Source organism: Medicago truncatula, chromosome 5 (genome assembly GCF_003473485.1).
Source record: "Medicago truncatula cultivar Jemalong A17 chromosome 5, MtrunA17r5.0-ANR, whole genome shotgun sequence".
Classification (NCBI taxonomy): Eukaryota; Viridiplantae; Streptophyta; class Magnoliopsida; order Fabales; family Fabaceae; genus Medicago; species Medicago truncatula.
In genome coordinates this window covers 2,908,808-3,022,070 of record NC_053046.1, presented here as the reverse complement: position 1 = coordinate 3,022,070, position 113,263 = coordinate 2,908,808, and the positions used below count along the sequence as shown (strand labels likewise).

At 32.8% G+C, this 113,263-nt stretch overlaps 11 protein-coding genes and 2 pseudogenes across 32 annotated transcripts; 4 read left to right on the top strand and 9 right to left on the bottom strand.

Annotated features, from left to right (window-relative positions):
- Positions 1 to 912: 912 nt before the first annotated feature.
- Positions 913 to 6,135, bottom strand: LOC120580465 (uncharacterized protein At2g02148). 17 transcript variants are annotated; one of them, XR_005646154.1, is made up of 8 exons: positions 5,720 to 6,114; positions 5,372 to 5,561; positions 4,874 to 4,980; positions 4,547 to 4,738; positions 4,248 to 4,302; positions 3,373 to 3,667; positions 1,780 to 3,245; positions 913 to 1,422 (listed from the first exon to the last, which is right to left on the bottom strand). XR_005646154.1 is itself a non-coding variant. In XM_039834039.1 (7 exons), the coding sequence occupies exons 1-5, from the start codon at positions 5,868 to 5,870 to the stop codon at positions 3,647 to 3,649; spliced, it is 528 nt and encodes a 175-aa protein (XP_039689973.1). In that variant the 5' UTR covers positions 5,871 to 6,135; the 3' UTR covers positions 913 to 1,422; positions 1,780 to 3,245; positions 3,373 to 3,646. The 17 variants fall into 17 exon arrangements, 7 of the variants coding, with proteins under 7 accessions (XP_039689973.1, XP_039689976.1, XP_039689974.1 ...); XR_005646155.1 differs by having other exon boundaries at positions 1,780 to 1,957; positions 2,057 to 2,129; positions 2,868 to 3,245; positions 4,547 to 5,561; positions 5,720 to 6,103; XR_005646152.1 differs by having other exon boundaries at positions 1,780 to 1,957; positions 2,057 to 2,129; positions 2,779 to 3,245; positions 4,547 to 5,561; positions 5,720 to 6,101.
- An 811-nt stretch (positions 6,136 to 6,946) lies between these two features.
- LOC120580556 (phosphatidylinositol 4-phosphate 5-kinase 8) lies at positions 6,947 to 9,614 on the bottom strand. Its single transcript, XM_039834366.1, has 4 exons — positions 9,537 to 9,614; positions 8,273 to 8,524; positions 7,693 to 8,111; positions 6,947 to 6,971 (listed from the first exon to the last, which is right to left on the bottom strand). The coding sequence occupies exons 1-4, from the start codon at positions 9,612 to 9,614 to the stop codon at positions 6,947 to 6,949; spliced, it is 774 nt and encodes a 257-aa protein (XP_039690300.1).
- A 5,433-nt stretch (positions 9,615 to 15,047) lies between these two features.
- On the bottom strand, positions 15,048 to 16,944 carry LOC11437244 (protein DETOXIFICATION 49). The gene has a single exon (XM_003611100.4). It carries the CDS (start codon positions 16,818 to 16,820, stop codon positions 15,201 to 15,203), a length of 1,620 nt encoding a protein of 539 aa, XP_003611148.1. The 5' UTR covers positions 16,821 to 16,944; the 3' UTR covers positions 15,048 to 15,200.
- A 13,291-nt stretch (positions 16,945 to 30,235) lies between these two features.
- LOC11435726 (F-box protein PP2-A12) lies at positions 30,236 to 33,652 on the bottom strand. Its single transcript, XM_003611096.3, has 3 exons — positions 33,163 to 33,652; positions 32,438 to 32,559; positions 30,236 to 30,975 (listed from the first exon to the last, which is right to left on the bottom strand). Exons 1-3 carry the CDS (start codon positions 33,514 to 33,516, stop codon positions 30,546 to 30,548), a joined length of 906 nt encoding a protein of 301 aa, XP_003611144.2. The 5' UTR covers positions 33,517 to 33,652; the 3' UTR covers positions 30,236 to 30,545.
- Positions 33,653 to 40,382: 6,730 nt separating this feature from the next.
- On the top strand, positions 40,383 to 40,960 carry LOC112421915 (uncharacterized). The gene has a single exon (XM_024784040.2). It carries the CDS (start codon positions 40,383 to 40,385, stop codon positions 40,935 to 40,937), a length of 555 nt encoding a protein of 184 aa, XP_024639808.1. The 3' UTR covers positions 40,938 to 40,960.
- A 16,210-nt stretch (positions 40,961 to 57,170) lies between these two features.
- On the top strand, positions 57,171 to 60,217 carry LOC11438568 (cytochrome P450 87A3). The gene is made up of 9 exons (XM_003611092.4): positions 57,171 to 57,466; positions 57,716 to 58,037; positions 58,145 to 58,294; positions 58,473 to 58,724; positions 58,829 to 58,918; positions 59,008 to 59,086; positions 59,232 to 59,338; positions 59,529 to 59,656; positions 59,772 to 60,217. The coding sequence occupies exons 1-9, from the start codon at positions 57,270 to 57,272 to the stop codon at positions 59,896 to 59,898; spliced, it is 1,452 nt and encodes a 483-aa protein (XP_003611140.1). The 5' UTR covers positions 57,171 to 57,269; the 3' UTR covers positions 59,899 to 60,217.
- Positions 60,218 to 60,381: 164 nt separating this feature from the next.
- LOC11439507 (protein HAPLESS 2) lies at positions 60,382 to 69,543 on the bottom strand. Its single transcript, XM_003611091.3, has 17 exons — positions 68,981 to 69,543; positions 68,166 to 68,254; positions 68,033 to 68,072; positions 67,315 to 67,372; positions 67,181 to 67,241; positions 66,595 to 66,673; positions 65,931 to 66,065; positions 65,456 to 65,650; positions 64,920 to 65,000; positions 64,740 to 64,840; positions 63,523 to 63,640; positions 63,001 to 63,033; positions 62,793 to 62,886; positions 62,608 to 62,696; positions 61,609 to 61,724; positions 61,047 to 61,147; positions 60,382 to 60,957 (listed from the first exon to the last, which is right to left on the bottom strand). Exons 1-17 carry the CDS (start codon positions 69,320 to 69,322, stop codon positions 60,470 to 60,472), a joined length of 2,220 nt encoding a protein of 739 aa, XP_003611139.1. The 5' UTR covers positions 69,323 to 69,543; the 3' UTR covers positions 60,382 to 60,469.
- Positions 69,544 to 72,158: 2,615 nt separating this feature from the next.
- On the top strand, positions 72,159 to 79,011 carry LOC11438567 (serine/threonine-protein kinase STY46). Of its 3 annotated transcripts, none has more exons than XR_005646330.1 (16): positions 72,159 to 72,552; positions 73,667 to 74,057; positions 74,423 to 74,521; positions 74,612 to 74,716; positions 75,013 to 75,595; positions 75,709 to 75,749; positions 75,834 to 75,902; positions 75,972 to 76,072; positions 76,324 to 76,402; positions 76,506 to 76,604; positions 76,690 to 76,758; positions 76,908 to 76,957; positions 77,439 to 77,520; positions 77,911 to 78,005; positions 78,111 to 78,560; positions 78,736 to 78,939. XR_005646330.1 is itself a non-coding variant. In XM_013597959.3 (16 exons), the coding sequence occupies exons 1-16, from the start codon at positions 72,272 to 72,274 to the stop codon at positions 78,211 to 78,213; spliced, it is 2,082 nt and encodes a 693-aa protein (XP_013453413.1). In that variant the 5' UTR covers positions 72,159 to 72,271; the 3' UTR covers positions 78,214 to 79,011. The 3 variants fall into 3 exon arrangements, 2 of the variants coding, with proteins under 2 accessions (XP_013453413.1, XP_003611138.1); XM_013597959.3 differs by having other exon boundaries at positions 75,013 to 75,217; positions 75,383 to 75,595; positions 78,111 to 79,011; XM_003611090.4 differs by having other exon boundaries at positions 78,111 to 79,011.
- Positions 79,012 to 80,490: 1,479 nt separating this feature from the next.
- Positions 80,491 to 87,496, top strand: LOC11441007 (E3 ubiquitin-protein ligase At1g12760). Of its 2 annotated transcripts, none has more exons than XM_024784378.2 (5): positions 80,491 to 81,292; positions 83,297 to 83,416; positions 83,552 to 83,684; positions 86,343 to 86,510; positions 86,923 to 87,496. In XM_024784378.2, the coding sequence occupies exons 1-5, from the start codon at positions 80,721 to 80,723 to the stop codon at positions 87,094 to 87,096; spliced, it is 1,167 nt and encodes a 388-aa protein (XP_024640146.1). In that variant the 5' UTR covers positions 80,491 to 80,720; the 3' UTR covers positions 87,097 to 87,496. The 2 variants fall into 2 exon arrangements, with proteins under 2 accessions (XP_024640146.1, XP_003611137.1); XM_003611089.4 differs by having other exon boundaries at positions 80,495 to 81,292; positions 86,346 to 86,510.
- Positions 87,497 to 89,575: 2,079 nt separating this feature from the next.
- LOC120580554 (protein Ycf2-like) lies at positions 89,576 to 93,302 on the bottom strand (annotated as a pseudogene).
- Positions 93,303 to 94,114: 812 nt separating this feature from the next.
- Positions 94,115 to 96,281, bottom strand: LOC11437512 (heat stress transcription factor B-2b). 3 transcript variants are annotated; one of them, XM_003611086.4, is made up of 3 exons: positions 96,022 to 96,281; positions 95,544 to 95,826; positions 94,115 to 95,432 (listed from the first exon to the last, which is right to left on the bottom strand). In XM_003611086.4, the coding sequence occupies exons 2-3, from the start codon at positions 95,790 to 95,792 to the stop codon at positions 94,602 to 94,604; spliced, it is 1,080 nt and encodes a 359-aa protein (XP_003611134.1). In that variant the 5' UTR covers positions 95,793 to 95,826; positions 96,022 to 96,281; the 3' UTR covers positions 94,115 to 94,601. The 3 variants fall into 3 exon arrangements, with proteins under 3 accessions (XP_003611134.1, XP_024640213.1, XP_024640212.1); XM_024784445.2 differs by having other exon boundaries at positions 95,544 to 95,815; XM_024784444.2 differs by having other exon boundaries at positions 95,544 to 95,857; positions 96,022 to 96,280.
- A 4,986-nt stretch (positions 96,282 to 101,267) lies between these two features.
- On the bottom strand, positions 101,268 to 102,579 carry LOC11427602 (F-box protein At3g07870-like; annotated as a pseudogene).
- Positions 102,580 to 103,452: 873 nt separating this feature from the next.
- Positions 103,453 to 107,000, bottom strand: LOC11437243 (transcription factor MYB3R-3). Its single transcript, XM_003611083.4, has 8 exons — positions 106,957 to 107,000; positions 106,595 to 106,742; positions 106,341 to 106,392; positions 106,027 to 106,093; positions 105,594 to 105,688; positions 105,384 to 105,487; positions 104,921 to 105,049; positions 103,453 to 104,428 (listed from the first exon to the last, which is right to left on the bottom strand). The coding sequence occupies exons 2-8, from the start codon at positions 106,726 to 106,728 to the stop codon at positions 103,579 to 103,581; spliced, it is 1,431 nt and encodes a 476-aa protein (XP_003611131.1). The 5' UTR covers positions 106,729 to 106,742; positions 106,957 to 107,000; the 3' UTR covers positions 103,453 to 103,578.
- Between the last annotated feature and the right edge of the window lie 6,263 nt (positions 107,001 to 113,263).

Sequence of the window (113,263 nt, the reverse complement as noted above, 5' to 3'; positions counted from 1 at the left end):
TCATCAGATAAAAAAATCTGTCATGAAATGGCAGAACTAACTCTCCATATTCGTATACCGTATATAAAACCAAACACATAATAGCTTATATGCATTGGTCTATTAGTTTTGCAAATGTTAATCTCAATGCAACTTTCAAGGTTTAATAACATTCAAACAACTAAGGTTCAATACAAAACACAAATAAACGGACATAAAAATAAACGGTCTAAATGTTTCTAAAGACCTCTCGATATACCACATTCGAAGTTGTATTAATTAAATTCCCATATTCATCAGTGATCAAAATCTTCAAACTATTGTGACTGAAGGGCACGAAAAAACATAACGCAATGATCTATATAACGCACGTAAATTATTCGATAAAGCATTGTGATTGAGTTAAATATAATCTCTTATAAACGGCGAATAGGTACAAATACGTTAACAATGTGCTTAGAAATAACAAACATTCGCAATCACTAAGTAGATATATGCAATATTATCTATCTATAATTTATAAAACCAACAAACTTTTTATTTTTATTTTTATAAAATCAACAACTTAGTTAATTTAATTTAATTGATCCTTTAAAACAAATGTGCAGATCTATATAAATTATGGTTGAAACATTATGGAGACTGGCCCCAAACAGGTGAAATTATACAAACTTATAGTGAGACATTTTCACAAATATATATCAGTAAAAAAATGAGAATTGGCCAAAGAACAATATTCTCATTTATTTTATAGCAAGGCCAACTTTATGTATGATTCAAGTGGATTGATTTATTTTTGATGATATATTCATTTATCGTTGATCATATGTTGTATTAACATGATGTTAGTGTTTATAATATTATTTTTAAAAAAACATAAAGTTATAAGCCATAAAACTAACTGATTAATTTAAAATCCAAGTGAGCATAATCTAAAAATAAATAACCAAGTCTCCATGAACCATTCATTAAAATCAATAGTAATACAAAAAGACAAATCCCAGTTCAAGACATACACATAGGACCTGGTACACTCCATATAACAAAAGACCACACTACACTATCAATGTTATAAATAAAACAGAATTTCTCCCAACTACTGGAGCACCAATTTTGATTGCAGTCCCTCGAGACAGCCGTCGAAGTGTGCAGTAGTGTTTCCAATCCCCTCCAATTTCATAGTGCAATTCAAGGCTTTTCAACAAACGCATAAGTGCATTTCCATACATGTCCCTAACAAAACCAAAGTCCCATGCAACAGTCCCTCCCAAAGCTAAAAAAGGAAAACCATAGGTAGCAAACCGCAGCACATCACCACTGCCAACACAGTTGAACCACATCAGTCTGTTGTCCGAAAACCGCACCAGTCACAACCTTAAAGCTTTCGTCTCACTTATAACCACAGACAACTTTCTATTCCATTGTCTTTTGAATAAGTTTTACCTGAAACAAAAACATAATTTTCTATAAAATTAGCATCTCCAAAGGACCACCTCCCAATATTTATTAGGATATGTACATCATCGTCATCACATAAAGTAGTATATTGATTTGATATCCCATGGAGACACTTCTTTCTTTCAGATAGGATTAAATCGGCAAACAATGTTCTCTTAATGCAATATCGCAGTCAAAGAAAACTATCTTAAAACTCAATTCATATTACTTGCAACTTGATATAATATGAAAATGGGAGACATAATACATGTAGAACAGAATGTGATGAAGAAGGGGCAATGCCTAAACAGATCAAGATAATTGAAAACACAACATAAATTTTCAGTAAGGTGGAATACTAACCTGAACAGATTGCTTTTTCAGACTTCTAATATGTTTAGTTATTTGATAACAATTCAATCAAGGAAACATCATCATTTACTTGATCAGCATCTGTCCCGTCCTGGTTGAATTCAATCCCATCTTGTTTGTGCTCTATATCACCACTAAACACTTGACCACTAAACACAAAGAACGCCAACTGAAAAACACAAATGCAGTCACCACGACACATACTTAATCAAAATGGGATTGGAAACAAACATAATTAGCAAATAAACTACACTGATTTAAAAATTACCAGAAGTAGCAAATAGAAGCAGTGATCAATATGATTAAGCTGAAGTATTAAAAGAAGCTCATTGATGTATGAACTGTGGCAAATGAGAAGTAGGTGATCTCAGAATATTATTTGACCAATCAAATGTGATCCAAATGCTACCAAATTAAATACTATGCATCCCAACATATCTTTACACATAAACACAATTTTAGATTTGAAAGAAACATCACAAAAATTTTAGATAGAGTTATTAGTCTAATGGATTTTAAAAAGTAAAAATGGCAGAACTAAGAATCCCTCAAGTTCTCATTGTTATTGAGAGAATATATAATATGTTAGTACATAAATTTTGGAATGTGTAGCCTTCTGGTATACTTTTAATCGGTAATAGTATGTGTTTAAACAAAACTTTAGTTATATCACATATGAACTCTTAATTATCAGAATGTTTTTTATTTTTTATTTTTATAATTATTAGAGATATTAGTAGTCGGTAAGATGTAGTATGTGTTTGGATTAGCTTTTGCACTGGAAATTTCACGTCCCGAGGCAAGCTGGACATGAAAATCGTGAGGCTAAAGATGTGACCGCTTTTGTAACAAAAAAACAAAATAACTACTCCGTTTGCCTGTCTCGTGGTAAACTCGACAGTTAGAGGTAAAAAGAGGACAAATGTCTACAATAAGAAATAATAGCACTAAACTCGAGACATCTTCCTTAATAGATTGAAGGTTGTCTACCATTCGCTCAGGGTCAAGCTCAAAAGTTGCTCCATCTAACTGCAAATGGTGCACCTACCAGACAGCGGAAAGAAGGCCACAAGCTTCACCTTCATTAATGAAACAAATGGAAGAGTGACACTCCGTTCTAGCAAGCACAAAGCGTCCAAACTTGGCGTATCTGGTTTTTTTCCCTGCACTGCTGTCGAACCTGCACTGATGTACCGCTGCACCTGCACCAGCTTTGAAATAACTACTCAGCGCGCCAAAAAATATGCTGCTGTTGTTAACAAACATTCTCCTAGATGCGGATATCACGACTTTTCCGAATACTCCAAATAATAACCGCAAAGAGACACTATGTCGGAGATAAAATATCATAATGCAGTAAAAACTCATCTGCTTTACATTTGTTCTTAACTGCTGTAAAATACCCAATATTTCATTTCACAAATCACCATTTTGCAACAGGTCATACTCCCTGGCCCCTGCACATTGAAAAAACAAGTAAAAAACATATTCACCCGATTCTTCATAAAAAACACATAAAGGAGAGCAATCAACTCCTCATCTTGCAAACGAATTCTATGAAGCGGCACGTTATGACACACTCACCAAATTAAATTCTTCACTTTCGATGGAACTTTCAAACACCAAATGCAATCCCAATTCCCTACCACACCTTTCATTTTCAAATGACCGACATTAATCAACTCATTGATGCACAACTTATAAGCACTTTGCATTGAATAATTCCCATGGTTTCCACCTTCCATATGTGTCTGTCATGCTGCACTGATTGAAATAACAGAATGCCGCAGAATTTTTGTATTCCATTCCTTTTACTCAACCAGTAACAGATCATCAACCACCAGCAAGCAACCATCTCTCATTCCATCGACATCCATCGCTGACAAAGGATTGAGAGTTTCAAATACTATGCCAAACAGGATAGGATTATGTCATAATTGAGCACACAAAAAATCACCATGCAAAAGGTATTAGTTAAGGAATTAAAAGTGAATTGTTATATTTAGAAATTAGAAATAAAATATTTAAGCTATCAATATTTTAAATTTTAGTTTTTATTGAATTTCTTTAAGACACTTATAAAAGCTTAACTAGTGTGCTAGATTATCCTGTCTGCTGCAGTACTTGCTGCATGTAGTCCTTGGCACATAGAGTGATCAGTGTGGTATGTGATTTCTGAAATTGACACATTCATTCTCACACCAGATACTAATATTTCCATAAACAAAGATGTTACCTCTAAGTTAAACAAAATAAATAGGCACCGAGGGTTTGGTGCTGGGAAATAAAGTCCACGTCGTTATAAAAAATTGTTAGAAATTTGAAGTAACAACATTCACTATCCATCCCATGTGATAACAAACCAGAAAGTCAAACTGAGGTGAAAAAACAACATTCACTATCCATTCCATGCGATGGCAAACTAAAAAAACAATAATATATTAATTTAAACTACTTACTGAGCGATATCCTTGAGTAGTAGTCAATGTCGTAGAATTGTCTGCTCCAAGATAACTATGTAAAAACAAGTCAAAAGTCATAAAGTTTGGACAAGAAACTGCAGCAATTACCATTTATGCAACCTTTAAATAGTATTACTATCCCATTTAGTATAATATATCATTACATACAATCATTATATTGTGCAGCAGCAGATGCCAAAGCACATTATATTCATATTCATAACCAACACATGCTAGTAAAATATTTCCGTAGTGGCAACAATTTAGACATTGCACAAAAAACTGCAGTAGCTTACGTATTGAGCATCTTGAAAGCAGCACTTCATTTTCCAAAATGAGGCAACACCATGCTTAAAGGGATATGTGGGATATTTGGAAGTGAAATTGATGCACCACGCCTATACCTGCTATACCTGTGTCTTGGAGAGTAGAATTTGTAATCGTTAGCTGAGATTGCTACTTCATTCCGACATATCAATCTTTTAAACCTAAAAACAAAAACAAACAAGTGAGACCAAGGCTGTACTCCTTGTAAGCATTAGCTGAAATCGATGCTCAACCTCTATCTCATCATAACCGATTTTGTTATTACACCATTAGTAGTAGCTAGAGAATAAACTAACCTTCATTAAAATGTGACAAAAGGGAACATGCAAGCATAGCATCAGAGAGCTGTCGCGTGTAATTTCATTAAAAAAATGACATAATAGAATTCTGGTATACCACGGAACTACAGATAAAATACAAGCACTATTTCTTAGGTCACACATTCTGGTATAGGAAAAAGTAACAGTGAAAACAGCACAGTACCAATTTTCAATATCTACAAACAAAGAAATCCAGACACAAAAAGACTCAAAATCCAAATATAATAAAGAGGAAGAAAATAGACTAATCGTCACTGCAAATAATTCATCCTATAAGCATATATCCTAGCAGCCATAGCAGATCTTCAGCTAAAATGAAAACATATTAATAAACAAAGGAAAAATCTTGCCAATCAAAACAGGCCAACACAACTAAAATAATATTGAAGTACAACAACAACCAAGCCTTATCCCACTAAGTGGGGTCGGCTACATCCATCAAATAAAAAATAAACACTACAACACGCAACTCACCACCCAGCGTCATCAATTTTCAGTCTTTCAACAATTATCAATCCTTTAACTTTTTTTGGTGGTGGTTGGGGTTTCAATCCATTAACTACCACAAAGCGAACGCGCTTCTCTTCTTGTATAACTAGTTCTGGAAACCTAGTCCTCGTCTCAGTTGAAGTTGCCAATTCTCTTCTCTTATATGTACATGGTCCTGTTGAAGAACGACATAGAATACATTAAATGTTACACAACCAATACATCATATGACCCTAAGCAATAAAACATTATATACATAGCACAAAAATTCCACTTCCAACACTATATAGCTACAAGCAAATGAAATTAAATCTAAATTGAATATAAAAGGACCTTTTTTAGGAAATTTCTTCGCAAGTCTTCTATGCAATCCAATCGCAGCTTCAAGAGCAACACCGATAAACTTATCGTGAATACCATTCAACGAAGCAAGCCTAATATTAACTTCATTAACCAAACTCTCATACATATTAGCTACATACATCAAAGGCAAGCATAAATTCCGGTCTCATTCATACCGAATCTCTCTCGTCCTCCTCTTGTTCAATTTATCTTGATCACCTTAATCAACATCTGAATCTACCACTTCAATCCCATGATCGTCAATAAAATAATCCATCACAATATGCATAAACATTGCCCTAGCTGATTCAATCGGAAAATCATCTACTTCACAAATTCAACAAAAAAAATCAATTAACCACAATATTTGAACAAGCTGAAGTAGAGATTGCAGAATGTTACCGTCAACGGTTAAGATATTGTAAAATGTTCTAGAAGATTCGCTGGTACCGAGACTGGAGTGATATTAGTCGATCTCTACACTGTGAAGTGGCAAACAGACGGCGTGATCTTCAGCTGTGGTGATGTCCTCGACAGAGTTGTAGGCATGGAGAGGGTTTTCGATGAAGTGGGAGAGTTGAGAATGTAGTGTTCCGGAACCAGGGAGAGAATAGAGGCACAAAATGAACACGACGACGAGCGATGGGAAAAAAGAGAGAGCGTATAAAGAAAAAGTATGAGCTAAAATTCTCGAAACTAATGTTTTATAACTTTGACTTTTCTCTTAAATGAGCCAAAATTCTCAATTTTATGATAGTGAGAATTGAGAAGAAAGCAAAATCAATCAACTTTGTTGATGTTAATGTTGATATGATTGCTCAAAAGGTGAAGGTATTCAATGATTTAAATATGTAATGAAGCTAGAAATTGCATCAAGCTAGCTCTCTGAGTTAAATAAAATAAAATAATGATCTCATGCACAAAGGAAAAATTGCAACAAGAATACCACTCCATGATTGATATATAATATAAGTAAACATTAAACACTGCCAATCTTAAGTTATCATGCAATGAAAGGAAGTCTGAACTAAACAAAATCTGAATAAGATGTCTATTACCATTCACCACTAACACTCAACAAGGTGAGATATTTTGAGAATTGGTACCAGTCAATAATAAATAAAACGTCTACACAGAGGAATACAAGAAAGCTGACTCCAAAACCAACTGACTACTAAACTCGTAGCTCTACATCTTCATCTCCTGTTCCAACTGAGATCACCCTTTCACGTCATCATGATCTCTGTGTAGGAAAAATAAAACACTCATTAACATGAGAATAAATGCCATAAACATAGTACATATGATGCACTGATTCATGTTTCTTGCTACAGTATCTTTATCCGTATCGCCCGAAACGACAAGAGTGCGTGTAAAACTTGAAAGAGTATAAAAAAAATATTCTTTTTAAATAAATAAACCCAATATGTCTGTTGTGAGGACATCTTCAATACTCCGTAACTGAACAGACGATAAACGGGACTAAAATTTTCTTTGACAATCTATTTGTCTCAGTTATATATATATATATATATATATATATAAACATGTTTAAATTCTCTATCCATACCAAAAATTTTCAGTCAGTATTTAGAATTTTCAATTTACAACATTAAACACATAACTTATACTATAATAAATAATTGCTGATATTAATTTGATTTGGGAATGAAGTAGCAAGTATGCATGGATACACTTCTAAACTCTAACTTCATATAACAACCATGCGCTGCCATTTTTTAATGATTCCAAGCCATCTAGCTTCATGAATACACTTAGTCAAATTTTCTGCACAAGGCTATGATTTTAAAATAATAAAGTACGGAACCATTGAAAAAAAGATAATAATTCTAGTAGCCATTAATATATGCAAGATCAGTTTTCCATATACTAAAAAGGATAAAGTAATATACTTTGGGTCAGATAATTTACCCTCATATATTGTTCTATTTAAACATGTGTACTTTCCCTTGCCATGAAAAATATCATTCTCGAAGTTACCAACGTAGATATCCCCATTGGATTTTGTAAGGGTGCCGCGACCATGACGGGAGTTCTTGGAGAATTCACCCTCAAAAATTGATCCTGATGAATATATGATCCGACCTTTCCCTGTCCTTCTTCCATCAAACCAACCACCCTTGTATATTGTTCCATTTGACCACATGTACTTTCCGTTGCCATGGAAAAGATCGTTATCGAAGTTACCAACGTAGATATCCCCATCGGATTTTGTCAGGGTGTCGTGACTATGACGGGAATTCATGGAGAATTCACCCTCAAAACTTGTTCCTGATGGATATATGATCCGTCCTTTCCCTGTCCTTTGTTCATCAACCCAATCACCCTCATATATTGTTCCATTTGACCATGTGTGCTTTCCCTGCCATGGAAAATATTGTTCTCAAAGTTACCAATGTAGATATCCCCATCAGATTTTTTAAGGGTGCCGTAACCATTACGGGAATTTCTCGAGAATTCACCCTCAAAAATTGTTTTTTATGGATATATTATTCGTCCTTTCCCTGTCCGTCTTCCATCAACCCAATCACCCTCATATATTGTTCCACTTGACCATGTGTACTTTCCCTTGCCATGGAAAAGATCATTTTCAAAGTTACCAATGAAGACATCCCCATTGGATTTTGTAAGAGTGCCATGACCATGACGAGAATTCCTAAAGAATTCACCCTCAAAACTTGCTCTTGACGGATTTATGACCGGTCCTTTCCCAGTCCTTTTTTCATTAACCCAATCACCCTCATAGATTGTTCCACTTGACCATGTGTACTTTCCCTTGCCATGAAAAAATTTTCCCTTAAAATTACCAATGTAGACATGCCCATTTGGAAGATACAAATAAAGGGGTAAAATTGAGCCCAAAAAAATTAATTCCTTCGTATATTGGTATAAATAAAACGGAAAAAAAATTTCATTAATTTTTTTTTTCATGCTGCTTGTCACTTCTCTGTTAAAGGAACGGAAGCATACAAGAACTAGAGCAGATTTGAACTTACCTTATGCGATCTCTACCACAAATTGCATATCTAGTTATTATTTCTAACATTTATTCTTTTATTAGGTGAAATACATGCGAGTCACACCAGTTTGAGATGGAAATAACCTTTAATTCGCAATTGCTTCCTTTGTTCATATAGAATTTCATCTGACAATTGATGCTCTGTTGCATACTATAAAATATTAGTATTTTTCGTTGTGCTTAGAGTTAATAGAGTCACAAACAACCTACACAATTGATGACCCGAACCTAAATCACTTTTTTTAAGAAGCTAAACTAACCCGCGGTAATTGGTTGAACCCAAATCACTTGATTATGTTATTCCATCTATAAACACATCATCATCATCATCAAGAAATCATAAAGCATAACATGTTTTCTAGAAGATGTCACATGATTGATAGATCATCAACTATTTTTATCCATTTTTTTCCACGGAACCTCTCGAAATGGTTAATAGTATCCTCATCTAGTATAGTTCACCTATATCAGGGGGATTATCAAGCCTTCCAATACAATATTCTTGTTTCCATGGCTGTCATCATTTATCATCTTTCACATATGTAAATCTTTTTGGAAATTAAGCACATTTCATCTCGACCTTCTTCATATTGACAATTTGCATGAAACCACACAAGAAATCAAGTGAAAGCTTCTTCATTCTACCTCACTGACTTAATGTTAATATTATATTTAAATAAAATATTGTTCTTTATGAAAATGATATTTCAACTTAAGTACATGAGGCCATTTTTGGTGCATATTAAAAACAAATATTCTCCAAACAACCTCACTAGGTGAAACATTAAATTTGTCATGGTTTTCACCATCAACTAACATTGTCACCCTATCAGGACCTTTGTTCATATACTTAAAAAGATACTTGATGGAGTTAGACTTGATACAATATTTCACGCTAACAGGACCTTCATAACTAATCATAAGATGTTGATTGTATGAGATGACAAAACGATTATCCAATTTAACACCCTATTTCTCAACATGTATACCAAAATTGTGACATTTATATATGGGTTATCTAGGAGACTAGTTCTAGTCAATATATAAGCGAACACAGACAATTTTTTTCATGTAGATAGATGAGATTAAAGACTTTGTATCTTTCTTTACTCTTGACCATTGTCTTATATATAGAACAAATTTGTTTGATTTATTTTGGAGAGAAAAAACTAGTTTGGATGTTAATTAGGATTCGGATTTTTGTTTATATTTTCTATTGACTTCTGAAAAGTTCATGTGTATCGTAAATTTGTACCATCCTTAAACCGTCATCACCAAAAACAAACAAAAAAAGCTTATTTTACTATAAAAAAAATAAAAAAAAATCATATTCTCTATGACTTCTAGGGAGGGTATTCATATGTTGTTATAAAGCAAATGCTAATCTCTTTTTAATTAATTATAATTTTTTTTAGTTGACATGGTTTGTACTAATGTTGATATATACTACTATATATAGTTATTTAAAATATTACATTTTTTTATAGGATCTAAAATAATCATATTTAAGATGTGTCTTCATATGAAAATTCATACATTTGTTTGTCACATTATGATAATTTAGTCTTCAGTGACGGACTAAAAAAATTTAATTAGTGGCAACACACATTCACACACACATACATATAAGTTTTGTTATAATAGATCCACTCATTTTTATAAAAGAGTATCTTAGCAACCAACATCTTTTAGTTTGGAAAAAAACCAACTTTTTGTTTTTTGAAAAAAATTATATTTCAGGGATATAGTTGTGTGTGTAGGATTAAATATTAAAATATACATCCTATTTCTTGAAAAAGAACCATCCATTTTGTCATAAATTATTACTCTCTAAGATATATATTTTTTTTGAAGAATCTAAGATATTAGATATTAGAGACTAAATTGAATGATTTGCATATAGTTTTGTAATTTAGATATATTTTATAAATTAAAAATATTCTGTTAGTTTAGATAAAAAGAGTTTGAACGATGATTTATTCAATTTTTTTTAAGGAGAAGTATATTCACAGGTCTCAAGTCAATACCACTTAATCATTTCAAGTGGAATTTATTCAATGATATTTGAGATTATTAATAATATGTAGTATTAAGGTGAAAATGTTGAAAACAAAGTGGAGGCACTTGCACCGATAATGCCTTCAGACAAGTCCAAAACACGTTAATAAATATAATCACATATGAATGATATATGATTGTTAATTTATTATATATATGCATCGACACATCCAAACCAATATCCATTAATCTAGAAAGGTAACAGAACAAAAATTACTACAGTGGAAAGAAAATCACATTTATTCAAATTGGAAGAAGTCATATTGCCGATAGCATGGTGCATGCTTGATAATGGAACTTGTTGATTTTGACTAAGTCTGAAGCATCACAAGGTGTGATAAAAAACAAACTATGGTGGATATAAGTCAACAAGTTATTATTAGGTCAACAAGTGCTCATAGATATTGTTTGGTTTCTAGCTACATTTATTCATAGTTGTTGAAATATTGGAAACCATAAAAGAAAATAATTAATAAGAAAACTAGCTACAACTGTATTAAGTATACAAATTTAGTGGACATGATGTGATGTATGGTGAGTTTTTATAAGATATTTCAATGATAATTGACATTATAAATCGGAAAACTCATTATTTGGTCTAAAAGTAAATGATTTCAATAAACATTTGATTGTTTTTTAGTGTAGAACCAATTAAACATGACAGCGGTCAACACATATAGTAATTAGTAGGCTCAAATTTTGGTGGATTGCATACTAATGTTTGACATAAAACTTAGATCAAACAAATGAATTGAGGGAGTTTCTAGAATACTACTGTATGTAATTGCCACTAATTTCTATTCTTTGATCATTCAAAATTCTTAGTTGCCAATGCACATAATCAATGGGATGTTTTGACTGAGTAAGAGCTAGTAGAGAACTTCCAAATGGGAGATAAATGGCATATTCACATTGAGTTGCATATAAGCACTTGAGTGAATTAAGCTTAGAAAAATTTTATCCATATTTTGTTCAAAGAATAAAAAAATAATCCATACTTTAAAAATGAAAATGCAATTTACTTTAGAAAACATATGAGAATATAGCTTAGAAATTTGCAATAAAGACACCGTTTGTGGAAACTTAGATTTTTCTTTTGCACATACAAACAATAATGTTGATTAAGTGAATTAAGATTTATGGAAGTTGTAATCATCCTTGGCCTTCTAGATTTTACTTTTTAAGTTTTCACACTTTCTGAATTTGTTGTGAGTGGTTAAGTATCCTCGTTAATATAAATTCAAGTTTGAATAGTTAAGTATGACATCAATCGAAAATGAAAGAAATGTTGAATATATAATTGAGGTGATTAATATATTTAATACTTCAATAATTTGGATAAAGATATGGTGTCAAAATTTTTAAAAGTCTACGACTCTAGAAATACACATGAGTGTTGGCAATTAGAATATGATTAATCTGAATATTATTACTTTAAATTAAAAATATCTAACCTTAATCCAGTTCATGGTATTACAGCAACCATATAGTCGACATATAAAACAGTAATAATTTTCACTAAATACAAGAAACATCCTAAGCTAATTAATTAAGTTGGTGAAAAACATGTAATGGAACATTCTAAATTCTCTTTTGCTTCATACACGTCAAATTGTTGGCACCTGAAGGGGTCAACAAAGAGTAATCAAAGTGGGATTTGTCAATTTTCGTTCTAAAACAACCGACACAAGTCTCCAGCTTCTTGTTTGTTTGTTTAATTAACGCGCAAATCCCACTGTCCACCAACCATTTTATCATCCGCACTAGACGGCAGGCCAGGCCAGGCACATAACTCATTTTTTTCTTTCTCCTTTTACACTTTTCTTTTCTCTTTCCTTTTTTTGGCATATTCTCCATCATCATTGATCAATTACGAGTTTAAATTCACTTTTTTTTACCTAATTAATTTATTTTAACTCATTTACTAATGTCACACGCATTAACACAATAAAAAAAAACGAAAAAGACAGATACGAAATATCCGTCTACTAGTGAACTATAAGAAGAAAAGTATGTATTTAGGTACCAATAAGTGTTTATGATGTAAGCGTTTAAGTAATTTATTCATCTCTATTAGTTTTAGAATATGTTAGATGTTAGATTTAATATAAGATAAATTTATCATACATTGTCTAATACTCCCTCCGTCTCAGATTGTATGTCGTTTTGGAAAGAAAAAAAAAAGTCTCCTAAATTATATGTCATTTTACAAACAATATAAAAGAAACATTAATGTTATTTTTCCTATTATATCATTAACTATTTATTACTCTATCTTCTTCGAATTCTTTCATTTTTTTTTCTCATATCTTTTATTAAGAACAATCTTATAAAATAAGTCATAATATTTCTTTCTCATACAATATTAATTAAATTTCTTAATACACATGAAATGTCCAAAATGTTATATAATTTGAGACGAAGGGAGTAGTGTATGGTGTTGGATGAACTTATAGAATCTGATGCATTAATCATGTCACTTTATCTGTCTAGTTAAATTCTTATTATGGGGGTGAGAATGTTAGAAGCAAATGAGATAAAATTATTCTCTTCATCTACTTTGAAAAAATTCTAATATCATGTCTCCGTTGTTAAATTGTTATTCTAGGGTGCGAGTTGGATTAGAAAGGAGCATATAAAAAGAGAAACATTTTCTTCATTTACTCCTATAAAGTATAATCTAAAAATAAAAATAATTTGAAATCCAATAAATTTAAGATGTATTTTAAATAAAAAATGTCTATAAATTTAATTTGATACCACTTCTGTTTCTAAATATAAGTAAAATTGTTTTTTTAAGTTTATTCATTTAATGATGTACGTGGTTCATAATACAGACCACATACATCATTAAATGAATGAACCTGTAAAGTAAATTTTGCTTATATTTAGAAACGGATTGAGTATATAATAATCATTAGAAATCCAATAAATTTAAGATGTATTTTAAAGAAAAAATTATATAAATCTAATTTGATATAATATTATACTTCAATATATATATGGAATATTATATTTTTATTTGCTCAAAAAAAAATTTTTTTTTTACATATAGGAAAGGAAAACTACGAAACAAGTTTAGAGGTACAACCACCTCTTGCATCGTAAAGCAACAAAACTAAGTATAGGACAGACAAAGTCAATACTAAATTCATGTGAGAAGAGAAGAGCAACGTGCCCATCATTCGAAAGAAGATCTGCACATTTGTTAGTCTCTTTTTAACCATGATGGGTGGAAATTCTCCATGAAGGGAGATTTAGAAGGGCAACAATCTCTTGTAGGAGAGGTTGATTGAAGAAACGGGACTTGAGAGTTACCTTTATCAACGACAACTTTAGAATCCATCTCAAGAATGATTGAGATCCTAAGCAAGCTCAATTCCCAACTAGAGAGCCCATAACTCAACCCCAAAAGCATTACATGGACCCACCTTATTCTTAGTTTGCTATAAGGTGCACATATGATCGGACCTTATCATATCCATATTATATCATATTTAATATTACTCTTTTATTCTATATATCAACTCATACAAAAAAAAAATCTATATATTTAGTGGAAAGTTTTATTGATAGACGAAATGATAATAACCATTAACTGAGACACACAAGCGGAGAATCTCGAGTTAGATACAATATTACTTGGGTAAGTGTGTTTTTAGGTGTAAGAGATTAAAGAGTATTTTCCACAGCTTTTCTTACCGTAACAACATCAACTAATAGTGCAATAAACAACTTGAACATATATTAACATACTTTCATTATCGTAATTCAAGTGAAAATCTTCAAATTAAAGGACATATATTCAAGGTAAAGAACAATGTTTTATATTCTTTAGCAAAAGAAAATCTTAAAATCAAATGACATATATATATTCAATGTAGAGAACAATGTTTTATATTCTCTAGCAAAAGGATTGAGAGACAAGTGTTACGACTTTACTATAGTGTTTGAGGCACACTCCATAACAACATAGAGATCAACCAAGAGAGAGTTTATCCATATATAACATTATTATAATCAGAGAATTTTTGATTAATCTAAAATTTTCAATAATAAAAAAGTACATGGTGTGTACGGTGCACCCAAAAAAAAAAAAGAATACATGGTGTTGATTGCAAAGATTTAATATGGTCATATAATTGTGTGTTCCAATCTCTGAAGCTGATTAATCCTCAGTCTTCTCTCAAGCATACATGCATGCTAGTAAAATCTTTAAAGTTGACAAAAAAAAAATCCTTGTATAGCCTCAAATCTTATCCTCATTAACTTCTCTTAATTAGTTTACAATATAAAAATTAGTACAAAAATCTAGAAAGAATGAATTTGTTCACCATTTAAATCTTGTAAAATATTAAAAAATAAATAAAAAATTCAAACTAATGAATCAGAGCACTCTTTTGTGCCACATGAACTTGAATTGACAATCACTTTCTCTTCTTCTTGTTCTTCTTCTTCACTTGAATCTGATGATGTTAACTCCTTAGCTCTTTCTGCTTGATTTTCCCAATTTGTACGAACCAAAACAAACAACATTGTAATCATACATGAACCTTGAGCAGCCATAAGACCAAACCACAAACCTTTGAAATCAAATCCAGCAAAGAAACTCAACCAAACTGCAACAGGCATTCCCACAAGATAAAAACAACCTAAATTTATATTTGCGCCTAATTTCGGCCTCGCCGTTCCCCTCAAAACACCACAAACAGTTGTTTGTGGACAATTTCCAAGCTCACATAGTCCTATAATCGGTAACACCATTGATGTTAACGCAATTATTTGTGGATCACTTGTGAACATAGTAGCCCAAATGTTTCTAACTGAAAAGGCGAAAAACAAAGCGGAGAAACCCAAAACAAAACTGAAACAGAGTCCTACTATTGCTGCAAGTTTTGCTTTTTGTGGATTTTCAGCACCAAGTTCATTTCCAACTCTTGTTGAAACACCAAAACTCAAAGAAGAAGGAAAAATGTATATCAATGCAGTGGTTTGAATCAACACACCCATAGATGCAACAGTTGCATGTGGATTAAGCAATAATCCACAAAGCAAAATCATGATTTCGTACCACCACCATTCGAGACAAACCGAAATGCAGCTTGGAATTGCTAAATTCAAAAGCGATTTCCATCCTTTGAAACAAGCAGAGGAAATTCCACTCCATGTTTTCTTGTGTGTTCCAGAAACCCAAATGTAAATAATCAAGGAAACAACGAGGTTGAAATTCGTCCAAACGGAACCTAAAGCGATTCCTCTTATTCCTAATTGAAGAACATTGACAAGAAAATAGTTTATAGGAATGTGAAGAAGAATAGACAAAGTAGCACTGTATGTTAAAGGAAGTGTTATGGATTGGCTTCGAAGATAGATTCTCAAAGGGTGTAGCAATGATTGTGCTACAAGATCAGGAAGAGAATAAAGAATGTAAGATTGTGCAACGTTTGCAATATCTTCTTGTTGGCCACATAAAAGCAATAATCTCTTCATGTTAAGCCATAAGAATGAAATGAAAATTGAAGTTACAAGAAGAAGAATCACTGTTCTTTGCATTGTTAAACCAAGGAGTTTGAATCTTTTAGCACCAAAAGCTTGACCACAAATAGGTTCCATTCCCATGGCAAGACCAGAGAGAATGGAGTAACCTGTGATGTTTGCAAATCCAATGGCAAGTGACCCACCTGCTAAAGCAAGTTCACCAACACGACCAAGGAACAACATTGAAATGATGGAACGAGAATAAAGTAATAAACCTGTTAAAACCATAGGTAATGCTATGTTTGAAATATGTTTGGCTTCATTGAGGGCAAGAGAAAAATGGGTTTTCTTTTGTTGTTTGAATGTTGGGGATTTAGGGATCAATGGTGTTAACATGTCAGGTTTGATATTATTCTGTGTTTTGATTGTGGTTGTTGTGGATATATTATTTGTTTGGTTGTTATTGCTTTCATACAAAGTGGAGACAGAGGTTGATGATGATGATAACTTGCACATGGTGTGAACAGCATATAAGACACAACAAGAGACAGAGGAAGGAGTTTTGTGTTCTTTTGTGTTGAAACAGAAACAAAATCTTGTGATTTTTGTTTTTGCACTTTGTAAGTGTGTACTAACGAGAGGGATATTTAAAAAGGAGAGGTAGTGTTTTCTACGCGTTCGCTAAGATTAATCTTTGAGTCAGATAAGACACACAATCGTAAAGACTAAACTCTTATAATATTTGTTTTTGTACTAATTGTAAGAGTTTATCAACTAGATGGATTTATTAACAAGGAGTTAGTTAGTTTTTTTTTTTTTTTTTTGGGATTATGAAAATTTTCACGTGTAAATGCAGAGACTAATCTTCGAGCGGCAGATTGGACCGGACCGGACCGGACCGGACCACTTAAGAATAAGAATCTTGGACTTATATGGAATATGGAGTATGAAGGACGGCGAGTGAATGATAATGAAAATAGAAAGAGAGAGATAGGGTTGACAGAGTAATAGTATCAACTCAACATGTTTTTTCAATTTCAAAGCGGCTTTTTACGACCGACCCATATATTGTTAGTTGGGGTCCAGCTAAAAAACAAATTGCAAGGTTTTAATAATTGGAATTTTAGAGGTGAAAGTGCACTGCAATTGGACGTAATATATACTCTATGACTTGGTAATACATTAGAAACTAAGAATTTTATGAACCTAATTCCACTATTTGAAGGTATGAATAGTGATGAGTTAAAAAGGTATTGAATAAATAATAATTAAAAGGTTTACTTAAAATTGTGGAAACGTTGAATGATGTAACCTTAAAATTGCATTAAATTGAAAAGAAAATGTGAAACTGTCTACTAAGATTATAGCATGTCATGAAGAGCGAGTGGGTGGTTTGGTGTATCCGAATCAAGAGGCAGAATTTGAGTTTACACGACAGTTTTTACTTTTATGGGATTGGACTATAATTATTATGAAAATGGCAGCTTGACTTACTGTTCTTAAGTTGAGTTTCGGGTTTTTTATGGTTAAAATAAAATTGATGTGGAATCAATGCCTTGTCGGAATTAATTAATTTCATGATGATGCAATACAATTTAAATCCACCTTCCTCAAAAAAAAATATCCACCTTGTTTTAAACTTTTGCTTTTCAAAAATAGATTGATAATCCCGGCCGGTTAAGCATGATTTTAAGATGGTTGGGTTGGGAGTGAGGAAGGTTGTAGAGCTTTGCAACATATTTTTTCTGTTACTTGAAATGGATTGGAAGGTCAGAATTTATCACTTATTTCGTAAGGCAAACAATGTGTGTATGTTTTGACAAATTTAACAAAAGAATAAATAAAGATCAATAAAATATTAAAGGTTAAATTGAACATTTGATGTAACCAAAACAAATTGAACATTTGATCCTTTATTTACAAACCGACGGTTTAAGTCTATCAACTTTCAAATTAAAACTTTTGAAGCATCTATATTTTTTTTGTACTTAGATGGATAACACGTATACACATCACTCATTTATAATTTTTTAATAATATAACTTAATAAAGCATTTAATCTCTTCAATTGAGCATCTCTAATAAAAGTTCAAATCCATCGACAACTCTTCTTTATCACATGTATTGCAAAATTGTTTATTGGGTCTTGCTAACCTGTGCTTTTAGGGCACATGTTAAAGATTCTGAAAATAGGAAGTATTTATTGAAAAGAATTAATTCACATGATTATTTAACTTGTTGAGAAATAAATTAACACAATTTATGATGCAAAATTTCTATGTTTAATACATTAACATATGGCATGAAGGCACACGGGCACATGTTAGCATTTCCCTTATTTATTTTAATGACAAATACCGGTGGGACCCATTTAAGATGGAGTGGTTCATGTTCACTTTGTTTTCATTTGGTACTCAAAATTATTTTTCTCTAAGGCAAATGCTAACTTGTGTCCTTAAGAGCACATGTTAAAAACTCACTATATAAATATATGTATCAAAATCCGTGCATTCAACTTCTTAAAACTCATTATAGAAATATACGTATTAAAAGTTGAAATGTTATGTTTTCCAATGCAAAGTTACTCTTTTTAAATTCCGTAACATGTGTTATAAGGGCACAAGTTAACATGATCATTTCTTTAATGGGGTACCTAATAGGTATGTCATAAAACGGAGAGATCTCCTCATTGGAGATGGTCTAAGTCCCTTTAACAAAAGTTACGTCCCCTTGATTTTGACCTGTACAATGCTATCTGAATGTGATTTTTTAAATTTAAAAAATCAGCTATGATTATTTTAATTCACTTGGATTTAAAACAATTAAAATAAATTTAAAATAATCAATATACTAAATTTGTAAACAGTTGATATCATTTTTATAAGTTTTTTTTTAAAGAGAGTTAGTTTATGCTTTCATCATATGTAAAATAATTAAGAATATATTGGTAAAGATACTTTACGCACTTGAATTCAAACTTCACATGCTAGAAAAATAACGAAAAGCTTATAATTTGGAGAAATAAAAAAATTTGAGGAAAGTTTAAGCTTCATGTAGAGCTGCAAAATTAGTTTTTAGAGATTTTGTCAGTTAGTGTCCGGTGGCTAGGAGGTTGCGCCAGATGCTATTTGGCATACCCTCATTTCATGTTATCATTTTCCTGCGAGTTTGCTAAGTTACGCTTGAAATGAGTGTTTGTTTGTTAGGATTAATTAGGGTTGATTTGATTTATCACGATGCATTTTTATTTAGACTATACTTGGATCAGGTCAAATGTTCCTCCAGTCTTCGTATGTTTTGTTTTCTTTTTAATATATTTTTTCTTCTGTTTAAAAAAATAAATGTTATCATTGCCCTGAGCACCAAGCACCCCGGTCATTTTTGCACGGATTTAGAATATAATTTTATATTTTGGTCATTTTGAAAGTGATAGATCATCATTAAAAGATGGAACTTTTAGAAAACTTAAAGAGTTAAGGATTAAGGTGCTTTTGAATGATATTCTATAATTGGGAAACACATCCAAACACCTTGGTATATATATTATCTTTAAGTAATTTTTGACACAAAAGCAGAGCAATCAGGAATTAGTTTTGATGAATAATCGAGGACAATTTCTTTGTCACTTTTGTAATCACTTGTTGTAGAGAGAGAGAGAGAGAGCATAAATTAGGGTTTGTTTTTGGAGAACTTTTGAAGTTAATTTCTTAAAAACTTTTTGTGTATATCTCTTGTAAAGACTTGTTGATAGTGGCTCAGAGAAGTACTCTCTACCCTAGATGTAGATCAACTTGGGTATAATGCAAAAACAATTTTGGGGTATTTGTTCTTCTACTATGTTTTCTTGTTTGTCTTTGATTTGATTGTCTGTATTTGATAAAGAGTCTCACGTCATATATGAGATGACATGACAAAGTGTTTATAAGTCGGGGCAATTCTCACCTTACAAGTTGGATTTGTGGGGTTGTGTTAGGCTCAACCACCATTTCTAAGATGGTATCAAAACCTCTGCTAAGTTCTATTAGGCTACTTCCTATAAGATTTCCGCTATCGGGCCACCCACCATTTATGTCCACGAACAAAGCCAGTGGCGGAGCCAGGAATTATATAGAGCCTGGGCGAAAAATTTATCGTAAATTCACATGTGAAATAATATATATAAATTCCTTCCTTAAAAAAAATATATAAATAGTCATAAATCAAAATAAAAAGGATCGTCATATTAAATTGTTTGAAGGATTTATCGACAGTGGCGGATCTTGAGTTATTTTCTTGGGGGTACCAAAAGTTTATGAAATATATATTAAGTTGTTTGAAGGATTTATAAAAAAATGTTAACTAATGTATTGGTATAATTTACATGAATATGGCGCATGGGGTGTGTGTTTGAATCCCTCCATGGACCTTTTTTGACAAAAAAAGCAAATATATACATAAATATAAAAAAGGGAGAAGAAGGAAGAGTCGAACACGCAACTTCTAGGAGAAAAAGCAAGTGATTTTCCGCTGCGCTAACTGGAAAATGATGCAAATAATATGCTGGATATAATATATATAGAAACCTTGTGGTACCATGGCTCCCAAGGAAGATCCGCCACTGATTATCGGTCGAGCCCCTGAACCAAGCCCAAAAATGCTGATCGAGGGGGGGGGGGGGTGTTAAAGAGTCACACCTCGGATATGAGATGATCTGACAATGTGTTTATAATTGGGGGTAATCCTCACCTCACAAACCTGACAATGTGTTTATAATTTTCCCCGTTTTGACTGGGTTTGAGTTTTCTCCGATTTCAAGACATGGGTTTGGGACGGGTAACGGGTATATAGGTACTCATCCCGAAACCATACCCAAATCTGTCTCGAATATAGAAAATTATTTTATATTGATATGTCATGTTATTTTATTTGATAATTGTTGTGTTATAAAAACTATCATTGATATTTAAAGGAGCAACTAAATCAATCGGTCTAACAAATATTAAAGTGAGCATATTGTCGGATAATACATTACAACATTTTCTAAGGGTTGCAGAAAAACTTATATTTTTTATTAAAAAAATTATTCAATGCGGGGATGGAAATTAGTCGGGGATACCCAAACCTGTCGGAGACGAGGATGGGATTCAATTTCTCATCCCCGTTGAATATGAGTAGGGTAACAGGTAAGTATATTAGAATCGGATATAGAGACGAGGAATGTAAAACCTATTCCATCCCCACCCCAATGCCATGCCTAATCCAAATCCACCAATCACCATGTCAACCTCATGACATTGTACACTAATGCAAATTTTTATACTTTTTTCAAATTTAATAGTTGATTGATTGATTATAATGCAAAAAAAACAATCTTTTAATTATATACAAATATTCCTTCATAAGTGTGGTTCGATCGACATGTGGCAGATGGATTCTTGCAAGTTTTCAACGTTGAAAACTGTTCCATTAATTTAACCATTTTTCCGGGGTCAATATCTTCTTCATTTATAAATTTCTCAATTTGTTTCATTTAAAGAGATAAAGACACATAAAAAATAAAAAATAATTAATGATGGTGGGACCCATTTAGTGATAGGATTCATCACTTATTTTATGTGTCTATCTCTCTCCAAATTACAACAAATGAAAAAATTTATAAATGGAGAGGATCTTGACCCATTTTTCCGGTTTAAAAAGACCATTGTTTAGGATCTTCCACAGTTTAAATGATCGTTTGTTAATGTTGAAGAGGATTGACAAAGAACAACTTAATACATTATTGTTTTCGATTAGTTCTGCTGATTGGCCCTTCAACAGAATCGGTTTTGGAAAGGACAAAGGTCCTTTGCCGGCTTTAGTTAGCTATGCATATTGCTTAATATATTTCTTTTTGTCGTAAATGATGTGAACATATAAATATGTAAGTGATACTAAACTAATAACAAAGATTTGAAGTTCCGTAATAAAAAATTAAAATATAAAACTCTAAGATTCGAAGAGAATTTGCTAAAAAAAAAAAGATAAAACATAATTAAAAGGTTTTTTGACAAATAACTAAAAGGTTTTTGTATTACATAATTGGATATAGCATAATAGATAAACTCATATGATCTCAGTGTTTCAAATAAAATTACTAAAAAACTAAAAAAGTGATAATGAGTTTTAATATTTTGTTGGATCATGCAGTAAAAAATGTTAACTTAATTATCATTTGGAATGATTTCATTTTAGACTTTAAAATACATTTTTAAATAAAAATTTAATTCATATATTTCAAAATATTTAAGAATATCCACTACATTATAAAATATTAGAACAAAGGAATTTTTGTGGGGCTAGTTAGTTGGGCAAGAATCATCCAATAAAAAACATGCACCAACTATTACGTTGGAATGCTGCATTGAGGGATGAAAAATATATAACTAGTCAAATAATAAAAAAGGAGGACGGCTATTGCAACCATGTTTAAATAGTGTGTATTTTGGGAGAAGGGGATGTCTCAATGTCCCACATATTAATTTAATCACACAATAGTAGAAATGATGCGAAATGAAAATTCAGTACAAATGAATTACCCTATGGTTTATATACTAACTAAACTTATATACATGGAGTATTATCTAACAAGAAATCCAAACTAGCTATATTTCAACATAAATTAAGACTCCATTTAAATGAAGGGAAGAGACAATGTAATTTTGATGAAAGCTAGCGGTCAAATACTTGCAAGTCAAAACAAATAGGCTCTAAAATCTTTTTGTTGGTCCAAGAGCGTTTAGTCAAGAACTCTTAAGAAAATAAGTAAATAACAAAAGGGTAATATTAATATGTAGCATACATTATTTCATTTATTAAGTTACTGCAACTTTTTAGTCATAAATAAATGGAGAGTTCTAGATCGGACCAATTACCTTCGCGGATTTGGACTCTTTGACAAACGTACGAATAGACTATAGTATAGATATGCATAAATCCATTGAATTAGGATCAAATAAGCTAATATGGATCATCCAACCCGGATATAAGGCTAACTTGTCATAATTTGTTCACAAGTGTCCTATGAGGACAGTTGTTCAGGCAAGGGTTTGAGGACTAGAAACTCTAGTTCCCCATTATAAAGGCTAACTCATAGCTTCTATACATTCACACATTTTTCTACCCTAAACATCCGTTATATTTGGCACATTCTTAATTGATCGTCAAAGTATTTGCAGGTACATCTCCCCTGATGAATATTGAATACCGACGACTTAAAGTCTTCATTTCTTTCCACATATCGTAGATCTAAGGTCCTGGCATACCAGAGTTAACATTTTAAGGAAAAATACTATCGACTTATTAGTATAAATAGTTGTTGGAGTAGAGAAATCATGAGAGAATCTTTCAATTTGTCAAATACTAAAATAATTTGCTAAATAATTCATTATAATTTAGTTCTAAAATAAATTATACAATGAAATGACATACTTAGTTTTATAGTTTTATACTTGAACTCAAAATTAATTATAAAAATATCATATTCTAACAAATTATGTTTATCTTTGTTCATTTACATACTTCTATTCAAATGTTAATTAAAAATCTATCTTTCACTCAAATATATTTTTGGTACTAATATATAAAAATACAAGAAATATGTGTGAATACACATACATAAGGTTCATTTAGAATTGGAATAATTTTTCATAACTATATGTTTTATATTTCCTTTTTTATTCATTTTAAATTTGTATATGAAAATTATTTCTCATACTTTAAATTAGTATACTTTTCCGGCCCTGAAGTCTAGCTTAGAATGAGTCTACCTAAAATCCAAAGGCCTTCTTTATAGTTTAATTTAAGTCGGCCCTCTTAAATGTAGTTTAATTGAAGTCAAGTCAGCTAAACTAACTTCTTTCTTAGCCACAAAATCTTAAAGCTTTATGGTCTTTCGAATGTTAATCTCCTCGTGTGTGTTATATAATTAAATATTAATCCAAATTCTTTAGACATCTTTTCGTAACCTAATACTCCATGCAAACTGTCCAAATTCACACCACAAAATGTGCAATGCATGATATAATATAAGATTAATTATATATTGTGTACTGTATGTAAAAGTTAATTGGCATTAGAATCCAACTCAGCATATGCATGCATGTATCATGTTTTCATTAGATGCGTATGATAAACTAATCAGTTAACTAAATGGATAACCATTGGGTTGGAATTTGGACAATGTTTTTGGCTCATTTTAAATAAACTACACGTATAGCATAATTAAAATATAATTGTTGTGTCCATCATAACCACCGCCAATGAATAATTTGACTATATGGGCAGCGTGTAATTTGGAAACTGCATCATGCCTTGCATATGATTAAATTACTTATAAAATCAATTTACTTTAATCCTAGTGAAGTCAGATTTAGAACTTTTAAGAAATGTTTTAAGTTGAACTTTATGAATAAAAAAAATGAGTGCCATATACGGAGACACCAAAAGATATGGTCAAGTACAGGTTATTGGCAGAGATTAGTAGTTCAAAAAGTCGATGAATAATTCCCGTAAAAAAATATGGTTAAAAAGAAATACACAATTACAATTTCAAGTGGCATCTATCATTAGCAAAGATTCATTTTTATTGGTTGATGGTAAAGTTACACATCATTTTTATAAGGTAGCCTAAAAAATCTTATGATAAAAAAGAATAAACTATCAATTTAATCTTTAAAATATCACCCTCACTTTGATTTAGTCATAAACTAAATTTAAGTTACCTCTTACCATATATAAAGAGAAAGTTAAATCAACAAAAATTGATGTATTTAGTTGAAATATTGAACGAGATGCATCAACTTTTGTTGACTCAACTTTCTTCTGTATATAAGATCGAAAGGAGTATAGTTGAAGGACTTTTTATTATATTCATATATAGTTTAGAGACTAAATTAAAGAGTAACCGATAAAGTAATAATTTAATGACTAAAATGATTATCTATTCGTAAATTTAATTTAAAGTTGATATGGAGTAATCAAGATGATGATGTTTGTTATCAACCAACAACACAACCGGTTTGGGGAGGCTGCCACTAAAACATGAGTTTTAAACCCCTAAATTTTTTAGACCTCGCATTAGGACTCAAAATCTTTTTAGCTTTAAATATATTTATGCAAGTCAAATTTTGCAAACATGCTTACACTAATCTTAGGTGGTAGTTGAATGCAAAGCCGTAGTTGATATTGTAAGTTTGATCTCAATGTTAAATATTGTATTGGTAATTCGCACCTTAAATTATTTTTTCTTCATATTCCATCAATTTAATATGATGTTAGTTGCTGGAAATATACTAAGATAAGTAGTTTGTAATCATAGTTTACAAAAGTAAAAAGCAATTTAAATTTGTCTCATAATCTAATATTATTGATATTTTAAGATCTAACAATTGGTAAATAATGTCTATATTAAATATATTTTCAACATATTTAAGTGATTTGATTTTTTTTTTTTAAATTGTTGTACTAATTGTGTTGACTCTAGTGAAATGGACAAGATTCTCACAACCTGACGAACCAATATTTAAATTCTGATTAACGAGATGCCTATATTTAATGTCTGACACACGTTAAATAGAATTATCCTCCATCTACGTAAAACGTTTCTTGCTTTTGTGTTATTCTTCCTCAACACACTTAAAATGTCTATTTAAATTTCACATTAAACCTACAAATACATTGGAGGAAGGTGACCAACAACCTTCAAGATACGAGTTGAAAGTAAACTTGGAAAGACTCTAACAACCCTCTCAAACCCTCAAAGTTAATAAGAGAACAAGATTAAGTGGTATAAAAAGGATTAGATAATGTGTATCATGCATAAATATGTCCTGAGCTTTGTCTACTACACCTACACTAGTGGCCAAAAGATCTCTATATTTGTTGCTAAATCTGGATTTGTTACCCCACAAACAAACTATCCAAATCTTTGACCTTTTCCAACAACACCTCAGCGAGAAGCTTCGTTCACCTCGACACTTCTTCCATCGCCACCAAAAAAACGTCATGGCAAAGACATCATCAAGAAATTTAAAAGTGTGTTTAACTCAAAAATTTAGACAAATTATCATTATATACAATTTAAATGTTTCGATTAAATTCAGCTACTCTATTCACTTACTCTTACTAATAAATCCTTATTAATCATTAATGCTGATACTCATAGATGGCGAATGAAAACATATATTTTTTAATTTTTTTTTGTTGAGGAAAATATAAAAAAAATAAAAAATTCAGTTATATTTAGAAGTTTGTTTATAATAATATTTAGAAATAAAAAATGACCAAATTCTAAAAACTAATAACTATACATGAAACTTATTTGTATGTCACTACAAAAAAACTTATTTGTATGTAACTTGTTTTACATCGCGAGTAAGAGATATTTGGATTTTCGCTCTAAGTTTTCTTCCTCTTTCACTCATCGAGGAGGGGTGATTTTAGGTCAATTTTTGACCTAGAATCACCCCTCTGCATCTTTTTTCCTCTTTCTTTCAATCTAAATAAGTGATTTTCACATACATCAAGTTTTTCTTTCGTGTTTTTTCGTGATTTCGTCGTCTTAGTGCGACGTTGTGTTGTTCGTCGTCTTGTGCGGCGTTGTTTCATTCCGCATCCTTTTTTGTGCGGTGTTCGTTTGGTTCGTATTAAAAGATCAACTTCAGACAATCACAAATTCAATCAATGATTTGGGCGTCAACGTTGCAGATCCAGAAGCACGGGTATTCTGGTGATTTAGATTTCATCATATTATTTGTAGGCATTGTGCCGTTGTATGCTATTAACTTGGATGTTGTGAGTTTGTTCGCAGATTCACCCTATACATTTTTAGCGATATTGATCATGTTATTGTTTCTGATGTATTCTATCAATTTGAATAAATGAATATCTTTTATTTTTGTCAAAAAAAAAAATTATTTGGACTTTCAGATTTTTTTTTTAAATCAGGATAGAAATAGAAATGAAAAAAAAAAGTGAGAAGAAAAATTGTTGAAAGAAAGAAAGTGACATAAACATCAATAACGCAGGATTTAAATGTGAATGATTGTTTCAAAGCAGTAACAAGAGGACATTCAGACTATGTGAATGATTGTTTCAATGTAGCTGACAGACAAAAAATCAAAGGATTTGAACTGACGAAGATATTCAAAGAAGGGTGAAAAAACAATCTGAAGTTTAAAAAAAAATATAACTAAGATATGTCGGTAAAGAAATAATTAATATATTTTTTATGAATATAATTTAAATGATATGAACAATACGTTGAAATATACAAAAATATGAGTTTGAAGTTTAAATTTATTATTTATTCACCTTAAAGGTGAAAGTCTATTAGCAAACTACTGGGAAGAAGAAAAAAAAAAATTGAATAAATTTTTATATGTTTTGCGGAGGAAAATTGCTTTTCTCCTTTCCAAAACTACCCATTCCTTTATTCAGCGTGAATTAATTCACGTTTGCAATGTTAAAATCGGTTCAACCATTTTTTAAATCGGATCAATCGATTTTAAAAGTGTCAGCGTGAGTTGACTCACACTGAAAAATGTCGAATGTGAGTTAACTTCCGACAATTTTGAAAGGGAGTAGAACAATTCTCTAATATATTTTTTGAAAAAACAACATAAGTTGACAAAAAGAGATCACAACTCAATTGGGCCCAAATCTATCACGTACAAAGGAATTCAGAAATGAGGGTAGTTGTTCTATCCACACCTCATTAGGATTTGAGATAACAAATCTAGGAAGTTCATGAGCAATGTTATGACCATTGCGCAGATGCGAGAAACAAAGATTAGGGAAGCAAAGCCCTAACAAGTTAAAAACGTGATTAAAAAAGATGACTGAATGCCAAAATAACCTTAAGGAAAACGGAAGAACACTCCAAATAAACAAGGAACTTAACACAAGTTATAGTTATTAAAGATAGAGAGAAGACTTTTAAAGATAAATACTTGGAATTATGTCATTTGAATTGAATACAAAACATGCATTGTAAAGAAAGTAAATTTGGAAGGAGAGCATCCACAATTGAGCTATCTCATTTTGGTTTGTAAGTGGGTTACACATGATACATAGTAGCAATTTATTTTAGAGAAATGTTAACCAGTGCCCCCTAGGTACTTTTTAAGGGTCATAATTAGTAAATATTTAAGAAAATATGTGTAATCAACACATTGGAAATTGAAATATTGACTTTACTTATTTTAGAATGCTTAAAAAGTGTTTCAGGGACACTCGTTAACAAGACCCTTTATTTTTTAGTGTTATGTTTGAATTGTTAAATTCTGAAGTAATGGCACCTAGTGGCTAGTTAGCTCTATTTTTATCTCAGAATGTGGTATTAAATTTTGATTGAATTGATGTCTAGACACATTGCATTCAATATTATGCATTCTAACATTAATATTTAGGCATGGTATAAAATATATGTTGTTTGTATGGTTAATGCATTTTTTTTTCTCCTTCGGCGAAAAAAAAGTGTGCAGACTCTTTAGAACTTTTTTTTTTGTTTTTTTGGTGGAAGGAGAAAAAGAAAAAGAACCTAGACTACAACCTTAAGAACTACACTTTAGAAGCATCGTGGTTGGCACCAAGTGTGAGGATTTTCTAGCTAAAGATGGTGCCAACCACAATCCTCCTTAATCCTCTCGAAGGGTGTGAGTCAACTTGCACATTCCAAGGGAGATTAAGGAGATCCTTGACATTTTTTACGATAGTGGCATAAAAATGCCAAGCATTGAGAGGAACTTGAATTAAGTTTATAGCATGGAGGGAATCAAAATAACATATCACATTTCGATGCCCTATCTCCCAAGTCAACTTCAAACCGTGCATGATCCCAAGTAGTTCAACATGCAAGTTATTCGAAATACCAAAAAAAACTTGAGAATCCACAAAGCCAAGTCTCATCCTAAGTACGAAGAACACCCCCAAGACCAGAACAGTCAGGGTTGCCGAAACTGCTCCCATCAACATTAAGAATTGTAGCTTGCATACGGGAGGAGTGCCAAGAAGTCCAGCGGTGTTGCAGGCGAGAGTCAAGACCTCCACCCAAAGATGTTGAAAGAGAACTAAGATGGCTCCCAACATTGTGTCGCAATTGATGATAGCTAACCTGTTCATTACCAAGACACATTGCATTACGTGCTTTCCAAATACACCAGATGCCTGCCACAAAAATAAAAGGAACCGAGAGGCAGAGACCTTTTTTGAGCCACGAGTGAGTGTTTAGCTCCTGGAAGAACGCAATGTGGATTAGGATTTGAGTTAATTATGTTCAGCTTGAGATGAATTATTCTTCATACCAAAAATGCTAGGAACACTCTTTAACATTTACTCTCCTATTGGATAAAACCCATGTGGGTCTTACAATTTTATATTAGATCAATTTCCAATGTATAGTATCCACATGAATTTTACCCAATAAGAGAGTGGAGGTATTCTTCCATGGTCATAAGACCAAATCAATAGTGTTTGGACACACATAAAAAGATGGTCCTTAAAATATTCAATCATTTTTTTTATCAATTTCTTCTTTAATATTAAAAAAAAAATTATTTATGTGTGTGACCAAACACTTTATTTAGTCATGTGACCATATTAGAATTTCTCAAGGGAGTGGTGTTAGAGAGAATAAGAAAGAGAGTGTCAATAACACTCCTCTCTTCATTACACACTAGTCTACACAATGAGTGTATTCTTCATAACACACCACAAAATGAGTGTATCTCAACAGTGCTCTTCTTTTACAAGCTTTGACACCCAAAAAACTATGAAAACTAACTTCTTTTACAAAATATAAGTTAGATTGTCAAGGTAAAAAAGCTTAAGCCAATTCATTCTACTGTGCTCGAACATCAGACACAAATGTATATGGCACGATTCAACTCATGTACACATCATCTAGAGCACAAAAATCAAAATATAAACTTCAGATATATTCTTGGGTTTAATGTCATCAAAATCATCCCATACATTCAAATCTTCCGCAAGCATAGAACTTTCTCAATAGTCAGTCAATATACCATACAAAAACTTGATAGAACAATCCATTTAATTAACAGAAGAAATTAATCAAATTGCACATCTTGATTCCCTCCTAGCTCTAACAAATCTCTAATCCTAAAGAATCATATAAAAACTCGATTCTCTAATCCTCATGACACCGCCCTATGTTCTATACATACTAGACAGACATGATGTACATTTTCTTTCTACCTGAAATGGTTAGGAGCAGTTTAAAAATGACTTGCTCTTTTTGAATTCGCTTGGGTAAATAAAAGCAGAATCCAAACACAGACCACCTTTAGTGTGCGTGCAATCAATTTGAGTCATAGAGAATTTGACTTTGGTTGATGAATTCCCATCCTCAACTGTGAAATCACCTGCATGGTAAAAAGTCCAATTGCCAGTTCCTTTCAGAAAACACTGGGAGGCAACGTATTGCCCATCTGAAGTCCAAAGTTGGAATCGCACAGGCTTTTTGTCCCACCCATGAACATGTTCAGTGTTGCAGACACGACGTCCAAACCTCTTGTAGGCTTGCCCTAGATGTATTCTGAAGAATAAGCTGTATGTCCCGGCTGGAAATGGGAAATCAACTTCCCCGTCCACTTCAAACCACCAGGTATGCTGAAGGTATGCAACAGTATTGAATCTGTAGAGATAACACAATTCAATTCCAAAGCACCACTAAAATAGATTTATAATAATGGCAATCAAACTACTTGATAATGAGCTTCACAGCTCACATCATCAACTACGAAAATTAAGGAAAAGCAAGCATATTTACCAATGTGGTTTAACTCAATCTTAAACAATATTCACTAATTTTCCTTCACAATAGTATCGACAAAGATTTATCTATGTAACTTAGCAATATGTGCTCCGTGCCTCAGTAGCAGAGAAGCATTATATATAAACATGTGGAAAATAATTTTGCTTCAACCTAAGTTATTCCGTTTTCAAACGATGTCTATCACTTTACTAGTTTTCACCATCATCAAGTGCTCAAGAATAGGACAATGGAGAATAGATTTTAGGCTTAATAGCAGTTTTTGCCCCCTAACTTTCACGAAGTTGCGATTTTGGCCCCCCAAGGAAAAAAAACTACAGAACCGCCCCCTAAGTTTTGCACCTGTAGCAGTTTTGGCCCCCTAAGGCCAATTTTTGGTAAAAAAAATTACATGTGGCACCTCACTTAGGGTGCCACGTCAGCGTAGACCGAGTCAAAATTGGCATTGGGGGCCAAAACTGCCACAGATGCAAAACTTAGGGGGCGGTTTTGTTTTTTTTTTTCTTAGGGGGCTAAAACTGCTATTAAGCCTATTTTATGTAGATACTTAACCATAAAAAAGATGCAGAAAATCAATACACCCAAAAATTAGCAGATACATCATTAATATAATGAATCTAAAATACAAAGTTTTGCTTATAATAGTGACCAAAGGGCGTACGACTATTTGGCCCTATCAAATAGACTACAATGTGATATTTATTGTTTTTATCGAGGTTTTTTTTTTTTTTTTGCAATTTAGGAGAGTATTTTTCCATCGACTAGTCAAGGGATCAATTACCCTGGGTATGAATTGAACCTATAACCACATGTTTAAGGGACACATGCCCCATACTTGGACTAACACGTGTTGATATTGGGCATTTGATTTACTATCTAATTATATTCCTTAATGAAAATTATGTATTACCAACACCAAATCTAGAAACTTGTGGGGATTTGTAGTTTAAGACCAAAAAAAAAAAAAAAAGATTAATAGACCTTGCTTGTATGTATTCCACTCTAAATAATCTAAAATAATTCATCAGTAATGAAAGCAGATAAAAATTAGCAGATACTATATGTTTGTCATATTCATGCCCAAAAATATCATATTATAACACCATCCCTCAATTCCTTCCCCTTCCCTTACTTCTCTCCATTACCTTCCCCTCATCATCAATCTATTCAATGACAACATAAAGAATGAAAGGAAAAAAAAATGCTTATACCATAAAAATTTAAGACAATCCATCTAGAAAATACAATTATATGTTAGAAGCAAAATTGATGACAATGCAGGAAACTTGCTACATTCTACAAACATAAATGTGAAGAAACTCACCTAGATTCTTCAGTGATGATATAATTCCAATATCTCCTATCATCAACCCCAAGTACTGATAGTCCCTTGTTAGCTGATATAGCCAAACAAAGCTTACCCGTGGCTCTATCAATCCAAACTTTCTGCACACAAAAAAAAAACATATATCCAAAACCATCAGCCAATAAGCCTGTTTGGACAAACAGCTTATCTGCAGCTTATAACACAAGCGCTTCTGCATAAGCTTACATAAGCCATTTTATAGAAAAAGATAAAATAAAATACAGTAACATTGTTTTTATATATGCTATAAGCTATGTTGGAAAACTTATGAGTTATGAAAATTGTCATAAGCTGTTTTCATAAGTTCTCCTAAGCAGGTTCACAAAAACTTATGTCACTAGATAAGCTTAAATAAGCCAATCCAAAACAGCCCTAAGTGTATGTTTGCTTCCACTTTTAGAGGAGCCAAAATTGATTCTAAAAGTATAGAATTAATTGATTTTGACATATTTGGTTGCTCTCAAGCATAATTAATTTTACGTCTAGAATTGATATAGCCAAAATCAATTCTACATAACCAATCATTCAAAATCCATTTTTGTCACGCAGAACCAAACATACACTAAACCATTTAAGCATCTTCAACTTCTAATTAAAAAAAACCGTAATTTTTTCCATTTCCTAAAATTTTAGGGTTTTTGTAAATAAACAAGATTAATAAACATAATCAGTAAAGTAATCACCTTGGTGCCATCATCAATGGTATTAAGTCGACAAAGAGAAGCATAAATGTCTCTTTTACCCAAATTGATAGGAAAATGATGAAAGATTTTGGCGAGGAGAAGATGGTAATTTGGCGGCAATTTAGATTCCCAAACGAAATCAGCAGAAGAAGCAGCACGAAAAGCACGATTCAACGTCGCAAGTTGACAGATCTGAGGAGGATCCATGTAACCGATGATTGAAGCGACGCAACTTTCCGGTAATTCACCTAAAGTTGAACCGGTTAGGTTGGATCGAAATGAAGAAAACCGAATACCCATAGTAGAAGATTGAGATTGAAATTGAATGGTAATAATGGAAAAAGAGGGTTTCATAAGAAAAAGAGAGAAATGGAATATGAAATTGTACAGCAACGCGTACACTGGTTGTCCTTGGTGGACAACGTTTGGTATGATGGTTTTTGTTTGTTAGTTTTCTGTTTCCGACAAATGCCAACTCAGCGGTACTATCCAATCTGATTAGGACGGAAAGTAGATTCAGATGTACACCAATCTCGAAGAGACAACAAACACTGCTCTTTTCTTCTTTTTTTAGATATTTTAATATTTACATTTCATATCAAATTTTGTTAATAATCAAATAAAGCTTCATATAGAAATGACTTGTGTTATTTGAACATTTATATATGTGACAACTTTTGTGACAATCAAAATTTCACGAAGGAAATGAGGTATTGACACAAAAATCAAAGCAATAGAGAGAGAAAGTAAAAACGATAATGTGAGTATGAGAAAGAAAGTTGTAACAAAAATTAGAAAAAAAAAGGTTGTTCATATATCATTTCTCTATAGAAATATCATATGGAGTCACCCTAAAAGCAATAAATTAGGGTTGTCAAAGTCATGAATCGTTTATCATGGATTCAAAATCAGCTTTCACTAATATGTTCACATGTGTCTCTCCAATACAACTGTATGGATTAGGGTTTAAAAGAGTCCAAAACTTTAATTCACTACTACGAAAACTAACTCATAGTTTACATCAAGATAGTAGATACACCCTTTTCTACCCATAAAACCTCACATATATGGAACATTCTTACTTGATTGTCAAAGTATTTGCAGGTACATCACTCTCTCCAAAAAACGAAGGAGTTGTTGTTCAAGTCTAACGACTTCTAACGCTTCCATTGACACCTCTAAATAGCGGATCTTTAAATCCTATTAGGTTATTTGGCGGCGTCTATAAAAAGCGTTCTATACATTTCACCACCTTCATTTTACGAGATCGAATGATCACCACATTCATTTTTTTCTTGAGTTGGTGAATGTACAATTTTTGAAAACCATAATACAAAACCTCATTTCTTCTCTATTAATTTTTCTTCTTTCATCTACATCTTTCTAATATATTGTATTTGTTAATTTTATACGAGCAATTGAATACTTTTTTATTATATATCACATATTCTTATCTTTTTTATTATTCTTTGCACGATCTACATTATCGAATAACAACATATAAATTAATTTCGTATGCAAATTTATTTTAAACTTATACAAAAACAAATAGCAAGGTTCGTAGTTATACTTACATGAAAGGGTACTTTGTGCGGATTGAACTTTGCTTCTCTCAATAAATTTGATGGGCATTACATATAAATGATATTTGTATAATCATTTACACTACGTTTTTATTTTCTCTTTTTGTTTTTCTTCTCTCTATTATTTTTTACTAATAAAAAGATAGAACAAAATGTTTATAACAAAAGTTGTCACAAAAAAATTGTACAAATATTATTAGTAATTAACAATGATAGTTTGGCAGCAAAATTGGGCACAATATATAATTGAGATAATCTTACATGGACACAACCATAAGTAAAATAAAGGTTTTCTAACAAGTGTCATAAGGACACTTTTTAAAGATTCTAAATTAAGAAACTATTCATTGAAAAAACCATATTCTTATTTGACAAAAAAAAAAAACATATTCTTCTATTTATGATGCATTTAATGTACAAGTTTATATCAAAACTTTTTTTTATTTTTTTTGTCTTAGATGAAGTGGTAATCCACCGAAAATAAACTCACACACAACTGTGAGGTCTCAGGTTCGAACCCGGGTCACAACGTCTGACCTTACAATTTCGACATTTATCAGTTGAGCTAGGACTTCTAGACAGTTTATATCAAAACTTACTACTCCCTCCGTCCCTCAATACTTGACCTATTTGAAAAAAATATTTGTCCCACAATACTTGACATTCTCAAATTTCTAAGCAGAATTTGACAAATTTACCCCGTATAAATACTTTTTGTGGTCTCAATGTAAAGTTTGTAGTGGAACAAAGAAAGTAATCATTACTTAAAAGTGAAGGTTTCAAAATAATTAACAAGGGCAATTCAGTGAAAATATCATTATCTTTCTTTCATCTTTACATTTTTCTTAATCTGTGTGAAATGGTCAAGTAGGTCAAATATTGAGGGACAGAGGGAGTATCTAAATTGCTTAAATAGTGCCCTTAAACCATCCACAATGGGAGAACCTTCCTTTTGAAGACCCGATACTTAATAAGCACTTCCACACTGGAGTACAAAAATGGTACCTATTGGAGAAATGTGCTAAAAGAAGCACTCTCTTTTTGTGTGAGACCCCATAATTTTTTAATATTACAATATTGAAATGTAACGATGTAGAATTATTAATAGATGATTAACGAGTCACGTTTAAAAAATTTGTGAGAGATTTTAGGTTGCAGAGATTGAATGCATATTATGTACTACTATTAAAAAATTATAAATGAGTGATGTGTATATGTGAGATTCATTGAAGCACCAAAAAAATGGATGTCTCCATTGTGAATGCTCTTATCGCACTTATTAATATTTCCCATAAAATAATGTGAAATGATAGAGTGCATTTATGATATTGGTTAGAATATGAAAATAGAAATATTATTATATTAGAAAATAATGAAAAATGATAGATTTAATTTTTTAAAAGTTAAAAAATTGTTGAATTAAATGCAAACTTACTACTTTTTTGTTTCTTTAAGAAGTTTGCAATTGTTTACATAACCCTAAAATAATTTAAATACATACTCTCTCCGGTCACATTTATAAACAAACAATGACTTTTTAGGTACATTGAATAATTCTTTAAAAAAAAAAAGGTACCTTGAATAACTAATGTATTCGGTCACATTTATGAGTTAGATATATTAATTATTTGAACGTACCAAAAAAATTGTTTTTGTTATAAATGTGACCGAAGGGTGTAAACAACAATGAAAAAAAATTAAAATATAAATAAATTAATCACATCATTTAATATCAATAAGCTATTTTTCTCTTTAAAACCAAATTATTTGTACGAATTTGTCCAAATATTTTTATTCAGCCTTGTGTCCAAACACATATTTCTGTATAAGTTATATCAAATTTTGGTGTTGATTTGATTGAAAGAAAAAGATAAAAGTAATAAAACCTCATAATTTGCATCCTGATAAAAAAATCAAGGCATAATTACACTTTTAATCCTTAACTTAATTTCAGATAATAGTTTGGTCCTTTTTGTCCATTTTTATATAAATTTTTAAGCTTCAAATCTAATATTCTTATGCAAACATAGACGATGATCATAGATTTGAAGATCGAAAGACCATAAGAAAATAAAATCATGAATTTTAAGCTTAAAAATTAATATAAAAATGGACAAAAAGGACCAAATTGAAATGAAAAAAAGATAAAGGACTAAACTCTTACCTAAAATTAAATTAAAGGATTAAAAGTGTAATTTTGCCAAAAATCAATTACACCGGAATGCATAATTTGCATGTTATATTACTTTTTATAAGGGGTATTTCATATTACCTCTAAATAAATAAATAAATTAGCAGCACTATTTTAGGTCTCAAAATAAATAAATAAACACTCGGTTTTGGCACTGAAAATAAGAACCGACGTGGAATTGAGTCATCTTCTAGATAATGCACGTGTCAGCTTCTAGGTTTTCCAGCAATCCCCACACTGGTTTGGGTCTAATCAATTATTGGCAAAATTATATCATACGAGTAGATATTTTATTTAGCTGTAACATATTGGTTTTTTTTTTTTTTTTAAAGAAGCAAAAATGATATATATATTCATACCGAAAGAGACGCCTCTCTAGCACAAGACATATTAAAGAGGGCACTCAAAAACAAAGATAAAGATTCAGTCGAAACAAATACAAAGACAAACAGTCAGCCGATACCCAAACAAGATAAAGGGTCCGACCACCACTACTGACAACCAAAAACAAAAGTAGCGTTATTAGCCTTCAACCACTAGTATTAATGAAATTTAAGCTTTTCACCGAGCTCTACATTAGTGTGAGAACTATCAAAAAGCCTACTATTACGCTCATTTCATACTAGCCAAACAGAAAGTAACCTAAGTAATTGAAGAAAAGATCGACACGCCGTTGAGGCACATAAACAATTAGCGAACTGAACAAAATGATCACGAATCCTGTAATGATCGATTGATATATGCATAAGTCGATCATTTCTTTCATTTTTTTAATTAAACAAAGAATAAACCACAGGAACATCTTCATCTTCATATTCTTCATCCTCATCTTTTTCCTTAAATTAAATCAATGTACACCCAAGTACACCTCAAATTAGCTTAAGTATCTTCACTTTCATTATCTAAACTGGTAATTCTAAATTCCCAAATCTCAAAAAACCTTAAATTTACTAAGCATAGAAAATACTATCTCTAAATTCAATTGAAAGAGAGAGGTTGTTTCATAATGGGTTAGCTTAAAATTTGAGCTTTACTTCTTTGAAGGGTATTAACAGCATGAAAATTCTGGATTTTGTGTTTGGGAAATTACAATTTAGGGATTTCTCAATGTTTGATAAATTTAAGGTTTTTTGAGATTTGAGGATTAAGAAATTTTATTTTTTTGAAGCAAGGATTATGAATTATGAGTTTAGAAGATGAGAGTGAAGATGCTTAAGCCAATTGAAAGTGTATTTGAGTAGACATTGGTTTGATTTAAGGGAGAAGACGGGGATAAAGAACTGAAGACAAAGATGTTCATATCGTTCATAAAACTTTTTATTTTTAATTAAAAAATCTTTTAGAAAACGAGGTTATTAATAAAAAAATAATTTCAAATTTTTTTAATGAAAAAATAAAAGAAAGGATTAACTTGTGCACATTTTAATAAATAAAAGACTTAAGTGGAACAAAAAAAAGAAGATAAAAGACCAATGTGTTATAAACTTACAACTAAATAAAGTAAAGGACGTCTAATACTCCATCCGGTCCTATTTACAAGAAACAATTTACTTTTTAGATACATTAAATAATATATGTATTTGATTTAAATTCTTGACTAGATATATACATTCTTCAATGTATCTAAAAAGTCAATTTTCTCTTGTAAATAGGACCGGAGGGAGCATATTTGCATTAACTTCTTCTCTACACATATGTAAGCCTTTTTTTTAATGACCATGTATCAACCAATTTGAAGAGTACACATGTTACTAGTTGATAAGTGCTAGAAAGTTGTAATTTAAGTGATATATTTTAGGCACTTTTGTTACTTGTTTTGCAAGTTATTAAGGGAAAAGCCGAGAAATAAGTGATTATTGCCCTTTTACGCTTTATCTATCTTACTTCACCCATTTGTGCAGGATTCGAACTCAAGACATCAAGCAAAGAGAAGAAAATCGAGAAAAGTACAAAAAGGCAGAAAAAGGAGATCACTCGCCTCCAACTCGCCATGGCAAGCAGAAAAGGCGAGCAATTCCAGAATGCAACAAAGATCACACGCCACCAACTCGCAATGGCGAGTAGAAGGCGAGCTTACTCGCCGTGGCGAATGGAAGGACTCGCGAGGCGAGTAAGGGCGGTTTAGCCTCTAAATGCTGACGTGGCACAAACCCAATGGGGAAGAAACTTCAACTCGCCTTGGCGAATGAAGCAGCTCGCGAGGCGAGTGAAGGCAGACTCAGAATTCTATAAATAGCCCACTCAACCATTTCAGAAAAAGATAGTTTTTTATATAGTTTTTTACTTAGTTTTTCTCTGAGTTTTTCACTTGGAATATTTCTAGAGAGAGAGATAGGGCTTGTTCTTCATAGGGTGAGAGTGATAGAGAGTGGATTCTTCGTTCTTTGTTGAGAAATCACAAGTTGTAAATGAATCTTTCTCCTTCAATTCATTCTTGCAAGGCTTCCATGACAATGAGTAGCTAAATCTCCTTTGTTGGGATTAGAGGTACTTGATCTTAGCTTAACATGTAATCTTTTGATCTATAAATATATGGTTCTAGCATTTGATTTGATATTGATGTTATTCTTGCACTTTAATCTTTATCTTTGATTTAATTGTGATTGAGAAATACTTTTGAATCTAGGTTTAGAATAATCATCTATCAAAACATAGGTTCTAGACATGGAATCGATGTTTTGATAATCACTTTGTGTATCCAAACCTAAAGCTTTCTTAGCATTCAATAGATCGAGAAATCATCGATTGGACGATAAGATCGACTCTTGAATCATTCAATAGTTTGAGACATCGACGATTGAATGATACAATTGATTTCACAATATTGTTTGGACACGAATAGTGTTGTCGAGGGATACGTGATAATATCAAAGAAAAGCTAGAATCCATGTATGATCATTAGGTTACGTGCGACGCTTGATCAAGGAACTCTAATCCTAACAAGTTTCACGCCCTATTAATCTCAATTTTATCGTTTGCAAATGAGTTACTAAAACAAACAACCAATTATCTTTTCAACTTGGAATGGTATTTGGTGTCGAACGGTCCGCGATATCGCACTAGTCCCTGAGGAGACGATATAAATACTTACAATTGTTTGATGAAAAAATACTACATCAAAATGGCGCCGCTGCCGGGGACTGGCGTTTAGATATCGTAGACATCGCGACTATTTTATCATTTTAAGCATCAGTAAATACTCTGTAAATATATTTTCTTTTGTATAGTTATTGGTACTAACCCCTCTTTGCATACAAAGAAAAATTTCTTGTTAGTTATATCCGTTTCAGATTCTCTACATAAATGCAATCATGGCTGATCATGGTTATAACAACTTCTACACTGCATTGGAGTATGAATCATATCAACAGTATCAACAACATCCCTATGAAGATGAACGAATATCAAAGATGGAAAATACTTTGAATATCTTCATGCAGCAATCCATGATAAACATGCAGGATACCAATCAGAGATTGAAGAATCTATCCTTGCAGATGGAAATAATGCAAGAACAAATCATGGATATTCAAGCCAACATTCAATCCACTCACAGAAAACAAGAAAATAATTCAAATACATTTGTGGAAGTCGGAAAGATTGTTGAAGAAGGTGTTGATGATACCGAGGAAGACATAATACTAGAAGAATGTAGCACAATGAAAATGGTGGAAGAATTAGAGCCACTACATCCAGAAGAATTTCCTCAAGAACGGCCATATACTGAAGAGGTCGAAACTGTTGAAAATGAAGAAGTGATGGAGGTGACAGAGAAAGAGGATCGGATACTAATCAAGGAAGAATCAATGGAAGGAAAGGGGAAGAAAGTGAACAAGTTGGAGATTGATCGGATCATAGATGAGATTTGTGCCTTGTTCAATAAACCAAAGTTAGGGAGGATATGGACTCCACATCAATTATACTTCAAATTCATGGAATTCCTCCCAACACGCAGGATTACAAAAGATGATGTGTTGTCCGTTTCATTTTGGCCACCCTAACGAAAAAGGCGTCGAGCTAACGACGTTAAACAAGCGCTTGTTGGGAGGCAACCCAACTTTGTAAGTTATTTATTTTTATAATGCATACTAGGTGTAGGAGTCATGTGCATACCAAAACCATTCACAAATCAGAAGCCAAAACAAAACAAAGTCTGAACTGTCATTACTCGCGAGGCGAGTAAAACTAGTCGCCATGGCGAGTAAAACTGTCCTTTGACTTCGTTGACCACCAAATTGCTCGCCACGGCGAATACATATGCTCGCGAGGCGAATGGCAGCAGTTCTGACAGTTTCAGTTTTCAAAGCCACTAACTCCCTCATTAATCTCTCTTAACCACCCTTTACCAACTTTAATTCATCATTTTCGGTTTTGCATTTCTCTCTCATCAACCACACAAATTTTTTCTTCCTTCTCTCAAACCCTAACACCTCAACACTACCCTTTTTCCAATTTATCAAGTCAATCCAAGTCAAGCTTATTGCATACTCATTTCTGCACTTAGATTACTTCTGATTCAGGTTTGTATTCACTTTGTTGCCATTCATTTCAAATTTTCATGCAAAAAAAAAAAAAAAAAAAACCCTAGGGTAGTAGATAGTGTAATGTTCTTCAAACTGATACCCACATGACTGAGATGAAACATAATCATGCCCAAATTCGTGGTTGTTCTGATTCCAATCCACATTTTTGTTAACCCTTTTGTAAAAATTAAAAATAAAATTAAAATTAGGGTTTTTGTGGTATAATTCGACATTCAACTCAAAAGCATGATTTAGTTCATCTCTTTGTCATTATCAGGGTCGGAATTACTATATTTAGGGTTAAGAATGTTGAAACTGAAAGAAATTTTGAAAAAGGGTCGATTTTTGTCATTTTCTGGGCAACTCGCCATGGCGAGTTTCATCATTCGCCAAGGCGAGTGAGCAATCTGAAACCCAGAAAATTTCAACTACTCGCCATGGCGAGTGCACCGGCTCGCGAGGCGAGTGGTAACAGAACATGCAATATTTTTTGTTCCATACTGATATTTAATTGTCTGTTTGGTGTTTGTGGAATTCCTGGTTGTGTTTGCAGGTATGGCTCCAAAGAAACCCGTTAACACTGGTAAACGCAAGAAAGGAGAAACATCCGCAACCCGACCCCCACCTAGAAACCAAGCCTTTGAGAGGGAGAGATTTAGGTCTCGCTACCATCAAGATAGATATATTGAACTGCTTGACCAATCCATGTGGTGTGAGAGGGTCTTTAACCTTAATCCCGAGGGACCCTATAAAGAAATTGCCAAACTTTTACTCGATCAAGGATGGGAACGACTCCTTCAACCCATAACAGATATTAATGCCGAGTTAGTGCGTGAGTTTTATGCCAATGCCCTACCTGAAAATCCACACACTGACCCATTTACATTCGAAACTTTTGTGAGGGGTCGAACTATCCGGTTTGACCGTGAGGCAATAAATACATACCTTGGCAATCCCTTTGAGTTAGCCTACCCAGACGACCTTGATGACTTTCATGAGAAGCAAAACCTTGGCCACTTTATCCTCCCGGGCCCCCATGAAGAAATCAAACGATTTCTCTTGTTGGGAGACTATAACTATGACATCAGTGATGCAGGGAGAGAGTATCGGGCCCAATACAAATTCATGACCAATGAGGCCAAAATTATCCAAAAATTCATTCTTTATAATGTCAGGCCCAATAGTCATCTGTCTGATTGTGTTGTCGAGGTGTGTCCTTTAATCTACTACATCCTCAAGGGGATCAAGGTAGATATTGCCCGGACCATTGCTTGGGAACTCCGAATGGTCACCCTGCAAGGAAGAGGTGAAAGAGAAGCTCGTCTCTTTTTTCCCGGTTTAATCATGGGACTCATTAAAGATACCGGCATGCGCCTACCAACCAGTGTCCATGAGAAGATCCGGAACCCGATCAATGATGCTTTCATCACCCGATACATTATGGGTGAAACAAAGAAGGATAAAAGCAAACAAGCATCATCTTCTGGGGCACCTCCACCACGACCTCAACCATCATCTGAACCACAACCCCACTTTCCACCACATCTAGACCCACACACTGCTGCTTTTGACTTTTCAAGCTTCGCTCAATGGCAATACCAGTGCCATACCCATACATGGAACATGCTGGACGCAACCAACCGTGCTAATACATATCTTCAGCAGTCTCAGTATGTGATGCAGCAGCAGGCTGGGTACCCACCGGAGGTGATGTCACAATTCATGACACCAGAGGCCTATCAGGCTCATGTTTCTTGGCCTGAGGGCAGGCCAGATCCTTACGGAGGGGGTGGATCATCGTTCGGGACGCTTTCTGACGATATATTGATGGGAGATTCTGACAGAGACGATCCAGACAGAGTCCCAAGTGCAACTGGTGGTTCAGATGATCATGACATGCAGGGTTGAAAGAGGAAAAGAATGACTTTGAAAGCTCACCGTTTATTGAGTGACATTTTTATAAAGCTTTCAGTCTATTTTTTCTTTCTCTTTCATTTCTTCTGACAATATTTGCTTCTGTTCATATTTTAAATTTAGCACAATGACTCACTTTGTTTAGTTAGCATTTTGTTTAATTATTTTGGTATTTTCGTATTCATATTCGTATTGTTCAAAGTTGTATTGTGTTGTTTTATATTAGCACTTTTGGTTTATATCAAGTACTTTGTTTTGAAAATTGTGGAAGTTTCTTTAGTTTATCACTCTTGCTTATTGAAAAGAAAATGCTCAAAGCTTCAAATTTCAAAGCGCTTGAAAGAGCCAAAACTTGAGCAAAATTCTCAGATGATTGATAATAACAGATGGTTTGTGATAAAGCGCAAAGCCAAGGTACAAGTTTCCAGTTTTTCTAGGTTTTTACTTGAATAGGAAACGAGTACTTTGCACAAATTTCAATTCATTTAGTTCTCCTCGATAATGTGTTTGTTTGTGAACCACTTAGTACTAGCTAAAAAGTGAGGAAACCTCAAATATTTGTACTATATGCAAGGAGACCGGCATTCATTGTTTTAACTCGGTCATTTTATGTTAAATCTAATATTTGTTTTAAATTGTGTAAAGACATGGAAAGGATCAAGGCATATTTTGTTTAATGAGAGAAACATACTTGACCACAAATAGCCTACCTTGTGAGAAGAGCGAGTATTTGTTAACCCACTTGAGCCAAATGAAGCAAGGTCCTCAATTATGAACTGTCAATTCATAAGCACAATGCTTGATGAATTCGCCCTATATTTTTCAAAATCCAGTTCATTTTTGTTGCACTATCGGACCTTGATATGTTTTAATTGTTGAACCCTAAACCTTCATTGTTATTTGTCCCTTTTTGCCATAGATTAAGGGAACATTCAAATAGGGTATGTTTTCATTCAAGTTGGGGAGAAAAGGTAGATGTTCATCATTTGTCAAGTGAATTGGTGTAATCAGAAATTTTGATCAAGACAACATTGTTTGTATATGAAAAAAGAAAGAAAAAGAAAAATGTGTACATGATAAAAACAAGAAAAGAAGAAAAAGAAAAAGAAAGAAAAATCCAAAAATAGAATAAGTTGTCAAGATCAAGGAGTATCATGTTTTAACACCAAGGGTTTGTTAGGGAATTCTAGTAAATTTGTCTTTTGAATGTGAATAGAAGGAATGTTCCCTTATGCTTGACCATTTGAATTCAATTGACCCACAAATGTCCTTTCTTTTGTAGCCAAGCCAAATTACAACCCTAAAAGACCTTTTGATCCATGTTTTTATGCTTTTTGAAATGATAATTGGATGGACATATAACTTGATTTGGATGTTAACTTGATTGCCGGATGTGTGTTCATAACTCTCACTCATTTGATTTCAATTGCATATCTACTTACAAAGAAGTGTGTTAGGTGTGGTTCGTGAATAAATGTTTTATTGACTTGAACTATTTGACATGAACTTTGTGCATAGAACTCATTTCATATTTGTGGTAGAATTCCAGATTAGTTGGAAACTCAGACTTGCCCGCGCATTCTCTTTGAATCATTCATCTAAATTATTTGTACGAATTTGTCCAAATATTTTTATTCAGCCTTGTGTCCAAACACATATTTCTGTATAAGTTATATCAAATTTTGGTGTTGATTTGATTGAAAGAAAAAGATAAAAGTAATAAAACCTCATAATTTGCATCCTGATAAAAAAATCAAGGCATAATTACACTTTTAATCCTTAACTTAATTTCAGATAATAGTTTGGTCCTTTTTGTCCATTTTTATATAAATTTTTAAGCTTCAAATCTAATATTCTTATGCAAACATAGACGATGATCATAGATTTGAAGATCGAAAGACCATAAGAAAATAAAATCATGAATTTTAAGCTTAAAAATTAATATAAAAATGGACAAAAAGGACCAAATTGAAATGAAAAAAAGATAAAGGACTAAACTCTTACCTAAAATTAAATTAAAGGATTAAAAGTGTAATTTTGCCAAAAATCAATTACACCGGAATGCATAATTTGCATGTTATATTACTTTTTATAAGGGGTATTTCATATTACCTCTAAATAAATAAATAAATTAGCAGCACTATTTTAGGTCTCAAAATAAATAAATAAACACTCGGTTTTGGCACTGAAAATAAGAACCGACGTGGAATTGAGTCATCTTCTAGATAATGCACGTGTCAGCTTCTAGGTTTTCCAGCAATCCCCACACTGGTTTGGGTCTAATCAATTATTGGCAAAATTATATCATACGAGTAGATATTTTATTTAGCTGTAACATATTGGTTTTTTTTTTTTTTTTAAAGAAGCAAAAATGATATATATATTCATACCGAAAGAGACGCCTCTCTAGCACAAGACATATTAAAGAGGGCACTCAAAAACAAAGATAAAGATTCAGTCGAAACAAATACAAAGACAAACAGTCAGCCGATACCCAAACAAGATAAAGGGTCCGACCACCACTACTGACAACCAAAAACAAAAGTAGCGTTATTAGCCTTCAACCACTAGTATTAATGAAATTTAAGCTTTTCACCGAGCTCTACATTAGTGTGAGAACTATCAAAAAGCCTACTATTACGCTCATTTCATACTAGCCAAACAGAAAGTAACCTAAGTAATTGAAGAAAAGATCGACACGCCGTTGAGGCACATAAACAATTAGCGAACTGAACAAAATGATCACGAATCCTGTAATGATCGATTGATATATGCATAAGTCGATCATTTCTTTCATTTTTTTAATTAAACAAAGAATAAACCACAGGAACATCTTCATCTTCATATTCTTCATCCTCATCTTTTTCCTTAAATTAAATCAATGTACACCCAAGTACACCTCAAATTAGCTTAAGTATCTTCACTTTCATTATCTAAACTGGTAATTCTAAATTCCCAAATCTCAAAAAACCTTAAATTTACTAAGCATAGAAAATACTATCTCTAAATTCAATTGAAAGAGAGAGGTTGTTTCATAATGGGTTAGCTTAAAATTTGAGCTTTACTTCTTTGAAGGGTATTAACAGCATGAAAATTCTGGATTTTGTGTTTGGGAAATTACAATTTAGGGATTTCTCAATGTTTGATAAATTTAAGGTTTTTTGAGATTTGAGGATTAAGAAATTTTATTTTTTTGAAGCAAGGATTATGAATTATGAGTTTAGAAGATGAGAGTGAAGATGCTTAAGCCAATTGAAAGTGTATTTGAGTAGACATTGGTTTGATTTAAGGGAGAAGACGGGGATAAAGAACTGAAGACAAAGATGTTCATATCGTTCATAAAACTTTTTATTTTTAATTAAAAAATCTTTTAGAAAACGAGGTTATTAATAAAAAAATAATTTCAAATTTTTTTAATGAAAAAATAAAAGAAAGGATTAACTTGTGCACATTTTAATAAATAAAAGACTTAAGTGGAACAAAAAAAAGAAGATAAAAGACCAATGTGTTATAAACTTACAACTAAATAAAGTAAAGGACGTCTAATACTCCATCCGGTCCTATTTACAAGAAACAATTTACTTTTTAGATACATTAAATAATATATGTATTTGATTTAAATTCTTGACTAGATATATACATTCTTCAATGTATCTAAAAAGTCAATTTTCTCTTGTAAATAGGACCGGAGGGAGCATATTTGCATTAACTTCTTCTCTACACATATGTAAGCCTTTTTTTTAATGACCATGTATCAACCAATTTGAAGAGTACACATGTTACTAGTTGATAAGTGCTAGAAAGTTGTAATTTAAGTGATATATTTTAGGCACTTTTGTTACTTGTTTTGCAAGTTATTAAGGGAAAAGCCGAGAAATAAGTGATTATTGCCCTTTTACGCTTTATCTATCTTACTTCACCCATTTGTGCAGGATTCGAACTCAAGACATCAAGCAAAGAGAAGAAAATCGAGAAAAGTACAAAAAGGCAGAAAAAGGAGATCACTCGCCTCCAACTCGCCATGGCAAGCAGAAAAGGCGAGCAATTCCAGAATGCAACAAAGATCACACGCCACCAACTCGCAATGGCGAGTAGAAGGCGAGCTTACTCGCCGTGGCGAATGGAAGGACTCGCGAGGCGAGTAAGGGCGGTTTAGCCTCTAAATGCTGACGTGGCACAAACCCAATGGGGAAGAAACTTCAACTCGCCTTGGCGAATGAAGCAGCTCGCGAGGCGAGTGAAGGCAGACTCAGAATTCTATAAATAGCCCACTCAACCATTTCAGAAAAAGATAGTTTTTTATATAGTTTTTTACTTAGTTTTTCTCTGAGTTTTTCACTTGGAATATTTCTAGAGAGAGAGATAGGGCTTGTTCTTCATAGGGTGAGAGTGATAGAGAGTGGATTCTTCGTTCTTTGTTGAGAAATCACAAGTTGTAAATGAATCTTTCTCCTTCAATTCATTCTTGCAAGGCTTCCATGACAATGAGTAGCTAAATCTCCTTTGTTGGGATTAGAGGTACTTGATCTTAGCTTAACATGTAATCTTTTGATCTATAAATATATGGTTCTAGCATTTGATTTGATATTGATGTTATTCTTGCACTTTAATCTTTATCTTTGATTTAATTGTGATTGAGAAATACTTTTGAATCTAGGTTTAGAATAATCATCTATCAAAACATAGGTTCTAGACATGGAATCGATGTTTTGATAATCACTTTGTGTATCCAAACCTAAAGCTTTCTTAGCATTCAATAGATCGAGAAATCATCGATTGGACGATAAGATCGACTCTTGAATCATTCAATAGTTTGAGACATCGACGATTGAATGATACAATTGATTTCACAATATTGTTTGGACACGAATAGTGTTGTCGAGGGATACGTGATAATATCAAAGAAAAGCTAGAATCCATGTATGATCATTAGGTTACGTGCGACGCTTGATCAAGGAACTCTAATCCTAACAAGTTTCACGCCCTATTAATCTCAATTTTATCGTTTGCAAATGAGTTACTAAAACAAACAACCAATTATCTTTTCAACTTGGAATGGTATTTGGTGTCGAACGGTCCGCGATATCGCACTAGTCCCTGAGGAGACGATATAAATACTTACAATTGTTTGATGAAAAAATACTACATCACTAGTCCTCACATAACAATGTGTTTATAAGTATTGAGTATAAGTTAGTATTCTGATGATGAAATAGGTCTAACCATAATTCTAATATTTCTAATATGATATCCGAATTTATACAAGATCTATTAAGTCATCTATTGTCATGCTACTTGGGTTACTCTTCACATGAATAGTCTTTGCATGAAGGGATGTGTTAAAAACTCCATATTAAATGAGATATATCTTGATAATGTGTTTAGAAGTGGATATAGGTGCTCACCTCACAAGTTATGATTTATAAAACTTGAGTTAAACTCAACCCATATTATATAGTATATATAAAGTTGATATTTACTAAAAAAAATTAATATTATATTACTTCTTCTATCATATTTTTTCATTGATGTTTTCCATAAACTTTCTCTGCAATATATAATCATATTAGAGGAATTGTCGAACCTTAATTTGGTTCATCATGTTATAGTAGTTTAACCATTTTTGGTTAGAGTCAACCTCAATTGATCTAGTTGAATTCTTATTATAGAGTGAAATTTTTATTCAAGAGCAGATAATATATGATTTATTTTTTACATAAACCGTAAAACATGAAGCATAATTTAAAATTTAATAAAATACAATATATTTTAAATCAAAATAAATAGGCCTTTAACTACTACGAACAACATTCTTCTCCAAAACTTCTACAGCTACCAAAACAAACATGACTCAAATATGGAATATTTTGCCCAACAATATTTTTGAACCGCTTAGGAGAGGAGGTACGTTGGAGGGAAGAGGCAAAAAATGAGTACAACTTGCAACCATAGCTTTGGTTGCTTGTGAGGAAACCAACCACATAAGAACAACCAACAATGGGAATGGGAGACTTTAGTGGACCTGAACTCGCGCTGCAAAATAAAACTCAACGACTTCATCATTAATTCTGCAAAATAAAGAAACATAAAGTTAAAACCATACATGGAAAAATAATAAAGCAAAAAACCAAAACGATGCCCTACCATTACCAAGAATAGCAAGCACCTTCCTCGTTTGTACTTCAGCATAAAGGGTTATGAGCCAAATAAGAAATTCTCCCCCTAGCAATGAATGGGTCATGAACCAAGAAAAAGAGAGCAAGAGACAAACAAGAAATTCTACCTTAACAATGAAAAAGGCGTGAGTCGAACAAGAAATGCTCTACTTCTAAACAAAGAGTGCAAGCCGAATGTGAAAATCAACGAATGTACGAAAACAACTTTGATCATCGTCGTTATCGCCATACATATACCCTAAAACAATGTTAAAGGAACATATTTTTCACTTACCCCTAAGCACGTTGAGTTTGCTATCTACATCCATAGTTTAGTATTTGGAAGAGCACAAAACAAGCTTGATTTGCACATCTTAGGGTCCGTTTGGTTCGGGGGTTTTGATGGGGAGAGGAGGGAAGGGGAGGGAATACTTTGAATTTGTTGTGTTTGGTTCAATTTTTAGAAGGGGAGGGGAGGGAGAGGAAGGAGAGCAAAATCCCTTATAAGTTCATTTATTGCTCCCCCTTAAATTGGAGTTTTTTGGAGGGGAGGGAAGGGAAAGATAAATGATTTAATGCAATTTTAATTATATTGACATAATTATCCTCATATTCATTTTTAAATGAAAAAATCGTCCTTATTAAAAATTTAAGTGTTTCAATATATTGCTTATTACCCTTTTTTCTTAACATGCCTATATCATCCTCTTTTTTTTTTTTTTTTTTTTTTTTTTTTTTTTTTTAAAGTAGAACCACATATTCTTTTCTTCTAATATTTTTTTTACGATAATTCTTTTTTTTTTTTGTACTAACGCTGTTCTCATTTTTTTATTTAATATTTTTTAATTGTATTATATATTAAAACATTATCAACAAATTTTGTGCGGGAATTTTTTATAAATATATTTTATAAATCAGTTCTAACAATAATTTTTTTATAAATATTTTTATATTTTCGTAGATTATTTTATAAGTATATTCTATAAATCAGTGCTCTAATATTTATGAATACCCAATATCTTGTCAGAAGTTTTGTGTATGATTATTTATGCGTTTACAGTTACTAAGTTTTCATGTTTAATTTTTTATGAAGTGAATAATTTAAAAATCATGATACTATTTTAATATTAGAGGGATAAAAAAGTAATTTAGTTTTAAAATCTCTCCCCTCCCCTTCTGAACCAAACATATATTTGATTAAAATCCCTCCCCTCCCCTTCCCTCCCATCATTTGAACCAAACATATATTTAATTGAAATATCTCCCCTTCCTTTCCCTCCCCTCCATTAAAACCCCTCCCCTCCCCTCCCCTTCGTTGAACCAAACGGACACGTAAGAACATTCATAAGGTAAGATTTAGACGTTGAGATTTGACAAAGGAAAATATTATAGTTTATGAAACAATAAATCAATACCCCAGTTAACAACATTCAACATGTACATACATATATCAATCCAATATTTATTTTCTTTATTATCCAAATAACGTTACAACAACCAAAATCAGGAGTAAATGAGACACACAAGGCCAGACTACATCAGGATGTGTTCCATCATCATTCTTTAGGTTATTCCCACCTTTGACCTCGTAACCAATTGATCATTCATACTACGTTCACCACTACTCGAAACATTTGAATGAAAGGTCTGAAATTTCTTTAAAAATCAAACATATTAATCTTAATCATTCTCTCGTACGGACCTCGCGCCCGAGGGCTTGTGCACCATTGCAGATATTAGGTTAGTGTTCAACCCACATCCTAGACACCATGCCCCCAACCCCTCACTCTCAAACACCTAATCCTTAGAAGTCTTGAGCTTGGGGAGTTTGTTTGTGTACCATTACAAGTACTGGGTTGATACTTGTTCCATAACATACATGGACCTTATGGCCCATATACCAACATCGCGCACTTAAACCTAATTTAAAGCTAACCATGCCTACATATAGACATATAATAGGTGAATCTGAAATATTACCCAATCCCTTTTTGCCTCACAAAACCCTATAGAGGCACAACCATTGCTATCACAATAAGAACACTTGGAGATTATTGAAAGATGAACCTGTTCTGAATTCGATGAGAAAACACACCAATAACAAATTTGATGTGTGGAGTAAGTGATAATCAGACAACCAAAACAAAGTGTATGGAACAATTATGTAACACAAGCCAAAAGTAGAAAACAGCGAGAGAAAAGAAGAGAGAACACAAAAGAATTTGTTGACCCAGTTCGGTCAAAATTGACCTAGTTTGGGGGAGAGAGCATCCCTCCGCTTCACTATATGATGAGTAACTTTACAAAGAGATATCAATGGGTTACAAGAATACGTCTCCCGCCTAATTCTACCCAAAGTCTCAATCTCTTCTCGTAACTAAGAGACTCAATCCTAATAGTGTTTTCCAAAGTGAATCAACCCTCAAACCCTAGTGTTTGTTGCCAAAGAGACAAATTATACACAAACCCTAGTTTTGTTGCTGTCTTTCTAAACCCTTGTTTCATACTCCTCTATCTCAAAGTTTACACTGATACAAAGCCTATATTTATCGTGCTCCGATTTTGCCAGATTGTGCTCAGATTTTTTTACGAATGAAAGTGCCAATTCTGTAACATAAAATCGTGCTCTGATCTCCAATTTTGAGTCACTTTCACCAGAGAACCAAAATGACTTGCATGTTTATCGAAACCTTCCACAAAAAGAACAAAGAATTCAACTTCTAGAGCATATTTGTCATCTACTAATCCACCGACACCGACGAGCAACGAATATAAACCAGCATCCTCTGCTTTGTTGCGTCATCCAATCGATCAAAAGGCAGCCAAAAGGAAGGATAAAGAAAAGCTTGTGGAAATGTCTACTTCGAAGGTTGATGAGTCAATAATGAGTCGATAATTAGTTATTTTAATATAATATTTAAGTTTATTCTATTTTGATTTAATATGTTTTTATTTCCTTTTTAGAGCTATTTTACTTCAATTGCAAGTTATTTTATTTCAGGAACAAATATTCAAAAGATTTAGTCTTGGAACAAAAGAAAGGAGAATTGGAGCTGATTCGTGCCAAAAATATGAAGATCTCATACAAAAATATCTTGTGCAAAGAAATTGAAGATCTTGTACCAGAATATAGCATAGGCGCACCCCATTTTGCCCTTTTGCTGCTTTTGCTTCTCCGACAAGCTGCCTATTTTAGTATTTCTGACCTAGAGCCCATCGTTTCTTGTGCAACACTTTAATGATTTAATTATTGGGGCTCAAGTCAATGTTAGACTATAAATAGAGTAGCCATCTAGTTTGAAAAATCATCTTTTGTTCTTGGAATTCAATAGTGACAATTGTCTTTCTTAATAAAGTTCTTCCTTTATTTTCTTGTTATTTTATTTATGTTCTTCTTCTTCTCTTCTATGTCTACGATGAACATGAGTCAGTAGACTCTTCTTGTCTTGTGATTGTTGGATGAGTCTAATGACATAATCCTAATCAAACCAAGCCTTGAACCCTAATTTTATATAAATCTACTTTCTAATCTAATTTCACCATTTTTATAATGAATTAACAAATACCAAACTCATAAAGGGGTAGCACTTGGGTGACATAGAGTTGGGTGACATTGGTGACATTGGCCAATCACAATGTCACAATGCTTGTGAAAGAGAGAGAAACACAAGCATTGTGATTGACCAATGTCACCCAACTCTATGTCACCCAAGTATTTTCCCTCATAAAGCGACAAGAGAGGGTTAGTATTTATCAATTCATCATCACAAATATCAAAGCGAAGCACCGAAAGAAGAAGTTTTGATATTGGAACAAGTGAAATTAGACAAGGATTGCGAAACATGAGAATAGTCTAGCAAACTTGTCTTTAGAAATACTAACCGTACTCTAAAAACTTGTCTTTAAAATTGAATTGAACAACTCCCTGTTGGAACGATACTCTCTTTTTACTACTTCGGTAGAACCGTACACTTGCAGTTTTACTCATCAAAGGTCAAATTTAATTTCAAAGATGACTTCCCAAATTTTTTTGGAATTGATTTCAAAGTTTTGAATGTGATTATGCACTAATACTATTTGCACGTTGGCATATGTAACATCTTTTGATAGTGTAGATGACTATTTAATATTTGATGAAACTACGACACTAAAATACATTAATAAGTTTACAAGGGATGTGATCAGCGTATTTGAGGCACAATATATATGAAGGCCAACTGCTGAAGACATCGAAGGTCTACTCCTGATGGCGGAGGAACATGGCTTTCCTGGTATGTGAGGGAGTATTGATTGTATGCATTAGGAATGAAAATATTGTCTCCTTAGATCGAAAGGGCAATATGCTTAAGGTGATATGCTAAACCCAAAGTTATGTTCGAAAGTAGTGGCTTCACAAGACTTATGAATTTGGTACACATTCTTTGGAGTAGCGGGTTCAAACAAAAATATCAGGATGCTGAACCAATCTAATTGTTTTCAAGATGTTATGCAAGAGAAGGCTTCTAATATCCATTAGTCAATTGTACTGAATACACCATAGACTATTATCCTATAAAACACGGATACTCCTCGGATTAAACGTGTCCAACACTGACACGACACTGACACTACACTGAATTATGTGATTTTTTTTAAATTATTAGCTGTGTCAGTATTAGTGTCCGTGCTTCATAGTATTATCTATCAAATGACATTTATCCTGAATGAGACACAATTGCAAAAAGCAACCCAATGGTGGGGAGAAGAAAAATTATTTTGAACAAGCATATGTAATTCTGATGATCAAATCATGGTGAATAGAATTCTGAATAGAAACTGGGCAACATATTGATAACGACACCTCCCTCTCTGCGTCATCAAATCCTGAGTTTAACGTTAATATCCATAATTAAACATTAATATCCATAATTAAACTCATCAAAGTGAACCCATGGCATGATGGCATCAGTTGGTGTAACATGAAGTAGGAGATCTCTATGAAGTGGACCTGCCACCTACATATGCTTTGCACTACAAGATTTTGTTCTATTTTGCATTCAGACAGGTGGGACCACAATTCCCAAAAGAACACTAGAATTTCTCATGTTATTAGAAAATCATACATTTTCGAATCAAATCTCTAACAAAATGGAGTAGATAGTGAGAGATTGAATAAATATTAGAGGAACATGTACATGACTTCATCCCCACATAACTATGTTAATAATTAAGATATAAGTTGGTTTAAAAAAAATTTAAGATATAAGTTAAGTATTCCCTCCGGCCATTTTTTTGGTTAAGTTCCGTCCAGCCTTTATTATAACTAGAAATCCTACTTTCACACTTGATAAAAATAATAATAGTTAAGTCCCATAAAAGAAATAATGATAATAGTTAAGTGTACTTAATTTTCTTAATTTCACATTAGAAATAACATATTGCTAATCTACCCCTCTAGTTATAATAATCATCACCTTCCTCACAATACTAAATAACTAACGTAAGGTCCCGTGAACTTAGCTCAGCCGGTAAGGACAATGCATAATATATGTAAGGTTGAGGTTCGAACCCTAGACACAAAAAAAAAACTAATGTAAGGATAATTTTTGAACAATAACAATTAATGTAGATGCAAGAGTCGTTGTTTACTTATATTCGACGCTAAACAAATGAATGCATTTTTGTTTATAATTGAGTCCAGAAGGATGAAAGAATAAAAACGACGTTTATTTATGCAGAGGTTCGAATTTAAACCTGTTATTCTCGCTTTTGCATACATGTGAGTCTAATCACTATACTATTTTGAAGAAAAAAATAATAGGGTTTCATTATTCATTTCACATTGTAACGCTCTTACCAGACAGTACCTTTTTAAGTTATGAAGCAATACAAGTCATCCTCTTGGAAGACTACACATACAACCATTTTAATATTGAGAGGTCAAGTCCCCCTAAAGAAAAAGAAAGAGACAATGTATCACTGATAATTGATGGATCGGAATTTTTTATAAGTTTTGGTCACTGAGTTGTCCGTGATATCATATTAAACCGTGTTTGTCTTCCATTATTTATATACTTGATCCATCCCTAACTATAAAGCTTATTTCAAATAAAAATTTGTCTATACATATAACTCTTGTTAATACTAGTGGTAATTTTTATTGGAATGTAAACAATCAAATTAAAATTAAACACATGCACGATGCATCTAGTAAATAGTAATTTATTTAGTGGATGTGAAATTAACCTCTCAAATATGAATCTAACAATTTATCGTGGCAATATGATCACACGTCTTATACTTAGACCGCTATGACAACCAACTAAACACGACTTTTTTTTTTTTTAACGATAAATGTTAGTATTTTCTCTTTTGTTAGAATTCGAACCTTAGTTCTTTAACTTTAACTCAATCAAATGAACTACGCATCCCTCAACTAAATACAAATACAATATCTATGCATGATATTACTATGATAGTGGTGAGATCAACTTTACAGGCTACTAGCATTGAAGGTATTGAAAGTTCCTAACTCATATAATATCTGTGTACAGTATGTAAAGGAATTACAAAACCACTTGCCAGATATTTGGGATTTGACCATATCATTATGTACACTTTGTCCTCTTAGAGTCTGTACAAAACTTATACAGTACTCTGTCTGGTGACACCTAATCCAGATTAAGATAAATAATAAGCAAAAAATGATATATAGGTCATAAGACTCATAACTCATACTAATTAACAGTAACCTACCTAAATCATGGTAATTGCTGCAATTTGGTCAAGTCCGTGGCTCAATGGCCAGAAAGGGTGGTGCTCAATAACTAAACTCTTATGTAGCTTTTTCCTTTTCAAGTCTTTTGACCTAGCTAGATTAGGATTAGTTTCTGTTAATTTTGTCATTAAGAAAAAAATAAACAAAAGATGAACAAAATGAATCACCAATGACGTATGATATATCTTGAGAATTAAGACATGAAGTTTTTTAGTTAGGATGAGATTAATTTATATATCCATTTTGGTTGCTGAGAAAAAAGATCTATCAAAAGATTTTCCTCTACATAAAAATGAAGGATTAGGAAAAGTATGTATGTGCCTCCTGTTGAAAATTTAGTATAGATATTGGAAAGATTTCAAGTCGAACAAAGCATTACAAACAAGTTTAGGAGTTGAAGCATTCAATGATATCCATGAGTAGATTTACTTGAGATGCCTATTTTGGTCAGACAAATACATAACTCACTCATCAAATCTAGGAAAAATCTCCTTAAAAACTGGCATATACACCTGCTTACTTTTGTATTATAGGGACTCTTTACCATAATAAGGATAATGAAAAAAATAATAATGTCTCCTTGAAGAAAGAAGACGTGCAGAAGAGGAAGCATCCCAAGTAATTAAGAGACATATCATGCAAGGCTAGCAATTGAACACATCATGTCATATGATATATGTATGCAGTTAACAAAACATATTGAGTGTTTTATTATAGACAGATATATAATTTCAATTATTCTATTCTATCTCCAACTACTAGTACAGCTCTTTTAACAACCAACTTCACGAAAAACTATTTGAAATCACAAATTTATATTATTTTCTTCAAGTGGTTCTAGAATTTCCCTGCCTATTTAACTACATTTTCTGATACTTCTTTCTTCTCATTCCTCCCTCATTTCCCACTTTAAGCCTTTCCTCTATTTTCACAACTGCACTTTTTTAAAAGAGTTTCATTTCATTTTTTTCTTTAAGAAGAAAAATGTGGGTTTTGTGTCTTGGAGCATTGGTTACTATATGCATTATTACACGTTGGGTTTATAGATGGAGAAATCCTAGTTGCAATGGAAAACTACCACCAGGTTCAATGGGTTTACCTCTTTTAGGTGAGAGCCTTCAGTTTTTTTCCCCCAACACTTCTTGTGATATTCCTCCATTCATCAGGAAGAGAATGAAAAGGTATATATAAAAGTATATTACAAGTTACCAATTCAATTAAGCTTTAATTTTTTGTTAGAGAGTAATTAAGAATATCACAGTTTGTTCGGGATAACCTGAGTTCAAATTATGGCTGAAACAATCCTTTTCCAGACTTTACTTACCTCTCAGGCCAAACTTCGGATTACCAGGACCTCATTCTCCTGGGAACCCGAGGGCTAAGACAAAAACAAAAGGAATAATATGGTTTTTTTTGTTGTCTCTTTTCAGATATGGACCAATCTTCAAGACAAACTTGGTTGGAAGACCAGTTGTAGTGTCCACAGACCCTGATCTTAACTACTTCATATTCCAACAGGAAGGGAAAATATTCCAGAGTTGGTATCCAGATACATTCACAGAGATATTTGGGCAACAAAATGTAGGTTCCTTACATGGTTTTATGTATAAGTACCTTAAGAACATGATGCTCAATTTGTTTGGTCCTGAAAGTCTTAAAAAGATGATCTCAGAGGTTGAACAAGCAGCCTGCAGAACATTACAACAGGCGTCGTGTCAGGACAGTGTCGAGCTGAAGGAAGCAACAGAAACGGTAAAATTATCAAACTTTACACTATTCTTTCATTCCTCTGCAATTTTAACCTTCTTCCATTCCTTGTCTAAAGTCTAAACCTTTCTTTCCTATATATTATCATTCAGATGATATTTGATTTGACTGCAAAAAAACTCATCAGTTATGATCCAACCGAGTCCTCCGAGAATTTAAGGGAGAACTTTGTTGCATTTATACAAGGACTCATCTCATTCCCTCTCAACATTCCAGGAACAGCTTATAACAAATGTTTGCAGGTAAGCATTTTATTAATATGGGTAATTTAGTAAACGAAACTCGTTTAATTATAAAAATTAGTACACTCGTGATAACTTTAAACGACAGTTAATTTGAGACAGAGAAAGTATCAGACAAAGTGTAGTATCTTGATTTTGATTGAGAAAACAGCAATATTAATTTGTTTTGGCTTCTCAGGGTAGAAAAAAGGCAATGAAGATGCTTAAGAACATGCTGCAGGAAAGAAGGGAAATGCCTAGGAAACAACAGATGGATTTCTTTGACTATGTTATTGAAGAACTTAGAAAAGAGGGAACACTCTTAACAGAAGCAATAGCTCTGGACCTCATGTTTGTGCTTCTCTTTGCAAGCTTTGAAACCACTTCTCAGGCCCTTACTTATGCCATCAAATTACTCTCTGACAATCCCTTGGTGTTCAAGCAATTACAAGTACGTTACAAATATATATTTTTAAAAAAAATCAGAATCTTTTGAACTATTTTTTTATTGCTTTACGACGTCGATTTTGACTTCCTCGGTACTTTGTCTTTTAGGAAGAACATGAAGCCATCCTTGAACGACGTGAGAATCCTAACTCAGGAGTCACATGGCAAGAATATAAATCAATGACATTTACATTTCAGGTTAGTTAAAAAAATTTCTTCATTTTTAATGTGGCACATTGTGTGTTAATTTATCTTATTTGAAATTCAATGAATGATGATTTGCACAGCTCATAACCGAAACTGCAAGACTTGCAAATATAGTTCCAGGAATCTTCCGGAAGGCACTAAGGGAAATTAATTTTAAGGGTATGTGATTGCTAATTTAATAATACAAAATTTTCAAATTTCAATGTTCAAGTGCATTGGTAACTTGATGTTTAAGTAATAGTGGAAAAGCACACTATATTTGACAATGTGACCTCATTTTGTCTTCAATAATGAACACGTGCAGGATATACCATACCAGCAGGATGGGCAATCATGGTGTGTCCCCCAGCTGTACATTTAAACCCTGCGAAATATCAGGATCCTCTTGTCTTCAACCCATCTAGATGGGAGGTGCGTTTAGCATTTTTTTTCTCTCATTTTCTTTCCATCTTTTCAAAGTTAGTTGCTTCAAAGAATCTCAAAAAGTAATGTAGTTAGCTTCTTTAGCAAGTACTATAAATAAACATTTAAGTAACTTAGATGCTAGTCTATCATGTCCATTCTTTTACAATTTTGTGATCCAAAAAGAAATGGTCTACAGGGAATGGAACCGAGTGGTGCTACCAAACATTTCCTGGCTTTTGGTGGAGGCATGAGATTTTGTGTTGGGACAGAATTTGCTAAGGTTCAGATGGCAGTTTTTCTTCATTGCTTGGTAACAAAGTATAGGTAATAAGCAATGTCATGCATGGAAAGAGACTTTAAACTGAAACAACGTACCTTCTTTAACGCTTGAATTTAATTTAGAATGCGGAGTAGTCTCTTTAACGTCTGAATATTTCAGGTGGCGACCCATCAAAGGAGGGAATATTGTTCGAACTCCTGGTTTACAATTTCCAAATGGCTTTCATGTCCAGATCACAGAGAAAGATCAAAAGAAGCACGAATCAGAATGTACAACTACATATTAGAACACAAAACCTGCAAGAAAGACTCATGGTAGAAATTTAGACTTGACATCTCAATTATTCGACATTTTTCAAGACAAAAATGCAACATTTTTGTTACGTAAGCCACAAAAGTAACAATAACGGCCTCTTAATTTAAAGTCACTTAAAAACTGTGATCTGGAGTTTGCCTTACTAGGGAAGTGAGGGTGGTATAAAAAAGCATGTATCAGAGTTTGACTTTGTAATTACCAAGGCAGTGAGAGAGGGGAAGGGAAGTTTCACTTTGTAAGAGTGTAAATGTTTCAAATTATATATTACCAAAAAAAAATGTTTCAGATTATATATTTACTATACAGATATATTTCACGTGACAACAATGTTACATTCTAAATCCACCGTTCAATAACTTCCATTCCTCATTTCTTGCCCTCCACACTCCATTAAAAAGGGCTAGAAAATGGAGAACGAAGACTAGTGGAAACGAAATAACAAATAAAAAGATATACCTATGATTCTATGAAGTAGGTACAAAGTTAATCTAAAACATTGTACTTTCTAAGAGATAACTAACTGCATTGAATTGGAACTTTCTCTACTCAGCCCCAGGATCATATACCAAAACTTGTTTGTGTTTTCCATAATTTGCATGCCTTATCTTATCATGCCTCAGATCTTTGATCAGTCCTGTAGAAGGGTCCTGTTCCTTTCTGTGTTTGTGATGTGCAGGATGGTTATCATCAATATTTTGCAAATTATCCACATGTTTTCTATGTCTATGCTTGTGCGTTTCTTTCTGAACATGGTGTAAATGATTAAAATAATCAGAATTCCCTTCAGAATGTTTGTGCTTGTGATTGTGTTCATAACTGGTCTTTCGCCTATTTGGAGCACGATGATTCAGGTGCCTGACCTCTTGTTTACGATGTTTGTTGTCATGAATATGGTGATGTGTCTGGTTAATTTTGACCCTATGTCTATCCATGATGAACTGCTTCTCATCAGCACCACAAATATCCTCCCACCAGTCATAAAGAGGATCAAATAGACCTTTCTGGTGCAAAAGCCATAATAACACAAGTACTACAATTCAAAGAACAATATTTATGTCAATGTGTTCTGCTTAATTTATGAATTCAACTATATTAATATACATAAAATAGAATCCATACCTGTCGGAAAAATTGCCAAAAACAGACCAAACATCATTATCCAACTCAAGCATACATATTGTATGTGGCACTTGAAGTCAAAAAAACCAGCGCATTTCTGTCTGTACACCCACCCAAACCAAGGGACGGAGAAGGATTTAATCAGATAATTTGTCCAAACAAATGAATCAACACTAGACAAAGGTTATGATCAAGTAAATGAATATGTATGGTTATTGACCTACCAATGCCCTACTTCTATGTATAATAGTATGAGTGATTTATGCTTGGTTACTTAATAAAGTTATTACAAAATATTTAAATCATAAGTAGACCAACTTTTTGTATCATTCAGTTACAGACTAGACTGTAGAAATAATTACTTTGGCACAAAATACTCCTCCTTATTTTCCCTTTATGCTCAAATTAATGACAAAGTACTCCAAAGATAGCATCCATGAAAAACATACAGCATACAAAGTGTCCACAGCGGTTTACGCATGTTAAATGATATAAAATGTGAGAAACCCATACTACCACGTACATTCTAGAATTCACATTGTATAATAGTAGAAAATGTTACCTGCAATTTTTTCCAGTAATAAATTCTATAAAGCCTGTCCATAGTTTATTCCACATGCTTTCAATAGAATCAAAGAAACCATTTATACCTGTCTCTGGGGGTTGAAAAGGCATCCCCTGCAATAATCAACGGTTTGATGATCCACATAATGATATGATTTGTTATTAAAGTTGCCGTAACTTACTTCACTACATCATCTATAACTAGCATATTTTTTTAATTAAATATCAGAAGAGTATCTTACGAAAATTATAGAAATACTGCACAAGAAAGAACTGCTGTGCTATCATTAGTAAAGCGATACTACGGAACTGTTGTGTAATCTCCACTCAATTAAAACACAATAGTATTCCTCAAGAGATAGTTATCACAGTTTGGTATACCCCCTTGTTCATATATGTAGGGATTAAAGTGCTTCTCATTCACTTTCTTAGAGCTCACATTCTTGTTAAACAATTTTAGGAGCTATCTTATGCCTTCCTCTATTAGATCGTTTAATGCCTCGATAGTTACACTATCTGGTTCAACTGTTGTGCCATTGTTCATTCTCTTCAGTGTTTTTTCCTAATCTTCAGCAATTTTTATGCAAAGACCACGCTTTATATCACTCCCCTTTAAATTAATTTGTTGCTAATTGGTCATCCAACACAAATTCACTCATGTGGTAGTTGAAATAGGAACTCTTATTCAACTAATAGCAACTAATTAATTTATACACAAATCTACTCGTATCCAACACAAATTGTTGAATTCACCCATACACATACACCAAGTTCCATCCTTATTTTAGAGAGGAAAACACTTTTTTCTTATAATTTGAACCATTAATGATTTTAAGAAACATCATAACAAAAGTATACTGCTTTGAATACGAAAATACAATAACCAAAGCCTGTTCCCACTAGGTGAGTCAACATTGATCAAATTAAACAATACTACTGTTTTCATTTCATAAGAGAATAAAGACTTAAAATTTTCTATACGCAGGAAGAAACAAACCTGTGTTCCATTGTCAAGAACAGTTCCAGTGGTAGTAAACTGACACTCAGCTCTATCAACTTCACCATAATCAGAATCCTTCAATATGGCTTCATTAACAACACCAAAAAAAATACTCATAATATAAACATCAACATTTTCTGTATACATGTCAGAAATAACAATATATTAAGCTTCAACTTTACCTGCACAGGAATATTTGGAAGCTTGGTCGGTGCTTGGGTAAATTTTGAATGATCGGGTTGTAATCTCATTTGGCTTCATGATCAAAAATTGCTCCTGAACAGTGTTCAATAAAAATTAAATACCTAAACTTGAAGATCAATGAAACTATACAACTGGAATGGTAAAAAAACAATATGCTGAAGTTGACCAAATGGTTCAGCATAGTACCTCCATCAACGTGATCTCTTTGGAGCAATCAAACTGCAACACAACATAACCAAACTTGAAAAATATTCTAATTAATATTGTGTAGTGACCTTAATTAAATATAAGTATCTGGACATGCATTTGTTATTTTCCTTGCCATGTGATGCAGTCAATTCAACTCACTGACTAGAGATATTTGACCAAACAAATTCTTATATGAACTAAATGTTCCTTCGTTATAATTTTTACAATGCCCTTTTATATGAACTGTGATCACGGATCATCCTGTTATTAATCTTTAAAAAAACCCAGTTTCCTATCAGATCTTATAAGCAAAGAATAGGAACAGAACACAAATGACATTTTTAACCTTGAATTTTTTTGGCTACAACAATAAAATTTACATAATGTGTATCTGACAATCAACATTGCATTGTCCAAGTAAAAGTAGAACTGTATAACAAAAATAGATGCCATGAAGAACACTATAGAACTTTACAAAGAATGTAAGAACTATGAAGGAAAGGTTGAGAATCAGAATACCGTCAAACTATATGATGCTTCCACCTCACCAGTATTCTTAGTGGTGATTGTAGCAACTCCAAATTGAGTAAGGGCTTCAAATGTAGGGACACTTACACTTATGATCTTTCCCGGGCTCCTAGAAAAAAGGAAACCTGTCAAACTAATATTCAAAAGCTTTCTATAGAGACAATAACTCTGGCGGACATAATATCAAAAGTCAATCCTAGGTCATTAAAAATCAAAACTGGCTGCATTACAGAAACATTTTGCCATGATATTTTCAGATATTTTCTTTGTAAACACCATCATATTTCCAAACTTTATTATTTGTCATGTAATCCAGACTTCTTACTAAAAATATAGTGAGTGAAAATAAACCCCACCCCCCCCCCCCCCCCCCCCCGCAAAAAAAAAATAGTTCACGTTAACATCATATCTTAGAGTTTTCTCAATTTGAGAAAACATTCTATTTTCATTTTCAATTTTGACTACTTACCTAAATGTCATTTTGTTTTCACCTTTTTCTTTAAAGTAACAGAAAGTGAACCAAGGTGACATTTTTGTAATAATAATGAAAACCAAAGTGAACAAAAATGTTATTTTGTTATCTATCAGCTTACAATCTTGTTCAAGTTAACAAAACAAGTTTGCACATCAGCTTTCAGAAGGAAATATCACAAATGATCGCCAACTTTAGTAACTAGTGATAAATTTGGAGCATAGAAACATGTGTAGACAATGACTTTGTTTGGTAAAAAATAGCAAATTGCTGATAAGCTAGCTTATAGCTGATAGCGGATAAGCTAGTTGGTTGAATTTGTAGGGTTTGGTAAAATTAGTGGTTGAACTAACTTATAAATATAAAATGACATAAAAGTGATATATTTAATGAATATTTAATTTTTTTTCAATTAAGATTACAAGGGTAAAATTGAGATAAAGGATGATAAGCTCTAAGCTATTTGGATTAGCTTATCAAAAAATGCAATAAGCTAGTAAAAATAAGCTATATGCTCATGACAAATGGCGGTTACCAAACGGGTGTTTTTTAGTCAAATGAGCTTATAAGAAGTTATAAGCTAATAAGCTCAAAACTAAGTCATACCAAACAAACCCTATGTAGTAGCAGTAGTGATGAATCAAACGATGATGTCCATGACAGATCCATACACATGACATATAAAAAAGAATGCCATTGTTTTGAAATAATACCCGTACCAAGGAAACAATAGTACCTTTGATAAACATAGTCTACATCATTGGCACTTAATTCTATCACAATATTTGTATTAAGAACCTCTGTAATTCCAATGGAGAAAGAGAAACTCCCAGCATTCTGCAGACAAATCAAATTAAAAATCATTTCTAATAGAAGTAACCATATCAAATAAAATATACAATTATTGTGACATAACTGGATGCTGGTTTATCCTTTCAAATCTTCCTTCTAAACCATAGAGTGGCACCTGATTCCTACTTATTCGATTCAGGTCAGCCTGTTAATGAAAAAAAATTAAAAATTAAAAATAAGCAATAAGATATGAAACAAAAGCACAAAGCCTAATTTCCAGGTGTTAGAGACATAGTGTGTGTTTGGGTGAACATAGGATAAAAGTGATTTTGTATGACAAATTAGTTGCAATTGAGTTTGAAGTGAGATAACTTATGTTTGGTTGTTTTTACAAGTTTGATGTAAAACTTAGTGTAAATTTTTCAATCCAATGCAAAAGCTATTGTTTACCACTTCTAGTCAAACTAATGTAGAGTTATTAGCAATCATCCAATGATCCTAGTAACAAACGAAGATTTTAGGACAAGTGGTCCCTACATAGGAAGGAAAGGCAACTATACAAACAACTATTCTGTCACATATGAAATACATAGAGTTGCAAAAAGGAATAAAATGAAACCAAAACAAAAGTAACCTAAAATATATTGTTACGGTGCAAACCTCATGAAAATTCCACAATTGATTATGCAAACAACTCCAAAAGGGTGAAGCACAAAAGTTCGGTTGTCCGTTGAAAGCTTCATAACTAACACCAATTTTATTACATTCAATACCATCTAAGGTAAATCTGACCCTCTCGAGCAGCATCCACATAGAAATGTTTCTCCCCAAGTCGTGTGGTTGACCAGGGTCACCCTGCCAAAAGAAAAGTCTGTAAATATTTTGTTTAAGCTTGTAAAAGTTGTGGATAATGCCAAGGTATGCAAAATTTGTTCATTGCTAATGAGAGTGATCTGTATCAAAAATTCATTAAGAGGCCATTGACGTAAGTAAAGTGACTAAACTAAGGATTAGAGAAGATTGCTGAGAACATATGAAGCTTCAAACTTGCAAAACAATAAAACATAACTATCATTTAACTAAAGTCAAATAGTCAATAGAGGTCAATTATCGTAAATAAGTAAAGGAAGCATACCTGCCTTGGAACGACAAGATAGAAATCCTCAAAACTCGGTATATTTGTATAACCAACAAAATCTCCAATAAGATTAACCCTCAAAAATTTATCATCAGATGTCACTGTTCTGTTTTCAGGACCCACAACCACTTCCTGGCAGAAGAATCATGGATGAACAATATTCTGTTATATTCAAGAAATGGAAAAGAAATAGTTGCTTTTTCAAGGATTAAATTGTAAGTGCATGGTATTTTCAAGGACTAAACTGATTTTTTATTTTATTTTTAAAAACCACAATAAATGAATACAAATATGCTATTATTAGCCTATCATCCATTCAAATTCATGGAGAAAAGAGAAAAAGAAGGACCGAGTACTCAGGATTTTGTTCATTCAAATTTAGAAGAAAACAAATATTAAAACTAGTGTTGTTGATCCAAAGTGAATAAAATGCATGAGTATCAGGAAGCAAAATAGAGTACATGGCAAGGTTGCACTTGCACTGCCCCAATTAAACATGGATATGATCATATGATCGTGTACCGCAAACAATTTAACAGCGATAATAGCATATGGTGTATTGCTGTACCATTTGAAAATGGCTGTATAATATATGTCTTCTTATGACAAGTGACACGTTTAAATCTAATACTATTTCATAAGGAAAGCAATAATTACATACCGAAACTTTTGTTCCACTCTTGATCTGTATTCGAACACTAAATCCTAACGTTCGCCGCCCAATGCCAAAAACATGGAACCTGAAATGATTTAGGGATAGAGAGAATAGGGAATATGAGTTCTAACTGGTGTCAAACAAGGAAGTCGCTTTCATCTATACCAATTTTAGAGGTGAATACAGTATAAAACAAGGCAGTACTACACAATTAAAGAGTCAAAGCTTCTCCAGGGAAAGTATTGATCCCTAAAATTAGAACAAACTCCAGTCAAAGTTATTTTATTATTGCAATCAACGCTATTTCTTATCTTCTAAAATCTGGAACTAACGGAAAAGTAAGATACTATTAAATTATTCATTTAGAGAAAATAGAAATGTCTAAAACAAATATCTTGACAATTTAGTAAACAAGGTTTAGATGTTGATCTGCACATATGAATGATTCAATGTAAACATTTCCTTATGTATTTAAAAATCCACAAGTCTAACACACAAACAATACCAATTCCAAACAAATTCATGCAAGGCCATATATCAACCGGGATTACCCAAATCAATCATGATTGAAATAAAAAGGATGGAAGCTTACCAATCACCTGGAAAGCGCACACAATGTGCTGTGTTGGCCTTTCCTTTTGTCAATTTGTCAACTGGTTAAATAATGGCACCCAGAATTATTAGATCCATGTAAGAAATTTAGAACATTGACAACAAAGCACTTACAGAAGTTTCCACATGATGAAGGCATCCGGCGCTGGGGTCCACATGGACAACATGTTGGCTAAATTAAAGATGGAAACAGAGAGATTTTAAACAATAGTCAGAAGCGGAAGGTGAAAAATCAAGCACAAAATTGAGAAAATTCTTTTAAAATTAACATCATAGCTCCTAGCATAGAAATTCTAAATGACAACTAAGATCGACTCACAATCTTACTCAAAGGCAATATTTTAAAATATCACGATTCAGATAACAACAGTATATTTTTTTATCAACAAAGGTGAAGTACAATGAAGTGAAACATGTATAGGCGCATACCAAACGAAGTCAAGGAGGGCAATAAAGGTTTATTCAAATTACTAATGTAAATCTAAATACTTGCAAAGTAAAGACTCAAGTAAGTCTTTCAGCTACTACTATCAATCAATTAATGAATAAAATGTAGGTGTTCTCTCACAATAACCTGAATATAGTGTTTTAAATGAAAATAAAATGATATTGTTTGGAACTCAGTTGTGACTTGGATTTCAGAGTAAGATTGAACTATATAAAAATAATAGTTTTAAAAGTTTAGTTGAAAATGTCCCATGATCACTCTTAATGGTCTAATACCTTAGCCAATACTAATATACAAAATTGTAAATGATACCAAACTATATGCTGTTTTTTTCATCGAAACTACAAACTTATAAAGCAAACCCAACATGGAAGAAAATGTTACCTGAGTATTCTCGATGATATGACCATCTTCATCTCGTAGTCTGCAACACGAGTACCAGAAACACAATTACCAGAAACTAAACTATTTTCTCAGACTCTAGTTGATAAGAAAACTGTAACAAAACACAGCTCACCTCTCGCATATCTTCACAACATTTGCACCAGCATCTGGCTCACATTTTCGCGTCTGAACATAAAACTCTTCAGGCTTATAAGGAACATCCTACAAAGAAGCCACAAAAACTTTTATCTAAAAAATCAAACTAGAAAAACAAAAATCCACTTGCATCCATTTGCTTTTATATAGAATCATCCAAAACCATAACTTGGTGTATGTTTGGTTTTTATTTTGGAGGAGCCAAAATTGATTCTAGAGGAGTAAAAATTGATTTTGACATGTATGATTACTCTCTAGTAGAATTTGAACCTAGAATTTGAAGCTTTTAATTCTATAATTGATTTTTAAATTCAAATTTAATGTTCAACTTACTTTTACACGAATGTATATACCTTCAACTCACCTTTAGCTAAAATCAATTCATTCAAAATCAATTTTTTCATCGTAGAACCAAACACATCCTTAACCATAGATTTCAAATTACTTGCCTTGTATTGCATCATCCACAAAAACACTAAAAAGGTGTTTGGTTTCATGTTTAGATGCCATAGAAGTGCTTTTCAAATGCGGCAATTCTAACCCTATAAAATTATGTTTGGCATTTTTCTAAATCAATTTTGGGAACTAAAAGAAATTCTACTTAAAGCTACTATTTGTAGCCTTTGATTCTAGAATTGATTATAACACACAAATTTATATTTCTACTCATTTTTACAATGAACGTATCCTAAAAGAAATCACTTTAAGTCAGAGTGAGTTCACTCAAAATCAATTTGCGTCAAAGTAAAACCAAACATAGACTAGTAGTTAAAAAGGAAAGTAATATCATACTCGTATATATGTTAACTCATAAACGGCATAAGCTGAAGTTTTGTTAACCGTAATGACAGGTGGAACACGCAATGTCTGCATTTTGGTGGTTGAATTTTCTTCAACTTCCACCAATTCTGCAACGATGGAAGCCTCTCCTCCGCTGGAGCCACTGGGAACAGCCATGCTGAGAACGATTTTGGTAGTGCAGTTGAGATTGTCGTCGGAGTTGGAATTCTTCTCGCATTTCTCGAGTTTTGATTTAGAAATGATTTGAACTCCGGTGACATGACAAGTAAGAAAAGAAGAAACTGTGAAGAAGATGAAGATGATTAGGGTGATACGGGGGGAAGGTACTGTCATTTTTGGCGGTTACAGTTTTCAAGTATCCGCTATTTTATTTTTAACTGCAAAACGGAACGGAAGCGGTTTGGCGGTTTTTTTATTTTATTTTTTATAATTGTTTAAGATTCATGCGTGGTGGGAATGTGAGGAAGAGGTACAAACTGTGACAGGGACGGAGTTTTTGAGTGATGAATCGAGAAATGGTGTGTGGAACAGTGCGCTAGTTAGGATGTGAAATTGAGGAAAATGGGTTATGACTTGAGAGGGACTGTGGTCGGATTGGTTGGAAAAGTACAATTTAAAAAGACGATCAATCATTTATGATAACTTGAGTTCGATTTTTGAATGAAACAATTTTTTGTCATATTTTACTTACTTCTCGATCGAACTTTAGATTATCAGAACTGCTTTATAATAAGAATAAAATGGTTAAATTAACACACAAAAAAGAGTAAAATAAATCATCATCTCTCCTCTCAAACCCTTTATCTAGACATATATGAGAGGATTTGTTAAAGTGGTATGTTTCGGGTTCAGCCTTACTCGTGCCATCGACTAAAGGTAAATGTACATCATAGAGATTTTGTGTTTCAACTTTGTTAGTACTCGTGGAGGAGGTAAATGTAAACTCCTTTGCAAATTACTTGAGTTCTAAGGTATATCTTGCCTTGAATTAGACACAATTTGCTTATCCGAAATTTTGTTTATAAAGAAAAAACAATGAAGTTGGAATTATATCTTTGACACTTAAAAATTCATATTTGAATCATTCTTTAAAAAGGTATAATTCTTTTTTTAAAGATTCTTATAATATTCTAAAAAATTCTACCAAAAATCCATTAAAAAATATAATGGGTACATTGAATTGACATAAAAGAGGATAAAAATGATTATTGAAATTTTTTGATAAAAATATCTTCTTCTATAATATATTTTTTTTTTGTGATAAAAGTATCTTCTTCTATTTGACTTTCAATTTAAAATTTCTTTAAAGGAATTTCAAATTTATTGTTGAAACTAATTCTTATATATAACAAATAATACAAACATAAATCTTTTTAGATTCATTCACTTTTATCTACCAAATTTTTTTTTTCAATAACAATTTGTCCGTAAACCCAAACACCCAATATCACTTTTCCTGAGTATTGACTAGGGTTAGAAGGGGTAGCACTTACGTAACATAAAGTTTGGTGACATTGTGATATTGAACAACCACAATGTCACAATGTTTGTGTTTCTCTATCTTTTACAAACATTATGACATTGTGATTAACAATTAATGTCACACAACTCTATATCACCTAAATGCTATCCGACCAGTAGAGGGTTGTCTCTTTTGTGGAGATTCCTCGTGTAAAATCTCAACCACATATCGAAAAAGAGTGAGAGCCAAAAATATTTAAAAAAAACAAGTGAACGATGGTGATGGAGTTTCATGGGTGGAGAATTACACTGCTTCCCGTCCGGTAAAAATACACACTTTAGGAAACATTTGACTATTTAAGAGTATTTGTAAAAATATGTTTAACGAGTGTAGGCAACCTTTTCTTTGAAGGAGAGTGGCAACCTAACTCGCTCTACTTATGTAAAATAGTTTGCATTTTATTATGTTTCCACATGTAATGCTTTGAGGAATAATACATTCTCTTTTGAACAATTTCTCTAATACTCACTCTTTTATTGGTTTAAATTATTATACTTTGAAAATTGAATTCCACAAACCGATGAGACATACATTAATTCCATTTTAATAAATAAGTGGGTGCTAAAGAGTGTCGAAAAGTGAGTGTTTTTAACCTTCCTCTTCTCTGAAATCTATGTTGCCTTTAAAGAATCGTGAACGATTTATCTAATAAAAAGAGATGATTCATGTCTTGCATATGACCCATAAACATCTTTTAATCTATGTTAATTTCATGTTTCTCTTATAATCAAATCAACACTTGAATTGACACATATGATACCCCCTCTTGTATCAACTATTATAAATATTTTTTTTTATAAGTTTATTGAATAGTTTACCAAATACATTATCATTCAATAAATCTAAAAAATGATACTCTCTTTAATCCTTTTTATAAGAAACAAAAGTGAAATTATTTTGAGTCCTTTTTATAAGAAAGATTTACCAATTTTTAAGTGTATTTGAAGTTAAATTTCATTTATACCCTTATTTATTATGAGAGAGGTTATTAAAAAGTAAATAAATTGCCGGAATCAAAAGTAATTAATTTAGGAGTATTTATGAAAAAATTTAAATGTAGAGATGTATTAAATGAATATAACTTATTTTAATGTATTTCCTTAATTTTCATGACTTATTTATTTTGTTTCTTATAAAAAAGACTAGAGAAAGTAGTTGATAAAAAAGAAGTATTATGTTTAAGGGTTTTGTTAAAGAGTGCTCCGGACAGTAATCAAAGAATATATATTTTTTTTTTTTTGAGAAATAGTTAAGGAACTTAGAACAAAAGAAAAAAGTTTTACTATTTTAACTTTGAAAAAGTAAAATATATAATTTCTAATACAATGTTTTATTTTATAATTCCTTAAAAGGAGAAAGTACTATGAAAAAACAATTGTTCACCTTTCTTCTTCGAGCCTAACTAACTAATGGCGGCTATGATCATTACTCTGATTTTCTAATGAGGAAATAGTGGTGGAGCATATGGCGTATAGTCCCGAGGGTCTGAAAATGCGGCTCTGTTTCGATAGACGCAATTGGTTATTCATTCCAGCAACCCTCTATACCTGTCTGCATCACATAGCTTCCACGGTGGCCATTGGACACGTGGCTAACAACCTTTAAGACACAGTGGGAAAATTTAATATAAATGATAAAAAATTTGAATAAAAAATTGATACAGGGAAGAAGGAGCCAGCCAAGTGATGAAGATACCTGAATAAACTAAAACTAGTATTAATACTAATAATACACGCGCGTTTCACACCGGTGTGACTTCAATGGGCGGCGAGGTGAGAGAAAATAGTGCGTACGAAGTTCTGGCGGATCGGTGCCGGAGGTTGGAAGAGCAACAAACCAAGCTGAGGGAGGAGTTCAAGGAGGTGTTGCAGGAGAAGAAGAAGAAGAAGAAACCCAAGGTCAAAGACAACGAAAATGAAGATTCAACTGCGGGTTATCTTTCTGGTTTCTTCTTCTCTCTAAGTCCTTATGCTAACGTTTTGAAATGCATGGGACATGCTGTTTATGTCCACGACGTGACCACCGGCCAGATCATATATTGGTAAGTCCTAACGTGATTAATATACATACATCATCATCATTATTTGATTTTATTCAGAAGTTAGTGTTTTGCTTGTTTAATGAAACAGTGTATCGCTGGCATAAGCACTTATAAGTTTGTATGTATAAGCTATAATAAAAGATAAAATGAAGTTAAACTGTTTTCATATAAGTTATAAGTTGTTTTTGTAAACTATGGTGAAGGACTTGTGAAAATAAACTGACTCAAACGGTCATACAAGTGTTTATCCTAGTAGAGAAGTTCAAATAAGTCAATCCTACCAGACTCTTATTGTAAGAGAATGCATCTGGTAAGTTTGTTGAGTTGAGAAATAATGTTTTCTTGCTTAGCTAAACATGTTTTGAATGATTTGTGAGAGTGTATTCCATTAATTATTGAATCAGAAAGACTCATGTGGCTTTCTGAACCATTTTTAAGGAAAACATTTGAAGCAGGATATGGTACATATGTCTAGAAGACTAGAACCAGAAGAACCTATATATGTTGTCAACTTTTTGGTACTATGGAAAAATATATTGAGTTGTATTTATTTCCATTATAAGTTGGTGTGCTTTGTTTAATGAGTTTTGATGCTATGGATGTATTTGATTACATATTAGATGAAGAATCTAACCAAATGGCTTCTTGAATCAAACTTGGTTATGGAATTTGGAATACAAACAAGGATCAGTGTAGACATGATAAAAGATGTTTTGTAAGAACAAAATACAATCAATTAACTAATTAATACAAATCATAAACAATTGACATAGTTAAAAATTATAGTACCCAACCTAAAGAGATTTATTGTTAGGACTTGGTTTAAAGTAAACTATGCAATCTAATCCTACTCGTGCAAAAGCCTAATAGTCTTGAAGCATGAGTGAAGAAGCCCAATTCCAGTTGATCAAAGAGGCTTTGGCATTGTGTGAATTAAGCATTAAATCTGAAATATTAAGCTCACTTCCAATCAAATCCTATTGTAAATCGAAATGCATCATGGTTGAATGCATTGGACTTTTTTTTTTGCTTTTTCGTCTTTCGGCAATTACCCTTACAATTGTTTTTTGTTTGCCTGATTGCTCTTGAGACAAACCTAAACTTTTTATTTCAGGAATAATTCAGCAGAAACTCTGTATGGATGGAAGGCAAATGAAATAATTGGACAAAGATTAGCTGATTACCTAGTTTCTGAAGAATATTATGGATCTCTACGAAGAATTCTACATCAGTTGATCACAGGAGTGCCATGGTCTGGACAGTTTCCTTTGAAGAAGAGGTCTGGTGAAATATTTATGGCAATGGTAACAAAAACTCCTCTTTATGAGGACGGTAAGCTTGTTGGTGTTATCTCTATTTCTAGTGATGCGGTTTTAGTTAACTCTAAGGATTTCGACAAGCAAAGAACTTGCCAATCTCGTACGAATGACCAGCCTGGAATTCAAAGTTCAAAAAGGATTCATTGGCCTCCACGCCCACAAATGGCATCATCTGTTTCCAATCTGGTTCTCACAAATTTCATCACTACTTCTCTTGACATTTTTCTTTCTTCGTTGTCGTTTTCTATTTTGATTGAGAAATTGTTTGTATAAAAAAAATTAGACTAGTGTCAAAACTCATTAACAACGGTATTTTCAAGTGTTCAAATACATGTAGATTTGAACACCTGAAAACTATGATTAATGAAGTAAGGTTGATGGTTAATGAGTTTTGACATCTAATATATCCATTAACCATTTACTGAACGTAATTAACTACGTTACCAACTTACAAAGTTCCTTCCAATTTTAGCTGTTCAAATAACACTACTCATTTTAATTTCATTTGATCATTTGTTGAAACTATGTCATAAAATCTGGATTTTTACCAGGCATCAAAGTTTCTTCCACTCCGGCAGAAAGATGACACAATTTCCAAGAACACTTCAGCAGACGCAGATGATCAAACACCAGGGAAACATAGCGTTTATGTATGTTCTGTTTAGCTTGAAGATGCATATGAGTAGCTATTTAAGTATGAGAATATTCAAGAGGTTTTGTCCCTGGTTTTTTAATTTCAGGAAACTGAATCTTGTTCCAGAAGTTACCAAAAAGAAAACACCACTGTCCTGGAGGCCAGCAAGAAGGATGAGTCTACAACTGAATTTGGCCAGCCTTCTAAAATTGTAAATAAATCTTCTATTTTGTTTTTGTTTGTTAGTGATACTTCATCTAAAACTTTAAGTTGAAAGTTTGAGCCAGTTTGGGGCAGTTCTGTAGCTTAGATGCCCAACTAAATTCAATCTTCTTGTTCATGTTTCCCTCTTAAAGTATACCTGTGGAAGCTCCGCATGTATTGGAAGTTAATATGAGTTTTGAATTCTGCATTCTTCTGACCTGTAAATAATATGCGCTTCAAATTTAGGTTTTTCTCTTTATGTGGTTAAGATATATGATCAGTTGCTTGGTTGAATCATATCAGGCTGCTAGAGTCCTTGCTAAACTCCGAGGGGGAAGTGAAAAATGTAGGAAGTATACTAGAAGTTTTAAAGACAATTGTGCAACTGATGACAGATCAGGAAGTAATAGAGTGAATAATGGAATTGATTTATCTGGAAGTTCAGTTGCATTAATGTCGCACCAGGATATTTCTAATGAAGAAGATAAAGAAGAAAAGCTCCAAAAATGTAATTCTTTATCTGTTGTGAATATAGCAGATGCAAATTTTTGTGCACATAGAACTTCTAGTATTTTCAAAGATAGTTTTGCTAAGCCCTTCTCAGAGGACTTTTGTAAATATTTTGGTTCGCCGTTTCCCCAAGACCCTTTGTTAAGATTACGCTGTACATTAGATCCAAAGAAATTGGAGCCAAAAGCTACAAATATGGTGATAGAAGATGAAATTGAAGTGCAAAAGCAGCAAGAAGGGTTGCCGTTGGCGAACTCGAAGGAGAGTATAAATGGCTGCATGAGTTCATCAAGCAAATGGAAAAGTGAATCAAACTCTGTTGTAGGGCGTGAAATCCATTGGGAAGACCTTCAATTAAGAAGGGAGATTGGGCAAGGTAATTAATTTCGCTGTGCATTTTATGAGTCTTTTATGATGAGGAGTTGAAATGCTATATTGCTTTTATTTAATTCTATCTATATCTTTCTTATGTTTTACTTTATCTTACAGGTTCTTATGCTGTTGTTTATCATGGAATTTGGAATGCATCGGTATAAACGTAGCATGTTCTTCAATTGTCTTATAAGGATTATTGACTTGCCATTTGCCTGAAAACTTATTTTCTATTTTATCAGGATGTTGCTGTCAAGGTTTACTTTGGGAATGGATACGCAGAGGAGACTTTACGAAACCACAAAAAAGAGGTATCTTTATTTTACTTTTATTGCCTTAGAAAGCATCCGATCTCTGAAATTTTTGGCTTCTTATTTCAGGTTGATATAATGAAAAGATTGAGACACCCAAATGTATTGCTTTTCATGGGAGCCATATATTCTCAGGAAAGGCATGCCATAGTGACAGAGTTATTACCTAGGTAAGGGTTAGGACAACTTCATCAAATAGCTTGTTACACTAACTGATAAAGGAGTTACACTTAGGTCGGATGCACATAAAATACTATGTATATCTAGTGTATTTTTGTTTCATTAGATAATAGACATGTGTATTAGTGAACATGAATATCATGTTCACTGTGTGCACAAAATATTCAATTAACTTTCTTTTTCATGAAGAAATTATTGCGAACCACCTTGCATTGCTTATTATTATTTTTTGGGTTGGTAGGGGAAGCCTTTTCAGAACACTTCACAAGAACAATCAAACATTAGACATCAAAAGGCATCTTAGAATGGCTCTTGATGTTGTGAGTTTTCCTCCCTCTCTCTTTCTCTGTCACAAATGCACACACATGTCAAGTTCGAGCCTTTATTGTTGCAATCTTTTGACTCACTTTGTTGTTTTTCTAGGCTAGAGGAATGAATTATCTTCATCACAGAAATCCACCAATTGTGCATAGAGACCTAAAGTCTTCTAACTTGCTTGTTGATAAAAACTGGAATGTCAAGGTAAGGATTTCTTGAAATTGCGTTCAGTAGTCCCAGGAAGATTGAATATCTGCCAGTTGGTAAATGAGTATTGCTTTTTTCTCAGGTTGGAGACTTTGGCCTGTCCAAGTTGAAGGATGCAACTTTACTGACTACCAAATCCGGGAGAGGCACCGTAATGACAACACTCGCTTATCATCTTTTTTATATACAAATTATCTGACTTGAACAGCTAGTAACAGTAAAAAAAATGATATAATTTTTATTTAATGAAGTTTTATTGTTCTCTCTTTCTAACAAGCTTATTTTTCTTTCAAAATGCAGCCTCAGTGGATGGCCCCTGAAGTCCTCCGCAGTGAACCTTCAAATGAAAAGTAATTCTTTGGAGCTGAGACTTAAAAGTTTGTGTTCAGTCTAGAAAATTCTCTCGAAATTATCTAAATCTTTGGAAGAGATCTTAAAACTTTGAGGATCATTCCTGAAAATTTTCCAAATGGTCGTTCTCTGTAACTATTTTCTAACCTGTCATAATGGTCTAGAGGAATGAATCAATCACAATAACTTGTCTCAATTGTGGTCAGCTGTATTTGTTTGCAATTTTGTACGAAGTCAAATACTTCAATCGTAACTGTTCAGCCTTGATATAGAGTTTACAATCTTATATTTGATTAGAAATTTCTAAATGGACGTCCTTGAAGTTTTTTCAATCAGTGTCCTACTTTGCCCGGTGTTAAAAAAACAAGACATGGGAAAATATTTTGCACTTCTAAGCAATGACTGGATCTTATTAAATTGGTAATGTCGATTAAAGCTTAAGTTCTTTCTTAATAATTTCTCATTTATTCTTTTATGCAGGTCTGATGTCTTCAGCTATGGTGTCGTCCTTTGGGAAATAATGACTCAATCTATTCCATGGAAAGATTTGAATTCCTTACAGGTTTCTCTCTCACACATTCTCGCACACACTACACACGCATGTATACAACAAACATTTGTCTTTAATTTCTGGACTAAGGTCTACTGCACACGGAACGTGTCACTCACATATTTTTTCACTTGTATTTCCTCATATCACTTTGAATAAACATTTGTGGAACTTTTTTTTTGGAATGAAACAATTATCAAACTTCAAACATGTTTAACAAATAATTTAGATATACTTAACCACCAATATTTAAGAGGTTAAGTATATACAAGTGATTAGTTAAATATGTTTAATAGCTAATTATTCAAATGTTATGTTAGGTAATTATATGTGTAGAACTGAAATTAAGTAGTATTGTTAAGGTAACTGAGCAGCTTGTAATTTCTGTATTTCATTTGAAAGGTTGTTGGAATAGTAGGCTTTATGGATAGAAGACTGGACCTGCCAGAGGGGCTTGACCCCCATGTAGCGTCAATCATAAATGACTGCTGGCAAAGGTGCTTCTACTATATATATTCATTGACCCGTTCAGTTCTAATATGACAGAGATTAATGTCTTCTAACTCAAACTGAAAAATTTACTTTGTGTTATGTGTGAGAAGTGATCCGGAACAACGGCCATCATTTGAAGAGCTAGTACAGAGAATGATGTTGATTGTCAGCAGAGTAACAGCTTTGTCATTAAACAGCATTGCAGAATCCTGAACGTGCTATGTGGTTTAAGGGAGGGAAGTGGCCGTTAAAAATGCAGATTTTCATTACTATAGAAATGAAAAGTACTAGCCAACAAATTTAGTGGTAAAATACAAATAACGACACAGCAGAGAGAAATAAAAGAGGGCTGAAGAATGGAATCGAATAGTAGCTAAATTGTTGTGATCCGAACCATGGTTTAAGGAACCCGGCGAGTTCACTCCATCTGACTACAGCCAACTCTGTTGATTAAGAAAGAGAAGTCTAACCATCTACAAGTGACTTAGGATACAATTTTCTGTTTAAGGCGACTAGAGGTTATGTTGTTGACTCGTAATGTGCTCCTTTTGTGAGGACTGGTTAGTGGCAATTGTATAACAGAAGGGAACTTCTTTTCCCACCCGAAAGTATATTTTTGGACACATGTGTGATTTTTAAGAAACGTAGGGCGGAAAAAGAAGTCTCATAACCAAATAAGGTTTCTTTTTTTGGGCGCGGATTCTAATTGAATCCCTTTTTCCCCGATGGCAACAGATACTCGTTCTGACACTGCTTCTGTCTGTGCTAGTCACTCCAAGTTGACTCTATTCACTGATGGGCTTGCACCCTGAAGGACTTCACATGTTTTTCGTCTCCAAATATTTATCTGTTTAATTGAAAGGTTATCTAATGACTAATTTTGTTAACAATAAATTTATCTAATAAAATATATAACCCTGCTGCTCCTTGGTTTATCTATGCTTGATGGTAGCATTAACATTGTGTGTAAATTATTTTGTACTTATTGGTTATTATTTCCTCTTCCAACAACATTATTCAGGAAATCACAAAGTTGTTTTTTCCTGTGATGTTATAAATAATTTCTTTGTAGTATTTTGCAATTAATATCTGTCAATAACCTGTATTTTAAATTTCCAAGTTGTTCTATGATCACGTCTGAGTAATGCTTTTCTCTCTCACGTTTTCAAGCCTTGTAAAAGTGTAGTAACAGTATTTGGATAAGTGTTTTATCAACCTTCGATCATTTAATTCATAAACTAAACGTACTTTATCTTGTAGAGATCAAACCTTGATCATCTCATCTATAAACTCAACATGTGTAACGTGTTGCCAATTGTATCACACTCATTGAATTGTTGAAGTATCTTTTTGATTCAAACATTTTAAAAGGCCAAGAACAAATATTTGGATTTTGGTAGAACTAGAGAGGAAAAGAAAACAAAAGTTATTTGAATCAATGAAAAAAAGGAAAGAAAAAGAGAGGTTCAATCTTTGTGAACCAATATTCTGCACATTCATTATCTTCTCTAAGGGTGTCAAGACAATGGGGATGAGAAGTTCCTTGCAAGTTGCAAGGTTAAACCAATGGCGAAATAGATTCAATAATAATGAAAGTATACCTCATGAAGCTAGTTGTTTCGTAATCCTTTATAGGTGACATGTAGCTAAACAATAAGGAAAGTATACCTCATGAAAAATATTTGGATACGGATGTGATTTTTTTATTGTTTTGTTTTCAGTATTTTCTTAAAAAAAACATGATTTTTCTAATTTTTTTTTCTTTAAAAAATATAAGAAAAATGAAAAAACATTTTAATATATATAGGTAATGTTGTTTTATTTTGAGATTTAATATAACAATAATGATGTTTCCCTCAAAAATAAAAAACGATAATGATGTTCTCCTTTTAAAATATATTTCGAAATGAAGTATAAACAAAAATGGTAGTTGAAAATTTAATACATCTGGTTAATAAATTAGTCATTGTTAATCAATTTTTCACATTCCTTTTTTGTCTATAAATAATTGACTAATTGTCACCTTTTTTATTATCAAAATTACTTATATTTAAGATGCAACAACTTTTAAGAAGAGTTGATAGTCCATTTGGGTCCCAACTCCCAATTCAAAAGATTAGTCTTCGCGTAGAGATATGCTAAAAACAAATTAATTTTAAATTAATTTTTTTATTAAAGTATTTATTTATTCTTTGATCAAGTAATCTAGTGAGTAGAATTCATAGTGAGGTGTTTGGGCTTGTATATCATATCTTAAATTCATAAATTTTGTTGTATCTTTTATATTTATCGTGTAAGACTGCAAGTATATGAGTTTAATAGATGAAGCTTGATGTAACATAAAAACAAAAATGTAATTTTCGTTGCTCTCCATACTTGGTTGATAACGATGACTAAAAATGTTACCACTTTGATTAATCCGAACAACAAACCAACAAACGGCACCGTATGATTGGGTACATACATAACCTCTCAATAATTAAAAAGCAAAAAAACTAGTCGTGTCATCACTTATCTTCACCATTTCAATTTCTTCCCCCAATTCAGATATTACCATTTTTATACTCTCTTCGAATTAATTAATCATCATCATTTATTTAATCCATTAATTAATTAATTAATTCATCTCTTTCACTTCATTTCTTCTACATAATCATTATTATAACATTTTCATGTTCTGAACCGAACCGAGTCAATTACCGACTCACCGAGTCACCACCATGTCGACACCGAACCGTTCCTCATCAGACATCATCGATTCAACCCCCTTTCTCACCAATCCTGGCAACGGTTCTTCCTCCGATGACCTCAACAACTCCGGTCGCCGTCGCCGCCAACGCCTCCTCCAAGCCGCACGCTTCCTTCGTCAAGCAAGCGGCCGTCGAACGATGCGGGAACCCTCCGTCGTCGTTCGCGAAGCCGCGGCTGAGCAATTAGAAGAACGACAAAGCGATTGGGCGTATTCGAAGCCGGTTGTGATTCTCGATATCGTTTGGAACTTCGCCTTCGTCATTGTAGCGGGGACCGCTTTGTTTTTGAGCCGGAACGAAGCGCCGGAAATGCCGTTGAGATTGTGGATTGCGGGATATGTGCTTCAATGTGTTCTTCATATGGTTTGTGTTTGTTTTGAGTATAGGAGAAGGAGAAGATTTCAACGTTCTTCGTCTTCTAATGCGGTTGCAGGTTCTGATAGGATTGGTAGTGGGAATTTCAGTTCAAGAGAAGGTTCTCGTTCTGCTGTTTCTGGTTCTAGTTATGTTTCATTGGCGCAATTTGATGAAGAGAGTACTAGGTGAATTTTCTGAACCTTTTATTGTATTTAATTCTGAGTTATTTGGTGAATATTTTGATATCTCGTTCTTATAAGACTTGTGTTAAAGGATGATGCATTTTTTGTAGGGAATGTTTTGTGAACTTTGTAACTTCATGATGCATAAGAGAAATTTAATGTGTTTGTTTCTATGTTAAATAGTGTATTTATGAATGATAACACTAGATTAAGCCTATGCTTTTTTAATAGTTTAAAGTATGATCAAGGGTTTTTTTGGGATGTAAGTAAATCGAACTTGATAGATGATAACACTAGATTAAGCCTATGCTTTTTTAAACTATTTTAAAGTTTAAAGTATGATCAAGGGTTGTAGGAGAGGTTTTTATTTTTTTTGGGATGTAAGTAAATCGAACTTGATAGGTAATATGGGGTTTGGCCAGGAGATAAGTAAATCCTTGCAAAAAATTGTTCTATCCAGAAATCGAACTCGATAGGTGAGGCTTTGTTAATTGATAAGTCTAGTATACCTCTAGTCAACTTTTCAGAGAGTTGATATAGCTGATGTAGTTTTCTTATTAGTTAAGGAAAAGAAAAAATACTCATGAAAGTTCAAAATGTATTGAAGGTTTTTATATTATACTCAATACTTTATTTATTTTTTTTTTTTGTGTTAAATGTGAAGAGCTTAAAGTTTCTCTCATGTTGCTTTGGGTGATTTAGGAAGGTGAGAGGGAAATAAGTTTGATGTAAAGGGATGACGGAAATTGCTAAGTGATCGTGATTCATGATGATTAACTTATTTTGTGTTGAAAGAGTGGTATTTGCTCAGTTTCTTAAACACAGGTGCAAGACGAAGATTGCAAGATCATATGCCCAAAAGTATCACTTTCGCAGCCTTGGTTTCCTCAAGCCCTAATTGAATTGTAGTTCAGAATCACATTTCCAACTAACAATTTCAAATAATTTAGACATAGTTTAAACCATTAAAAAATCATAGATTGGACCATGAAATATAGCACTTCAAGTTAAGAACTAGAAACCATTGATATGTCTTCGTTTATTGCTTCTACCATTTTTACTCTCCACCAGACGTTATAGTTGTTTGCGTTAGCAACCAACCAACCAACCGTTGCATGTGTACTTTGACAAAGCATTTTTGTTAGGATCCTTCTCTAAGTTCTCTTGGTACCTTTTTTTTTTAAGGAAGTTCTCTTGGTACCTAACAGCATTCCTTTTTCTTTTTTGTTTGTTTATTTATCTTGTTTTCTTTTCCAACTCTTTCTCTGGTTGAAGACCCTATCTTGCATCAATCTCCAACTCAATCTTCCTCTGAACCTAGTAATCGTTCCTTAGAAATTTGATATTCCACGTAATCTACAAGCTGACAAATGGTGAGGATTTATGAATTCAAGCAAACATATTTTAGTAATTTCATTGTTATTTATTAACTTAAAATATGTTATTTTTGAATAAATTTTGAACAATCATCTTGAACAATAAATTTCTGGTGTTATACTTTAACTCATGCTTTGTCCCTAAAACGAATTCATGTTTTCAAGTATGTCAAAATCAAAAGTTTAAATTAGATTATGAACTTTATCTCACTCATGTCGCCCAAATGAATCTTCATGTAAATACAAGATGATACCGTGCAACAATGCAAGTGATTTATTCCTCTGATTCAATTGCCAAAATGTATTTTTTACTTGTTACTTGATAATAAACCTTTTTCTCTAGAATAACCCATGTTTTAAGATTGATAATTTGCCATGTCTTAATATACGATATTTTTACCTGACCAGTGTGAACCATCTAACTTGAATGAGCGAGGCACTTTCCAATTTTATGCACATAAATCTGTGCTGTGGGATGAAGCACCATCAACATTTATTAACTTCTTTTTTATTGATTAAGGACCAAAGCAATTATTATGCATTTGAAATGAGTGCCGCTTATTTTCTGGTCATTGTAGTTGTCTGTTGTTTTTCACCATTTCCCAATTTTTATTGTCGTTTTTCTCGGCAGTGTTGCTAAACATTTGGAATCAGCCAATACCATGTTTTCATTTATTTGGTGGATTATTGGATTCTACTGGGTATCAGCTGGTGGTCAAGCTTTAGCCCAAGATTCTCCTCAGCTTTACTGGTTTGTCCTCTTTCACTCTCATTTTCAACTTGTTCAAATATCTTTTCATTTCTGATGTATTGATCTTTTAGCAAGTCAACTGATATATACTTATTTTTCGTTGAATACCTTTGGCCGAATATATGTGCTTTGCAGGTTATGTATAGTCTTTCTTGGTTTTGATGTTTTCTTTGTCGTTTTCTGTGTTGCGCTGGCCTGTGTCATTGGTATCGCTGTTTGCTGTTGTCTTCCATGTATCATTGCACTTCTTTATGCTGTTGCAGACCAGGTGACTACTTGTTCAATCAGTCATTTGTTCCCTGTTCTTGTTTTTTTTAATAACAATATGAATCTCGTGTCTCAAAAACCCTAATTGGAATTGCTATATCATGTGTAATTTTGGTTCAGAAGTTGTTAGGCTCTACTAATCTTTGAAGTGACTCTGCAAATTTAACCGTTTCAACATCAATGGTAATAATTGTGAAAGATTAATGCTAAAATCTTTTTATACACATAACTAGTGAATGAACTTATTAGACAGGTATTAACTCTGGATTTATTTGTTTCGCAGTGTTAGTATATTGCCGTACATAGTTGACTTGTAATATTATTGTACTATTTTGCCAACACACAGGAATAACTCATTCTTTAAGTATGATGGATAGATGATAGATATTATACTCACATTTCCTGAAATTAGGATTCTCTCTCTAGATCCTCTATTTTCTGTGGGAAAATTTAGAGTCTGTTCATTAAGACGTTTTCCTCAGTTTTTTCAGGTTTTAGGGTGAGTCATTTTATAACATTAAAATATCATTTTAATGTGAAATTAGAGAGAAATAGTTTGGGGGAGAAACCCAATTATTACTGTTATCGATTATAAATTGAAATTTTTCATGACGGATGTATTCTACAACCATTAAACCCACTGGTACTTCGAGAAGACAAGGAAGGAGCATTCAAGAAATTTTCTGATGCAGAATTTGACATCATAAGATCAAAAAGGGATTGTGTTTAGGAAGTAGGTGTCATGAAAGCATGGCCTGGCTCATATCTGCCGGAACGTGCAATTCACAGTCATGTTACTGGAGGGAGATTTAGGTTGAGTTGGAGAACAAGGTGAAAGTTTGGGAATAGTGACAAGGTTAAATTTTTTAGAGCAAATGTAATTAGGAAAGGGAAACGAAGACTGTTCAAAGCGTAATTGGAAATAAAAGTGAACTTTTGACAATATGACAATGGCTAATTGTTTATGCAAGATAAGATCTGTAACTCAACTGTCATGGAGAAAATTGAGGTGGTTCCCATTTTAGCAAAATGGTAGAGCCTTGTCCTAGGTTATTTGGGTATGCTGGAGACTGGAGAAGTCACGCAGAAGTGCTGATGTTGACTAGATGGAGAATTCTCTTATACGAAGAGACATATTAGACCAAATAAAATTATAGGTATAACTGTTGAGAGAGGTTCAGAGGTATATGGTTCATCTCTATAAAGTTTGTCTTTGAACATAATATAGGATAGGGAGTTACGACGTTGTCTATCAAGAACAAGCTTAGTTGTTGATGGTGCATTGTTAGGATGGTTATTGATGTATCGAAAGAGGAAGTTAGGTGAGAGTTCATATCTCCACATATTTTGAATAGTTGGACTAGTGTTGGCATGGTGGTCAAAGTCATGATGAGACTTGTAGGCTCATCCGAGTTTACATGTCTATGAAGCAATTGAGTTGACTCGCTTCCAAAATCTTTTTTGAGCAAACTTGGTTGACCATGCTCTAAATCTTGTGCTTATGGCCAAGTGAGCTAGTATGAAGAAAAGAAAAATTAGACCCAAAAACAAAGTTATGGAGTCAATGTGAGAGATGACTACTAGAGAGGAGGAGGCTGGGATTTTTTCGTTTTGCATTAGGGATAATTTTTAATTCCGCCCAAAAGACCATAAGAATGCTGCTATTCTTCTTCATGTTAAAAGGATAATTTTTAATTCAAAATTTTCTAATATGGAAAACTAGAAAATATAAATTAAGAAAAATTCAATTTCAATATTTTATATATTAGATTGTTTTATAGGACACTTTTTAATTTTGTACTTTTCCTAAAAATACTTTGAAGCACTCAGAATAAATTTTACAAATATAATTGAAACTAGTGAATACATAGATCTTGTTTGACTTGTTTTCACTTGAAAACCTACAGCTTCGAAATTTATGTATAGTTAATATTTGGGGATTTCTTATTAATTTGAAGATAGTGAATACTTGGTTCTGGTTTGAAAATTTTCACTTTAGGAATTTAATGGTTTCAATTTATATATATATATATATATATATATATATATATATATATATATATATATATATATATATATATATATATATATATATATATATATATATATATATATATGCATGATTTGGTCATTTATGTAGTATGATGATGATCTGCACACTTTCTTCACAAAAAAAATATCACAATATTATTTTGGTTTGCTACTTTGCTTTATAATGGAGTTGGAATATTAAATATCATTGTCTTAAAGGTACTTATATTATGTATATATACCATTTATAGGTTTTTAATTATTATATTTAGTATTAGTAAAATGCGTAAACAAGTTCAGTGTACGGACTTTCCATGAGTTTATGTAGATGCTCTAGAGTTTAACAATGACAACCTTGAGTGTAACCAATATTCTGCTCTTCATTTGTATTTTTTTATCCTCATCTCCCGTATTGTCTTCCAGTGATATAGATCCAGGTTTCTGTCAATAATTGTTGGCTAAACATAAATAAGGCGATATCTGAATTTGTTTGTTTTTTTTACAAGTCTTGATGACAATGTTGTGTTGTAGGCTTGGACTAGTTAGTGGAATATACATTATTTATTGTCCTTGCTTTTATCTTTCTATCTCTATACCTATTTATTTATTATATTTGTGGATAAAAAAGCAGGAAGGGGCATCAAAGGAAGACATTGAGCAGTTATCAAAATTTAAATTCCGAAAAGTTGAAAGTAATGAGAAACAAACTGATAACAATCAAGGTCCTGTTGGAGGAATAATGACTGAGTGTCGGGCTGATTCACCCATTGAACATGTTCTTGCTGAGGAGGATGCGGTATGTTATAATTCATCAATATTTGTTCTTAGCGAGCTTAACCTTTTCTCCCTTTTCCAATGTTCACGTTGCGTTGTTTCTAATCAGATTTTATTTCACTGTATTTCAATGGGAAATCTATGTAATGTTTCAAACACAGACTTCGTTGCATACTGTTTTGTTGTCATCATCACAGTTTTGATTTGTAAAATAGATCTTCACATTCTTACCCTGAAGGGTGCAATATGTATAGTCTTTTGTGAGCTTGTTTCTATGTGGAGTCTTTTGACCATCACACTGTACACCTAAGGAAATTGACATAGTGATTCAAGTGCGTGCAAGATAATTTTGTAATAAATCAATGTGGTCTTAACAAAATGAACGAGTCCTCTGTCACTCAACAAATCTGACATTTTCTTTTTATCATTTATAGGAATGTTGCATCTGCCTTTCTTCTTATGACGATGGAGTTGAACTAAGAGAACTTCCTTGTGGTCACCATTTTCACTGTGCCTGTGTGGACAAATGGCTGTATATTAATGCCACATGCCCTCTCTGCAAGTATAACATCTTGAAAAGTAGTAACCTGGGTCAAGAGGAAGTGTAGATGATCTCGGAAATGTTTATGGCTACCATTTTGAGAAATCTGCATGATTTTTTTATCACTTTTAATAGGCACAACATGTCAATACACTTCAGATACAGGCCTATACGATCGTTGCTGCTGCTGCTTTGTGCTGTAATCATGTAGTGATAGTTGCTTTGTTTATTGGTAGTTATTGTGGCTTCTAACTGGTTGTGTATAGCGTTGTTCAGCGCATTTCGGCTATAATTATCTTAAGAGCCAATTTGGTTGTCATTTATATTTTATTTTTATTGTCGCAATATTGTTGTTGTCGCCATTAATGTCTGGTCTAAGTCATTCTAATTGTATAATAATGGTCTATTAGTCTCAGAATATGCTTTAATCAAGTTTATAATTTGTTGCAGTTTACATAATTTTATTATATGGTTGGCCTGAAAATTTGAAATTATGACAATCCAATCTACTATCATGCCATTGACCGTTACTAGTCTTTTAATCCCAGCCAGTAGAGGGCTTCCATTGAGAGAGACGAGAGGGGCCAAGATAAGTAGAGAAAGTAGTATTTTCCGTTTGGTTGAGTAAAAAAAAGGATTTATTACCCTTCTTGATAAAGGATTTATTACCCTTCTTGATAAAGTCGTTGATAAGAGAGAAAAAAAAAAAACGAGTAATAAGCTAAGGGTTTTGTTAACGAGTGCCTTTGGGGTACTCTTTAAGCATTTCAAATTTAATAATTATTTTTTAAAAATGTCAACTATTATAATTTCCAATGCATTTAATACACAACTTTTCATTAAAAATTTTACAATTTAAAATGCTTAAAGAGTGCCCTAAGGATACTCGTTAACATTTTTCATTAATTCTGATTGCATGAAGTACAATAAGGCTTATATAGTTAATGAGAACAGCTAATTAGTGCACATCCACTTTTTGAAAGATCAACTTCAAGGAGAATTAGAAATGAATAATAATTTGGGTGCAACCAAGAAAATTTTGGGAATGGATACCGTTCGAGTTAGAGACAAAAGAAAGCTCATTGTCTCGAGAAAACTACCTAAAGAAGGTAGTTGAGAAGTTCAACATACCTAACATTTCAAACTACCTAGTTAAGATCACTAGTGTTCCCTTTGCCTCACATTTCAAACTCTCAAATGTCACATGTTTCAGAAATTGACATAGAATTTCTATGGAGAAAGTTCCCATGCAAAATTCCATTGGTAACCTAATGAATTATGAGGTATGTTCTAGGCCTGATATAACACGTTATCAGTGTTACCAACAGATACATAGGAAACTCACGATCAACATATTGGCAAGCAGCCAGGTGGGGGCTTAGGTATTTCAAAGGGACTGACCATAAATGCAGGGACTAGTGTACTTTACTGCTGAAGAAAATAGTGTGCATTTATTGTGATAGTCAAAATGTTGTAAACTCTAGCTATAAATAAACAATTTAGGTTCAAGCATTGGTGTCTGAACTGGAGTCTCCCAAGAAATAGTGTGCATTTATTGTGATAGTCAAAATGTTGTAAACTTGAGCAAAAATCAAATGCATCGTGAGAGAACAAAGTACATTAACAAAAGACTACACTGCATTAGAAATGTAATTGAAAAGGGTAATGCAACTTGTCAAAATCCACATCGGTAATAATCATGTTTATATGCTCACAAAATCTATCACACTTATCAAGTTCATACAATGCTTAAACTTGCTAGATATCGGAGTTGACTGATGAGGTCTCAAAAGAAGTACCAAAGTGAAAAATTGTTTAGCCAAGATATTTTTTTATTTATTTTTACTATCAATATTACCTACACATGAATAGGAGGCAAGCAGGCAACAAACTGCGCCGCTAGACCTTTTTGGATGGCAAAAACCAATCCTCGTAAAATTGGTTTTGCCATCATCAAATTTGGCATAAATAGCTTGTTGCTTTGTTGATTAAGCTGATTTATTCACTTTTTGTCGTTTCACACTTGAGAGAAAAGTACAGAGATTTGAGATCAAATTTAAGAAGATTTTTTTTTGAGCAAGTCAACTTCATAAAGTTTATGATCAGTTAAGTGTAACAATCAAGTGCATAGTGGATCTTCACAATTTAGGATTTTGTCGTCCAAAGGCAGGAGTTTTAACACAAACTTGATTTAACCATTTTGTGTTCTTTTTCTTTTTCATATGGTCGTGTTTTACTAATACGATTTTTTAGTCTTCAAATTGCAATAAAAAGTGCAATTGCATGCAATTCACAACTCCAGAACTGATTCCAAATGATCAGGTTTAACCTGATATAATTTAAAAAGCCACCTTATAATTTGACCATCTAATCTTAATTGAATTATCATCGATGTCCTAGATGTATGAATGTGAAAAACTCTCCAGAATCTGAGTTCATCCATAACTGGTCAAATGGCCTCCATACAATGTCATGTTTTAAACCATAAAATCAATTTTACCAGAAGAAAAATAATCATAAACACAACGATTGGGGTATCATTTAAACTATGTTTTCTCCATCCCATTGGTAAGTGCTACAAGATCTCGTACATTAGAACCCAGAGTTATAGACCCGCATCCATTAGTATCGAATATTTTCTTTTCCAAGTGAAAACACCGCGTACGAGCGAGACTGAAAAAGTGCTTTCTTTGTTGTGGAATAAGAAGCCTTCATATTTTAATACACGTATTTAATTTATTCGAAGCTATTAGAGCGGGATCCACTTTTTGCGGAATATGAGTCGAAGCAATAACAAGAATATTTCTAGTAGAAGATTTTTCAGAATCCCTGGAAAGAGAGTTCACTAATAGACCCAGGGATAAGTCATTTGACTCATTCCCATCCAGATCATGAATGTTCGGAATCCAAATTATGCAAGGAGACATTGCTTTTGCTAATTCGAATTGAAGCGTGAGAAAAAATCGGTCTGTTTCCGGTATGATATCCTCAGGTATGGGATAGTCCATACTTAGAAACTCCAAATGGCTATCATAGTTACGGTCGAGATAGTCACTATCATGCCTATCCAAATTATAGCCACTATCCTCGTTTCTAGGTAAAAGACTATAAATGGTACCCTCTCTCGCATAAAAAAGATCATTATCATCATCATCATCATCAAAAAGATCATTAATATCAAAACATTTATGATAGTTATCCATAAACTTGTTTAGAGATACTGTAATGAAAGGAACATAGGAGTTTGTCGCTAGATATTTGACCAAATAGGATCGTCCAGTTCCTATTAAACCTATCACTAAAATACCCCTAGGAGGGGATAGGGCTAAGCGGAGCAAAAAGGGTTTTCCATGAGATGGGAAATCCAAACGATTAGCCCCACACGGGGTTTCTGAATAAGTGATTGTCTGATAATGAGCGAGGAATATCCGTCTTTCTGCTAAGCAGGATGTATTGAACTCATAATTTAGTAGATTTTTTTTATGAATGTCAATTAAATTTCGTAAGTAAATTGTTCCCGGTTGCTCAATCATTTGATAACTATAGTTATTCTTTGATAAACAATCACTATTAGTCAGACTCCATAAAATTTGATCAATCCTTTTTTCTGTCGTTAAGGTAGATAACTGAACCATGAATTCCCTTTCTTTATCAGCAATGAAATCACTGTTCAAGATCCAGGATTCTATTTTATCATCAATCCAATCACTATTCACATTTTTTCTTTTTCTTATCAAGGTATAGAGAGAAGACCCGTAGATGCCTTGGTAAGAAGAGTAGATCAAATGGAGGAGAGTCAAGTTAAAAGAGGTAGAGGAAGACCTAGGATAACTATTAGAGAAACCATTAGAAAGGATTTAGAGGTCAATGAGTTGGATCCAAATTTGGTTATGATAGAACACTATGGCGTCATTTGATCCATGTAGCCGACCCCACTTAGTGGGATAAGGCTTGGTTATTGTTGTTGTTGTATCAAGGTATAGATCGCTTTACTTGTATGACTTAAATGTCTAGTATTTCTCAAAAACGTGGTTCGATTGATGGGATTTGGTATAATCCTTATGAGATCGATGAGATTCAAATCTTTCTTCTTCGAACGTATGGATTTGACCATATAAGCGGGACCACCACCCCTTGGCATGTTGCCAGCAGAAGCCGAACCTCGTCTTTCTTCTAGAAAATTTCCTAATTGTTTCAGAGCAACGAGAAACATATCCTTTAACCCAAAAGAATTCAGTTCTGATATAGGATATCTATCTAGAAGTTTTTCCAACTCAATCATGTATGATGGAATCATCAAAGATTTGACTTCTTCGAACTCTGTCTGTAACTCATTAGAGAATCGAGAAACAAAGAAAAGATGTGCTGAACGAGATATCCGATAACAAGAAGAAGGATAAGGATTAAAACGAAGAACTCCCTCAGATGGGTTGGTATCATGGTGACTCATTTTCCAAAATATCTTCGCACACGTGCACAAGAAAATTGTGTAGACACTTACTCAAAATCTCACTTATAGGATTCCGTGGTGAAAGACACAATTTTTTCCGAAGAATTCGCTTGGATCCATCCCTAATATCATGAAAAATGGATACAAATTGTTGAAATTTAGGACTCCCACGTAGTATTGCCAATAGGTCTAAAAAAGTATCTAACAATATTAAATTTAGATATTCATGTCTTGTCCGGGTAAGTAACAATTGTATTATATATGGTTGAAATTGCTTCAATTTTGAGAGAGTTGAAAAAACACTACTCCCTCCGTCCCAAATTGTATGACGTTTTGGCCATTTCACACGTATTAAGAAATGTAATTAATATTGTGTGGGGAAGAGAAATTATGAGTTGTTTTACAAAATTATCCTTAATAAATGGTATGGAAAAGATAAATGAAATAATTGAAAGAAGAGAGGGTAATTAATAGTTAAGGATATAATAGGAAAAGTAACATTAATATTTCATTGGTATTGTAAAGCGACATATAATTTGGGACAAATTTTTTTTTCAAAGCGACATACAATTTGGGACGGAGGGAGGATTTCTTTGATAGTTTCTATACATCGGCCCTTTTTCAAAGCATTTTGTTAAACAATGATTGTATTTTTTCTCTTTTCGGAACTTAAATATTTCTCAGAATCTTTTGTTAAATAAGGACTGTGTTTTTTTCTCTTTTCGGATTTTAAATATTTTCCAGAAAAATCTTTCTCAGAATATTGAGTATGAATCCAATATCGATTATAAAACAAATACATCATCTGTGACTTTAATTTGAGATACTCATGGTTCTTCCCTTATGAATCATTAATTCCAGTAAAAACATACTTAAGAAAATCATAATTACAGGACCTTACCGCATATTGATTATTAAAGAATCGAAGTCGATGTGCTTTTAAAAAAGAGGATATCAATGAACTTCTATGAAATGGTTTCAGGGGATTCCGCCAATTCTCTTGATCGTGGGATATCATTGAGAAATCCATGTTATAAAAGATTTTCTGCGCTTCTTCTTCTCTTTTTTTTTTTTTTCTTCTTTCTAGTATGGAATGATATCCAATTTTCTCTCTTATTGAATAAAAATGGTGATATTGTTCCTTCATTGAAGGATAATTTTGAATTTTTAGAAGTATAAAAGTCATCCAATAAGAAGGGTTTCCTTTTTTCAAATGAACGATTTGAAGACCTATTGATTCTAACAACTGATTCTCGAGTGGATCATTCGGACGTTTCAATTCATAAACGTGGATCTCGGACCTATGAACAGGGATATTACCGAAACTCACAAAGAAAAAAGGAAGTGTTAGACAAAAATGGAAGAAACTTGGACAAAAAGAAATAAAGTGAGTTAGACAAAAATGGAAGAAACTTGGACAAAACGAAATTATGTGACTTAGACAAATCTTTTTTGTCAATAACCTCATATCAATCAATCGAATATGCATTCATATGTAATCGATCGAACACTACTTGAAATTGATGGAACACTACTTGAAATCGATCGAACACTACTTGAAAACGGTTATTCTGCTCAGAAATGAAATGGTCCAATTGTTCCTGAAAATTCTTACTCCCATTGGACCATTTTTACTTATATGCATTTGAATCCTTATTCATGGATCTCTCGGTTGATAAATCAAAATAAGAGGTCATTTCTTCTTTCTTTTTTTTTTTTCAATTTGAGAAATGTTGGTTGATTGTGTATTTCCTTATAGGTCTATGATTAAAAATAATTTTCCCTATTTGATACCTTTGAATTCCATATTCCAAGTTGCGATGGAATCGATTCCATAGGTTATTTTATGTATCCATAGGTATTGTTTGGATAAAAAGAGTCATTCTCTTCGTAAAAAAGAGGAGGTAAAACCAATAAAGATTTCTTTTTTGATTCATCCTTGAAGTTGACCTCATTTACGAACTTTTATTTTTGATCCAATCCGGACGAATCAATAGGAAAAGAAAATCCCTTATGATACACTAGATCCGGCTTAGTTATTAAGATTGAATAGATTTTTTCAATTAAATTTTTTACGCGAACCAGATTATGACCGAGATATAATTAAGGGATCTATGCACCCTCTAAGTCGTAAAAATAACGACTTTGAAACTTGTTCAAGGAACTGGACATTCCCATTCCCCCACTTTTTTTGGAGATAATAGACCCATTCTTTTTTCTTTTATATGAAGATAACTTATAAGATATAAGACTTCTTCCCTCAAAAAAAAAACTTTAATTTATGGGATTAATGGAGTACAAAAAAAAAAAAAAATCCATTTTACGCAGAAATTACATAAGTTTTTGAAGTTCGTAGTTCCAGGTTTTACAAGTTGAAGGAAAGATAAATTATTTGAAGCAATAAACATATTGTGTATGTGCAAAATAACTGAATTACATATTAAGATTTAAATGTGCGACAAATTTGAATTAGTCTCCAGTTCTATATCAATAATAACAAGGAGTAAACGACAAATAATTTATTAATAATTTTAAACAGTTCATTATTCATCGTTAACTGATTCAGAAATATAAATCACAACGACCACATTATTTCAACAAAGTAATACTATAATTATGTTACTTGGAAACAAAGTTGGTCAATAGGGTGGAAGCATCCTAGTACATGTATCAAATTAGAAAATATTGTGATTGTCACAACAAACAAAAAATAACAACAAATACTGTCATGTGCTGAATGTGTATCCCACAAGCATGTCTAAAAAGGACGACTTTGCGAATATTTTAAACTAATCAAACTTTACATTGATTAAGCGAATCAGTTTGCATGCGTTGATAATCCTCTAAGCAAAATTGTGGACAATATTGACTTTCTTTTGCATGATTTCATCACGCTTGCTTGAGCAAAGCATGACTTTCACACGCTTTGCTCAACAAGAAAATTAAATTATGAACAACATGCGAAGCAATATTATACAACAACATGAAATTTCAATTTCAAACCATGCCCTTGTCCAATGACACCAACTGCTAGTGTCTGTTAGCCATGTTCAAACATGTGTGTCATGTTTCAAATTTTAGGAGTCCCGACATAATCCAAATTCCAAACACGGCCTTTGCCACTATTTCATCAATTTCCAACGACGCTCTTGATCATCCGAGTCACCATCGCGTGGTTCAGATTTCACATCTGATCCTCGATCAGTCTCCTGCGAGGATTGTGTTTGCATCTGCACTTGCATTTGTTGATGTTGTTCCCGTTCCTCTCTCTCCGGTTCAACCTCATTCTCGGTCCTACATCGTTTAAGCCCAATTGAAACCCCAAATAGCTTAGGAACCTGAGATGCTTGAACCTCAGGTTCCATCAAACTCATCGTCTCACACGGCAAACCACCGGCAGCACCACCCAAATTAACCACCACATTTTCCTCAGCTAAAGAAACATTCCTTAAAGGCAAAAGATCCAAAATTTTCCCTTCTGTTACAACCACGCCTCGCGCCGTCGCAGCACTTGTAGAAGATTCTAACTGTCTACTGAAACCAGAATTATAATTACTCATCATAGCAAGTATATTATTACAAAGACCTTTCAACTGACTCAACTCATTACTCAGTTGCATATTCTCTTTTTTCAGTCTTTCATTCTCTTCAACTAACTCCGGTGCAGTGGTGCAACTTGTGCTACGCTGCACCGTAGCACCATTGTTCACTGCAATCGGAGATGAATTCGACGAAACCACCTGTTCATCACCCGAAGTTGCTGGAGACACCATTCTAACCGGTGCCGCCATAGCTACCGTTACAGTATTAGCTGCAGCTACAGCCGTCGCCATCGCTGTTCCTGCTGCCGGCAATATTTTTCTCCGCTGTATATCCCGAAGCAGATTTTTCTCGCCTCGCCGGAATCCATCATTAGCAAATTCCCACCGATCAGGTACAACTTTCCGAAATCCCTAGAAATAAACACAAAATTTAGAAGGAAAAAAAAAATCCTAAAAAAGAAAGAGTAAAACGAAATTAATAGAATAAGTTAAGATTAAGATTAAAGAGATTTAGTTAGTTACATAGGTATTGAGTTGACGAACGAAACTGGAGAAATTATTGTGTTTGAAATACTTTGGAAGCAAATCTCTAGCAAATTCAGCAGGTTTCCAAACTATGAAGCTTGTTCCATCTTCATTCCATGATACCAGATCATCAACGGAAGAATCATCAACAAGTTGATAAGTTTTCGTCAGAAACGGCGTCGGAATCGATCTCTGCGACTCCGCCGTCGCCGATTCACCTGTTTGCTCCACCGGTAATGTCGCCATCAACTTCTTTTCCAGATCTGTTCCTAATTACACACTAATTTTTGTATCTAGTTCATAACTATCTCCTAATCAAATAAAATTATGATGTCAAATATGGTTTACCTATTCTAATCTAATAATCTATCTATATACTAAGCATGCATAATACGGTCAAAGATATAGAACAAAGTATGATATTAATTAAGGAAAATTAATTAATTGATTATAAGGTGCGTTATTAATTGTTTACCTTGAAAGAGATGGAATGCGTTGAAATATTCTACCCGGAAACGGAGTCGGAAGAAGAAACTGCCACCGGCGACGGCGTTAGGTTAGCGTTTGTTTAGAGAGATTCTAGAAGTTTCGAAGGAGAGGATAGGAATAAAAAGGAGCGTGTGTGTTGGTGGGGTCCATAGAGAAGAAATAAGAAAGCGCTAGAAGGAAAAGTGGAGAGATAAGAGATGGTGACGTGTGATGAAGTGGAGCCGTTGATTGTTCCAAATATGGCTTTTAACCGTTGATTTGTGGGATCCACTTTTCCTGAAGGTTCTTTCTTCTTCGTTCGTTTTTTGTTTATATTTTTTTATTTGATTTTTCAATTTTGTCCAACGTTATCATGTACTTTGTTATTAACACGTGTTTCAATGTTTATGACGACTGTGGCCCACATCATGCACTTTCTTTGTAGCTGTGTGAATTGCAATACTCATGTCAGCTGGATGGATAAGAAAATTTATTCAAGACAGAAATTTAAAAGCTTAGTGGTTTATCAATATACTACATAAAAAAAATCAAAAAACTATATTTTCTATTAAAAAAGAACTCGTAAAAGTTTTTTTTTAACCGTCGGATTCTTTGAGGCGTGAGAATATGATAATTTAAGATTTGACCGAAAGATAAGTGAAGTATAATAAAAAAATTATTTAACAATTTATTTTTTGTAGAGTTCGTTAACCATTTGAATTAATTGTTTGAATAATTCAAGGAAGCTTTGATACCAAAGATATAAGATCAAACTTAAATGTTATGTTGAGTGTTGGCAACGATATTATTTGTGAGGATTAATTTTGTCATCTAGAAAGGCTTAACGTCGCAACTAGTTACTCGTTTGTTTCCACTCATGTGTATTTTTTGTATACGTCTGAAAAATAAATATATTAATTGTAAATTAAAAAATGATGATTTTTTTGATGAATAAAACAATTCATTTTTATAAATGATGATGAATTTTTAAGTAGTAATTTTTATATCGTATTTAACTTGTTCTTTTTAGGGTTTTCAATTTGTTTATGCTGAGTGGAGTCCTCCACTGGTGGGCTGAGTGAGATTGAACACAGATGGATCTTGTTTGGTAGAATTATGGGGAGTGTTGGAAGATCTCATGTATGCTAGAAGGTTGCAATTTTGGTTTATTGAGTTGCATGTTGACTCCTTAATTATTGTGAAAGCTATCACTTCACATAGGCATCGTAGCTATGGAGAGAGGTCGTTAGTCGAGAAGATTCATCGATTGCTTGCACTTGATTGAGAAGTTGTTGTTCGCCACTCTTACCGTGAAGCAAACCAATGCACAGATGCTTTGGCTAACTATGGTTGTTCGATGGATTTGGGGGTCTGTTTTTTGATGTCTATCCTAGCAATATTAGTCTGCTATTGCTTTCTGATTTGATGGGGAATTCTATCCCACATGTAATCTCATTGTAATCTCTTTCCTTTTGGGCTTAGACCTTCATTGTTATATAAAAAAAAATATGTTTATGATGTTAGATCAAGAGATTCCATTATTTGTGTTTTCATTTATTGGCAACTAATGAAATATATTTCCTATTCAATAAGTATTGGGAAAAATCCAAGTCCCACATCAGATAGACAAGACTTTTGAGAATAGTTTATAAAGAGGAGGCAATCCTCACCTTACAAGCCGGTTTTGTAAGGATGAGTTAGGCCCCAAATTTCAACATGGTATCAGAGCTTGTCGAATTCAAGGGTCACCTAAACCTATTCACACACCAAGCTCAAAGAGTGCTGGGCGTGAGAGGGGTGTATTGGGAAAAACCCAAGTCCCACATCGGATAGACAAGACTCTTGAGAATAGTTTATAAAGAGGAGGCAATCCTCACCTTACAAGCCGGTTTTGTAAGGATGAGTTAGATCCCAAATTTCGACAATAAGTTAGTTAGTATCTTTAATGAGATTATTCGATTTAAAAATTAAGATGACCATTGGGTCTTACTTGGGTTCTAGAAACTAAACAAGACAATCACAAAATTTTGTTTGGATTCTCTGATTTGGGGAAATATGGTTAAAATGGTTTTTCTCTCCTCATTGTGTGAGTACACTTTTGTGATCATATTCCAATATATGTTTTACAACAGAATTTGAAGATTTTACTATTTGGAGTTGGAACATTAAATGTGCTCTTAGTCATGAGGGTCGTCGACATGCTAAGGATTTGGTAAGGAAACATCACCCTCTCTTTATTTTTCTTATGGAAACTCATCGTCCTTTTTTGGAAACATCACTATTTTGGAGTTGTTTAGGTTATGATATATGTGCTCTATCAGAAGCTTTCAGTCGTTCAAATGTATTTGGTTGCTAAAGATTAGTGGTTGCAATTATGATATTACTATGATAGATGTTTAGAGCATGATTATCGGCGTGGTTTATCAATCTTTAAGGAAACCATGTCAGATAAGACACCACTATTTGGATTTAACTACGCTTCCATTAAAGGCCATCGTATCTTTTGTGCTTTAACAAACATTTTGTGTTAATGTGACTAAAAAAATAAATTGAAACTATTTTTAGGAGTATATTGTAGGATTAGTGGGACCATTTTAATTTTTTTATGGATGATATGAATATTTTAAAAATGAAGTTGAGTTGTTTAAATAATTAGGAAATGTGAAGTAATGTAAAATATTGTGTAGGGTCCATTTATGTTACCGAATTGAGTGTCATAGATGTGGATGCTCTTACTTTCAAGAAATCACCATTTGCGTTAGAAAGGTCGATTGCATATCGTTTTGCCCTGCCATCTATGCTAGCCCTCAATTAGTTAACCACAAGCAGTTATGGAATTATATTATTGCTCTTCGCCAAGATATTTCGAGTCTTTAGGTTATGATAGAAGACTTCAACGAAGTTTTTCTCCCTTCTGAGATAAAGAGAGGTATCTTTATAGTTAAACAGATTCTAAAATTTTCTATCATGATGGAGCAGTGTAATCTTATTAACCTTGGAGCTACATGTAATAGCTATACCTAGACTCGCAAGGAGAGAGAGATTAAGAAGATTGCTAAATTGTTGGTCAGAGCCCTTGGTGATTGTCTGTGGCATACTCTTTTTCCAAAAACATGTCAAAACTTGATGTTATAAGTGTTAATAGAGTTTGCAATATGCAGTGACACATAACCTTGCGTCCTTGCTAGTTTGTCTAAAGTTGTTGGAAATTGTTATTGGGTGGGATGTATCCCAGACCAATTTTTGGAGGTCTATTGTAATGATCTTTCTTCTATTCAATGAATACTATCATATATATTTCATGTGCAGAAAAAGAAAAAGAAATCACTTTCTAGAGTCAAGCAAAATTTTGTTGCTTCCCCAATCAATCCAAAATATTGTTTCACTTTCTGCTTTCTATCACTTTTCTTCTCCTTCACTCTTTTACAAACCAAACATGGAAATATGGAATTAATAACCAACAAACATATAATGTCACTATCTATTCATTTTCGTTTTCCAAGCAAAGCCTAGTCTAGTCTAGGGAGAAAGTCTAGTCTTTAAATAGAACTACAGAAATGTTTTTGATTTCTGCTAAGCTTTATATATAAAATATTACAAACATAGTCCATGATTCCATGGAATTTCTAGGACAAATCCTCGGTTGAGTTTTAAATTATGAAAACCAATTACACATCATGCTTTAGGAGTTGAGACACGTTGCTTTTGTTATTGCTTTCCATTCCAACTTGAACTTTCTTCTCATGATTAGCTCAATTTTGAGTAGATTCATTACCAGTAAACTTTGAATCTGAAAAAGAAACTTTTTGCCATTTGGGAGAATTATAGGGCTCATAAGTAACAGTACTAGAAGGAGGGAAACAATCCATATTTGTAGCAAATATTTGTAGCAAGCATATCCATCCACGAGTTCGAGTTCATGTGTTTAACCGCAATGTTGGCATCTTTGCAACCTATAACTGTTTCCATCTCATTTGGTAAATTAATCAATCTTCTTTCACTTTTTTCTGAGGCCCTAGGAGTTGCCACGCCAAAATTAACAATTCTAGTTGCCGACTTTATTAGAAAAAAGCAGAAACTGGAAGGGGAAACATCCATGTCACACCTAGTAGGTGATACCGACGACTTCTTCATTGAGCTGTTCCAATGATTTTTTATAGCATTCACTCATGTCTTACCCAAATAATACAGAATTATCACACTGCATAAATGCATGTTTTATCAATATAGCTCAAGTATAATTGTTCTAATTTTATGTCTTCTCCGATTTTTGAGGGAGAGGACATGTGACAGAACTCATAAGTTGCTGAGAAAAGCTAACTGAATTTATAAAGTATATTCTTTAAAAAGTCAATACATTTAATAAAAAAATGATCAATTTAGCATCCAAGGCTACGTCAAATTGTTTATTTGCACACAAAAGTTGTCATCTGCAAAAGAATAGCAATACATCAAAAAGAATAAAATATGAACACACAAAATGCTTTCGTCTCAGGCACTTACTAACATCTATTATATTGCTTACCTCTCTCGACATTGCTTTCCAATACGACCTGGCATGGATTTCGCAATAAAAGACAATCTCTTGATACCATACTTTTTACTAGTTCAAATAGGGCCTCGTCCTCCTGAGTAGTTAAATACAGAAGGAGGCAACAATCATCATCATTTCAACAAACACAAGTTGTCACAAACCTGAACGCCATGAAAAAGTAGAGTTGTTCCATCCAAAAAATGAACTTGGGTTCTTCAAAACGATACGTCCTCTGGTACAACTCATTGCTCAAATCTGTGCACAAAATATATGGATGACACACTCTATTTTTACTCACAGACATTATCCTACAAAAATGAAAACAAAATTATAGAACAATGGTTAAATAATTTTAGACAAAACTGCAATTTGTTGGGGATGAAATATGCTTGAGAAATTAATTAATTGTAAAATTAATTAATTTAGATAACGAAAATGAACTGAAATTATAACAAATTAAAACAACACAAAAATAGATTAGTTGTAAAATTAATTAATTGATGATAAATCACAACCTTAAGTGAGAAGATCTATATGTAATAACAAGCATTCCTTTCACCAACTAGAATGCCAAACATGGAATCAAAACATAGGAAGCAACATACGAAATTCACACATGTCCCTTTGAGTATTCGTCTTATGATTCAAATTACTTGTGATTTCAAAAAGAACGTCAAATTTATTTACCCGATCAAAATAAAATATTATAAGCTACATTACTACCTTGAGTAGATGTTCAGCACCTCCTCAACATTGTCTCCATTCACGACATCTTTCAATGATATTAGACTTGGAATATGTTGAATAACTTCAACTCCTTTTAAAGTTTTCACATCAATTCGAAAAGCTTTGAACCCGTATTTCTCAGGTTCATAGTGTTTAACCAACCAACATAAACCACAACGCCACGGATCATGAAGGCCCGAATGAGTGAGATAAGTATCAATGTTGTAAATCTTAGTCCATGATTCTCCAATGCCATATTCATTCATAACCCACATTGTTACATTCTCGGAAGACGATCTATCACAAATGTAAAGAAATCCCTTCAATTCTCCCAAGCATGTTATGGGGGAATTCTTTATTCCGATATCCAAACATATGTGGAGGAGAAGGAAATGATTGCATCCTCTCACTTTCAAAACTGAAACACAATATTGACTTTTGTTGACCATCTTCAACTATGATCCAATGTAATCCGCCATTCACACATGTGGGATTCAAAAGCTTCAAAAAAGAAATTTGAGGATCCACTTCAAGATTTCTCCATGATGTTGTTCCGAGCGTGTGTATCTCAAGCACTAGACGCTCGAACACCAAATCGTTGGCCCGTCTAACATGTTTATTCCACATTATTATCACCTTATATTCATTAGTTTTGGGTTGGAAACCAAAACCAGCTTGCACCCGAGCACTGTTAAACCAGTCAGAAGTCGTAGTAAGTTCAGGAAGTATTGTGAATTCCCTCGTTACTGGGTTGCAAATCGCTAAAGGGCTTCCGGTAGATGTTTCAGATAAACAAAGCAAGCCATTGCAAGAATTCACAATGCCAAACTTGTCAGTACTTGAGGTGCAAGTAATATAACGTTTCTTGGATTTATTTTTGATCACCTTATATAATTTGACGTCATTTTTGTCCATAGATGATATGTCATCACAAAGAGGAAGTTCGAATATAGGCTTAAGCTTCACAAGATTGTTGGTTCCAAACTCGAACTATTCAGGTTCGCACTCAAGAAGGTATAGGTTTCTTGACACTTCTATATTATCTAATTTTCTAATCATGAAACTGATTGGTGCTCGCTCAAATTGCAATTTAGCGAATTTAGGTTCTGAAATAAGTGTATTCCAAATTTTGCACACACATCTACATATGAGAAGAGACTTAATGGGAAGCTTTAGGAGAATTTCGGTAGTTAAGTGAAATGGAAGATTATCAAAGTAAGGACAAAGTTGTTGACTTTCTGATTTATTGCTGCATCTTTGGATAGTAGCCCTTGGTGGGGTAATTGAACCCTTTTTTCTTTTCATGGCCGATCACACTAAATTGCAAAAAGGAAAATAAATGAATGGAGTTAATATTAAAAATAAAAATTAACTAACAAGTAAAAAAAACATGACAATTAATTAACGAGAAAGAAATCAATCAAAACAAAAGTACCTAGCTAAGGTTGGAATGGAGAATTGCAAAAGCTGGGAACGTGCGTGCGTGAGATCGTAGAAGAACAACAATTAAAAGGGTAACCCCAAATCCTTTATTAATTTATCTATTTTATAAACAAAAGGGTCATGGGCCAAAACACCACGATTACACTTGCATAAACTTGGCTTAACCAAAATTTAACTCCAATTTCTTTTAACTTTGTCTCGTAGTCTAACTCGGGCATTCGCAAGTCAATTTTATTTAGGGTCATGTTAACTTGTGTCCTTAATGCACACGTTAAACACTAAATTCTTGTCATTAATAGTAAGTATTAATAGAAAAAAAATTAATATTAGAATTTTTGAGCAATAAATTAACATAATTTCCGAGACATAATTTCTATTAGTAGAATTCTTAACATGTGCCCTAAAGATACAACTTACAAGTTAACATTTCCCTTTTATTTAAGCAAAAATATACTTATATCCAACTCTTTCAATCAAACATAAATAAGTAGTAATTGAAAAATAATAATATAATTGATAAATAAGTAGTAATTATATTATTATTGTCATATTTTTTTGTAAAATTTTATTTAAGCAAAAATATACTTATATCCAATTCATTTTCTACTTAACATTATAGTATTCATTTACGTATTACTTTCCTTTCGCTTTCCTCTAATCCGTTCCATTGTATTCTCACATAAGGTTATTGAATGCGTCGGATACCCCTTGTACTTGAAAAATGAAAAAACAAAGCCTGCATGTGTCCAAGAAAAATGAAAAAAAATGATAGTTTAGAGAGAAGGTCGGTCTAGTCTTTAAGTAGAACTACAGAAATGTTTGTGATATATGTTAAGCATCAAATATTACAAGCATAGTCTATCATTCCATGGCATTTCTATGAAGGAATGGAACAAATCCTTGGTTGAGTTTTAAATTATCGAAACCAATTACACATCCTGCTTCAGGAGTTGAGTTAACCATTCCAGAAGGTGTTTTCGACTTGCCATATTTGGCAGCACATGCCTTCTTAGAAGATCTTTTCCTTATAATAGAAGGAATGTTTTCATAGGTCATTGCTAAGTTTCTTAGTACCGATTCTGGGCTCATGTCGCTTTTGTTATTGCTTTCCATTCCAACTTGAACTTTCTTCTCATGATTAGCCAATTTTAAGTAGTTCGAATAGGAACTATCAGATTCATTACCAGCAATAAACTTTGATTCTGAAAAAGAAGCCTTTTGCCATTTGGGAGAATTATAGGCCTCGTAAGTAACAGTACTGGAAGAAGGGAAACAATCCATATTTGTTGCAAGCATATCCATCGATGAGTTCATGTGTTTATCTGCGAAGGTAAGGTTGGCATGGTCTTTGCAACTTATAGCTGTCTCCATCAAATTTGGTAAATTAACTGATCTTCTTTCACTTTTTTCTGAGGCCCTACGAGTTGCCACACCAAAAATGTTTATATCAGACCAAAATTCCTCAACGGAAGCATTTTGAATAGCCATTCGAGTTGGGAAGTTATCAGCATTCTGATTCAACCAGTTACTTTGCTTGGGAGAAACCATTCCAATTAAACTTTGATCTTCAGCTTTAACTGAATCATGTGCTGGCTTTATTAGAGAAGAGCAGAAACTGGAAGTGGAAACATCCATGTCACACCTAGTAGGTGATGCTGATGACTTCTTCTTCATTGAGCTGTTCCAATGATTTTTTATAGCATTGTCACTCCTGTCTTACCCAAATGATACAAACAATTATCACGGGTCATTAGATATTATGCATATATGTGCCTGATTCATGAATGCACGTATATCTATCAATAGCTCAAAGTATAATTGTTCTAATATTCTGTCATTGATTTTCGAGGGAGAGGTCGTGACAGAACTAATAGGTTGCTGAGTAAAACTAACACATCTTTTGAACACACTTTAGGTGAGGTATATCCTCAAAAAAGTCAATACATTTTTTTAAAAACATGATCAATTTAGGAACTGAATTTGTTTTTTAAATAAACCAATCCAGAAAATGTGTTGTCGACGTCTTTTGCTGACATTTCTTAACATAAATGTATACTAAAACACATAGTAAAGATGAAAAATTCAAGTAAGTTATCATTTTTTTCTAGAATTAACTATCGATATTTATGCAGGTTTTGAAGCATGTATTTATAGAGGGCAGGTCGAAAATCCTGCATAACAGACAACAGTATCAGATAAGTACCTTCCAGGAAGAACCCTTGCAATTTCTGACCATTTACTGCCATATATTTGGTAGTAGTGAGCAAGTATTGACTCCTCCTCCTCCGTCCAAGCACCCTTTTTTATAACGGGATCAAGGTTATTATGCCACCTGAAATGATTACCTAGTAATTCATATTCCGGCAACATACTTTATAAGAAACATACTTATAGACTATAGTGTTCTGCAAAATATAATATTGATGATTTGATATGGCAACTGAGGTTGTCTAACATATGAATAGAAGATGACCAATCTGGTTCAAAGCATAGAAATCCAACAGAAGAAGCCTACATAACATTATTTATGAATGATAAAATTCCTAAAGAACATCATTTTCAAAGGGATAGCATTATAGGAATACATTAAAAAGAATAAAAGACAAATTCACAGTATGCTTCCATCACTTGAAATTAGGCTCTGACTAACATCTATTACTGCCTACCTCTCACGACATTGCTTTCCGATACGACCTGGCATGGATTTTGCTATAAAAGACCATCTCTTGAAACCATACTTTCTTACTAGCTCAATCAAGGCCTCATCCTCCTGAATCGTTAAATGCGGTAGGAGACAAAAATCACCATCATCATTTCAACCAACACATATTGGCACAATGAAAAAATTATAACAAGTGTTTACACTAAAATAGCACCTCCTTTGTCCATGATCTTTTTACAAGATCATGATTCGAAACCTTTTGCCAGCGATGGAAGCATTCGATGTCTGTTCGTCCAGGGAAGTATGCAGCTGTAAAAGACCAATTGAACAACCAGATTAGTTTGTGTTATAAATGAGATTAAAAATACATATAGTAAAAATCTACAATGATGACAAATAATGTCACAAACAGTATCTACTTATGCTATAGTTCATCATGAGGAACAAACACTTGCTTCTCTTAACATTGCAGTGGAGTAAAACCCAAAATGCAGTTAAACTCATTATGTTACTGTAGCGGTTTAGCCATTGAGATAAATTCATATGAGAATAAACACTTGCAAATGGTTGATAAGCGACCGGGAAAAATAAAGTTTATATATAAACTAATAGTTCAATTCAAACTGATAATTATACTGATATACTACCGCATCCGCCTATACTTTTCCAGATGCTTCCGTCGTGCATCTTGACTATCTCAATCAAAAGATTATCCTGTTTGCCATAGTCATAAGATTGCAAAATCAGAGAGCATTAACACTGTAAATTGCAACCTAACATAATAAATACCACAAAAGGATAACAAAGACAAAAAAGAGTATAAGAACAAAAACTGCAACTTCCAATAATAGTTAAAATTGGTAGAACAAATATTTCAATAGCCCTTGAGCCTTAACCAAATCAAATGTCACAGTTAAGAAACTATATTACTAATGATTTCAAATTAAAGCAACGTACGTACCTCTTCTTCTGTCCAGATTCCATTTTTCGAGCTAATTTGCGATTTTATTTTCCTATCAAACAAAAATTGTGAAATATTGTTAAAGCAATACTGCAACAAACTACATTTGGTATCACGGATGAGTCTTCCTGATTCACAGTGAGCCACCGTGAACCATAATACTGGCAAACTCGCTGTGATACCAAACATGCATTTCGCAACGATTATTAAATTGACTTCACTTTAAAAATACAAAGCACCAAGAAGAAACTTACTCTGTAGCAGGGGATGATTCCAGAAAACAAGTGTCACTATTGCAATTGGGAGAAGAGAGACATAAATGAAGCAAGTCTCGATGATTTGGTGAACCAAATTGTAAATCCTTTAGCTCCTTATCCATTTCCAACATTTCTCTTCTTTTTTCTAAATCAAATCACAAAAATAATCACATTGAGAACAACACCAAGAATATAAAAATGAAAAAAATCACCAACACTAGATGATAATGGATTCAAGTTCAAGTGAAAGGATAAATGCTATGACTAAGTTATTTGCATGTACGTTACAAAAAAAGGAAGTAGATGATGATAATGATCAAAGTATAGAATATTAGAATATCTAATATAAACGTACTTACTTGAAAATCGGTGAAATGAAAATGAGAAAATGAGTATAGAAGCCGGAGAGAGAGAGAGAGAGAGAGAGAGAGAGAGAGAGAGTAATGTGGAAATGAAGAAGACAGAAGAGGTTTTAAACTAAGGGTGTATATGTGCAGCTTGTGTTGGAAGCTAAACAAAAAGGGACAGAGACTACTGTTTTGTTTTTTATTTATTTTTTCTAAGAATTTAACGGATTGCTCTACACTTTACTTGTGATTATTGTTATTAATTTAAAGGATTGGATTATTTAATGATTGAAGTAGTAACCGATATGGCTGCTTAATTATCAAGATTTAGTAGGGCTGGGCCTGAGTATCCCAAGGACATAACCCAGGTTTTGGCCCAAAGATGTGAGTATTTGCTGTGGAAAATTGTTTTTTTGACATTGAATATTTCCTATTGACACAAGTAAATGATCAAATTATCCCCAGCGGTAGTTAAATGTCTCTGGCATATACGTCGGCAGTTAACTGCCGCTGACTTTGCTGCTTTTTATTATGATTTTACGCATTTTGGTAGAAAAATCAAAATAAATCGAGACTTAGTCGAAATGCTATGAAACTTTATAGACACCTCTATATAAATACATATAGAAGATGTGAAAAGTTTTGTAACATTCTGAATAAGTCTCGATTTTTTTTATTTTTTCGACCAAAACGCGCAAAATCGCAATTGAAAAAATATAAAAAAATCGACACTTATTCGGAATGTTACGAAACTTTTTATATAGGTGTCTATAAAGTTTCGTAGCATTTCGACTAAGTCTCGATTTATTTTGATTTTTCTACCGAACCATGCAAAATCGCAATTTTTTTAAAGTGCGAGTTCGAAAAAGTGTCCTAAAGGTTGAACTTTTTTACGCATTTTTGCACTCATGTTTAGAACAAAAAAATAACATCTCCCATAAAAATTTTGAATTTTTCGACAATGGACGGATTAAATATGAATTTTTAACGCGCCTAAAATTTAAGACACGAAAACATCAAGTATTTCGAGTAATCCTCAATTTATTTTCTTAGTATTTCGAGTAATCCTCAATTTATTTTGATTTTTTTACTAAAACGCGTAAAATTGCAATATTTTTCTAACTACGTGTCCGGAAAAGTTATATAGAGGTTGATTTTTTTCATTATTTTTTGTACACATATTAAGAACATAAAAAAAAACATTTCCCGCAAAAAATTAGAATTTTTCGACAACAGATGGATTAAATATGAATTTTTAATGCGCCAATAACTCAAGAAACCAAAACATCAAAACGTCGACCTAGAAATTGAATTTTGATCTGGTTTTTTGCAGACAGCTCTAAAAAAATATATATAGAGGGTCTGTAAAGTTTCGTAGAATTCTGAATAAGTTTCGATTTATTTTGATTTTTCGACCGAAACGCGTAAAATCATAATAAAAAGCATCAAAGTCAGCGGCAGTTAACTGCCTCTGAAGGAGCCAGCGGCAGTTAACTGTTGGCGCATATGCCAGAGGCAGTTAACTACCGCTGGAGGTAATTTGGTCATTTACTTGTGTCAATAGGAAATATTCAATGTCAAAAAAGCAATTCTCTTTGTTGTGTGACTAAGTGAAAAGGTTCAAAAACTCGTTATTTTATGATTTTTGGTAAAAGTGTGGTTTTTCTCTCACTTTAGTTCGAAATGGTGAATTGAGGTAGAGTATACCAATGATCCTGCAATCATTTGGCCGACTCTTGTCTAATGTAGGTGGTCTCCCAAACTCTCTCCTTGTGACCCAACAATATTATAGCTGGCCCCTATTTTTCTCATATCAAAAGTTAGTTTGGATATGTGCATACGAAAGAGAGATATATTTCTACACCACCCTCTCTTAAAAGTCGAATTTGTCCAAATTCATTGATGTGAGTGGACACTGAAGATTTTTTTTTTTACGTCCAAATCAATGAGTTTGAACAAATTTAATTTTTAAAAAAAGAGTAGGGGGATAAAAGCAACCTTCTACGAAAAAAAATCATCAATTTTCCGCGGTTTCAATAGGTGCTTCTAAAAGATTTATCCAATCATTTTAAAAACTTTAGTAATGTCGAAATTGTTAAGTTAGACGTCTTTATTCATATTCTTTTCTTTGACCTCACAGTTATGTGTCAGCATTTCAATGTTGCTAACCCTTTCGTCTACGTACCGAAAAAAGAACAAGATTTCTGCAATCAACACTTCCAATAATATTAGGCTTTTATTAGTAGCAAGAGTGGGAAAAAAATAGCTCCCCAAATATTTTCCATCCGTTATCTTGTTTGAATATCTTTTATCTCTTTTTTACTTTTTATCTTTTATAATTTATATGTAATTTGATGTCCTTGTTATGAATTGAAACTTTTTCCTTGTATTTTTAATTACAGAATTATCAGTAATGCATTGATAAACATTTTTTTAAAAAAATAAATTTTTATAAAAATCAAAGGAGAACTATTTAATTTTCTTTCGACAAAGTAAATTTTAAGAATTTCAAAATGAAAAATCTTCTCTTATGATATTTAAAATTAAATAAAAAAGGTAATATTTGTATAACTTTTAAAATTAATGAAAAAAGGTAATATTTGTATAACTTATACATCCTTTCTAAGAAAATATATCTTCAAATAAATTGATATAAAATTTGATTTTGATCCACTAGTTGAAATTTAGCCTATGATTTTTAATTCTTCAAATAGAAATTCACATTTTTTTAGAGGAAATATAATTTTACATTAAGAACATAATACTTACGACATCTTAGATTAGTTTCAAGATAGTTACAATCTGTTTTGTTTTAGGAAAAGATATATTTACAATCTGTTCTTACTATAGAATAACCTAAGTCTTTCGGCACACTAAAAAAAGCACAAATTTTTATGTTCTATACTGCTAAAATATTTTATATTACGTGGGTCAACTATTTAATCTACAATATTTAAAAAATAATCCTTCAAAAAAATGAATTTTGAAAGCCTATTTACCAATCTCAAAAGCAAGATTTTGATCATAGTATCTTCTAGAAGAATACTTATGTACTGTGCCATATACTCACAGTTCGTCTCACGTGATTGCACCTAAACAATGTTATTTAAATGATTTGCATTTAGACTGGTTGGCCAGTTTTTGACAGATTATTTTGCAATTTAAATGTTCTTCTCATTTATTTTTTAAGATAACTTGGCTTGCTTGTGTCTGGGTTATATGGAAATAACCCCATATTTAAAAATGTGACTTCTGATCCGTGTACTTTTTCCGACAAAGTGAAGCTGGATCTTTTACGTGGTTGAAAGCAAATCGGCCGTCTGTTGGGTTTTGTTATCACGACCAGTGTCGGCACCCGCTTCTTTGCATGAGTGTTTCTATAAAATCTATTAAACTCTTCACTTTTTTTATCCTTTTTTCTGAGGTATCAATTGTGACTTTGTAATTTGTAGAGTGGTTCTTTTCTAACACGTTTTATGTTGGGTGAATCACGTTGGTTTAATATCATATACCATTTTGATTTGTTAAAAAAAATAATTAATCAAGAACTGGATGAACAGTATCTGGAGAACTGAACATAAACATTTGCATATTTTTTTAAGGCTCATATTAACAAATGCGCTGGGGCAATTGTTAAAGATTAAAAAAAAAATTTGGTTACTAAAGATTAAAAATATAGAATTGATAAATATCATATAAAAAAATATTGTTTTTTAATGCTTCAATACGTTGAATTCATAATTTTTTTTAACAAGTCAAAAAGGAGGCTCCTTATCAGCACAAGAATCATAAAAAAAGACCTCAAAAGTATACAACGAAACAAATCACAAGGGAACCAAAATAAAAGAAAATTAGCTTATGCCCAGACAAATAAATGGGCTCCACCACCACATATGAAAATTTAGACTAACATTAATATTATTGAGCTTCATTCACCGAAAAGAATGTAGCTTTACTTTCTCTAACAATTGGTGAATGATACTCTTCTTGCTCTTGAATATTCTATTATTTATTTCATTCCATTAAACCCACATGCAACAAAGTCAAACAAGCTACATAAAATTACAACAAACTCGCAAACCTCTTGAAGAGAAAATAAATTGAACGAAATGATCATGTAAATGAAACGGATTAACCGCTGAAATACCAAGCCACGCCCTAACTAAGCCCCACAAAGAACCGAAGCTAGGACAAGAAATAACCAAATGTTGAGCAGTCTCGATATAGCCGCAATCAGTCACACAATGCTGAATCTCGAGAGGAGTTGTAAACTCAAGATCAAGACTCCACAATCCGGAGTTGTAAATGCTCACATATCTTCAAGTTTTTTTACACCTATGAATTTTCAAAATATGGAGTTGTAAACTATCTATTTCAAAAAGTTTCATCATTTTTTACACCGTAGAATTCAACAATCTGTAAGTGTAAAACGCTTGGTTCAAAATTTTCATGATTTTTTAAATATTCGAATTCCATAATTTTAAGTTATAAAATATTTTTTTTTTGTACGTTATAAATGATTTTTAAAGACAAAAGGAAAGATACAGTAAATAAATTAAAAACAAAGAGATACAAAGTGAGGCATTAGATTTGATCTTAGTGCAACCTTAAAATGTTGACTTCCAATTTTTTCATTCTTTAACTCCTCAAAATAATGAGAGAAAAAAAAAATCAATTTTTTTCAAAAAATTTAACAACTTAAAATTCCGTAATTCAAAAGTGTAAAACGTTCACTTCAATTTTTCATTATTTTATATCTCAAGATTCTACCATTCATATGTGTAAAAATACTCACCGTAAAAATTCAAGATTTTCAAACATTGAAATAATCAAACCAGACAAATCTCATCCAAATTAGTTAATCCGGATAATTGTATGTACTCTTGACAAAAATTTGTCCGATAAGATACATGGATCCTTGTTTTTGTCAAATCTCTTTCTATCTAATTTGTTTGATCTCATAACTACAGTTTATAAATCAAATTAGTACAACATAAGTTGTTTGGACCAATCTGGTTTTTTTACCAAATCAAGACTTTCTTGCATGTTCTGCACAATTGACTTTTATTTATTCAAGTTACGAGCATTCATTTTTCAACTTTTAGCACTCTACACAAAATTCAAATGTGACTTTTGACTTTAAGTTTTTTTCGTTATTTTACCGCATGCATGCATCCACTCCATTTTTTCGTTAAGAAAATGATAAATGTTAAAATCTAATTCTTTTTTATTTTTTTATTTTGCTGATATGATTCATTTATTTTTTGGTAATAAAAATTCATTTAAAATTTAAGACGTTGCAAGAAGTTATTCATAATTAATTTTAGATACATACAAGGGTTTTGATATATGACATGCTTCTTCTTCTTTTTTTTTTTTTTATGACGTATATGACATGCTTCTGGTTGGGTAAAGTCATAAATTATCTATTAATAGTGGTTGTTTTTAAAATATTTTTCTCATGTTGGACAACAATTACACGTTAAAACTCGTTTTGTTCCCTAAAAAAAATTCGTTTTGTTGTTCCTCCTATTTCTTTAATTATTTGCACGTTTCCATTTTCAACTAGGTTGAATATATCTTCGGAGGAAAAGTCATAAATTATCTATTAATTATCATTTTTTCCTTGGCCGGTGAAGCCATGTAATTTTCCCCCTTCTCTTCCTCTTTTACAACAGTATCTTTGGGGTGGCTGAAAGCTAAAAATGTTGTGTTTGTTTATGGTACGCAGAGATGGTGGTCGACCCTTTTGCTTGTTTAGGTTTGGCTAGCTAGTGTTATCTCTGGTTGTTGTATTTTTTAAACTCTTGTAACTTTTAGTGGTTTCCTAGGCACACCTTGTGCTTGGGAACTGCTGTTTGGTGTGTTATTTAATTCCATTTTGATTTCTTCAAAAAAACAGTATAGTTAGTTTCTTTCAAAAAACAAAAAAAAAAAAACAGTATAGTTAGTTCAGCGATGCTATATATCCCGAGGAAAAAATTCAAGAAACAGTCACGAAACGATATTTAGCCAATTAAATTTGCTTCTTTCTGGAAATCGCGGGATATTTTGTTTTCACTTTTTTTTCTAAGCAATGATCTCTCAAATAAATGTAAAATCCAAAGGTTATTATGTTGCCATGTCATTGTGGAAATCTTCGGAATACGTTGTTTCACTATGATAAGCATTTTCCTAGTTAGTTACATTACATCAAGTTATCTTCAACCTCTTTCAAAAAAAAAATCAAGTTATCTTCAACAATATATAAAAAGAATACATTCTTAATAGATAATGTCTTGGGTTAGATTTTTCACCTTTTAAAAAAAATTGTTTTTAA

What these genes read in the sequence shown, in the direction of transcription:
- LOC120580465 (XM_039834037.1), bottom strand. Translation starts at nt 5,870, where the DNA reads ATGTATGTAGCTAATATGTATGAGAGTTTGGTTAATGAAGTTAATATT. An exon ending in AAAATTGATGACGCTGGGTG is followed by an intron (nt 4,739 to 5,371) that starts GTGAGTTGCGTG and finishes TTTTGTTTTTAG; the next exon opens with GTTTAAAAGATTGATATGTC. An exon ending in CCAAGACACAGGTATAGCAG is followed by an intron (nt 4,303 to 4,654) that starts GTATAGGCGTGG and finishes GTTTTTACATAG; the next exon opens with TTATCTTGGAGCAGACAATT.
- LOC120580556 (XM_039834366.1), bottom strand. Translation starts at nt 9,614, where the DNA reads ATGAACAAAGGTCCTGATAGGGTGACAATGTTAGTTGATGGTGAAAAC. An exon ending in TTAATGTTTCACCTAGTGAG is followed by an intron (nt 8,525 to 9,536) that starts GTTGTTTGGAGA and finishes TTTCATGGCAAG; the next exon opens with GGAAAGTACACATGGTCAAG. An exon ending in ATTTTTCATGGCAAGGGAAA is followed by an intron (nt 6,972 to 7,692) that starts GTACACATGTTT and finishes TTTCCTACACAG; the next exon opens with AGATCATGATGACGTGAAAG.
- LOC11437244 (XM_003611100.4), bottom strand. Translation starts at nt 16,820, where the DNA reads ATGTGCAAGTTATCATCATCATCAACCTCTGTCTCCACTTTGTATGAA.
- LOC11435726 (XM_003611096.3), bottom strand. Translation starts at nt 33,516, where the DNA reads ATGAAACCCTCTTTTTCCATTATTACCATTCAATTTCAATCTCAATCT. An exon ending in CCATTGATGATGGCACCAAG is followed by an intron (nt 32,560 to 33,162) that starts GTGATTACTTTA and finishes TTTTGTGTGCAG; the next exon opens with AAAGTTTGGATTGATAGAGC. An exon ending in ATCATCACTGAAGAATCTAG is followed by an intron (nt 30,976 to 32,437) that starts GTGAGTTTCTTC and finishes TTATCTCTACAG; the next exon opens with ATTCAATACTGTTGCATACC.
- LOC112421915 (XM_024784040.2), top strand. Translation starts at nt 40,383, where the DNA reads ATGATAAACATGCAGGATACCAATCAGAGATTGAAGAATCTATCCTTG.
- LOC11438568 (XM_003611092.4), top strand. Translation starts at nt 57,270, where the DNA reads ATGTGGGTTTTGTGTCTTGGAGCATTGGTTACTATATGCATTATTACA. An exon ending in TGAAGGAAGCAACAGAAACG is followed by an intron (nt 58,038 to 58,144) that starts GTAAAATTATCA and finishes ATTATCATTCAG; the next exon opens with ATGATATTTGATTTGACTGC. An exon ending in AAGGGAAATTAATTTTAAGG is followed by an intron (nt 59,087 to 59,231) that starts GTATGTGATTGC and finishes GAACACGTGCAG; the next exon opens with GATATACCATACCAGCAGGA.
- LOC11439507 (XM_003611091.3), bottom strand. Translation starts at nt 69,322, where the DNA reads ATGACAGTACCTTCCCCCCGTATCACCCTAATCATCTTCATCTTCTTC. An exon ending in TTCATCATGTGGAAACTTCT is followed by an intron (nt 67,242 to 67,314) that starts GTAAGTGCTTTG and finishes TTATTTAACCAG; the next exon opens with TTGACAAATTGACAAAAGGA. An exon ending in AAGCATCATATAGTTTGACG is followed by an intron (nt 63,034 to 63,522) that starts GTATTCTGATTC and finishes GTTGTGTTGCAG; the next exon opens with TTTGATTGCTCCAAAGAGAT.
- LOC11438567 (XM_003611090.4), top strand. Translation starts at nt 72,272, where the DNA reads ATGGGCGGCGAGGTGAGAGAAAATAGTGCGTACGAAGTTCTGGCGGAT. An exon ending in CAGGGAAACATAGCGTTTAT is followed by an intron (nt 74,522 to 74,611) that starts GTATGTTCTGTT and finishes TTTTAATTTCAG; the next exon opens with GAAACTGAATCTTGTTCCAG. An exon ending in TACGAAACCACAAAAAAGAG is followed by an intron (nt 75,903 to 75,971) that starts GTATCTTTATTT and finishes TTCTTATTTCAG; the next exon opens with GTTGATATAATGAAAAGATT.
- LOC11441007 (XM_024784378.2), top strand. Translation starts at nt 80,721, where the DNA reads ATGTCGACACCGAACCGTTCCTCATCAGACATCATCGATTCAACCCCC. An exon ending in TTTGATGAAGAGAGTACTAG is followed by an intron (nt 81,293 to 83,296) that starts GTGAATTTTCTG and finishes TTTTCTCGGCAG; the next exon opens with TGTTGCTAAACATTTGGAAT. An exon ending in GATTCTCCTCAGCTTTACTG is followed by an intron (nt 83,417 to 83,551) that starts GTTTGTCCTCTT and finishes TGTGCTTTGCAG; the next exon opens with GTTATGTATAGTCTTTCTTG.
- LOC11437512 (XM_003611086.4), bottom strand. Translation starts at nt 95,792, where the DNA reads ATGGCGACATTACCGGTGGAGCAAACAGGTGAATCGGCGACGGCGGAG. An exon ending in TTCGTCAACTCAATACCTAT is followed by an intron (nt 95,433 to 95,543) that starts GTAACTAACTAA and finishes GTTTATTTCTAG; the next exon opens with GGATTTCGGAAAGTTGTACC.
- LOC11437243 (XM_003611083.4), bottom strand. Translation starts at nt 106,728, where the DNA reads ATGTTGGAAATGGATAAGGAGCTAAAGGATTTACAATTTGGTTCACCA. An exon ending in GAATCATCCCCTGCTACAGA is followed by an intron (nt 106,393 to 106,594) that starts GTAAGTTTCTTC and finishes TTTGTTTGATAG; the next exon opens with GAAAATAAAATCGCAAATTA. An exon ending in AAAGATCATGGACAAAGGAG is followed by an intron (nt 105,488 to 105,593) that starts GTGCTATTTTAG and finishes TTAACGATTCAG; the next exon opens with GAGGATGAGGCCTTGATTGA.